Here is a 143,053-nt window from a genome sequence, read left to right on the forward strand (position 1 = left end):
ATAAAAAAATTAGCTGAATTACTATTTTCATTAGAGTTTCCCACAAAATGATTTGGTCTAAACGGGTTTTTGCCACAGTACTGACAAAAAGCAAAGAAATATCGGAATCATATACATGTATTGCAGCAAGGTATCACAAGATTGACAGGATACTTGGAAAATTTTAATTTAAATTTTTTAACAAATGGAGGGTTACTTTTGGGAAAAATAGTAAATACATGTACCAAGAATCACAACTCATAAGATCATGTTATTAAATTAATAATAAAAAAATACAACTTTTTGCCAAAATGACGGCCACTGAGCATTTTCTTTAAAAAACGGTGAGCACGGAATGTGTTCAGTAATTTTTTTGGTGAAAATGGACACATGATAGAATGAAAGCCTTTTTGGGGGATGAATCTCCCACTTATCTTTGATAAGGAAAAATCGGTTAAAATAAATAAACATATTTTCTATCAATAATAGTGAGACCGCCTGTCCAATATTTTCTCTTTTTTACAATTACAGAAGGCTTTTATAAAATGTTACCATAAACACTTTAATTAAGAAATTGAAATTACAGCAGACTCCCGATAATACGGCTGCAGTATATCCGTGCATGAATTTCACTCTCACTCAGTGTTCTCGGCAATCTTTATGAAAATTTAAATCGGATGCAAAATCATCAGAATTACAGCATTTGAATGGTAGGATACTCCACGCTTATTACTTCCACGAGAATCCCCTTCGTAAAATGGAAGTGATCACGCGCCAGCTGCATTCACGAGAGCTCAGTGGTCTTGTTTTTCGAATCCTCGCAGTGTGCAATTGCGCTACGTGTTCACTGATACACGCCCCACAGCAGTTGTAAACCGAGCAACATATGAAAGACGCGACTAAGAGGCGTGGTGCCTTAAAATTTTGATTTCTGATGTCACGCAGTGGTTTTGAAGTATTCGTGCAAACCACTTTTCTGTACATGTGATCTAGCGGATATGTGGAATTCAAAACCAGTTCTTAAATGGAGCAGTAATAGTACGAGTAAAACCTTGTTATTGCCTAAAGATTGTGTACTCTCGAAGAGAGCTCCCAATGAGACCGGAGAGAACTCTTAAATAACAGCATAAATAATAATATATTGTTTTTTTACATAAGTTATGAACATTTCAAGCCATTTTTCTTGCTTAGTTATACGTTTTTAACTGCTGAGGTATTCATAAATTTATATTCGATTTTATGCATCAACTATATGGGTCAATTATACAGCAAAAACAGTTCTTTGAAACAGAATAAAAAACTGATGTCTAAAACACTTTATAATATGTCTTAATATTTAACACTTTGCCATGTTTAAAAATATAGACATAAATATTAAATTGAAATGGGTAATTAATTGGAAAAAATTGAACATATTTCAATCATTCCACTCATTGATGCATTTCGCAGGAGTGGCGTATGGTCTCTCACACCATTAATCAAATTTAGTCGGATATTAACGGAAATAAAAAATAAAAGCATTAGTTTTCGAGACTTTGATATCTGTAGCATAAAAAATATGAAGATAACAGGAATTATTGGCATAAACAATAGTAATTTTGAAAGCATTCATAATTTTAAAAACGCAGTGGTCTCTCAGACAGCATGACAAATGGTATGTTTCAAAACTCCATCTAAAACAAAAGCAAACAATAACCAGCCCATAAGAACTGACAAATGCTGGCCTCTGACACTGTCTCAAGTGACCAAAAGCTATTTTGTACACACAAACGTTGCGATATGACTATTTCTTGATGAATACTAAAATGGAGATTACATTTTAATTAGTTTCGGAAAAGCTTTCAGAGTGTATGTAAACTTGGGAATAAGAACGAACTATACCATGGCAAAAATTTTTTATGGATGTAACAGAAGAAGTATTTGCTATCCATTCTTACCATAAATTACGTTCAAACTCAGTTTGTTTAATTTATTACATAAAATCTTGTTATTGGCAGGCATGCATCTTTCAAGCAAGGAAGTCACACAATAATGAATAATTCATGGAAAAGCATAGATTAAATGTATTTGCAACTACCAACTTACCTCCAAGGTTACGCAATCTGGTTGGAATAGATAATCGCTCCTTCCTTGACTTTCCTATTCCCAATACGGAAGTGGCAATCCTGAAATGTAAAATAAATTACTTCGAAACTTCGCAACCAATGGGTCACAGAAAATTGAGCTTGAAATAATTTACATGCGCGAGGACTTCTGGAAAGTCCCTAATGTCGTTGCCCTACTAGGATTCATCATTGACAATAACATTCAAAACACATTCACTGAAACAACTAAACCACTGATCACCCTGGATAAATTACCACCAGCCACTACTGATCATTGGTACAATTGTTAAACTACCTGCTGGTGATGTTCTCAAACATTAAATTTTACCACTCACAGAAACTGATTTCTATAGTTTGAAATAGTATATCACTATATGTAATCACTTTTTTCTTATAAGTATCACATTTGAGCCTATAAAAAGTTGCTATTCATTGAGACATTTGAGACGCTGGGAGAGAATTATACCATGAACAATTAATTATTTCAAAAAAATAATATCACCAATAATATCATACAGGTCTTTATAGTAGTCCAGTGCCGTGAATTAGGCTTACTTTTGATTTCATTGAAAATTTTCTAATGAGATATTTAAGCAGTGTTATTGATTGGGATTATCTTCTTTTGTATGTATCATGATCTGCTCTTATAGTTAAATATTATCCCTTTGGTGCTACAAGATTTGCAAATCAGTGGGTAAATTCTTCAGGACAAGCATCGGTCTGTTGTAGAGTCCCATTATGGTGTCCAATGCAGATCTAACATTAACCTATTGCAGCCCAGACATCCCTATGGATACGTCATACTTAAAATATTCCTAAATACTCTCAAGTTTGTTGATTATGCAATTTCTTTGCATTTTATGACAGAAGAAAGCCTTGAAATGGTAAACAAGTTTAATGATAACAAGGTATACAATTTACATAATTTTAGCCTTTATTTGCAATTGTTATGCTCACTTACAGATGTCTGGTTACAACCTACTCAGCAATCACCACCGTAAGGTCCTGTGAAATTTAAATTTTCTTATTCAGTATTGATTTTCTGAATCCAGTTTTTCCCTTTTTTATTTTAAAAGAATGAGGAATATTATCTTTTAAAAGACATTCATTTCTCTTTCAATCTCATAACAAAACTAATCAGTAAAACTTTGATGTATCTAAAGATACGTCTGTGCAAAAGTGGCACTAAAAATTCAATTTTTAACTCAAAGCTATTTCATTGTACTTAATGATTTAATAAATAGATAGGTAATAGGGTAGTTTCCTTCATCAAAGAAAACGAAATGCATTGATTGCGATTCCTTACCCACCATTAGTGCATTTATAATATACAAATTATTTGGTTTTAGATATCCCAGTTAAGACGAATGGCCACGGTCAATTTTAACCTCATTTAAAAAAGGCCAGATTGGGGCCCATGCGATGCCACTCCACGTGATGTCAAAGGTACCTAGTTTCTATACCAGTAGATAGGAGTTTTACATGGTCTGAGATTACCAATGCACTCATGAGGCACAGAGGAAAGGGAAAAATCTCATAATAATCATGTCATTAAAAATACCTAATTTCGGAAAGTTTCCTTCGTTTGATAGGGTATTAATAATCCTTATTTAAGCCCAGTGCCACCTGCTAGCAGGGTACTCAGCTACCTGCTAGCAGCCTGCGTCATATCAGCACTCAAGCCTCTCCCCAAGGTCACCTAACATGCCGACAGCTTGAACCAGAAATACGTCACGCAGACTTTTCCCATCATTCCCGCTTTGCCGGCATGTTTTTGGGCACTTGAAATTTTTCACTTTTTATTTGATCACAGAAAATAGATATCGTTATTTGAGAATCTAAGAGCGTGAAATACCCACTCCAGGAGTAATAATCTTTCCATTTAGACCATAAGAAAATAGTAGGAAGCCACCTTATTATTTTGCAAACCTAATTTTGTGATAATTCAAATACAATTTTATGTTTTTGCCATTTCATGAAGTACAATACTGAAAAATTACGAAAATACAGCAGAACAGGTATTGTCTCAAAATTGATTACTTTGTTTCTCTTTTAACTTACAGCTGGAAATGATATCCAGATTACAAGCCAGAAATCAGTGTAGGAAATAAAAATTTGGTGAGCATTGATAAAAAAAAACTACTACCCTACATTGCCCAAAACTTTGCATTGTGTATTCAAGCTCGAGTTTAGGAGGAATTAGTGATCTAAAAACTTCTCAACTGTCTCTTTTGAAAGTAATGTTTTGGTTACTTTGGTGGCACACCCCTTGCTATAAATGTCAAGAAAATAGCAAAGGAGCTACCATTTACACTGAGAAGAAAAGACGTACCTAAGTGATGGAGCAGAGGTGAAACATATCTGAAATAGCTCTACCATCAATGCTGTCTGCACAAATATTTAACCTTTTCCCTACTAAAGACAAATATGTGTGTGGACATTTCTTGACCAGGGAAATGAAAGCGGTATATTTCCATCTGAGATTTTCCTGAACAAGAGAACGAAAGCCATATACATATGTTTTCTACCTCTCCCCCTTTTATGATGGCTGCAAGTGCACGACGTCTTTGTTTTGGGTCCCAACACGGCGGGGTTTAGGCTTTACCCTTGGAATCCAGGAGCATGTACCCCTCGACATTTACTACCCCTCTTAGTGGTCATGCCATTGCTTATCTAGCCAGTTTGAAATATTTGTTCTTTTCTCAAGAAATATAAACTAAAAATTGAATTCTTTGTCTTTTGAGCTGCATAAACAATTTTTAATCAAAATTCTATGATAATTATAAACTTATATCTCAAGTTCTGTGCAAACATCAAAATAGAAATTTTTGATGCATCAAATGCATTAATATTGATGTTGTCTCGGTGTCTTCCGTACGCGGCAAAATCACGGAAAGCACCACTTCGACCTGAAGATGCCTGGTGGAATCCTGGCGAAACTGTCGTCACCTCTGACCACTAAACGCGGCGACAACCCGAGAAATGGAGAAATCCGCAAATTAATATTGACTTTAGGTTTTAGTTTAAAATTTGAAAATACTCAGAAAAAATGAGGAATTCTATTCAAAGTCTGCAATGTATGTGCATGCATCAATTACCCATGTGCTAATTACATATACGCAATACATAAGTTGACCGCAAACCAATGCTGCAGGTATGGTCTTAAGCCCCGAAAGGAGGGAGCACAACTACTCTCGGAGTCTGAGATAATGCAGACTCCCAGCGGGAAGGGGTCGAAAAATGGTTCCGCAAGACCCTTCTTAACGAACGTCTCCCAAAAATACTCCATACCATGAGAAAAAACAGTCTCTTGAGGTTCAGTACAGCAGTCATGCTAAGACGAAAACCCTGCCGTCTCGAAAGGATTAAGAAAAGATTTCAGAACAATTGTTAAAAATTTGATATGCTCTTTTAACGTGCAAATAGAAGATATTTATAGTGTTTGGAATATTACTACTCTCAACAAATCACCCTCTACCTAGTCAATGGCTTTATTTGAACTCATCTCCAGATTACGCCATCGGAATAGGGTCTCAGTCAATGCGAAGGAATAGGATTGAAGAAATTTTAAGGTAAACATTATATAAAGTGAAATATCTGGCAGATTATCGGAAGAATGATGGCAAGGTTAGGCTTTATATAGTGCAACCTTTTACGAGATTTTGAACACGACTTTCGACATGTTTATTGCTGAAGAATACTGTTTGGTAGATTAATCAATCAACCCCTACTATGGTAGACATGGCTGCAAGCAATGTATTAGAGGAAAACCAGTAACAATTGGGTTTAAATTATGGTGCATTGCCGAATCAAGTGGCTACTTTTATCATGCTGAGCTGTATGTTGGAGCTAACACCAACCTTGAGAGAACAGATCTTGGTCTAGGAGGAGATGTAGTTTTAGGACTAGTGGATGAGATTAAATAACCACCAGATACAAAAATATCCGTCGACAACTTATTCACATCAGAAAAGCTGCCAAAAAAGTTGATAGGAAGAAGCTTGCATGGCAATGGAACCCCTTGTGAAAATAGAATCAAGAGTATAACCTTCCAGAAAAAAACTGCATTTCAAAAATCAAAACGGAGGTCTGCTCAGGTTAAATGAAACAGTTTCCAAAAAATTATGAGGTAGAATGGTAATAACGCAGTTACCATGATTACTAATTGTACGCATAATAAAATGAAAACTGATGCTCATTATTCTGTCACCAAAAAGAAAAAAATGACGATCCAATGCCAGTGGCGATCGCAAAATTCTCAAATGGGTGGAGTAGACCTATGCTATCAATTATTGGCAAATTAACAGACATCAATAAGGAATACAAAATGGTAGTTCACCTATTTTAGATGGGACTTGAATGTATAAATTGTGCAGGGATGGCTTGGGTATAGAAAACTGAGATACAGGGACATACTGCTAAAAATTTCAAAATCCTAATGTCTATTGTTCATGTAAAAATACTTTTCACCATAATACTATAATACCGAATACTTAAAATTATGTTATATTATGCATTAAAATTCAAGTATACAAAACCACTTGAAGACTTAAGCAATGAATTATTTAGCGGTAACGTGAATCAACCCAATTACATGATATTGTACATTGTTGTTCCCTCAAGTGCCAATATGTATCTTAAGATACATATACGATTAAACAATGCAAATGTTAGAGATAAATAAAAACAAAACATTTTTTTCCTTCATCAGATATGATGTCGAATCATAATTTAAGCAAGGAGAGTAAAATATTTTTTAAAAAATCTTCTGGGCATTCATGGACAACTAAGGTTTCTTGAGGTGTACCACATGGATAAATATTGGGACATATTCTTTCTGTCATATATATTACTGACCAGTAAAGTACAGGGGGCTATACTATTCCTTTATGCAGACTGTACTAGCAAAACGAATGACTAATAAAATGCCACAATCGTTGAAACCGTGATCCAGTAGGTAGTGACAGGAATGAAAGTGGACCACGAATCTGTAGTGTCCTAAGCGGGAGCACTCGGGAGCATTAGGAGCATGTACTGGACTACAATCTTACATAAGTTTATTACCACTCACGAGATGGTGATTTTCTAATGAAAATAATAAAATATTTAGTGCTTAAAATGTTAATAATCTTAATCTTTAGAATTTCTAAGCCATTTAGTCAGTGAATATGAACTTATCAATAGTATGATTCACCTCAAGCGTTATAAACACAATTTATATTCACACGGTTACAACCCTGTATATAAATTTTACTTTAAAACTTTAAGATCAAATGGTGCTATTTAAGGCTATAAAAAATGCCTAAACCGAGGAAACACATACAAAACAATAATTCACTCACAACAATAAAAGTCGCAATTGAGACTTGCCCTTTAGACAACTTGATAATAATTACCTACATGCTATACACGACATACTACCACCTTAACCAGTTTCAAAACAAATACTACGCATAGCTGGCACGATCGACCGGAAAAAAAGCTTCAAGGCAAAATATTTCATCATCACCGTTTTTGTTAACTTGTCCATCAAAATGATGACACAAACTTTCAAGACAAGTACAACTGAGACACCAATTGGGTGACACGACTTATTTAAAAACAAACAATGGCATAACACCGAATGGAATTATGCAGTTTCATACACTGTTATTGCAGAAGACAGAATTATAAGAAATTGCTCAATATACTCACTTTGAGACTCAGGAGGTTCTGGAATGAAAGTTTTCCGACCGGAATCCTGGAAAGGAAATTGGACAGATGAAGATTAACAAATTGGCAGCTGAATACTTTTTCGTCATTCCATGAACAAATGCTACAGCTACAGATACGTAATTTTAAGGCGTAAAAAGCCATTGAAAGGGTTGAAATAAGGCCGTTACAACTTCAATACAACCAGGGCGAAATAATATTCATTCAATACATTAAAAGGTAGAATTAGCAAGTAACGAAATAGAATTAATGACATAGCTATGGTCTATAATGGGCATCTTTTCATATCGAGGGCCAGAGGACATTGCAAAAAAAATAATGTATGCAGAAACTTACTGACTACAGTCCTATCTCAGTGAATAAAACAGAAACATTCCCGATTATCAGATAAATAGATGAAAAGACCAAAAGAAAAAAAATAGCCCAATCATAACACATCCTACTATCTACCCACTCCACCTGGAATTTCATTGGTGACAACACATTTATCCCGGTACCAAAACAATATTTAACATTTACACAATAATACTGACACAACACCGGCATATATCGATAGAAATGGTAGAAATTCGTAGACACAATGAGTACACGACAATACAGCAGCAATGGCAAAAGTTTAAATATGCCCAAGGCGTTCACAGTATACTTTTATCGAATACTAATTTGCGTCATATTCTTCACCATGTTATGGATTCAAAACTTATGTCGCATTCATAACAATATTACGGGCGGGAGAAAGCGCAGCGACTGCAATCGAATTAACACAATACACGCTACTTATTTTCATGTGGTAATGGCTCATAATTTAAAGTAAACTGCTACCCATATTATTACCAATAATATAAACCCAAATTTATCCGTTTTAATCTCCAGCACATCCTAAAAATCAGAAGATTATAAATGATGGACAAAGGACAATCGACCGTGTGGTATAAAATCCAATTAGTAGAACACAACAAAGTTACATTGAGACAACGAATATCAACTCGCCAACACGTAGTATACGTGACCTAAATCCAGAATGTATTCGCGGGCCGCATTGCAATCATAATATAACCTGTAGTGAGGAAAGCTTTAACAACGTAGTCACATATAAATGAAACACAAACTGCAAACAATAGCAAATAAGTAGGTAATGTAAGAGTAAACACGTTAGAAATGAGTAGTACCGAGTCTGACAACACAAGTCACTACGCCTTGTTACATGGCACTGATAATTAAAACTCACGAATGTGGGATCCAGATTACAAACACCTAGGATTAAGGGACGATAAATGAACTCAAAAGCGACATAGAATGCAGAGAATCCTAAAAACAACGTACCAGACCACTTTTACTTTCTCGTTGCTGTTCTCTTTGGTTCTCTCAGCAAGAAACGAGCTATCATTGCACTCGTGGCAAAATACCCATAATACCACGCAAGTCAAAACTCAAAGCATAGAGACGGCATTACCATGATGATTGGAAACAAACGCAGTTAGCGCGGCAGTTTGTTTCTGAGCTGGCATGTATGCGGCTATTGCGACGACAACATATGATATATCACGTTTTTAAAATAAATTTTAAATTAAGTTGGCTGTTAAATTAAAAATAAATATATTTTATATTTCGAGAAATTCATAGCCAACCTTAAAGTAAGCCTATAAGTTCCACTGAATACAGTAACATTAATGAAATTAATTTAATAAAATAAAACATTACAGTATGGTGATGTACACTGAAATATTTTTTCGAAGGCAATAGACTCTTGAGTTTCGGGAAAAGTATTAAAATAATTTTTAAAGGCTACAATTTGTTAATAAAAAGGATGTCGTTTGATAGGAGACCAAAATATACCTTACGTCATGGTACTAATAGATATATTAGTACCATGCCTTACGTCACCTTAATTTTCCCTTGCGCCAGGAAATAAGAACAGGATGTAAAAAATAATACTGGATTACAAGAGCCATATTTCATTCTATAATGACGTCAATAAATGTACTTTAAGGAACTCATATTATAACAAGCCTTCAAATAATGTTACCTTCTGTTTGAAAACAATAGTAATTTTGTTCACCTGTAGCCAAAACCAAGAGGCAAGATGCTAAAGTCATAGTATCTTAGAAGCCATTTCAGTAATTATGTATGAGTTTGCTGATCGGGAAATTGATTAGCTTTTTTACGGGGACTACAACTTGGGAAAACATCTGCATTCCCAAAAGTGACGTCACAAGCCGAGTGATCATGCATTATCGTCCCGGAAGTCGGCCAGATGTATGTATGGTCACTAAAGATCGGAGGAGGGTACTGCTTCGTGACAAGTTCATGGTCAAGGTCAAGCATTAGTCAATTTGTCAAATTGTTTATTTCATTCTCTACGTAGGCTTTGATTGCACAAATGTGATGACCCCGTCGAAATTTTTGATGTGAGCGAAAGGCATGAATATTTGCTTGGACAAATGATTTCGGGCTTGGTTCGAATTGAGGTACGTGGTTTCTTATGATATTGTTTAATTCTTGTGTATTAAAGGCGTTAGCGTTGTTTTTGGAACATAGCAATTCCTCGAGCCTTCGAAAGAAGGGTGTATCGGATCCAATAGAAACAATTATTTGTCTGGAATTTGAATGAGATGTTTTACCTTTTTCGTAAACTTGGTGAGAAGAATGGTCACTCTTTAATGCAACGTAGGTTGCCTGAATTTGAGAATAATGATTTCGTAAACTTCATTGATTTATCATTGTGGAATCGATGTTTGTGACGTATCCACATGAGGGCGGAGGATTGAGTGTTAATTGCTACTTCCCTTGAGTTTTGAAGGAACTCATTTTCATGACAACTCAAACTATTTAACCATCCAAACAGTTTTTCAACTATTTCGATTTCCTTCTTCGTGAACATAGCAAATCATACATGATCCGTTAATTGTTTTGCACATTCATGCAACTTATGGCAATGTGATTACGACCTGAAGTATAATTGTTTTCGTGTGTTCACTATGTTAGTATCCCTTTCTATCAGTGAACTAGTATCCTATAAATCGTAGACTTTACTGGAACTTAAAATGCCAGACTTAGCAATCCAATACCAATTTGGTGATATTATTTGTTAGATATGGTTAATTAATTCGTCATCTTATAATTCTCTGCCAGCCTCTGGAAAGCCTCAATGAATTCCAACTAATTTGTGGGCTCAAATGTGATAATTATAAGAAAAAAAGTGATTACATTCATGTAGTGATATACTTTTCCAAACTAAATAAATCAGTTCCTGTGGGAGTAGTAGAATATGATGTTTGAAAACGTAACCGGTAGGAACCTCAAAAGTGTTCCATTAGTTATCAAATTGAAATTCGATAGAGAATATCAGCATCTTGGATATAATAACATGAAATTGATTTTTTCCGGCGTTGAGTTTTTCTGTAGAATTATTCAATACTCTCGAACCAGCTACGTTAATGTTTCCTCTGTCCATTTTTTGTTGTGTGTTCCTATTAAGCAGGGGAAAGTGGGTCAAAACCGATGGGTAAACATTTTTTCATTTAAAACTTGACCCGCTGTGGCTAGTATTCTTTTAAATGTGGTTAACAGTAATATTTATGCATATTAATGGAAATGCATTTTATGAAAGTGATTCCATTTATTTATGATTCTTTTCAAACATTGACAAAATGGAGATTTTGCCTCAAAGATGGGGCAAAATAGACAGCCATTGAAATTGCATTTACAAAACCTTTATTGTACAATTTTGAAAGATTAATTTTAGAAACACACTTTAAAAACGTGTGATATTTCTAAACATGAAATAGTAAATTAACAATATGTGAGGCTGGATATTAACTTGTGTACAGCAATCACAGAGACATTGTCATCTTCTTCACAATTAGAACACGACTCTGAGCCCACTCTTTGCAGTTCAAACATTGTATCCAATCCACTTTATTCTTGGAACTCGAATACCACTCATTGCAAAATTTGCAAGCCTACTCGTCTCCTTGGTCACAATCATCCCTATCTGTAAAGGCTGTTGGAGCACATACTTATGAAAGTTTACATGACCAGAAAAATGTCTTAAGTATCTATAAAGTGAATGGTATCTCTCTATTCTTCATTCCAGATTGCTTCAACAGGGGAAAACAAAATTAAAGGAAGCAGAGTACTCTGCTCAAATGCAGTGGCAGAGTCAGGGAGAAAGGGGAGATGAGTTAAGGGCACAAAGATATATCCCTCACAGTGAGGACACTGATGATGAAGAGAGGGTTATGCCATCTAAGATTTCATCTCGTAGATTTTCAATCTCCATTCTAGCAATAATTTGGTTTTTATCGTTCAGTTCTCCTTCTAAATTGGTCTGGGTATCAGTTAGAGAAGAAAATTCCACCTCCATCCATTCCATCCTGAAGAGTTTCTTCTAGTTCCTTTATTTTAGCCTCCAAACTTTCCTCCTTAGCTTCCAGAGATGAGTTCTTCTTCATTTTTCAACAAAGTTAGCCATTGAAACCAATGCATTAACCTTTTTGTAAGAGAATTATGCCAGCCGAAACTGACAGTAAGAAGATCCAGAGGAGGAGGACTTTGCCCCCAATACCTGCATCTTCTTCCGATGAGCTCCATGCACGAGAAAGTGAGGGAACATTCCTTGACAGTAAGATACCCACAGAGGCTAATACGTTCTATCAATATTTTAATTGGCCATCTTGATTAGATGTGTGGGATTAGAATTGTGGCATCAGAGAAATGATGGGTGGTGCTGCCATGAAGGCCAGTATGGCTATGAGGCTGTGGACTGTCAACTAAGTTTAGCGTAGAGAGTTCTCTTACTACACTTTTCGCAGAGAATGATCTGACTTTTTCTTTGCCAATTTCACTTGCTTAGAATTTCTCGGAGTTTAGCATTTCATATTTTTTGTTCGAAAAATCATACGGGGCCAGCGCTAAGGAAATGTAGTCCTAAATTATCAAGGCTTTTATGTAATGAGTTGGGTTGACCACAAACGAGAACCCTCGTGACGTCATCGACTCATGGAAGGTGGGCGGCAGCTTTCGGGTTTTCTTGATTTTCGCTTGCAAGAAAATGGCTGCAGAGGGAAGACTTTTATTCGTTGGAACTTATCTCTGCCCATACAGCTAATGGTGTTGTAGCTATAGTTGCTGTTTAATGCTTCCACATGAAAAAGGTATTTTTCCCATCATTCCTAGAGAGCGGCCTTTGAACTAAAGAGATAATGGGAATTATTTCATCTTAACACGTTCCCTACCGCTGATTTTTAAACGAATTCACCCATTGCGCCGACGTTCTTTTTCCCTTCTTCCTTTCCTTTCAATAATTGGATACTTTCCATTTGAGTTTCGCGTGCATTCGCCTGTGTGCGCTGTGTCGGTCAAATCATATATGTACTGGAGCAGCCATGACCAACGGCGTGCTACGAGAGTCAAAAAGAAAGTGACTCACTATTCTATCGTAATGACCGAAACGGTGCGAAGAAGATGAAGTACGTGTTTCGGTCATTATGACCGAATCGGCAGCGAACTTGTTAAGAGACAAAAGACAGGTGAAGGCAGAGTGAATTTGGTGGGGAGATAAGATATCAGGAGTGGAGAGATATCCGCATTCACGACCTCAACGCTTCTTTATTTATCTTTGGACGCTGATTTTAGCCACGAGAGTTGAAATAGTTGCAGTGCGATTAGAATTTGGCGGATAGGCTAGAATATAACTTCCTCAATGACTTCATACCAACCAAAAACTACATTGATAAGAACATCTCATCAGCGTTTCAAATAAAATATAGATAAGGATTACGGTTCGGTCTTTTTTATGCTCTTTCTACGGCGTAGTATAAGAAGTCTTCCATCATTAACGGTTGCCATAAAATCATTGATGATCGTCTAAAGAAGGAAATACTTACGACCCTACGCACTCGATATTTTTCGGTGGATTTGAAAATCGACCGAATCGTACGGCAATTTTCCCTTTCTTAAAACAGCTTTCATGCTAATTTTTTCGATGCTTGAACAAACTGCCATAGTAATTTTTCCTATGAACGTTGGTCCGTCGTTGATCCCGCGCAAAGTAATCTTTGCGAATAATTAATGGCCCTTTCCTCAAGGACTAAGAACTCAGACTCATGTGCAATTGACAGAAATTTTAATTAAAACTATAAATACTCTTACTTAATATTCGAGCTACTTATATGTATGTTCCGTTCGACGTGTATACCACAGATTTTTGCACGTTGGCGTAGTAAATTTTTTTAAATATTCCTCTCTAATATTCGAAGGTGACTAGGCAGGGTCAAATATTATGCGATTACGCAGAAGGTCATTGAGTTTATAATTTTCTAGTATAACTAAATGAAATCATAAATTCGCATTTGCTAATTTTCTAAATTGATTTTGTTGAGACAACTCTTCCTGTGTACGTTTTAATTCTCAGTACAATACTGTAAAATGTAATTAAATATATAACATAAGAATTAAGTATTTGCGCAGTTGTAGTGAGCTCTTAGCAATCATGTTTCACTCCATCCAATCAGGGTCGCAGCTAGGAATTAAGTCTAGGGGGGGTTTAGGTGCAAATAATACTAAGAGGTGTGTGGTTGTATGGAATACCCACCAGGATAAGCGATAATCTTTACAATATTCTTAAAATATCCTTACATATTATAATATAATATGAATTAAACCTGAAAATTTCTCTAAGCTCAGGGGGTGGTTTTATACCCCAAACCCCTCCCCCCTCGCTGCGCAACTGCATCCAATGACAAGAAAGACATTTATGTTTGAAATTTATTGAATGTAAATGCTTAAATGTTCCATCTTTAAAAAATGTTAATGCGTGCCAGGAATGTATAAAGCTCGCGTAAATGAATCATAAATACACATAAATCTCGGACATAACAATATTAGAATAAAAGGCATTAAAAAGACGAAAGTTGATCGATAGACTTAGAAGGAGAATAAGAAATGTGTTCCATGAGTCGTGTAAGTTATCACTGGGGTTGAGTTTTTCGATAACAAGTACGACGATTATCTCAGACGATATAGGAATAATCTCAAAGAAATAATGTCATCTCAAACATGTGCCAAGTGTAATTTCTTTCCCATATTGTTCTCTATAGTGAACCCATTGCACTTTCAGCCCGAAGGAAAAGAATTTTAACTTCGCCGTGATTAAGGCTGTTACATTTTAACAAAACTAATCTAAATAAGTCGTTATGCACAAAACTGTTCACATTGTTTATGATTTTTTTGCCGTCGTGTATAGATGACGCTCGGATCTAGCGGAGGGAAAAGGTTTCGGCGCTAGGAGTACTCTTGCGTAAATATCCTGCGGAAACTTATTGAAGTCTTATTTTCAAACCATTTGACATTTTTTACGTCTATGATTGATTTATAAGGCTACAGGTTAAGAATTAAGTATGCTTTTAGTTTTTCGTCGGTAATTTTTAATTTATTATAATAAGCTATTATTCCTTTTTATTATAATATTTTGTGTATACGATTATTCATTTTACCGTTCTCTGATGAGAAAGAGCAGCTTTAACTACTCGTTACTTCCTACTTATGAATATGCAGTTTGTATTAGTTGTGTTTATAGAGAAATGATTTATTTTCGTTCCACTGCACAATGGGCTGAAAACAAAAACAGCTGGACAAAATTCCAAAATGACGTTTTTTGAGAGGTAGACCTTAAAGTTATCGTAAATACTATGATTACCAACTATATATGCATAAGCCATTTACATCAATTCGACCCGTTACTGAGAAACAGTGGTCCAAACATGACCCAAATTTTTAAAAGACGATCGAAAAATCGCTCTCATTTCCTTCGTCGCTGACTTTTTTTCCAAGATTTTTACTTAATATTCTTCAGAAATTTCTATTTTACACCGTGATGTGAATTTCACGTGTTACACGTTTCGTAAACGAAAGATAATGTCTTTTTCACATGGACGTGGCCGGTCTGCGCTCCGCAGTGGGCGCGCGAATGCGATTCCATTGTCGTCAGTGGAAGCTCACGCAGAGAGTGCGTAACCACACGGAGGAGACATCCGCTTTGCCCCTCCGCCGCCCCTTTGCCCCGCCTATCATCCGCGCGAGTTAAGGCCACGGAGACAGGTTTTTGTGCTTACATATGAACGCAGCATACATGCTCCAAGAAAGCTTTTTTTTAACGCGGTTTGCGGCATTTGAAAGCTTTTTTAAAGGAACAGCTTTCCAATTGTTTTCAAGGAAGAGAAAAGGAGAAATGACGTAGATTTGAAAATTTCTAACGGACGTTTTCATAAAATATTTTTTAAGGACCATCAATGAAAAATGTTTTCAGGGGGCGATTGTTAACACCTTTGGGATAGTGTATCGGAATTTTTTCTAAGGTGGTGGATCATCGCGGAAAAATAAGAATATAGGATGCTATTTTGTCCTGTTTACTCTATGTTCTGGCCCTCCATAACATTTTACAGACCATTTTATAAACATTTACTTCTCTCGCAAACGGAAGCCTTCATACCGATTGTAATACGCACCAAAAGGGAGTGATTTTTGTGAAAACTGGTCCCAAAAATTGCTCCAAAACTGCCGGATTTCGTGAAAATGTAGATTATGAAAATGAGCTCAATTTGAGTTCTCCTCGCGAAGTGGGGATGCGCCTTTCCACCATGTATAGTGAAAGTGGACATGCGAATAAAATGTTAAATTAAGAACGTATTTACTTTATTTTAAAAACAGAAAAAATATTATAAGGAATTTGCTAGTGCAAATGTGTGTGTGTGTGTTGATTAAGCTACTTAGAATGTTATAAACTGAATAAACTTCGACGTTATCGCATAATATTAAACCCTGCCGAGTCGCATCTGAAATTTTTGAATGAATATTTAAGAAAAAGTACGTTCCACCTATGAACTAAAATGTGTAGTAAATTTCTCGAACGGAATGGAACTAGCTGATGGAATGTCAACGAAGAATATTAATAGTTTTTTAACTCAAAATGATGTCTACGGCACATGTCTCTGTTCCTGAATTAGCAGAAAAATACGCTTCTTTGAGAATGTCGTCATATATCGCAAAATCAATGATCAAAATATGACTTTGAAAAAACTATCTTTGGATAAAAAAAACGTTAATCTGTGCAGCCAAGAGTGGGGACTCCAAATTAGTCTTACCAAATGCACGGCGGTACATTTCCTGCGGAAGTCGTGCAACTATCCGTATGCTTATGCTGTGGACAGTAGAGTAGATTCCGTTCAATGGGTACACCGGTTACTTGGGGCAGCCGCTTGATTGGGGCAGATCTTGAAGAACAGAACCCAATAGATAGGAATATCCCAGAGTATTCTCCGCTTAATCGGGACAGCATGCCGCTTTATTGGGCCATGAGTCGGCGACATAGACTCTATTTGCTTAGCGGCTGGTGTCCTAACACCCTCTGCCAAATACCTTTTTAAGCGACTTCTGTAGATCTAGATGAAAATGTGTGCTGTGCAGACAGTCATAGGCGCCGACTCCATGGGGCTTGAGGGTGCCTGATCCCCCTCAAAAATCCGTTATGGGTGTGAGGAAAAAATGTGTTAGGCTTGTCGATTTTCCCCGGAGTGCCCAGATATCGAGATTCGATTTATCAGGGTTCTAATGTTGGTCATATGACTTCTAAAATGCTTAAAAAACTTAATACTCACTACTTATAAAATTTCCCGGGGCAAGATCCCCGGTTTGGGCCCCCCCAATAATTTTTGTAAGTCGGCGTCCCTGCCGACAGTGGATATCATTTAGACGTGAATTATTACAGGAATATTGATTTTAAATCGTGAGTTTACTCCATGAAATATTTATTATCTATATATATAAAAGAAAGTCAAAAATCGTGTTAGTTAGAACACTTATAACTCGAGAACGGCTGCACCGATTTCAATGAGATTTGGTTCTTTGGATTCGTCTCAGGCGGGGTTAACACATAGGCTATTAAAAAAAGGATAATTTCACAAAAAAAATTCATCTCTTTCCTATGGGCATGCTTTTAGGAGTTATAGTAACACAACAATTGATAAGTCGGTCAAAACTACAAGTTAAATAATTTGTTTTGTTTTTACCACTTTAATAACTGAATTTAGTAACAATATAACATTTTAATTACTACATATATTCAAAATATTAATTAAATTGAAATTACATTTTTAAAATTTAACTCGAGCTGATTGTAAGCCCAGCCGTGGCCCAGCTCGAGTTGGAACTTCACTACCATGTTTGTAAACAAATCTCCAAGCAATTGTTGACAAACGGTAATGTCCGTGTTCCTGTCGAGGAATCGAGTAGTTTTAACTCATTTCCTTGGAATGATTGCAAATTAGTTTCAGTGAGCTCATCAACAAAGAGTTCCAGAATATGATTGATCACCAAAAGAATCAAAGATGGTTGATTTAGCGAGCAAGAACGAAGATGTGGATGTCTAAAACGAGGTAAATTCAAATAGTTCGTACTCTGCATGGATTCGAATCTTTTAAATATGTAACAAACGAAGACGAAATCACCAACTATCTATCTGAATATTTTAAGTCGTTGGACGTACCTGGCTTACCAAGGCACGATTTACAGAAAAATGTAGTTTCTGTGCTCATGATCTTTCGAAGCCTAAACCAACCATAACTATCCAACGGAACGTGTTTGATCATTAAAAAAATTGGTGATGAATGTGATTCACGCAACTTTACTCAAAGGAAAATTCAAAGGTGAGGAAGTCCTCATTCCGTAGATTCCATGATCTCAACTCATATGCCCTTTTGAGCTTAAACGTATTCAATTTACAATTCGTGTTGCATTCGTGATAACGATTAAAAAATCGCATGGTCATTCTTTCAGTTTTTGTGTTGTTTGTTCTCATGTGCTAATGAAAACCCATCATTTTCTCATGGTCAATTTAGCGTGCTATGTTCACGAGTCGATAAACCATCCTCTGTATTTCTTCCTTCGCTTCAGGTGCGTAGCTAGGATAGGGGGTTTTGGGCGCAGCTAATACCACGGGTCTGTAGGGTATAGAAAACTCGCTAAGGTAAGCGAGAAGTGTGGGGGCACTTCCCCCAGACATTTTTTAAGATAAATGGTTCAAAAAAGTGGGTTTTGTGGCTGTGTGAATAGTTAAATATTTTTTGTTTGTTAGTCATCCGTCCCCCTAATATTAATAACAAAATCTTTCATAAAAAATTCTCTAAGCTCTTGGGGTAGGTTTATCCCCCAAAACCTCCCCTCGCTGCGTCACTGCTTTGCTTCGCTATATTTATTTAGCTTCATCCGCTTCATCTTGAGTCTGATAACATAACAAAAACTGTTGTTTCTCAGAAGGTGCTTGACGCAAGACATTAAACCCGAATGTGTAGGGCTCACCGTGGTGCGTTTACGCAGTGCATTTTTTCCAAACAGAGATACTAAAACTGGCGCGCCTTAAGTCATTTAATGCGAATGCTGCTTCAAAGGGGCTTTTCTTGCACGATTTTGAGCATCAGTCAAGCGTCGGTCTGGGGTCGTGTCAACCTGCCCCCTGAATGGGCCAAGTGTATGCAACAGACTTGGACCTAAAAACATTTTTTTACAGCTAATAACGCAAATAGCCAACAACTGAATGCGTACAATTTTTATTTCATGAACTGCTTTATTAAGCCACAATGCCCAAAATTTCTTAAGATAAAACGTAAGAAAATTTGTTGAAAAAAATCCGCGTAAACATGTCCCGATTCACCCTATGTAGATTCAATAAAGAAAATGTCTTTCTGACAAGCAATTTTGGTACTCATTTACGTAGTTTTATTGAATTTGTATCCTTATTTTATTATAATAAATTAAACATGATTAAAAACGATATAGCCGCTCTTGATTTATAAATGGTGTAAGTAAACTGTAAGTTCATTGATTGTTAGGCGGTACGAAGTTCGCCGGGTCAGCTAGTTTTTATATATTTATAAAAAGTGTTTATTTCTGACGCATGCGTTCACTGAACTCCAAATCTTAACCCTTTCGCGCCGGACCTTTGTTGAGGAAAATTCTTCCTCATTAGGAGTCTCTAGAAAGTTTTCTTTACTCCCCTGTATGAAGCTTTTTCGCGTCGACTGAAGGCAGTGATTTCCCTCCTAACCATTTTTGGACCCAACTCAGTGGGGTGCCGATCCCTTTCCTCGGCCTCCATCCCGGACACTAGAGGATTAAAAGCCCCCTCCTAGGACGAGTCCGCAGTCAACTGGCTAAAATATTAGTGCAAAATATATGCAAATATTTGGTGTTCACATCGATTTTTACATTCAAAATGAATTTTGTGATTCTTTTCTGAGCGTGTAGAAATTTTAAACGAAGCTCTAACGTTGATATAGATGGATTTAGAATATTTACTATTTGGTCTATAACTCCATTGATATTAACGTTAGAATTTTGTTTGAAATTTCCATGTGGTCAGAAAAAAAAGAGGAATTCATTTATAGCAATAGATATGAAAAGTAAACAACAAATATACTTTTGGAAAACACCCTGCAAATAACAGTAGTTGACCGCATGGAGAGGATAAGAAAGGGTCGACCTGAACGGCCGAAGATGGGACTGGGCTCGCACTAAGGCGGATCACGAGGGGCGACCGCATCCGTGGGTCTATTGTGTCTGCCACGGTCACTTTTTTCGACCTGTATCGTGCAGACGTGGCATTCGTTGCGTAGATTAGGAAAATTAACGCCACACAGGTGTGGCATTCGTTGTTTATGGAAAAAAATCCTCGCCGCACAGGTGTGGCATTCGGCGCGAAAGGGTTAATCGTCTCGACCTCTTGGCAACGCGATAAATGTTAATATCATTCGAATTTGAGCCACGGCGTTCCTAACGTAAAAAACCTATAAAGCATAAGAAGCCATATTTATAAACTGTACTATAGGATGCTACTCACTAAAAAAACTTCTTTTAACCTCAAAAGTGTTATATTTCTCCCTTATTTTCAGTGGCTTCTGCATAGGGGGTCTTTGCTGCACCGGCTGGCAGCTAAAATCGTTAACTCCTGCATCTAAGGGATAAGCCTTTATAATCATATGACTCAAATTACCAATGATGTTATGCATAGGATGGATTTCGGTATGATTGCACTTGCGGTTGGACACAGGCGAAGGTGGTCACGTACTAAAGATTCAACCAGGAGGAGGCGACAGAATCGACATATCCAAGAAAGATTATGAAGGGATGAGAGGGAGGAGGAGGATGCAAAGAAGATAAGTGATTAACACACGATGGAGATAAGCAGAACATCGACACAGCCACGAATGATGGAATCTTCTCAAATGGGAGTCTCCAACGTCGTTATCATATTCAAAGGTGACGTTTTCGAGTCGGCAGTCTGACTGTATTGCATTTGGAGAAGTCGAATGAGAGAGTATAGTGAATTTGCATTTCTTAGAGGAAAGAGGGAAGGGAGTGTGGAAGGAAACCCGACTTCGTCATTCATACGAAAGGCACGGATGGTATCAAGGCTTAAAGTTCCATTCGAGGGACGGGATATTATAATTTAATTGCTCCCTGGAAAGTAACCAACTAGAGAAGTAGGAATTTCCCGTTATACTTCCGCCAGCGTTTGCTTTTGATACAGAATCTGCTGGCACGACTTCTTCATGTTTTCTACCGAAGTAACTTTTCAATTATTTCCGTATTTTCACCACCTATTTTTTCATCATATTATTTATAAACATAGATTTTCATATACAACTTAACGAGTTTCATATTTGTCAGGCGTGGATAGGATGACAAACCAATGGTAGATTTTAGTTTTCAATGTAGACGTATTAGTTTTTCAATCCTTCAGTTATTGGTGCGATACTAATTGGTACGTGGTACCTAGTACACTTCAACTGATGGAATATTTATGTCTTCTTTTATTAATAAAAATATACATCACTACGATGTAGGCTGCCTATAGGGTAATGACGGCCTGAAAAAAATATTTGGAAGTAGAAAGTGCGGACAAATTAAGCTTCATTTACATTAAAAAGACATGGAACCCTTAATTTTCAGCTTGATAGCATGAAAATTTATAATGCCGAATCATGCTTTAAAATTTGGACGGTAAATTTACGACGATAGGGTATTTCCTATTATTTTTTTATTGCCTAAATCGAAAGATTTTTACTCCTGTAGTCCATATTTCACGCTTTTAGATTTTTAAATGACGATATCTATTTTTTGCGATTAAATGAAAAGTGAAAAATTTCAAGCGCGCGAAAACGCGACGGCTAAGTATGAATGCCGGGAAAACTCCGATTGACGTCGTTCTGATGCACGTTGCTGCAAGTGAAGTGACCTTGGGGCGAGGCTTTGAGCGCTGATATGACGCAGGCTGCTAGCAGGTAGCCGAGTGCCCTGCTACCTGGTAGCACCTGGCTTAAATAAGGATTATTAATACCTTACTAAACGAAGAAAGCTTTCCGACCTTAGCCAGCTTTAATAAGTGATTATTAAGAATGTTTCCCTGAGCTCTGTGCCTCATGCATGAATTGGTAATCTCAGACGATGTAAAACTCCTGTCTACTCGCATAGACACTAGGTCCTGTGACGTCAAGTGGAGTGGAATCGCATGGGCGCCAATCTGACCTTTTTCAAATGAGGATAAAAATTGACCATTGCTATTCGTCTAAACCGGTATTTCTAAAACCAAATAATTTGTGTATTATGAATACACAAATGGAAGGTAACGAATCGCAATCAATGCCTTTCGTTTTCTTTAATGACGGAAACTACCCTATTATCCCTACTACCATATTTCCTTTGGATATAGGTTACATTAACTAGTCGTGGTGATGAGTTATAAAGTTAGAGTGAGATTCTAAAATTTCAATTTGCTAAAAATGGTTTGCAGTGACACTCTCTTAAGCTAACCCATAATATTTGCGCAGTTAAAATAAATTTCAAATTCCGATACTGCAAATTAAAATATTAAACCATTGAGGTTATATATCTTGGTTGTTTGCTTTCTAACGAAGAAATGCCGATTGAAACTAAAAGCTAAGATGCAATTGGATACTTTATTTAATTATTATTTGGACTAATCTAATCCCTGTCGCAGACTAATGAATAATCACCCCAAGCCAAACACCCTAGCGGTTGCTTTCTGTAACCTATGTATGCATAGAAAAAATAGGTCATAAATCAATCGGAGGGAACACTTAGCTTGTTGAAAATTAGAATGGAAACTTGTTGAACTAATGGAAAAATTATTCGTGGTTTTTGTAGACTATGGAATACAGGGAAAATTCTCAAATGCATTAGGGTCGTGATAATTCGTTCTATCATCTGCTGTACATTAGGCCGGCCCTTATTTTTCAGAATTGCGAAAAGTTATGTTTTCCAAGTCTCAAAATGAGGTTTACATTCACGTGTTAAAATTTGGTTACTTTAAAATGACGGCAACTCGTCCCCAAGGGCCCTAAGTACTGAGGACCCTTAATTGAGTTTTTTGGAGCAAAAAAGTGCTATTTCTCTGTAAAACGTGAAAGTAAAGACCTTTGGCGCCGATTTTCTGTTTGGTTTGACCTATCTCTAAGCGTTTAGGAGATATCGTCCGTCGTAGTGCAATCCACCCCCCACGGCGCCACCCCGCACCGCAGCACCGCTGAAGTACGGCCCGCACCACTTACTAAACTCAATTAAGGGTCCTCAGTACTTAGGGCCCTTGGGGCACAGGTTGCCGTTATTTTAAAGTAACCAAATTTTAACATGTGAATATATACCTCATTTCGATCATTTTGAGATTAGGAAAACATAACTTTTCGCAATTCTGAAAAATAAGGGCCGGCTTACTGTACATCATTGCTGCGTTTTCATTCAAACCGTGCATCACCAAAGAAATCTCCGAATCCTCGAACACTGCTCCATTATCTACTCCTATGCCTGTCCCTCCAACCTTAAAATTCTTGTACATAAATTCCGTCTCTCTCTCCCTCGCTCTACCAGAGATCACTCTCTTACAGACCCCCTACCTTTTCCAACACACTTTCGACCACTCACCCTTCCCTGGATATTTCAGTTCCCATCAGATGATTCAAGAGGGAGCTTCGGAAGGCCATCTTCTGAATCTCTGTTTCATCCTACTTGTAATTTATATTTGTGAAAGCTGAAGATTTTAAGTTTTCTATTCAACGTAAAAGCTCTGTTGGCTGTTTTTGAATAATATAATAATAAATTTAAGAAATTCATTTTGAGGATCGACTTTTAATACAGTAAAAAGGATAGACATTGTCTTACATGTAAGCTGAACTTATTTTCTCTCATGCAAACTGAAAGTTCGACCACAAGTCTATATTAAAATTCTGGGCGATATGAATTGTTTGCAGTGGTGTGCTTGTTATAAAATGACATGATAATTAAGTTACACTTTTATCAATTTCGGTGCCTCAAAATGTCTAAAATTCATGTCTACCAAGAAATATTCGTGACCAAAAAAAGGTTTATTTAAAAATATGCAGACGTCACTTGCAACAAAATGTACAGAGTGATATTTCACTTGTCAATTAAGCCAGGTGTCAAGGAAAAAGTGTTCCCGCACTGCTAAATTTCCCATGACGTCACTGAGTTTTGGTGCCATTCAATAGAAGTTTGGTGAGTCCAGCGATCCGTTCCTCATTGCTCTCAAATACTTAAACATTTGCGACAAGCATCAGCGTTCAAAGAGGAAATGGAGAAGCATTGAGTCCATAAAAATGGACAGTCTGCGATATCTTATCTCCTCCTCACATTGACTCTGCCTTCACCTGCCTTTTATCACTTACGAGGAAATAATTCACAACATAACTGCATAGGCCACTATAAAGAATTGACGAAAAAATATCATCACTGTCGGAATACATATGGAAAATTGGCACAGCTAATGGATATAAGATGACATGTTTTCTTGGGATTACATCATTACTATCAGCGATCATTTAAGAAACAAACCCAGTGGTCACTAACATACTCATAGTACTACGGGGAGTGAAGGACCCAAAAATAATACTATGGTCGTTCAATAGTTCCTTATAATCTCCGATAAACTGCTCTTTTAGTATCAAAATCTGTGTTAAACAGAAATATGCACTCATGAATAGTCAGCTGTAAAATTTTCAGATTCCTCCATCCCATAAGAATTGCAGGCATAAACTAAATGATCTTAGATCATGTTGCTTTTTTATTCACTTACTTTTACATTTGTTAAACATTAAGATGAAATCCTTCTCTTGTCCCAGCAAAAATTTCTCACACAAAGACTCCAAATACATTACAAACTGTGATAACATGAGTTTTAGCTCTAGCCCTTCATTTCTCTTCTTTATGCGGTGGAATGTCACTCTGTTTCTTTATATTCTTCAATCTATGTATTGTATTCGGCATCATTGGAGCCATTAAGTGTTTCCGAGCCTTGGAATACTTCTGGGTCCATTTTGGCAACATCATTTCCAGGGACTGAGAGCTGGCCTAGAACTTCAATGCGCAAAAAGAAAGCATGTATTGGTATTAAAAATGCGTATGAATAACCCGATGAGTGTTTTTGTTATGGATGAAATTAGCCATAAAATGTAGGAAAACGATATTTAGGTATAGTGACAGCAGTAAGCATACTTACGTCAATCTTCCAAGCCTAAAGTTATTGTATTGGTATTATGCTCTCCGTTGAGCGAGAATGGCTCTTTTCAACGAGTGGTCATCCATATTTAGAAAGACAGTTCTCATGCCCACTGCCTGCTCACCTTCCATAGTGAACAGAGCCACCCAACACAAATTCTCCAGGACATTCTTTTCTTGCGAGGAAACCATTTTTCAAAATGGATCTCTTTCGACCCCAAAGAGAAGACCTTGTATGATCATTAGGAGTCAACTTATCCATCTGCATCTCATGAGTCTGCATACATCTCTAGCCTCTTCTCATATGCACATGTTTCCTTCAATTTACTGACCAAGGATGTCATACTGAACTGTTTCCGTGAGAGCGCATGATCCTTAGCTTTTCAAGCGGAAACATCACGTCACCATGCCACAGTAACCCGTTGTCAGTGGTAAAGCAGATATGCCACAGAAAGTTTTCATGAACATATTCATGTTATTTTTGGAGGCGACATTGCTGTCCCTGGAAAGAAGTAGTATTTCTTTTGTAAGCCATTTTTATACATTTCCACAGGTGAAATAAGCTCTTTGAATGTATTATCTAAAGCATTACATTTATTCCCTTCACTTGGGACTTATATTGACTGTGACTGGCCTATTATTTGTTCATATCCCCTTATCTTCTTACCTCGACCTCCTGCCTCAGCCCTTTCGATGCCGAGATTGGAATCCCTCCTTACCTCAAATCCCCGAAACACCGTGTAGACAAAAATATCCCATAGGGGACCATTTCATTAGTGCTACGTGAAAAATGTCTCCTGAACTACCCTCATAGTAAACATACCATAAGACTTAAGGAGAGCAATAACAGCAGCTTTTTTCTCACGTAAATTATGTTTGTACGCGGCCTACTTGTATTCATGCAGGAAGGGCTTTGGAATACAATGGGAAGCGGTGGCATTATTATTCTGCCTAGGCTTGCAGCAGTTAAAATTCATTAGTTACAAGCACCAAATGAACAAAATGAAGACACAGAAATACACCATAGTGATAGTCCTGGAAGACTATTCTCTAACTTGAAACGTGGTAGCTTTCTGGCAATGAGCTGCTTAATTACGCTACTAGCTTCCACTTTTATTTCCTAATGCAGAAGCACCGGCGAAAGAGCTAGCAGAAGCTACCGGTAGCTTATGTGGCTCCAACCCGTATTCTCTATGGGATGTGGAGCTACTACTTCCGTGGCTTCAAACTAGATACTATGGTAGAAGAAATTCCACGAAGGGTAGCTTCACAAAGCACACCCTTGGGATTCCGCGCTTCAGCTAGCTTCCATCAAATTACAGGGAAATTCCTAGGAAACCACCGTGAGCCAAGTGGTGCATGTTGCTAATCTTATGTTCTATCCCATCAGTATTTTTTCTTGGAACAACTCGCGATGGATTGGTAAACAAGAAAGTTGTTGATTATTTTTGCTGTTGTCCGTAAATATTTTCTTTGATAAGGTCACGAATGCTGCATAAATTATTTTTTAGCCTTTAATTATTGTATTCTTAACAAAGTAGAGGGAATGAGTGATAAATTCCTTGACTAAACATGTATGTTTCGGAGTGAACTATCAATCACGTTAACTAGTTGATTACATCACTTGGAGAAGAAAAATGTTGCTTCTAATCATTTTATTTCAGTGATTATTATATACGTTGCCATAAACACTTTTGTACTGGCGGTAAAAATTGATGCATTGAAGTGATTACCAATGCCAATATATCCAATGCTGAGAGATGGATGTCTTATTTTTGCAAGTGTCTATGCATTTATGGTAAACTTTCCCGTACATTTTCAGCAATGATATTTGTTTTGAAGTGATTTTGTGAAGAGAGTTTAGAGCTGCATAGATGCAGACCATCGAAGAGAAGGCAATTATTATTTTGTATTGAAATGTAAGGTGTTTTATGATAGATATTATTAAATTTCTTGCTCCTCCAATGAATGAATGCATTCATGATCTCATTCTGATTTCCTTTGAGTGCCTAAGGCCTAATGTACCCATTTAATTTCAGTGCCGGTTGTTAGGTTGGTGTATTTGTTTTGAATTTTGAAAAAGTGTAACCATGGGCATTCAATGAGTCCACGCACGAAGTCATTACAAGAATAATGATAGTACATGACAATAATATTGAGAGAAGGAACAACGTAGGTTGGTTTATCATTGTGATGGTCAAGTTATAATGAAATGTCCTCACTTGCAATAGTGCAGGGTTGGCTGTTGGCATGTAATACTGATCCATAAAACCTTTTAAATATTAATTTAGCCATTGTGAGAATGGCACGACAGAGTTTTGTGTCAATATTGTTTGAAGTATATTGTGAGTCTAAAATGAAATAAATAAAATCATTCAATAAATGATAAGTGATAAAAATTAAATAAAATGAAATTGAAAAAATAATACTACTTATCATATACACCTGTAATTGGGATATTCCTTCGCAGTGCAAGAAGGAACAATCTCTGCTCAGAAACAGATGGTAATCAACATTTTTGTAGCAAAGTGTGACACATTAGTGAAAAGTTCTCAGGCATTAAAACGACAATTTCCTTGCTTTGGTTTTATGTCTTTGTAGTAACTTGTATTTTCACTTCACGATAATTATATGACCTAGTGGTTATGATTAACATTATTGACATAAACTGCTCCATTGATCGAAACTATTGAATTGATACGTATGCCATATAGCCTAATACAATTATTTTTATGTATTTCTATAACAATGAAGATAAAGGCACTCGGCTTTTCATAATTTTTTAGTTTGTTAATTTGAAATGGCCAGCCAGGAGTGACATTATGATTTTCCTGCATGTAACACAATGAAACGAGCCAGTTCATTGGTTCTAAAAGTAAAAACTGAGTTCACGTGAAATATTTCTCATATTCCATGTACCGTTTGAGAAAGCTACCAGCAATTTTTGGTCTGAGGTAGCCACCCCCACTTAGGGAATACGGTAGGTAGCCAATTGTGGTAGCTAGTTTGAAGCTACCAGAATGGGTGCTTCGAGTTAGTGAATAGACCCCCTGAACCATGCAGGGCCATTCTGCTAAATGAGGCCATTCTATGCACTGGGGCCATACATGAGGCTGGCCATAAGTTTCGCAAGGACTGACCCAAAATTTCCGATTCCACTCTCAAGAGACCATATCGTATGACCCGGCAAAAGTTCTTCACGCCCTTTCTGCAGGCGAGTATGAAAATTATAATTAGTACAATGAGTTCTATTAACTTTTTTTGAACACTAGTCATTTTCTGAGAAGGAAGTTTGTTTCAACCTGGAGAAAAAAATTAATGGGTTGTATGCTGAGTGCGGGAAAAAAAATTTTCAACGTCTGACCATTGTTCAACTACCAACACCAGTTGCTCAAAATTTTTATTGCTATCTGGGTAGAGCCAAAGTGACTTTTCCTCAATGCAGGGATTGCTAAAGCAGCTTAGCTATCCCCAGCCTTCCCTCACGGCCTCCCACAATTTTCTTTCCTACTGCTCATTTCGTTTTCTTTCCTTTCCGCTCCACGCTATGAACGCATTTGGGCACTACGACAAGAGCCCAAATGTCGGCCCATCCTTTGGTAAGAAATACAGAAGGGTTTGCCTGGATTTTATGGGTTCATTCCTTACAAAACACTCGGCCATGCTTAAGGTAAGAGTATTTCTTGGTTCTATTCTGCACAGGGTGGTAGCTAAAATCAAGTAATCCTGCAGATAATTGGTAGAACACTAGTCATTTTCTGAGATGAAAGTTTGTTCCAACCTGGAGAGACAATTAATTCTATGGCCCTTGACCAAAATGGACTCTTATTAAAGGGTAAATTTGGCCTTTCTTTAAACACTGTTCTGGTGGCAGATGCTGGAGAACTTCAAAAAAGTTAGGAGCGAAAGTCACTTACCAGAAGAAATTTGCACCGTACAACAATTACAATATTCGTGAGTTGTACATGTAATGAATCGACTTAGAATGTGAGATCCCCTTGTAGTTCTAACCCCCTTCCTCTCCTTCCAGTGGTGTAACTATTGCCTCATGGGTGCAATGCAGCCAATGCACTAAATCTCAAGATGAAATTGAAACTAAAAGTTTGATTTATCAATTTTATTATTGAAGGCTTAAGTTTAGGTAACTATAAAATTATAATATCAATATGAAATTATCATTTCTTTCATTGATTCGTGGACGGCTTTTGTCCTTAACGTATCAACTCATGGCAGCTATTTTAGAATAATATAAGGCAAGTAAAAGTATATGTAAAAAAATCTAACAACTGATGACTATGGGTAATGGCCACGCTCATGTCAACAAATCAACAAGATTGATTTCATTTCCTCGGAATTTTTGCAATTTCGTGTCACGAGGATCTCATCAACAAAGTGTTTCTAAATGCGATGAATAACCACATAAAATCATAAATATAGAGTGAGCGAACAATAATGGCTAAGACGTGGATGATGCAAGCTTCCTAATTCATAATCAAACCGCTGGTGCTCTGTATTCACTCAAATCCATTGACTGTCAACAAGTTAGCAAGCAAATGCCCTTTGAATGTAAACCAATTCCATTTCCAATTTGTGTTTCATTTGGATTGATGATTAACAAATCACAAGGTAAGTGTTTGCGGCCTTATTCAAGAAAACCCACGTTTTTATCTAGGCCAGTTTATCAAAATTTTTCTGAGAAAGGAAAGCATGGTACAACAAAAATAAAATAGAATAAATTAAAGATCCTTACCATATTTTTTGAAATTGGCTCATTTTAACCTCTTTTGAAATTGAAAAAAGCCTTTCAAAGAGGTCTAATAAAATTTTTCCATTGCGCCATCCTGCAAAGTTTTATTTTGCCCCAGTCCCACTTTCTTCAGCAAATCATGTATCAATGATTCTAAAGTATATATTTTTTTATTTTAAAGGTCTCCTGGTTTCGCTAGTGTTCTCATTACTGAAGTGAGTCCTAGTACCTAAAACATTGGTTAAATAAATAGATTAGTGGCTCTCACAAATAAAAATACTAAATATTCATTTTAAATATGTGCTCTTGACCAGGGAACCATGCTAATCACTGAATGAACCACTAAATACTTTTTCAAAGAAAGGGAATAAAATAATTTTAAATTGCTCAACATAATGACCTATGAGACAAAATTTAATTTCATTGTACACAAAACCCCTGAAACAGACATTAACTTGAATTATATGTACTTAGTTGACAGTCCACAGTCTCATAGCCATACTGCAATTCATGGCAGCACCACCCATCATTTCTCTGATGCCCCAATTCTAATCCCACACATCTAATCAAGATGGCCAATTAAAATATTGATAGAACGTATTAGCCTCTGTGGGTATCTTACTGTCAAGGAATGTTCCCTCACTTTCTCGTGCATGGAGCTTATTGGCAGAAGATGCAGGTATTGGGGGCAAAGTCCTCCTCCTCTGCATCTTTTTAATGTCAGTTTCGGCTGGCATAATTCTCTTACAAAAAGGTTAATGCATTGGTTTTGATGGCTAACTTTGTTGAAATGAAGAAAATTCATTGCTTAAGAATGAGAACTCATCTCTGGAAGCTAAGGAGGAAAGTTTGGAGGCTAAAATAAAGGAACTAGAAGAAACTCTTCAGGATGGAATGGATGGATGTGGAATTTTCTTCTCTAACTGATACCCAGACCAATTTAGAAGGAGAACAGAATGATAAAAACATTATTATTGCTAGAATGGAGATTGAAAATCTACAAGATGAAGTCTTAGATGGCATAACCCTCTCTTCATCAACAGAGTCCTCACTGTAAGGGATATATCTTTGTGCCCTTAACTCATCTCCCCTTTCTCCCTGACTCAGCCACTGCATTTGAACAGAGTCCTCTGCTTCCTTTAATTTTGTTTTCCCCTTTAAAAGCAATCTCGAATGACGAATAGGGAGATACCCTTAACTTTATAGATACTTTAGAAATTTTTCTAGTCATGAAAACTTTCATAAGTATGTGCTCCAACAGCCATTACAGATAGGGATGTATGTGACCAAGGAGACGAGTAGGCTTGCAAATTTTGCAGCGAATGGTGTTCGAGTTCCAAGAATAAAGTGGGTTGGATACAATGATTGAATTGCAAAGAGTGGGCTCAGAGTCGTGTTCTAATTGTGAAGAAGATGACAATTTCTATGTGATTGCTGTACACAAGTTAATATCCAGCCTCACATATTGTTAATTTACTATTTCATGTTTAGAAATATCACACGTTTTTAAAGTGTGTTTATAAAATTTATCTTTCAAAATTGTACAATAATGGTTTTGTAAATGCAATTTCAATGGGTGCCTATTTTGCCCCATCTTTGAGGCAAAATCTACATTTTGTCAATGTTTGAAAAAAATCATAAATATATGGAATCACTTTCATAAAATGCATTTCCATTAATATGCTACACCCAATATGCATAAATATTACTGTTAACCACATTTAAATGAATAGTAGCCACAGCGGGTCAAGTTTTAAATGAAAAAATGTTTACCTGTCGGTTTTGACCCACTTTCCCCTGCTTAATAGGAACACACAACAAAAAATGGACAGAGGAAACAGTAATGTAGCTGGTTCGAGAGTATTAAATAATTCTACAGAAAAATTCTATGCCGGAAAAAATAAATTTCATGTTATTATATCCAAGATGAATCAACTGATATTCTCTATCGAATTTCAATTTGATAACTAATGGAACACTTTTGAAGTTCCTACCGGTTATGTTTTCAAACATCATATTCTACTACTCACAGGAACTGATTTATTTAGTTAGGAAAAGTATACCACTACATGAATGTAATCACTTTTTTCCATAATTATCACATTTGAGCCCACAAATTAGTTGGAATTCATTGAGGCTTTCCAGAGGCTGGCAGAGAATTATAAGATGACGAATTAATTAACCATATCTAACAAATAATATCACCAAATTGGTATTTGATTGTTAAGTCTGGCATTTTATGTTCAAGGAAAGTCTACGATTCGTAGGATACTATTTCACTGATAAAAAGGGATACTAACATAGTGAACACACGAAAACAATTATACTTCAAGCCGTAATTACTATGCCACAAGATGCATGAATGTGCAATACAGTTTACGGATCATGTATGATTTGCTATGCTCACGATGAAGAAAATCGAAATAGTTGAAAAACTGTTTGGATGGTTCAGTTCGAGTAGCTGTGATGAAAATGAGTTCCTTCAAAACTCAACGGAAGTAGCAATTAGCACTCAATCCTTCGTCATCATGTGGATACGTCACAAACATCGATTCCACAATGATAAATCAATGAAGTTTATGAAATTAGTATTCTCAAATTCAGGTAAACTACGATGCATTAAAGAGTGACCATTCTTCTCACCAAGTTTATGAAAAATGTTAAGTCTCAACTATATTTACATCTCTTTCAAATTCCAGACAAAAATTGTTTCTATTGGATCCGATTTACCCTTCTTTCGAAGACTCGAGGAATTTCTTTGTTCCAATAACAACGCTGACACCTTTAATACACCAGAATTAAACAATAACATAAGAAACCACGTACCTCAATTCAAACCAAGCCCGAAATCATTTGTCCAAGCAAATATTTATGCCTTTCTCTCACATAAAAAATTTCGACGGGGTCATCACATTTGTGCAATCAAAGCCTGCGTAGTCAATGAAGTAAACTATTTGAGAAATTGACTAATGCTTGACCTTGACCATAAACTTGTCACGAAGTAGAGATGGGCAAAAATAATCGATTATACGTAAAAATCGATTATTTGCTTTCGATTATTGCGATTATTGAATCGATTATGGACATCCGATTATTTTGCATAATCGATTATTTGAATATAATCGGCGGGAATAAGAAGCGATCATATGGAATACAGGGCCTAATTGGTCAAGGGCGAACAATTTTTTTTCACCACCAATAAGTAATAAAGCTAATTGGGCAACTCTTACCTAATAATCAATCGTAAATAAATGTATAACACCTCGTAAGTGGAAGAGCCCAGACACCTCATCCGAAGCCGATTCACCCATAAGTCACTAAAATCCTTTGTTCGGTGTAAGCTCAGAAATGAAAGTGATATGGCACCAGTAAAGAGTCACTTGTGGAAGTACTTCCACAAAAATTTGAGTGAGAGTAAAGAAAAACAATCTCCTAGTCATGTACTATAATGGCATGAAAAACCTATTGACGATATCACCGTCAAGAACAAGACAAAAACTTAGCTACTTTATTACTACCTTCTTAAGCTTAAGAAGTTATTAAGCTTAATGCCTTCGTAAGCTTAAGAAGGCATTGCTACCACTCATCATCCGGATCTAAGAATGTCAGGGGTAAAATAACTTAATATTATAAGTTAAAAAACGAACTAAATTATTTGACACGCATCATGACACCCACCTTCAAAATACCACCATTACAGCATCCGCACAATCTCAAAATACGACAATAAAACCGATTCTTTGCATTTTATTTTTCACTCAATACAAATGAGACGGTGCGCGCCGATATCTTTAGGTCTTTAGCGTTCCTACGAGACGATTATTCTACCACGCCACAAAAAGAATCGCTTCACACTCAAATAATCGGTAGCGCACAGAATAACAATCTTCCTAGCTTACGCAAAGAATCGGTGAACAATCGAATACTTAGCCAGCACACGATTCTTGGGACGATTATGCACCGATTATCATCATACGATTATGGGGCGATTCTCTGGGCAAAATAATCGTGTGCTGAAGGTTAGGCGCTTCCGATTATTTTGTCCATTATTGCGATTCTGTGGGTGGGTGAGTTCTCCTCACCCACAGAATCGCAGCGTCATTGTTGACGATAATGGACAAAAGAATCGGGAGCGCCTAACCTTCAGCACACGATTATTTTGCCCAAAGAATCGCCCCATAATCGTATGATGATAATCGGTGCATAATCGTCTCAAGAATCGTGCGCTGGATTCGATTATTCACCGATTCTCTGCGTAATCGATTATTTCGGCCCGATTTTTTCCCTGAATCGATTATGCTTGAATTTTATCATGTGATACGATTAAACGATTACGGAAAGTTTTTCCCCATCACTATCACGAAGCAGTTCCCTCATCCGATCTTTAGTGACCATACATAGATCTGGCCGACTTCCGTGACGATAATACATGATCACTCGGCTTGTGACGTCACTTTTGGGAATCCAGGTGTTTTCCCAAGTTTTAATCCCTGTAAATAAACTAATCAATTTCCCGATCTGCAAACTCATACATAATTACTGAAATGGCTTCTAAGATACTATGACTTTAGCATCTTGCCTCTTGGTTTTAGCTAAAGGTGAATAAAATTACAATTGTTTTCAAACCGAAGGTAACACTATTTGAAGGCTTGTTATAATATGAGTTCCTTAAAGTACATTTATTGACGTCATTATAAAATGAAATATGGCTCTTGAAATCCAGTATTATTTCTTATTTCTTACATCCTGTTCTTATTTCCTGGCGCAAGGGAAAATAAAGGTGACGTAAAATATATTTTGGTCTCCTATTAAACGACATCCTTTTTAATAGCAAATTGTAGCTTTTAAAAATTATTTTAATACTATTCCCGAAACTGAAGAGTATATTGCCTTCGAAAAAATATTTCAGTGTATTACACCATGTTAGCTAAATACTGCAGTGTTTTATTTTACGAAATTAATTTCATTGGTGTTATTGTATTCAGTGGAACTTATAGGCTTACTTTAAGGTTGGCTATAAATTTCTCGAAATATAAAATATATTTCTTTTTAATTTAACAGCAAACTTAATTTAAAATGTATTTTAAAAACGTGATATATCATATGTTGTCGTCGCAATAGCCACATAAATGCCAGCTTAGAAACAAACTGCCGCGCTAACTGCGATTGTTTCCAATCATCATGGTAATGCCGTCTCTGTGCTTTGAGTCTTAACTTGCGTGGTATTATGGGTATTTTGCCACGAGTGCAATAATAGCTCGTTTCCTGCTGGGAGAACGGTAACGAGAAAGTAAAAGTGGTCTGGTACGTTGTTTTTAGGATTCTCTGCATTCTACATCGCTTTTTAGTTTATTTATCGTCCCTTAATCCTATGTGTTTGTAATCTGGATCCCACATTCGTGAGTTTTAATTATCAATGCCATGTAACGAGGCGTAGTGACTTGTGTTGTCAGACTTGGTACTACTCATTTCTAACGTGTTTACTGTTACATAACCTACTTATTTGCTATTGTTTGCAGTTAGTGTTTCATTTATATGTGACTACGTTGTTAAAGCTTGCCTCACTACAGGTTATATTATGATTGCAATGCGGCCCTCGAATACATTCTGGATTTAGGTCACGTATACTACGTGTTGGCGAGTTGATATTCGTTGTCTCAATGTAACTTTGTTGTGTTCTACTAATTGGATTTTATACCACTCGGTTGATTGTCCTTTGTCCATCATTTATAACCTTATGATTTTTAGGATGTGCTTGAGAGTAAAACGGAGAAATTTGGGTTTATATTATTGGTAATAATATGGGTAGCAGTTTACTTTAAATTATGAGCCATTCCCACATGAAAATAAGTAGCGTGTATTGTGTTTATTCGATTGCAGTCACTGCGCTTTCTCCCGCCCGTAATATTGTTAAGAATGCGACATAAGTTTTGAATCCATATCATGGTGAAGATCTTTTAAAATTAGTATTCGATAAAAGTATACTGTGAACGCCTTAGGCATATTAAAACTTATGCCATTGCTGCTGTATTGTCGTGAAATCATTGTGTCTACGAATTTCTACCATTTCTATCGATATTTGCCGGTGTTGTGTCATCATTATTGTGTAAATTTAATATGTTAAATATTGATTTGGTACCGGGATAAATGTGTTGTCACCAATGAAATTCCAGGTAGAGTAGGTAGAATTCCAGGTAGATGGTAGGATGTGCTATGATTGGGCTATTTTTTTTCTTTTGGTCTTTTCATCTATTCTCTGATAATCGGGAAATATTTCTATTTTATTCATTGAGATAGGGCTGTAGACAGCAAGTTTCTGCATATATTATTTTTTTGCTATTTCATCTGGCCCTCGATATGAAAAGATGTCCATTAAAGACCATAGCTATGTCATTATTTCTATTTCGTTACTTGCTAGTTATATCTTTTAATGTATTGAATTAAAAAAATGTTTCGCCCTGGTTGTATTGAAGTTGTAAGGACCTTATTTCAACCCTTTCAATGGCTTTGTACGCCTTAAAATTACGTATCTGTAGCTGTAGCATTTGTTCATGGAATGACGAAAAAGTATTCAGATGCCAATTTGTTAATCTTCATCTGTCCAATTTCCTTTCCAGGATTCCGGTCGGAAAACTTTCATTCCAGAACCTCCTGAGTCTCAAAGTGAGTATTTTGATCAATTTCTTATAATTCTGTCTTCTGCAATAACAGTGTATGAAACTGCACAATTCCATTCGATGTTATGCCATTGTTTGTTTTTAAATAAGTCGTGTCACCCAATTGCTGTCTCAGTTGTGCTTGTCTTGAAAGTTTGTGTCGTCATTTTGATGGACAAGTTAACAAAAACGGTGATGATGAAATATTTTGCCTTGAAGCTTTTTTTCCGGTCGATCGTGCCAGCTATGCGTAGTATTTGTTTTGAAACTGGTTAAGGTGGTAGTATGTCGTGTATAGCATGTAGGTAATCATTATCAAGTTGTCTAAAGGGCAAGTCTCAATTGCTCAAGACTTTTATTGTTGTGAGTGAATTATTGTTTTGTATGTGTTTCCTCGGTTTAGGCATTTTTTATAGCCTTAAATAGCACGATTTGATCTTAAAGTTTTAAAGTAAAATTTATATACAGGGTTGTAACCGTGTGAATATAAAATGTGTTTCTAACGCTTGAGGTGAATCATACTATTGAAAAGTTCATATTCATTGACTAAATGGCTTAGAAAATCTAAAGATTAAGATAATTCCCATTTTAAGCACTAAATATTTTATTATTTTCATTACAAAATCACCATCTCGTGAGTGGTAATAAACTTGTGTAAGAGTTTAGTCCAGTACATGCTCCCGAGTGCTCCCGCTTCAGACGCTACAGATTCGTGGTCCACTTTTATTCCTGTCACTACCTACTGGATCACGGTTTGAGCGATTGTGGCATTTTATTAGTCATTCGTATTGCTAGTACAGTCTACATAAAGGAATGGTAAAGCCCCCTGTACTTTACTGGTCAGTAATATGTATGACAAAAAGAATATGGCCCAATATTTATCCATGGGGTACACCTCAAGAAACCTTAGTTATCCATGAATGCCCAGAAGATTTTTTTAAATATTTTACTTTCCTTGCTTAAATTATGATTCAACATCATATCTGATGAAGGAAAAAATGTTTTTTTTTTAATCTCTAACATTTGCATTGCTTAATCCTTTATGTATCTTAAGATACATATTGGCACTTGAGGGATCAACAATGTACAATATCATGTAATTTGATTCATGCACGTTTCCGCTAAATAATTCATTGCTTAAGCCCAGTGAGAAATGGATCATCGAATCTACGTCGATTCGACGTCGAAGTACTCATCGATAAAACGTCGATGGCAACACATCGATCGATGTCTATATGGTCCGAAAATCGACGTGTTTTCGACGTCGAAGCCATCGACGTGTTTTCGACGTCGACGCCATCGACGTGTTTTCGACGTCGACACCATCGACGAGTTTTCTATGTCGACGAGATATCGTCTTTTTACCTGCGATTCCTACTAATAATTGCGGAAATATACATCTTTTCGGCTAATAAAGAGCATCTATTGCTGCGCCAACGACGTATTTCAATCGAGCACGTAAAGTCTAAAGAAATGAAGGCTGAAATAAATTTATAATGGTGATTTGTAATCTTAAGTCCTTCGTATTCATCTTCAATAATAATCAGAAATCCTTGAGAAAAAATATGAGGTGTTGACATCTATGACGCGAGTATAAAGGTATCGAAATGAGGTAAACGTAGTCACAAAGCCAAGCTTGTGCATATCACATACCACGCAGGAAAGAAGTAAGAACTTGGACGCAAATAGAAGGTCCGGCGTAAGTGGCAAATGTGTGAAAATGGAAATCTTGAACACATTAAATAGGGAAAGCTAATCCTACCTGTCATACAGCGGTCCAAAAGCAGACCGATTCCGAAGTATGGAAGACGTAGTGAATCTTGTCTTTACTAAGCGACGGAATGGCATGCCTTTTTTGATGATTAATACGAATCCAAAAGCTCATTAAGTTTCAGAAGGATTTTAAATACCAATAACAGGATTTAGAGCTAGCAAAGTTTGTCGCGCAAAATAAATGCGACAATAAATTTTCTATACGGCGCCGAATGTCTCTGTTCCGAGTTTACTGCGAAGAACTAACAGCATGACGACTAACAGCTCAACTGATATACGCAATCGAACTTCAACGGTCAAGTTACAGAATTAAAAGGAATCAAAGATTGTTCTCGGAGATTAAAACTAATGTTTATGGATAAATAAAATAATTATTTAATTTTATATTTCTTATTTAAGACACATATGTTGTAATAACGTCTCACCGTTATTTTTAAGACATTAATAAGTCCTCCCCTCAGCCAATCAACACGCTGACCCCGCTGGCCAATGAGAATAACACGTCGAAAAAACGTCGATTGAACAAATAAAATCGACGTCGACCACATATCGATCTATAGTCGTCGAATCGACGAAGATTCGACGTAGATTCGATGATCCATTTCTCACTGGGTAAGTCTTCAAGTGGTTTTTTATACTTGAATTTTTATGTATGATATAATATAATTTTGAGCATTAGGTATTATAGTATTATGGTATAAAGTATTTTTACATAAACAATGGACATTAGGATTTTGAAATTTTACAGCAGTATGTATCTCAGTTTTGTATACCCAAGCCATCCCTGTACAATCGATACATTCAAATCCCATCTAAAATAGGTAAACTATCATTTTGTATTCCTCATCTTTGTCCGGTAATTTGCCAGTAATTGATGGCATAGGTCTACTCCACCATTGTGAGAATTCTGTGATCGCCACTGGCATTGCATCGTCATTTTTTTCTTTTCGGTGACAGAATAATGAGCATCATTTTTCATTTTATTATGCATGCAATTAGTAATCTTGGTAACTGCGTTATTACCATTCTACCTCATAATTTTTGAAAACTGTTTCACTTAACCTGAGCAGACCTCCGTTTTGATTTTTGAAATGCAGTTTTTTTCTGGAAGGTTATACTCTTGATTCTATTTTCACATAGGGTTCCATTTCCATGCAAGCTTCTTCCTGTCAACTCTTTTAGCAGCTTTTCTGATGTGAATAAGTTGTCAACTAATATTTTTGTGTTTGGTGGTAATTTAATCTCATCCGTTAGTCCTAAAACTACATCTCTTCCTTGACCTAGATCTGTTCTCTCAAGGTTGGTGTTAGCTCCAGCATACAGCTCCACATAATAAAAGTAGGCACTAGATTCGGCAAAAGGGTTGTGCAAAAAAACTCATGTTTCAAATTTCGTGTCGCTATAGTGCGGAAAAGTTGCGATATGTTATTACAAGAAAAACAAGAGAATTATTAAAATCGGACGTCATCTTCCGATCCCTCAATGCACCTGAAAAAATGGCAAAAATGTAGAAAAAGTTTTTTTTATCGTGGTAAAAAAATAAAATTTATTTAATATCTTTTAATACTATAGCAAAAAACGATTACAAATAATATAGGTTATATTAATATATACATATTTTTGGTTTTATACGGTCTTTTATGATCACACAAGATCATTAATAATGTATTAATCTTGCAATTTAGCCGTTTTTTCAGAGTTGTGTGATAAGTAATTACCTGAAAAGGTAATATTTCATGTTTGATTATGCAGCTCTTCCTTTGTTTATACATGATTTAATCATAATTAAGCAACCCAGAACTCACTGCGGAAAGGTGACTGCACTTTGAGTTCTACCCACACCCTCCATCCATCCAACCATTGAGGGTTACTGCTATTTACAATAATTGCAGTTTTTGTCCTCCTTTTAAATTTTAGCCTTTGAAAACTACTTTGTAGTGCGATTTAGTGGTGAAGTCTGACATAGTGGACCTTGATTTGAGTAGAGTCCAAACAAATCCATCTCTGGATCAATAGTCACAAAGCTTAAGGGATGCCTCCGTTACCAATTTCACACACGACCCCATTGGTTGCGTGCAATATGGGAAGTTGAAATATCCTGATCTTGTTTATCGCCTGGTTCAATAAGGGAAGCTATTTCTTCATTAGTAATTAATTTCCTAAGAAGAGGTGGAGTGGATAGTTTGACTACATTCCAGTCAATCAATCCTATGTAGTCAGTTACTTTGAAGTTCTTAGTAGGAGTGATGAAGTTTACGAAGTTTGCCTTTTATTTAAGTCTGTCATCCTTAAATAGGTACTCTTTTTAGCCCTAGCTCTCCAATGTGCCTTCTGTAATAAAAAACCGTCGCCATCAATACGTTCTCGGTGTGATCAAAGTTAGAATTCCGTTCAATAATAAATATAAGTACTTTCTTTTAATATTCAGGAATGTATCAAGAGGTTTCCATTGCTCTGTTCACACGAGTCATAGAGCATGTGAAATTGGGTCCGGATCACGGTTTGTTAAGTAATTTGGAAAGACAGCATTTGCGATTGCTTGACTAATGTCAATAAGGTATTTTTGGTCCTTGCTCAAAATTTATCTATCAACTTGTAGAATTTCATATTCAATTGTTTGGAAATGCAGTATTGGAAGCTTTCCATAACCGTTCAGATTAGTCTGATTGGCCCACTAAATGATTTTTGGGTACTTGTTTCACCATCTAAATACTGAAAAATATGACAGAAAAGTAATTAAATGAAATGAAGTAAACATCCCACTGCAGCAGGGGTCCAATGTTTTCTGCGAGCTTTCTAATAGTGCAACCTTTCCATCCAATGTTGATGTTTGTACCATCACAGCAAACTAACTCTAAGTACTCTAATGATGCTCCTTGATCAGAGAGATTAGATAATATGGAGACCACTGTATCTTTAGCAGACACGGAGCTTGGAGAAACATAACTCAAATACACAAAATCTGGTTCTTTTCTTAGAGAATGGTGTTCCGCTTTAACTGTCCGACAGTACTCCTTCAATTCAATCATTTCAAGTACACTTGACGTTATAGCAGCAGCTGTATGGTGAGATACTCCGTATTCATCGCAATGAAAATACCCTCATTTGCCATGGTGATTTAAAATTTTTTTTTAAATTACTAGGCATGTGATCTTTCTAGTCAACAAATTTCTCCTTGATTGTTGAACTTTGCGTTTTGTCATTTAAAACCTCAGCATCTTCACTTTCGGTTTCAATAGTGTTAACTTGCTGCCTTTTTAAAGTGCGATTTTGCCTTTCAATTCTAGTGGCCAGTTTTTTAGTCATTCTTGATCTAAATAGCTAATAAAAACTTCGCAAAAAATATATTAAGAAATTAATACAAAACTCTGAAAAATCGGCTAAATTGTAGAATTAATACTCATTAAATTTTATTTTTTTACAGCAGAAAAAAACATTTTTTTGTCATTTTTTCAGGTGCTTTGCGTGATCAAAAGATTACGTCCGATTTTAATAATTCTTTTTTTGTTTTTCTTATACTATTGTCTCACAAATTTTCTGCACTATAGCGACACTAAATTTGTAACTTGTGTTTTTTCGCACCACCCTATTCGTCAATGCTCCACAATTAAAACCCAAATGTTACTGGTTTCCTTCTAATACATTGCTTGCAGCTTGTAGCGTTGAGATACTATACTTTCCCGAATCCAGGCGATCGGTCAATTTGGGGAATAATATTACGCATTCTGATTGGCAATGCTCAAGATGCAACTCTCAGACTATATAATAATGTTTATTGATTCTGTATCTAATAGCATAAGAATATGGGGAAGAGTTCATGAATATCACAGTGAAATGCATGAAACTTAACCAAAAATTTAATGCAAATTTCTCCATCAAGAATTCACCGCACCAATTGAAATCTCTGATGCACTAACGCAAAATTTTCAACTTACGTAAATTTCGACTTATGCAGAGTCTGCTGGAATGCATCTCTTACGTAACTCGGGGATGCCTGTAGCTATGAGTTAAAAATTGAATTTTTAGTGCCACTTGTACCCAGAGGTATCTTTAGATTTGTCAAAACTTTTCTGATTAGTTTTGTCATGAGATTGAAAGAAAAATTAATATCTTTTAATAGATAATGCTCCTCATTATTTTAAAATGAAACAGAATAACTGGATTCAGAGAAATCTGATTAATAAGAAAGTTTAATTTTCACGTGATCATACGGTGGCAATTTCTATGTAGTTCGAGACCATACATCTGTAAGTGAAAATAACAATTGCAAATGTTGGTTGAAATTATCTCATTACCATATGAACCAGTTGAAGGCTTTCTTGTTTCATATGATGGAAAGAAATTGCATAAACAACAAACAAGAGAGTATTTAGGAATTTTTAAAGTATGACATAAATATAAATATAGATACGTCTTGGCTTTAATGGGTTAATATTATATCTCCGTTGGACACCATGATGGTATTCTACAAAAGACCGATGCTTGTCCTGAAGAATTTACCCACTGGTTGGCAAATGTTGTAGCACCGAATGGATAATCTTTAATTATCAGAGCGGATCATGATACATATAAAAGAAGATAATCCCAATCAATAACACTGCTCAAATATCTTATTAGAAAATTTTCATTGAAATGAAAAGTAAGCCTAATTCATGCCACTGGACTACTCTAAAGACCTGTTTGATTTATTAGGTGATATTATGTTTTTGGCAATAATAAATTGTTCATGGTATAATTCTCTGCCAGCCTCTCAAATGCCTCAATGAATAGCAACTTTTTGTAGGCTCAAATGTGATATTTAAAAAAAAGTGATTACGTATAGTGATGTACGATTTCAAACTAAAGAAATCAGTTTCTCTGGGTAGTAAAATTTAATGTTTGAAAACAACACCAGCAGGAAGTTTAAAAATTGTTCCATTAGTCAGTGGTGGCTGGTGGTAATTTATCGTGGGTGTGCATTATAGGAGATACAGGATGATTTATTTATATTATGCTAATTATTATCTATGAGCATCATATTTTGTCGTAATATAATACATAGCACATGTATGACAAACCACTGGTACATTCTACCCTTAAAACTGCATTAACAGAAGTAATATAAGCATGCAAATGAAAACAATTATTCTAACCACACCTTTACAAGTGACGGTAGGTGAAATACATTCTCCTTTCCTTCGTCTGAGCAAACTCCTTAATCACCTTGTCATTGAAACCTTCATTACCATCCTGGAATTTTTTTAAATTGACAACATCGCCAAAGCAGTGAGCCTGTCCTCATCTATCTGGCTAAATAACATGTTTAACATGTTTAGAGGATTTTTACAACCCTTAAACATGTTTAACATGTTTAAGGGTTGTAAAATCCTCTATGCTTCACTAGTAGTCATCGGAATTGTCGCAAGAATTTTCAGTGGTATAGTTGTTTCACTGAATGTGTTTTGAATGTTTTTGTCAACCAAGAATCCTAGTAGGCAACGACACCCGAGACCTTCCGGAAGTCCTCATGCATGTAAATTTTGAAGCTCAGTTTTCAAGCTTCATTTTCAATTGACTCATTGGTTTTGAAGTTATCAGAGTTTAAAACATCCGCCAATATTTGTCATATGAACAATTTGTTTTCTTAAAGGTGTTAATAATAGATCTGGCTTTCATATATCGTAATTTCAAGATATTGGAACGAAAACTATGAGAATACCAAGCACTCAAATTGGGGCAACTTGATTTTACAAGCAAAAATGGGAATTGTTTTAGAAAAAATGAAATACAAGAAATACCATGGCGCAAAAAATTTGTTGATGTAAATTAAGGAGAAAGTAGAAATAAATTCTCCCTCATTTGCTTTTTGTTGTATTGAAATTGATTGCCTCGTTTGGGCGATAGAACTCATCAAACTCGGGTGTGTGGCCTTTTTTTGTAGACAGTAGGATCCTGGGCACAGCTACACTACCTGTGAGTCACTCAATAAACATGTGCGTGCCCATTTGCGTTGTTTCATGAGTCTGCTCCCAGCGTCCATTTGGACAGCACATTCCCCCTGCTTACCTCGTCCCGACCGAGCCCCCTCAAGTGATTGCATCGACCGAATTTGCACCTGGCGCGATGCCAAGGGATAACATACTTGCGTAGTGGTGAATTTGCCAAGGAGTTAGCTGTAGCGTTCAGAGCTTCATATCACATCTATAAGTGGACTGGATTTTATCCTTCTCGTAGTAAAGGAAAAGTTACATTTCTTATTTCATTCATCTTTCGGTGTGCACTTGCTAGCATGTGTATATTCACATGCCACTACCGCCATTAGTTATCAACTTGAAATTCGCTAAAGAATATCAGGTGATTGATCGTGGAGATCATAACATGATGATTTTTTCCAGCGTAGCATTGTTCAGAAGAATTATTCACTTTTCTCAAACCAGCTACATTACTGTTTCCTCTCTCCATTTTCTGTTGTGCGTTCTATTACATCGTTCTTCTTACGTCTATTCATACTAAGGTTTGCTTATACTTTGGCATTTTGTGATCGAATGAGGTATGACGGTGAGACAAGTGTTAAAAATCTACTGTAGCATTGACGAAGGATACCTTTGATTGCCTATTGCTTCAATCATTGATTTTGTCTTGAAACAATTTTCCTAGTGAAATATTTTCAAACCGAGTCACACATACCTATACATGCTATTATTTCAATTGCGGAAGTTGCCTTGTATTTTTAAAAATCTTTTTGCACAACTTAATTAGTGTCTTCATTGGTTGCGGTGACTATTGAGGTATCATGTAGGTGAAGCCTGTCATGATTCATTCCAATCCACGTAATTTAAATTATAATTTTATCTTGGGGCCATTCGTCTAAAATTCATGGAGGCCCCTGTGAAAACCAGCATCAACACCTGGGATTTTGTTTAAGAAATTGTGTGTGCAGTATAACTTTTAATTTTTTTTCCTAAATTGGTTAATTTTAATATTCAAAGTTTTTTTTATCAAGTTATAGATGTCCAAGAAATATTTAAAATGGCCATTATGCAACCACTTTGACACTGAGTGTCATGATAGCTTCGCTTGGCAAAATTTTCAGATCGGAGCAAAGTTAAAATTTTTACCTTCGGGCTGAAAGTGTTTAGGGGAAACATCAATTTAACGATGTCTATAATGTGGTGATATTAAATATGAGACTGGATTGATAAAAATGTTTTTTTTTCTGCATTGGTTTCTATTTTTTTTCTCTAAATTGCATGTCATATATATATATATATATATATATATATATATATATATATATATATATATATACATATATATATATATACACAATGTTTTGGAAAATATGATATGCACGTGGCACGTAATATAAATAGTTCAAGTTAATAACGATAAACACAGAGACACAAAAAAGAAACACTCACATTGAAAAAATAAACTCGAAATATATATATAAAGTTGATAATGAAGCGTATTTTAAATTTTGTAATTGTTTGAAAATCCCTAAAATGTATCAATTTTTACAAGTCATTTCTTTTCAACCGTGATAAGTGCTGAAAGCACTATGGATGATAGTTGTTATTTACTCTATTTGTAAATTTACTTTAATTAACTTTCGTCTGAAGATTTTCACACCTTCTTTCACCTATGTTGGTGGTGGTTCTCGGGTATTGCTGCGTAGAAAACATTTTCACTCAACGTTTCACTCCTCCTACTGGGAGCGTTATCAAGAGAATCAAATTCCTCTTGATGACACTCCCAGTAGGAGGAGTGAAAATGTTTTTTACAAAGCAATACCCGAGAACCACCACCAACATACTTTAATTAACACCAATATTGTTGACTTTAATAAAAAAATTACTATTTAATGTGAAAATGTTGCACATTCGAGGGAGGAAGCATCTCAAGAAAGCCATTGTTTAACAAATCATAAATTGTCAACCATCTAAAGAATATTTTTCTATTTAATATTTTCTATGCATCAAATACTATCATTTTTAAAAAGAAACAAATTTACATAGAAAATGTAAACATTTATAAAAATTTACAATAATAGTTGGAATACAATGTAATTTGTTATCAAGGAGTCCTAAGTGCTGTTGGGTGATATTGTGGGTGCCAGTGTGGGTAAAATCTACGCTACTCTCGGAAGGGGAGGGGTGCTAGGTTGAGGGTAGGAATAAGTTAACTTAAGTTAATTGATCCTCCAGAGTAGGTGGCGACAGACAACTTACTACTCACTGGCTCGTAAACCTGTCTGAGTTTCGGAGGAGGATGGGCAAAAGGACAGGATGTGTGAATTACATAAAGAATTTGGAGGTAGAACTAACTTAGAATACTCAGGCTCTCGCCAACCTTGAAGATGGCAAACCCAAACAACGAAGTCTGGCTCCCAAAAATCCCGACACCAAGTGACCACCTGTTGTCTGCAGATGGTCTACCTACTGCAGGGGCTTTAGGGGCTGTCTTCCTCCCCTCCTGCAAAGGCCTCCACTGCAGTCTACTGAGGTAACTAAAAAAAACATTTGGGGCACTAACAAAAGTAATTTATTTTACGTTCCAGGATTGCCTCTTCTGTATTGGGAATTGGAAAGTCAAGGAAGGAGCGATTACCCATTCTAACCACATTGTGTAACCCATTTGGTAAGTAGGTAGTTGCCAATACATTTAATATATGCTTTTCCATGAATTATTCATTATTGTGTGACTTCCTTGCTTGAAAGATGCGTGCCTGCCAAGAACCAGACTGAGTTTGAACGTAATTTAGGGTAAGAATGGATAGCATATATTTCTTGTTTTATCCATAAAAATTTTTTGCCATGGTATAGTTCGTTCTTATTCCCAAGTGTACACACTTTCTGAAAGCTTTTCTGAAACTAATTAAAACGAAATCTCCATTTTTCTATTCATCAAGAAATAGGCATATCGCAACGTTTGTGTGTACGAAATAGCTTTTGGTCACTTGAGACTGTGTCAGAGGCCAACATTTGTCAGTTCTAATGAGCTGATTATTTTTTGCTTTTGTTGTGAATGGAGTTTTGAAACACACCATTTGCCATGCGGTCTGAGAGACCACTGCGTTTTTTTTAATTATGAATGCTTTCAAAATGACTATTGTTTATGCCAATAATTCCTGTTATCTTCATATTTTTTATGCTACAGATATCAAAGTCTCGAAAACTAATACTTTTATTTTTTATTTCCGTTAATATCCGACTAAATTCGATTAATGGTGTGAGAGACCATACGCCAATCCTGCGAAATGCATCAAGGAGAGGAATGATTGAAATAGGTTCAATTTTTTCCAATTAAGTACCCATTTCAATTTAATATTTATGTCTATATTTTTAAACATGGCAAAATGTTGAATATTATAGGGTGTTTTAGACATCAGTTTTGTATTCTGTTTCAAAGAACTGTTTTTGCTGTACAATTGACCCATATAGTTGATGCATAAAATCGAATATAAATGTATGAATACCTCAGCAGTTAAAAACATAAAACTAAGCAAGAAAAATGGCTTGAAATGAGTCATAGTTTATGTAAAAAAAACAATATATCATTATTTATGCTGTCATTTAAGAGTTCTCTCCGGTCTCAGAGCTCTCTTCGAGAGTACACAATCTATAGGCAATAACAAGGTTTTACTCGTACTATTACTGCTCCATTTAAGAACTGGTTTTGATTTCCACGTATTGGCGAGATCACATGTACAGAAAAGTGGTTTGCACGAATACTTTAAAACCACTGCGCGACATCAGAAATCAAAATTTTCAACTGCTGTGGGATGTGTATCTGTGAACACGTAGCGCGATTGCACACTGCGAGGATTCGAAAACAAGACCACTGAGCTCTTGTAAATGCAGCTAGCGCGTGATCATTTCCGTTTTACGAAGGGTAATCTTGTGGTGATAATAAGCCTGGTGTGTCCCACTATTGAAATGAAGTAATTCTGGTGGTTTTGCATCCGATTTAAATTTTCATAAAAATTGCCGCGAAAAATGAGCGAGAGTGAAATTCGTGCACGGATAATCCACAACACGGATATACCGCAGCCGGATAATCGGGAGTCTGCTGTAATTCCAATTTCTTAATTAAAGTGTTTATGGTAACATTCTATGAAAGCCTTCTGTTATTTTGACGAGAGAAAATATTGGAGAGGCAGTCTTACTTATATTGAAAGAAAATATTTTTACTAATTTTTCCTTATCAAAGTTAAGTTGGAGATTCATCCCCCAAAAAGGCTTTTTCTCCATCATGTGTGTCCATTTTTACCAAAAAATTACTTAACACATTCTGTGCTCACCAATTTTTAAAGAAAATGCTCAGTGGCTGACATTTTGGCAAAAAGTTGTATTTTTTATTATTAATGTAGCGACGTGATCTTATGAGTTGTGATTCTTGGTACATGTATTTACTATTTTTCCCAAAAGTAACCCACCATTTTTTATAATTTAAATTAAATTTTCCAAGTATCCTGTCAATCTTGTGATACCTTGTCGCTCTATATGTTTATGATTCTGATATTTCTTTGCTTTTTGTCAGTACTGCAGCAAAAACCCATTTACACCTAATCATTTTCTTGAAAACTTATGAAGATAGTAATCCAGCTAATGTTAATTTTTCAATCTGGAAATTTTACATATGAAAACAATTTTAAATTTTTAATTGCGCTGAACAAAATATAATAAATATTACCAATATTTCTGGCAAAAGTGGTGTTCCTAATCATGGATAATGCATGGATAATTAATAAAAAGGAAAATTTAAATGAAAGAAGAATTATATTGATGAAACATCGTCAAACAAATCAGAAATTGTCAACCATAGGAAGAAGGTTTTTCTATTTACTATTTGTATTGCATCAAATAATATCAATATAAAAAGAAACAAATTTACATATAAAATATAGATGATATAAATTTTATAAAACAATTTTGTCCAGCTGTGTAAATAATTTTCAGCATTACAAATTCTTGTGATACTCCAGAAAACACTCAAGACATAATCATGGCTCAGCCAGGCTGGTGGGGCAATAATGTGAAGTGTCCTAGCAGACATTCTTCTTGAAGTGCTACCTACACCTCTTTTGTTTTAGTCTTTTCTGTCTTTCGTCTTTGTCATTTAGTCGGGGAAATGTCTTGATAAGCCCTTGGTTTTTAATGAGGTGTGCTGGGAAGATGGTTGTCTCGTCAAGGGAGCTGGAGTTATTGATATTGTTAAAAGTGATTCTAAAATTAGAATTCAAAAGTCGATAGAAGGAATTTTCAAAAAATATTATGAGAAAAAAAAGTAACGGTTCAGTAACAGTAAGATTAGTAGGTGGATTCCCGAATTTTTGTGCCACTTGATGGTTTCTTTTTCATGGGATAGGAAGGCTTAATTTGATCCCAATGATGGATGCCACTCATATAATTGTTGTATTCAATCACTTCCTGTGGCTTTCTTGGTGTGCAACTTCGTCTTTTTGAGGCTTTAATCATTTTTTGCACTGATATCAGCGCTGATTGTCCGCACTTCCCTCTTATCCTCCCACCTTGGGATAAAGACTTCACCCTCAGATAAGGCCTCCACCACCTCACCTTTCTTTAATTCCTGGGAGAGCACAACAGGAGGAATACCTTTCTTGGTTCGCAGCATTTTCCCCATATCGTAAGTTTTCCCATTTAGATGGGATCTAGAAGTGACAATACTTTTGTTAAAGTCGTCCATACAAAAGGATTGGCTGCAACCAAAATGATTCTCTGTCAATTTTTTCTACCATCTTCTCTGAATGCCCTTTTCCAGACAATTGGTATTTGAAGACCTGCAGTGCCAAACCCTTTGCTTACGTCAACATATACAACTTTGTTGCGTACCTTTGATGCTTTCTCATATATTCACTAAATTCCAGTGTAGCTCTCTATGGAACCATAGACTCTTCCAAAAAATCGAGTCACATGAAGGTGTCACTACTTTGTCCATTTCTTCATTGAATGCATTAATAAGGGGCCTAGTTTTGAGTAATCAGCCCATCCGAAGGGTGTTTGTCCATCAGTAAGGTACTCCCTGACTCAGGGTTCTCGCTGATATAAACGGCTTGGAGAAATAACATGAATCGACCATGCGAATTTTGTCTCCTGAAGCAAGACAATTCATATAGAAAATGCATTTTCGAACAATCTTGAATACGGTCTATTTTTACAATTCCTGTATGAAAAATAATCCCAAAAAGTGGTGAAATTCTTCTATAGTTAAATATTTCCATCTGATAATTGCTGCTTCAGGAAGCGCAATGATCTGCATGTATCCTCCATTGTATATATATCCTTTGGCCCGGTCAGTTTCTCTGAGCTCAATGGCATGCGACTAGGTGAGGGGAGGGTTCTCTCTGAGGCATTTTTTCACTACGGTGAATGCCAAATAAAATACTTGAAAGGGTTTCGAACATTTTGGAAAAAATCTAGTAATGAGTCTCCAATACAAATGCAAGTGACCGTAATGATGGGGAAATCTATTTATTGTGCATAAAATTTAAATAGGAAAAAATAAATTGTAACGTGGAACAAAGACTTCACTAAAGTTATTGTCAAATTTATGCAAATGTGGTTATTATCTCGAGTTTAGCAGATAATGTACATAGTGATGAATGCTAAATAAATTTTGCCATGATGAAATCATAGCGAATGAAATTCACTCGGAACTTATTATTTATCATAAAAATTGAATCACACATACCTGGAGTATGTCCAAGATTAGACAACCAGCCAAGCAATTAACCACATGAGAGCCACAGCAAGGAAAAATTTCTCTTTCTTCAGGTAAAACCAATTGAATAAATAGAAGTTTATAATTGTGTGAAAAATAAAATAAATAAAGGTAAAATATTTTGCATTCACTTCTCGTCAATTGCAAAAGTCTTTTTTTTTATTTTAGTTTGAATATTTGTAAAAGTTTTTTTTGCAAAAAACGGATGAGGATAATTGAGTGAAGATATTATTGCTTTAGGCATCTTAAAATAAAATTAATTATGAAATAATAAGTTACTTCCCTCCACCCATAAATGTCTCCCTTATCTCTATACATAGTAAACATTGCATTAAATATATAATTTCTGCAATCCGAGAAAGGAAACATATGACATGGATAATGATCCACCATTTTGGAATCCACTCACTGCAAAATCAGCCATCTGGGGAATTTTTTGTAAATTAATTACTTTTCAGTATTTCATTTTCTTTGTGAGGCGAGTAATTGTGTTCTCATTTTTGGGGAGGGGGGTCCGGACCTCCCCTCTTCTCCCCTCTCGCCAGGCCACTGCCTTGGAGACCCACTTTCAAAGGATTCAATCCCTCAGGAATGTGTCGCTGCTCTGCTGATATCCATCATGTTTATCTCTCATCTTATTTGTATTCTCCTCCTGTCCACCTCTTATATCCCACTCCAACCTCTTTCGATCTTCCTTGGAAATTCGCGATCGCCTTCTCTAGACAGAATTCTGTGTGCGTGCCCACTTACCTCTGCATCCCAAAGCACATGAAAAGAAATTGAAATGGATTGGAGAGATGACATTGATGCCAAATTGAGTCATTTGGTGAAAACGACAGAAAACGATATTTTATTTCTTTGAGATCTTGTCTCTAGCCACGTACACATTCAAGAAATATTGAGTTTTGAATTATTCAGATAAAGTAGTTTTTCTTGGAACAAGAGTTATTCTCTCTTAAGTTATTTTCACCTATCACAGATTGTGTGGCAATATTATTTTTAGAATGAATTTTAAGTATTTACTGTTCGACTTATCTGATTATACAGTTTCGATATAATATTTTGCTTTAAAAGAAACAATTCTAGCTGTAACTGGCAATGAATTTTGAAGAAAAAATATTCTCTAAAACGAAAAAAAAGTTGCATTTAGTAAGGAAAGAGAAAAAATATTGCTCAATAATAAATGTAAAAAATGTTTGAATATTGAACAAGGTAACAATTTAAAAATTCACTTAAGTTTTTGCTCACACTTACAATAAAAGGCAAAACTGTTTGCTTTACATTAGCTTACATCACTTGTCCCCATTTTGCTGCTCTCTGTTGTGCAATCACTTCGGCTGTAGTGATGGAATAGTTTCATTTTGTACTCCGTCCAGTATATAACAGGGGCGAATTTTAAAGATCGTCATCAATATTTCTTGATTTTGTTAACTATATACACGATGGCTATAGTATGAGGATGTCACAGCACATCAAATGCATTGAAAACACAAATCAAAGGGCCACAAAAGACGAGAGAAGGCAACGGTTGTAGGGAAAGAGCGATCGACTCGCACGGCTTCCCGAAAACAATGGAGGGCTGAGAGGCGAGCGAACGGTCACAGGAGACACCGAGTGTTTATGAAAACCACAGAAGAGCGGAGAAGGCATCTATGAATGGCATTCGGTTCTTCTTCGACACTTGCCTGTTACGGCAAAAATTTTACTGTATATATTCCTGGTATCAAATATCATTTCCCATTTTCAGAAATAAATATTTAAGCTAAGTTATTTGGATACAGCCTTGAGTTATTCAATTTTTTGAATCGAGTGCATATGGATATTCGTCGGAATTTAGTCATTTTCGCAGTTAAAACTTCAGATGTTAAGGCCAAATTATATACTATCATAAAATTCCTAGGTGGTGCCAGTAGCAAGATGGACTCCGCATGCTCATATAATTCATGGAAATCATTCAAGCAAATTTGAACATGCTCTAAATTTCATTCAAATAATCATTTGAATGCAGAAAATTTCAGTTTTAGACGGTGAATTACGGTCATTCGCAAGATCATTCGCTAAATCATTCACATGGTCATTCGATTTAATACCCACCGAGTAAAACAGCTATAACACTTTCCTGTCGGCGCCTACGAAAATTTTTTCTGTCTTACGAGTAGGATAGAATTTGAGAAAAAACTCAACATGTGCCCGGCCCTGGTCATTGGGCTATGCATTGTGTTTTAATTTTGTTATGCCTTATTTGAGGTCACTAAAATATACAGTAGAACCTCGCTTATGAAACTTTCAGCGGAAAACCAAAAAAAGTTACATAAGTGAGGAAGTTTCATATGTGAGGTTTTTCGGCATTTCGCATGAAATCCTTTCCTATAGGGGCCGGTTAATTTCCAGGATGCAATTACTCATTTGGAGGCAAGAAATTGAAGCTTAATGATCTTATTTTCTCAAAAGTAACACCCCAGATGATGTGTTACTTTAAGAGAAACATAATTTTACATTCCTGAAAAACATTACCCACGGTTGAACGTCTAGCATTTCTTGTACTAAGCTGCAAGGCTATCATACTGGAGAGATTTCGGAATGATGTCGCTAAAGGTTCACAGAGAAGCCATTTTTTTTTTTAAAGTTGACTTATTAAAAGCAGTTTTCAGGAAATTCATTTTACCACCTATAGGCAAACCCCAGATTGGAGATTAAAGAAATGAAATACCTGAGGAAAGTCATCCAAATTAACTCCGTAATTAGGGAGCAAAATTTCACTAATGCATCACGAAGGCTTCACACCCTATGGACCCAGGTTAATGGCAGAGGCAGAAAGTTTTCAGAGATGGCTCTATCCCTGCTTGAGAGTAGTGTGGACGGAACTTCCAGTGCAACACACTGTCCGGCAGATTGGACATTAAGCCCTGGTTAAGCCTATTGTTACAACCTGGCTAATTCCAACACAGGGTTTCCATACTCCCTCTCTTACCTCATGGCGCAAATGACCTCGGCTGTTGGTTTTCTCCCTCTAAATATCATGCCATAGATAATATGAAGCACCTGGCAGTGGCGTAATTATGGTTGGGGGATGAGGGGATAGATCCCTTCCAAAGCCTCAGAGAAATTTTAAAAAATTTAAAACACAAGTGTAGCTTTGATAAACAGCAACTGCATCTACTTAAAGTGAAATTTTATGTGCCAAAATGATGTAGAACATATTTACAGGCATGCCATTTTTTTAAATTTTACGGGAATCCCCATTGCCTCGGAGGGGGGTGGGGGGATGAAGCCGCCCCCCAGGTACTACCTTCACCCCCAAAGCATATTCCTAGTTATGCCACTGGTACCCGGGATATTCCGTGACTAAGTTCACTTTTCCGGTGCTTAGAAAACTTTTAAGTGAGCATTTGAAATAACCGCGCAACTGCTGTCAGTGATGAATGGACAAAAATAGATTAAGAGCCCGGAAAAATCTCCCCTCTCAATAATGTTTACGCACTAAAAAAGAATTTTCCCATGACATTTTAGCAATAATAGATTGAATCTACCGGGTATACCTTCTCTACCGGCATTCTTCCGCGAATTCAGCGCCGGGAACTTCGATTCACAAGCCGTGTGACTCATCTTCACGTAATATATTGCTTCCCCATATCTGGAAACAACACCAAGACTGTTTTTGTACTTCGATATAATGGTTATAAGTCATTCCTGAGTCGAAAGGAACTGCCGTATCTCTCGCGTTTTGAATTTGACTTTAATGATTACGTTACTACTAACGACGTGAGTTATTCTCCGAGGGCATTCGTACTAACTCTCGTTCAGTTAAAAAATAAACACTTGCCACCAGGCAGTCGAGGTCAAACTATATTTCATTTACACCCACAGGTACAAGTTGGGTCAGTTTTGATCTGCGCGCCGCGTAAGCAACTTTCTCCAGGCTCAATTCGTCCCGCGGATGAGGGATTAGCACGCGGAATGAGACCACGCATGCTGTTTTTACCATCGTGTTGAATCACCATCGACTTACGTCCATACTGCAAATACGATAACCTTTTTTCGATGACCTTGGAAGCAAAAATTTTGGTACGGGAGGATTTTGAACGGCTCATTTAGGTGTTATTTCGCTGGATCGACGGGAAGTATAACCTTGGAAAATACTAGACAATCTTCCGTTAGAGATAGATATTCCGGATTAACGATCATCTACTGCAGTTAAAATTAATGTCTAATAAACAGCATCGCTCATTATTAAAACTTATTATTCTTCATTGACATGTCTACGTAGTAAGCGCATACTACCCCCGCTCCTGTGACTAAAATCGGGGTGCGTACCGCAATCTTCTTGTAGAGCAGTTCTCTGACAAGTTGTTTAGGTGAGGTATTTTATCTCATTGGACTGGAAAAATACGTTTCGTAACCGAGGTCGTCGTATAAGTGAAGAGTTTCATAACTGAGGTTGGAAATACATGAGTTCATATGGGGTTATTCACCGGACCAAAAAAAATCGGCGTGTGAGGTCATCGTATAACTTTGGGTCGTATAACCGAGGTTCTACTGTATTTCGAACTTACACCATTTAGCAGCTGCATGTGTTGAATTTATTCTAATGTTCTAAATTCTTTTTTTCTGATATACTCTATTTCAGCAGCCTATTTTCCAATTTTATCATGTCAGATCATACGTTTTCGTATATATGCTCTCGATTTTCATTCTAACCTCACTTCCCTCCCTCCTAGGTTCTCTAATAAATGTTTATACTCCTGCTTGGTTGCATGTTGAAGACAGTCCCCAGCATCTTGTAGCGTAGCTATCTATTTTTGACAACATCGGAATTGATATTTCCTCATAAAAACGATGGTTGTGAGTGATTGAATTTCAGAAATGCCATTCCAGAGCATATTCCTTTTTATTCTGGGTTGCATAGTGAGCGACATATTTTTTTCTCGAGTCACTCATATGCTAGTTATTATGTTCCTACTCTGCTATTGACAAATTTTAAGATAGTAATTTGATGTTTCTTCTTTTATATTGCAGCCAATATTTAATCTTTTCAAACTAACGCTGAGATAGTGCATTACTCCTTGGTGACCATTGTCAACACGTCTGGTTCCCACTGCCAACTTATGCTGAATCCAACACCCGCTGAAATACATTATTTTTTTCCCAAAAATGGCAAGCAACATTTCTGCTAGCAATGCAGAGCAATTTGTTGAGGAGAGGCTCATTGCTGGATTGCTGACTGGCTCATTGCGCCAGCATAAAGAGCTCCTAGACATGTTGGAAGATGTAGATGTTCGTTATCCACGGCAAAGAACACTCTTGCATGTTGGTGTGGGACTTGGAAAAACTGACTGGGTGGAGGAGTTACTGGCAAGAGGGGCCAACACAGACATTACAGATGACAGTCAACAGAATGCATTGTCTTCGGCTGAGGAGATGGTGTGCCAGTTCCCTGATGATGTGGAACGCTCAAAAGTGCTGCAGTTGGTGACGTTGGTTCACAGGAGAGACCAAATTATTTTGCGTCGTCTGGAAGCATCTTTGAGTAGGAGCACTGATCATGTGACACCTGTGGCTAGCCCAGAATGTGATATTGCATCTCTCAAATCCTCCGTGGACTCATTGAGGCGAGAGATGAAATCTATTGTGCGACAGCTGAGCTCATCGTTGGAGGAACTGAAAGCGCAAGTGTGTGGACGCGATGCACTGTTGCGTTGTCTGGAAGAATCCGTGACGTCAACAGCGGAGGATGTGACGTGTATCAAGTGTGGTCTTATTGGGGAGGCATCTTTAAGTCAACCTACATCCGATCCGGCCAGATCAAGGCAGGAGTGCGTGGACGCCATGGTGCGAAAGACGCGGATAGTGAATGGAAGTGGAGTCGATGGAATGCGTAAGATATATGAGAGACTGTATGATGGAGATGATATCACTGCATGTATTATTAAGTTTTTAAGTGGGGATGATCGGGTGAAGGTGATGGTGGACAGTAATTCTGATTACATTGGAAGGATGAAGGAGAAGGTTGTGCGATTGGATGGGACTCAGGAGAATGGGAGTGAATGGTATTCATTTTGTGATTTTGAGAGTGAGATTGTATATTTGGGTGGATATTATTATCCTGGTGATGAGGAGGAATTAGTATGTTCTTATTTAGCTTGGGCCCTCTCACAATTATCCCTGAAATTAGTTTTTGATAATGAGTGGAGGCCTTATAGCAGGGGAGATGTGGAACGAGAGCGAGAGTGGATGAAGGCTATAGAGGAGTTGGAGGAGAGGAGGAGGAGGGGAGAGGATATAGAATGGTTCATCAATTATGCATTGGATGGGAAGACACTGAAGGCAAAGGCATGTTGGCTTGCGGCAGCTGTCCCTGGTATTATCGCTTATCATAGATCCACAGAAGGAAGAGCTTTTCTGCAGAAGAATTACCCTCTCCCCCTTTCTCTCTATTCTAAAAATGTGATGGGAACACTTCTAGCCAGTGCAAAGGTGGGTCTTATGTCTATTTATTACGATTTTTCTTTACATTATTGTCTTCATAAAAACATTGAAATCATTAATTGAAGCTGTTTTAGCCAATTAATCGGTAATTAATAAATGTAAATGTAAACAAACTTTTGAATAATTGAAAGATTTGTTCGTAATTTAATTTTCCATGATTTCCCAAAAGTGGGCCACTCATAGGTTTGGCATATAGAGGTGAAATGAAACATCTGGTACATTGGATTCTCAATCCATAGATGTTCCTCCTAGGTGTTCTATGAGTAGTTTGATTTAATGGGAGTGGGGTTTTGTAATTTTAACATATTTAAATGCGATTTATTTTAGTCAAACATATTATTTCTCAATATTCAGAGATGCAGATTTCTTTTCAAAAGATAATGTGTTATAGCTTTAATATGTTCTTATACGTCTTAAGTTTAAAAAGGTGACTATTCAAAACTATCAATCTATGACCTAATGCATAAATATCAAAGTTAAAAATAAAATGGTGTAAGGAAATTGAAGAGTGGCTATATTCAAATCCATGATATAACAAACTGGTGATTCATGTGTAAATTCCAAACAATAAAGAAAGTCTTCCAATATTTTTCCTTATACAATAAATGATTCTTGTAGAACATGGGTTTGTCCGAAGATATTTAATAATTGTTGCTTATAATTACTGCCATTACAATTTTGTAAATGGAGGTAATATTTTATCTCACCATAAGTATTGACCTAATGTAGACATTGATTTTTGTTAGTGATTGCATTATTTTCCATTCCATTAATTTATATTTTTTGTTTCAGAGATGAATTTGGCCTGATACACTTTGGAGATTGTGATGGAGCCAGTCCTGAAGAGGAAAATTCTGTTAACATTATTATTTTTTTATATAACCTCTCAGTTTTTGTTGGTTTTACTCAATCACTCTTGTATTTTGTGCCATCATTACACATATCTTATGATTGCACTCGGTCACTTTTATTGATTTCATGTTTCCTACATGGCACTTTTTTCATTGGATTGGTAATCACATTTTTAGATTCATGTTGTTATAATTTTGTGGACAAATAATTTAATCAGTCTTTTCGTAGTTATTCTGCTGGGATGTTTGTGTTTTTGGTAAAAATTTAATTTACATCCCATGTATGCTATAAGTATATGGATGGAATGTACTATTTTGGCTTAGAAATGCAATCCCACATTTTATTTAGCTGAGAGCCATCGTGCCCAGAAATCTATTTGTAACATATGCGGCTCCTTCCCATTTGTTAGAAATATATTTTGCCGGATGTGCTCATGTTTCTATAGTCCTTTGGTGAACAGTTTTGTTCATTGCTTTGGCCTTGTTTTACCCATGCCTTTGAGAGAAATTTCCCTGTAGTTTGCAACTGTGATGATGTAGGCATAATATTATGTAGTGCAGTATATTTGTGTAAGATTATTAATGTCAAAGATAAGGTGGATAATTTGAATGCAATGTAGAATTTAATTTAGCATTTTTCAGTCATGCTTTAAAAAAAGGTTTAGATGAGATTTCTTTTTTTACATATTAGAAGAAATTTGAGAAATTTTGTGCGTAGGTAATTTAATAAAGTTCTTAAATTCATTTTCTTATATATTTGTGACCTTATTCGATTTTTATTATATTGGGTCATTGTCACATTTTCAATGGTGTTAGAGAAGATCATTGCCTTCATTCATGCACGTTTTCAACATTCACATATCCTTTGTATAATATTCAGTTGACTCGAAATAGTGGGCATTTGCTTATTTAGTAGCAACAGTAAATGTCTCTTTATTCTCACGATTGCAGACTTGGTTTTCAAGGATTAAAGCGAATATAATAGATAAGCATTTTACCTGTTCACATCATATGAAATATAGCTATTTTTGTTTCATGCCTTTGTTTGACCATCTTTCTTTGGGATTCCTTGTAATTGTAGGGCCTATTGTTTATGATGGCTTTTTATTAATAAAGTCTTTCATTGGACTGAACCTTAATCAAAGGAGGATTTGGGATTTTTGTATTATTTTTTGTTTCACAATTTTACAGCTTTTTTTAATTTTCGGCATTATTAATTGTTAGTAATTCATATCTGTAATTTTATTGTAAGATGAACAATATCTATTGTATTTCTGCTACCTAGGGGTAACAGACATTTGGTTCTACTGACATACATTTTTTTCCAAAGGAATATATTTTTATGTTGGTAATATCGTACAAAGAAATATTTCCTTGGTGCTCTTAGTAATGGATTTTTTAGCGTATTTCTTAAGGGATAATAATTATACCTTTGCTACACCATGTCAGTTGGTACAGCCAGATTAGCCATCCAGATGTTGTAACTTTGTTCCTATATGAATGAATCGAGTATAATTATTTCATTAACTTATCTGAAATAGTCGTATTATATCTGGATAAAAAAAGATTTTATAATCATGTCTGGAGGTACAAATATATGCAATTAAATCTGATATGGGTAGACGACTGGCCTTGTGCATTATTTTTAAATGTTGTAACATACTATGGTGAAATATGAACCATAAGTAAAGGACCATCATATTACCAATTTTTCCAACATTCGGCAGATGGGGGAGAGTCGTATTTTTCCCATTTATGGTGGCATTGATCTTCAAAATGGAATTAAAGGTCAGAAACTGAAGATGAATGAAGAACCCACTATGTTCCATTGATGTCTGAATTGAACGGAATGCAAAGTATGGAAACTAGAGCATTGAACGAGTACCAACAATAAAATGGTGGGATCTCCTCCTTATTAACATAGTGTCAGTCTATGATAATGGCACATAACAGCCAAATCTTAATGATTTTTTCCTTAAAAATGCAGAGAACGAAATGAAATATGGAAAAGGCTAGATACCTAAGAACATTTATTATCACTTATTGACTGTAGCTGAGACTTGATGAAGTAATGAATGCATATTCCCATTTTTAATTTCTGGCAATAGTTTAAATGGGTACTTGGCCAATTCAGTATTACTTTTTAAAGTTAAATCAACCACTGCAACTTGTAAACATAAGTTCAGTATGTTTAGGGAGAATATAGCGAGATACGTGTCCACAGCAATTCCTGCTAATTAAAGATATAAAAATATTAGGAAAATTACAAAACCGTATTTTAAAATTTCTGACTTGGATGTTAATAATTTTTAACATCATTTCCAAAAGTCTCAATACTTATTCCATGGGAAAGATGCATTCCTGATCTTTAAAGACCTTACATTTCAGTTCCTTGGTATATTGGTCAGACGTAAAATATGTTATATCCAAAACTCCCTTGAATACAAAGTGCTTCCTATGTATAAGAATATGTGCTATATGTAACGATAGAATGGTTCAGCTTATTTACTTTATGTAAAAGAGGGGAATTACGCTGGGCAAGGAAAAATCTGGCAACAAAGATGGTATATGACCTAGAAAACAATTCACATGAATAAGAAGAGTTGATCCAACTAAACATTCCGAAAATTCATCTGCAAAGTGTGTCAGTCGACGAGATGAACCAAATTTAAGGCAGGAAAATAGTGATTATGTTTTGAAAAGCATGGAAAAAAATTCTAAACGCAATAAATCTCCACTTGGATCTGAGATTTCCCCGCCATTTGTCCACATAAGTAAAATGTTACAGGTGCTCCTCCAGCTAGTATCTGAAGGCAACGAAAGTTTTTCCAGCCATCCTGCTATCGTCTTTATGTCAAGTATTTGTCTCGACTTTCTTATGACCTGAAGACCCCAGCAGGATGGCTGGAGAAACTGCTGTCGCCTTTAGACAATGCTACGCAACGTTGTGGCTATGAGGTGGAATGCCCGAAAGCCATTACTAATTGGCAAATGTTCTCTTATTTACTCAATCATGAATTTTTTCATGAAGTTCCTATCTTACGACTTTAATGCCTGCAATTTTGAGATTTTCTTAATAAGTTGACAACACATAAAAATCTTTATTAATAATTTTTCTGATTCTTATTTTGTCTGATGTAGAATTTAACCCTTTCAGTCAGATCGTCCATTAAAATGAACTTGACCTTTACCGGGTTGTTACCTCCTGAGCTGTACATCTGTTCATATATATGGACATGGACAAAATTGACAACGTGAAATATTACCAAAGCCTTTGGCAAAATTGTTGAAAAGGTGAAATGAGGCTCAATAGCATACAAAAAAAATTCTACAAACATGAAGAAAAAAATGTGTTACTGAAAGGGTTAAGAGACATTTAAAGCTGAGGTCAGATGAATCTATTATCATTAGTATGTAATATCATTTTACCATTTCAATTCAATGAGAGGTTAGTTTTGAGATCATGCGTTTTCAGATATTTATGACACCTTCTTTCAACTGTACAGGAAGTGTTTACAATTTTACCGATGATGATTAATGTCTTGGATAGTGGGTCACAAAAAATACAGAAAGAATTCAGCTGTTCACAGATGTAAAAGAAAAGACAAGAATTTTGGCATATTATATGTGTAAAATTGAATTCTTTTTACATTTATTCTTTTATTGCAAAAAAAAACATTGTAATAACTTTTCGTTACTTTAAGCATAGGCTAATTTAGGAGGAGAGGGCGCGTGCTCCCCCCCAGATGCTTGAAAAATAGACAAGATTTTTAATATGGTTTTCATTATGCTAGTTTTTTTTTATTTAATTGGGAGTCTCAATCATTTACGTAATTTTATATTAATAAGTATCTTGTTAAAATAAAGAAAATATATGGTAAAGTAATTTTTCTATGTATATTGTTACCCTTTAAATCTCAAATATGAGCAGACTGTTTGCCTGTCACACAAATGTTGCCCTCCCAGAAAAATATCCTGGATTCGTCCTTGCCTTCATGTATCGATTTAATGTAACCACTATCATTCATTGCCCAGAATAGGGTATAAGGAATATATCGAAATGTTGGTAAACAATTTGGCATACATATTATCCTCAGACCTACACTCCGAGACGTTAATCATCATTGGTATTATTTTATACGCTTCCTGTACAGTTAAATAAATGCTTCACGAACATCTGAAAACACCTCATGAACAGCTGAGAAATACCTCATGAACAACTTATTTGAATGATTTGTGACATTTAAATGGGCCAAAATACAGTCCGTGAATGGTATAATAATTGTTCATGAACACTTCGGCGACAGGTTCTGAACGCTTCGTTTAATGCTTCTTGAACGGATCGTGAACAGTTCATTTTCGCAAGGGAAACAACCATTCCCATGCTTCACTGGCTAATAAGAACAAGCCAGAACGTAAATTTCCAAATTGAAAGCCGGATCCTGATCACATACCGTATACTGAATATGCATAAACATTAGTCTATTTTTTCTTTCTGTTGAACTTCAGCATTCAGCCCCACATTGCGTTGACTCTTCACATTATCACTCTGTATAGAATATATTCCAATGTTGTTGTTTTCCCTTGTACTTTCATATCATTGAACTCAAATTCTTAATTAAACCGAAATAAATATGAATTTATACCAATACATTTTACCTACCTTTTGACTATAGTCAATTTACCTTATCAACTGCTTCTCATCTCTCCTTACAACATCCCTCTGACTGTTGTACAAGTCCCTCCTTTCAATCCATTTTCTTTTTTTCACGTCGCATGATGCGTCAGTTTTCTTGTTCTCAATTACTTTGCGGTTGCTTTCAATAAGCTCACAAAGAATCTGCTTTTCTTTAAAATTAAATGATTCAGTTTCTTTTCCGGCAATCTTTTTTCAATGATATGCTGTGATTCGCGAATACTGCTGTAGTAGATGAAGTCCTCTTGCATGTTTGATTATTATGTAAACAAACAACCGTAACTAGGTTAACAATTGACAAACAGAAAACATCTCCGGATGTGGTTACCACCACTAATACCCACAAGCCACCCAGTCGGATATCTTCCAAAAGTGATTTAGAAATACCGATATCAAGAAGTCGTCTGGAAGCATTTCAAATGGAAGACTTGTTGAAGTATTTCATGGAAACGACTATAAATACGACCCTAAGTTAAGTCACAAAATCCTTATTCCAATGTATTATGACAGAAAGGTCTTTTCGGTCATTCCGCTTGTGTTCCGTTAATACTGCACCTCCGGTGATATATGAGGTATCATTTTAAACCTTGTATCACTGGCTTCAGAGGAAAAACAATCCCTATCTCAAATTTCACTACCCATTTATTACCCTTTAACACTAGAACCGCGGACTTTTTCGTATACCTAGAACCGCGGAGGGGGTCATTTTGACCCCTCGTCTTTTCTTGCCATATTTTCAGTATTTTGGGTTTCTTTTGGATACTGCACTATGTGAAATGAATTATCTGAGATTTACAATGAAATTTGAATGATATGTGGGCGGTATAAGCGCTAGATAGGCTACCCGCCTTGCACAAATAATGCGTTTTTCACATTTTTACTATATGTTCGGCTGAGGATGGGGGAAAAATGTAAATTTATTTAAGAAAAAAGAAACACTTTTATTGGTGCAGAGAAGCATACAGTAATGAAGAATGTCTAGTCAAGCTCCAAGTTCCTTGCTCCGTACGTGCATACAAAACTGCAATGAATGCTTCCGGTTCATCCATAGATACCGACCAGTCCTTCTCCCCACTTTCTTCACGAGCCCGATTTTCCGTGCACATCTTCATGTGCTTCAGCATAGTTGGAGTTATCACCAAATCCCATGCTGAGCGAACATCACCCTCAGTGAAGAAGAAGATTGAAGACTAGCACGCCCCCGGCGAGAACCACCTCGTCCTCGTACCTGGCCACGAGGAGCGGCAGCAGCAGACTCAAGCGGCTCGTCGTCTTCAGCAGGTGCGACTACAGCATCGCCACCCCCACGTCCTCGATGGCCCCGAGCACCACGGCAGAGGCCCTGGGCAGTTCCAGGGCGACCCCGTCCCTCGAGCAGGAACTGTGGACGCGACTTGGTCCACGGGAGGCTGTATTTGGGGACCACGTCCACGTCGTAGAGTGCGGGTGGTTGGCGGCTGATAGGGAACGTACTCCTAACCTTCATTACCTGTACCAAACAAAATAAATGCTTTATGAAATAGATTTGTAACAATTATCAAAGAATGCGAGTAAAATAAAAATAGGAAACTTACCAGTGTCTTCGCTTGAATCTTCAGTCAAGGACTCTTCACTGTCTTCCTCGGCGTCAACGCCGCCGTCATACACTACAACAGGATCATCCTCCGCCTCAGAGCAATCCTCAGGCACATCCTGAAGTTGCTCGAGAATACGAAAGACCTGGTCTGCGGTGTATCCCTTTGACCGACGCATCGCTGGGCGTTGAATGGAGTATCACCCTTGAAACGGTATTGCCCTTCGTTCAGCGCTGAGCGATGCAGCGCAACAATCGAACGGGCGAGACGAACTACCGCGCAAACTGATGAATTCGGGTGAATTGCGAAGTATTACATTGTAATTCATGTAATTGAGCTGGCGACTACAATGACGCCACACTGGTAGGGGAGGCACGGTAGGAGAAGGAAGGAGCCTTGAGTGGAGGTAGCCGAGGAAACGGGGGTGCCCGGAAATTTTCGCGTAGATCCATTTCTACGCGGCTCGACTCTCACATTCTTTCAGGCGTCCGCTGAGCAGGTTGCCTTTATCTGCGGCCTAATAAGAAACGACAGAGGTAATCCATGCCATTCCTATACATTCGACCTTCGAAAATAACGCTTGCGGTGAATTTCTGCTGCGAAAATATAAAGTTCGGGAACGACAACAGAGCAGGGGTCAAAATGACCCCTACCGCGGTTCTAGGTATATTGTTGTCTAGTGTTCACAAAAATAGTCCTAGAGCGTCGGAATTTCGCACGAATACGCCTTTCTACAATTCATTAAAAGTCAGAAAATGTCAGGTTGGTGAAAAAAAAATTAAGTGTGAAATATACATGTTGAAAATCGTAAGGGGTCAATTTGACCCCCTCCGCGGTTCTAGTGTTAATTTCACGTAAAAGTATCGATTTTTTCATATCAATTACTAGCTCAAGTTATATCAACTCCACACATTTTTCAATGCTAGAATTAAAAAAAAAGTTAACTAACCCGTGAAATTCATAAGTAAACTAAAGAAATGTAACATTAGCATGCAAAAATATCAAAAAAAAACTAAGAAGTATGCATGAAAAATGTTAAACAATGTTACAACTATTATTATCTTTAAAGAAGTTTTGTAAATTGCGTGTTGTTATTCAGGAACAGACGTCATGATTTTTCCTTCTGGTACCAAACTCTATTTCCTGTAATATATTCATTCATTTTGTGTATTTTTGCAAGAGAACAAGTATAGAGGAAGTCCTTTATGATACACCTTTTCCGCTATTTAAAACCTAATTACACCGTTTCCTTAACATACTGATTCCCTGATAGTTTCAAGTGGAAAATTTTCGCACGGATTAGCGAGTATTATTTATTTTCCTTCAATGCAATTTGGCCGGCCCTATATCGAATGTGGAATTGAGGTGCATTTCCTGTGTGGCAGACTGCACCGCGATACAAATGAGTATTTGCGTGTTGCATATACGGCGGGGTGTAGCTATATAATATAAGCCGGTGTCCCACGGTCAAATTTGTATGCAACTGAAAGGGGGTCTCTCACGATCCATCTCGTTTGGATCAAAAGATGGAAAACAATAAATAAGGAAAATGTTATGGACGTTTTATTAATAAATGATGGACGTTGTAGTTGAGATTATATTATGAATTATGCTGGAAACGCAAATTGAAATCACATTTTGCTCTCCTCGTCGAGCAGTTACTAAAATAAGGTCCTTATCATTTAATCATAGTGATCGAAACGGGCAGCCGTAGTGTTTCACAGGTAGTCATTTATCCAGCTGCTCGCTCGCTCGGAATCGCATGCCCTCTACAAAATTAACCTGTAGAATTTTCCCTCGATACCTTAAGTAAATCTTTTATTTTTTCAAAAATATGCCTCCTAGTATTGCGAGTCAAAAAGACTGCTTCCTTCTTATTATACGTGAACTCATGATTACGGATATTCTGGTTGAGAGGTTCCATCACCTATATAGACCAATTTTTGCTCATTTTTACTTTTAGGACAAAAACAGGCGATAAAATAGACGATCACGAACGTAAATATATATTTGAAATAATGTTTTGTGAATTCACCTCGAGGTATGGTGACATTATACATTCATAACTAAACCTTATAGTATTCCATTCAGTACTTATGAAAAACCTCAACCGATTTCGATTTTTTCAGGTCTTTATCTAGAGGTTTTCGATCATGATAATGACCTGAAAAGGTGGAAACCGGTTGGGTTTTGAATGCATACTGTGTGGAATACAACAAAGTTAATTTTTGTGCTCATAAAACAGTAGATTCCAATTAATTGGGACCTATCGGGACTTGTGCACTTTGCCCCAATTAGGCGAACTCTCGTATATGAGCATGAAAAACTTTGAAATGGTAGAAAGAAGACAAAGGAACGTTTATAATGCAACCTAAGTTTATTAAACCATTACTTTGATTAATAAATCAGTAAAATAAGTTAAATTATTATCATTTTTAAGGATTATAATTATTTAGTTAAAACTATTTTTCACAGCCTCGGGCGACGTTGAATGAATGTCTTTTACTTAATCCTATTAAAGAAATTCCTATCCTTTTGCAGAGTGTAACAACAAGAGCTTTCAAAATAGGGAAACAATAGGAACATATGTGAAAAATAAGAGTAATTCAAAGGGGAAAATAAAAAATAGTTTTCTGAAAACCAGCAACTTTAATTTCGTCGCTAGTATAGAGTCTATGTCGCCGACTCATGGAGCAATAAAGCGGCTTCCTGTCCCAACTAAGCTGAGAATACTCTAAGATATTCCTGTCTATTGGGTTCTGTTCTTCAAGATCTGCCCCAACTAAGCGGCTGCCCCAAGTAACCGGTGGACCCATTAAGCGGACTCTACTGTATATATATTTATTAATTAAAATGCTCATGCAGATGATTAATAAGTTTAATATATGTGGCCTGTGTGTCAGCAGCTTGGCAATGGTTTTTTGTCAAAGGCTCTGAGATTGGTTGGTTTCATCCAAATTGGATGAACATTTAGAACCCGTCCTATCCATTAGGATAAAACGATTTTGGTCCAAATGGTCGGACCAAAAGTCAGTTGGATGAAATTTTGACCGTGAGAGACGGTGCGCGTCAGTTGTATCAAAATTTAATGCAAATGTTTCCATGGAAATTTGACCATGTATTATTGGCTTTAACCCTCGAGTGAGAGCGTTGGCATATAAAGTACGCCAGTCTTCAAAAACCAAGAATTTCAACATTGTACTTACATTCTGGTCTAAATTGGCCCCGTGTATTCTTACATTGTACTTTAACTGTCTGTAGCACGAGTTTTCAAAGATCGACGTTTTGTAGCAGATTTTTTTAATCGACAAGAAGAACTCGACACCCGTGGCGTATAAATTACGCAGCGTAACCGGCCGTATGCCAACTCTGTCTCACCTATAAGCTTGAACTAATTTCTACAAATTATAATCTTACAATACATATGAAGTACAATGTTGAAATCCTTGGTTTTCGAAGACTGGCAAACTTTATTCCCCAACTAGCTAGCTCGAATGTTAATATTATCAGAGAGGATTTATATATTTGTATTATTAAGACTAGAACTACCGATGGAGTCATTTTGACTCCTCGCCATTTTTATTTCTCTGCCCTGTCTAAAATTTTCCGAATTCCGGCCTGAAATTCCGTGACTTTTATTCATTTTTGACACAAAATAAGGCTTTGCGGTTAAAATAATTTTATAAAATAAAATTGTCCACGTTTTTCAAAATTTACCTTTGACTACCAAAGGGAGTCATTTTGACTCCCTAATGTATTGTGACGAAAAGCCTCGTCACGGCGCATTCTGCGTCCATCTCATCTCCCCGATTCATATTGGCGCGCGGCAACAGCGAGTGATGAGCGACCTTCTTTTCTTTTTCCTATGTTGTCTGCTAGAATTTAGCATGTCTCTTGTTTTGTAAAGGGTATATAAGGCCCGGTATTGTGGGATGTGGGGTTGGATTCCTGAGAAAGCGGCAGTTGTTCCGCTAGAGAAGACGGAGGTCAGCTGTGACAGTGCCAAGGTGGGGCGACAAGACGGGGTTGCGGCAGACGAGGGCTACGGCAATTTCGGAGGTCGGGCAACGCGACCAGGGGAAGGGCGTGCGGAGAGAGAAGCGTGGAGTACAGCGAGACACGAGAAAAGTGTCCTTGCTTTTTCGTCAGGACATCACGACATCGTCCAAGGATTTGCGGGAGGTGGTTCCCCGCGATCGACGCATCGTGACCCGGCGGCCAGGATTCGGACCCGCCGCCTTTGACACTTAAGTACTCTAAACCCTCTCCCGGGACAGGGAAATAATCCCGATCCCTCCCCCGCTCCAGCCAGCCCACGCGCCCTGTACGAAGAAAGTCCCCCAGTGTGCACGTGTGTCATCCTAATACTCATGTGGCTTCTGACACAAACTCACGTCTCTCTTTCTCGGTCTGAAGACCATTTTTAATTGTATCACGATTCTCCCGTTCTCGTCATCCCTTCTGGTTGATGTCAGACTCATTTTTGATTGAACAGAACGTGGAGCATGTAACATTTGAAAGTAGAACGACGAACATTACTCATAATCGCCTTTGAAGTGCAGCAAGATTTCGAGTGCCCGTGTCATAGCAATCTCTGAGAGTATACAGTGTTATTTTTGTCCATTTTTGTTCATTTACCCCAACAATCATCTCATCCCTCATTTATTAGATATAAGATTTCTCTTTCTTTTTGTGTATGGCATATTTCCTTCATTTTTATTTCTGCAAGTGTATCATTGATGTCTCGCCCAATTCAGCATCACTATTCCATCCCTCATTAGCGTTTAAGGACAGAAGTGTTCGTTTATTTTTCTCTAATAAATTTTTGTATGACAGTCATTCGCTGTGTACGAGGTCATTCATCCCCTTGCTGTGCCATTGTGTTTAATGCCGCGAGTTCCCATCTTGACCGCGAGCCCCAGAACCTACGAAAAATTAAGAACTCGGATAATAATCTCAGTTCGACGGTGCATGGCTCACGGGAGCGTACCGCCACATCTGGCGTCCGACAACGCGGGGCCCGACCACGAGGGGACTCGCATTTAATTTTAATGTTCGTTTTTGATGCCACGAGGTTGGCACGTTTTGATCAAACGGCGTGTCGGGCGCGTTCCGTCACATCTGGCGCCCGACAACGCGGGGCTCGATCAGGGGAGAACTTGCCATTTAATTTTAATGTTCGTTTTTGATGCCACGAGGTTGGCACGTTTTGATCAAACGGCGTGTTGGGCGCGTACCGTCACATCTGGCGGCCAAGAACGCGCAGCTCGATCACGAGAAAACTTTCCATTTAATTTTAATGTTTGTTTTCGATGCCACTGTATTGGCACATTTTGATCATTCGGCGCTCGCGTCAGCTATTAGTGCATTTCACCCATATGAATGCGCGTGACCACGAGCCAACTCGTGATTATTATGTAATTGGGTTCAGGTTAGTCGACCATTTGTTAGTTATAGTGTCACGCCATTGGCAATCCATTCTCAAGTTTGAATCCGATTGTGTGTTTTTCTTGTACCATCGCGTTGTCGGTTTTCTTTTCTATTTTTTTTGGTGTTTGTGGCCGATGAATGGTGGTCTACGGGTCGTTGGGGTATCCCTTTGTTTTATTCCTGTTGTTTAAGGGGATCCAATTATGAATACGTCCGACGATAAGGCACCCGCGTTTACCGTGTATCGGGAGGTCGCGAACGAAGTAGACGACTCCGACGACAAGAGCGCGAATTCGGGAACCGATGATTTAACTGACACATTCCGGGGAATGCTGTTAGACACGCCGGGTTCCGGCATGAATGGGCAAAGTAAAACACAGCGTGAAGGTGACGAGGGGGGCGAAGCCAGCCGAACCGAATCGAGTCACGATTCTAATGATGATTATGTGTCTAATAAAACAATCTTATTGATGATACAGAGCATGCGCTCTGAGATTAGCGCTCAGATTAACGCTAGTAACGAGAGCCTGAGCGCTCAGCTTAACGCTAATAATGAAGCCATACAGAGCATGCGCTCTGAGATGAGTACAAATAATGAAGCCATACAGAGCATGCGCTCTGAGATGAGTACAAATATTGAAGCATTGCGTCAGGAAATTAATCATAATCTACGACAGGAAGTTAGGAGTTGTCATGGTATTTTAATGCAGGAAGTTAATAGTTGTCGTGATATTCTACGGCAGGAAAAGTCCGTAATTAAAGATAAACTAAACAATGGTGAAACTCATTGCCTAGAAAAGGTGAATGAGATCGCGAAAAATGATCGCGATGAATGTCTAAGGGTGGTTGATTCACAAGTTGAAAACCTAGAGGTGCGCACAGACGCTCTAGAACGCTCTTATAATGACATTGCAAATCTTAAAAAGCACGAGGAAAATGCCGTCGAAATAGACGAACGCAGGGTAAAATCGCTCGAAGCGGAATTTGAGGCATTGAAGGATAGCGGCACGCCAGTAGCAACGGCGACGTTATCAAGTGAGTCATTGACGAAGCCCGTGTTCTCCGCTCGAGACGCCGATCACCCGATAGCGTTTTTAAAAGAAGTGGAAAATTGTCTCTCGATGATTACCGTTCCGGAAACGATGAAATCAAAAATGATTTTTACTGAAGATTCGGAAATCGGGAGGGAAATTTTAATTTTGTTTGCCACCCGCCAGTTAAAAAAGGCTGGGCTCAAAAGAAAGCGTAGTCAAGACAAGACCCATTCTAATTTTCATGTCAGGGATTTAGTCTTGTTAAGGACACCTAAGGTGTCTGATACCCAGCTTGGGTTGTTTCATAAGTTTTTTCATTTGCTCTCGGGTCTATTTAGAATCTCAAGTTTAGTTTTCGTTTGTTGCTCGTTCATCTGGCTTATTCTTTCCGCGATATGCATGGATTCATCTCTTTCGTTTGGACACATCTTTTTCATTCACCCCTTAGGAAAGAGATGCATCCATGCAGGGGGGCGATGTGACGAAAAGCCTCGTCACGGCGCATTCTGCGTCCATCTCATCTCCCCGATTCATATTGGCGCGCGGCAACAGCGAGTGATGAGCGACCTTCTTTTCTTTTTCCTATGTTGTCTGCTAGAATTTAGCATGTCTCTTGTTTTGTAAAGGGTATATAAGGCCCGGTATTGTGGGATGTGGGGTTGGATTCCTGAGAAAGCGGCAGTTGTTCCGCTAGAGAAGACGGAGGTCAGCTGTGACAGTGCCAAGGTGGGGCGACAAGACGGGGTTGCGGCAGACGAGGGCTACGGCAATTTCGGAGGTCGGGCAACGCGACCAGGGGAAGGGCGTGCGGAGAGAGAAGCGTGGAGTACAGCGAGACACGAGAAAAGTGTCCTTGCTTTTTCGTCAGGACATCACGACATCGTCCAAGGATTTGCGGGAGGTGGTTCCCCGCGATCGACGCATCGTGACCCGGCGGCCAGGATTCGGACCCGCCGTCTTTGACACTTAAGTACTCTAAACCCTCTCCCGGGACGGGGAAATAATCCCGATCCCTCCCCCGCTCCAGCCAGCCCACGCGCCCTGTACGAAGAAAGTCCCCCAGTGTGCACGTGTGTCATCCTAATACTCATGTGGCTTCCGACACAAACTCACGTCTCTCTTTCTCGGTCTGAAGACCATTTTTAATTGTATCACGATTCTCCCGTTCTCGTCATCCCTTCTGGTTGATGTCAGACTCATTTTTGATTGAACAGAACGTGGAGCATGTAACATTTGAAAGTAGAACGACGAACATTACTCATAATTGCCTTTGAAGTGCAGCAAGATTTCGAGTGCCCGTGTCATAGCAATCTCTGAGAGTATACAGTGTTATTTTTGTCCATTTTTGTTCATTTACCCCAACAATCATCTCATCCCTCATTTATTAGATATAAGATTTCTCTTTCTTTTTGTGTATGGCATATTTCCTTCATTTTTATTTCTGCAAGTGTATCATTGATGTCTCGCCCAATTCAGCATCACTATTCCATCCCTCATTAGCGTTTAAGGACAGAAGTGTTCGTTTATTTTTCTCTAATAAATTTTTGTATGACAGTCATTCGCTGTGTACGAGGTCATTCATCCCCTTGCTGTGCCATTGTGTTTAATGCCGCGAGTTCCCATCTTGACCGCGAGCCCCAGAACCTACGAAAAATTAAGAACTCGGATAATAATCTCAGTTCGACGGTGCATGGCTCACGGGAGCGTACCGTCACAGTATTTAGCTTGTATTTTCACCGAATAGTAATATTTATTCAAGTGTTTATCTTTTTTTATGTTAATAATAATTAATTGAAATCAATCAATGGCTTGAATATACAATTTTTTTCCTTTTGGCCCATATTTGCGAGACTTTGAAAGCATTTCTTATTTTACGGGTCTGTGTTTGGATCTACAAACTATGTGAATGTCCTGATATTATTTTACCTTGCGATAAAGTGGTGAATATGCAATTCATAGCATTTTCAAATTCATGTGTTTAGAATCCGTCGTTTGTGCCCCTTTTCCCTTACACTTTCCTTCTGGCCGCCCACCTTTGCCGCCGCCTGCTAATACTGTGTATTGCGCTGCAGCACTATTATTTAAGCCTTGACTGCGTGGAAGTTGATTTTCAAATATGAGAAAGTACCTTTGATATACTGATTCCCCAGAAAAATAGATACACTGATGAACCAGGAAAATAAATCAGTAGAATGAAATAAAGTTACCGTCCTAGTACGTTCCGACAGCGCTGGCTGCCGGGTGCCGCACAGGAAAACCGTGTGCTGTCCTTTGCATTAGTCAATCCAGTGAACTCTCGAGTGGACTGCAAAACTCCTATGAAGAAAGGATTTCATTCTTCCTGACTGGCAGTATGGCTAGAAGAAGTAGTCGAAGGCGTGAAAAAGTCCTATCTATGTTGCATTCTATACCGGAAGGTGAATCGGAACGCGAAACAAAAGATCATTCCGGCTGTGACGAAGTCGAGGATTTTATTCCTCAAAACGTTTCTAGCGAGTCTGAAGATTCAGACAAAACGTGTGCGAAATATAAGCAGTAATTTACATTTACTTCCCCTATCATAGGTAGTTACAAAAAAAGGTATTATCTACGATTATTTATCGATTCGTTTATACTGACTCACATAAAGCGATGTACAATTGTGGAACCACGCAGGCAAAATTACGAAGATTTCACTCTTTCCGATGTGGAGCAAGTTGCATGTATAGCCATATTTTATGCCCGTGGAATATCAGGTACAAATGATCACTCTACTGAGAGTATTTGGTCAAACGACTGGGGAATACCATTTTCTGCAACGAACGACTAGGTTTGTTAACATTTGGTAATGTCTAAGGTTTGATGAGAAATCTAACCTATTCCAGTGGCTCAAAACTGTCAAGTTTGCCCTCTTTTCAAGAGTGTACGATAGTTTCATAGAGAATTACATTGCTTGTTACACACCTGGTCCGTACATTATAGTTGATGAACAACTTTTTCCCAGTATAAATAGGTATATTTAACTCTGTACATTCCTTATAATTCGGACAAATACCCCCATGAATATTGGCTACCTATTGATAAGGATAGCAAATATCTTGCAAACGCCTTCCCTTATGTTAGAAAAGGTAATTCACTTCATGCAGATTGCCGTTTAGCAGTACTGAAGCTATTGCAACCCTTTCTGAAAAAGGGCGAAATGTTACGGTATATAATTACTTTACCTCAGTCAAACTCGCTGAACAGCAAAAAATCCAGGGTAATAGCATTGTGGGAAAGGTAAATAAAAGAGAACAGAAGAACCAAAAGAGATGAAATCACAAATATACCACAAGAACGTCTACTCAGTGACAGCCTATCCACTCGTTGGAAAATACTCCCGACTTAGCAGGTATTCATAGATAGTGTGCAATGAGACTACCTAAAACATTTCGCCCAAGACGTTTTAGAAAAAGCTCGTTACAGAGTTGGCTCCTCATGTTAGATGTAGATAAAAGCGTTGCGTGTCCAATGCCGTAGATTCTTCTGACGGGTTTCTGCAAAATAAGTATTTCCAGGCAAAACCAAAGTGCAAAAATAATCGATCAGTTGGGAATTGTATGACCTGCCAAAAGTCTTTGTGTGGGCAACGAAAATGAACGACCATGCTTGAACTCTAAAGCACCTTAGACAAATGCGTGGTGTTATCAACAGCAATTTTTTTTGCTTTATTTAATTATCTTCCCAACTTCCATGTAGCCTAAGTAATATTTTTGATCATTCAAACAATATCATAAAATGTGTTGAAAAGTCTACGTTTGCTGTTTTATCCAATTCCTTTATTAACATTCTGTTAAAACCACATAACATGTAAGAAAAAAGAATTTCAAAGCAACACTGTCAAATTTCGCATTTTTTTAATTATATTTTTTTGTTAAAGCGACGTCTAAAATATTGCAATAATCAACAAAAATGATAAACTAATACAATGTATCAATAAAAACAGAGATAAACTGCAAAAATAAGCAATTACAAGGTAGGAGTCAAAATGACTCCATTCGGTAGTTCTAGGGGGGGGTGTCAAGTCCGGTATTCCTAGTGTTAAATTATGTAAAAAAACTTAGGCTGGACTGAATCACATAACACACTCAAAAAAGATAAAAAACACTAACAGTTAGTACTGAATTTTCGGTGGCATATTACCACCTTCCTCAGAGTTAGGTAGGAGACTGATTTTTACGTTATTTACCTCATCGCAGAACATTTCAAAATGTCAATTATTATATTATTATGTATTTGCATCCTGCCGTATATGCAACACACTAATTCACTGTTGTATCGCGGCGCAGTCTGGCGTACAGGAAAATAAAAAGTCAAAGCGGCGACCCACAGTGGTCCCAAATCGAAAAAAGCTGGCCAAAAGTCATTTTTTCGACTTTTTACGAGGAAGTTTTGAATTATATATTCGGATTCTACAGCATATGGTCTATAATATTTCGTACCTGATAGGTCTGTTTGATTATTATGTTGACCTGTGTAACCCGTCAAACATGGGCATGTTCAGCCTAAAACGCCCGAGGCGTAGAAATAGTCGATTTTAGGGTAAATCAACTTAATAAATTTCTATTTTAATTTCAAGCGATTCATTTGTCAATTTTAATACGGTAATTTTTCATATTTTTTTACAATATTATAGTATTTTTTTATTCGTTTCAGAATTTTTTATAACAATATTTAATTATTTATATAGTTAGCTATTTTGGAGCCTATTTTTAGTCAAATGTGTCGATATAGTTTTGTGCCCCTCCGTGCCCCTCGAAGATTTCTATGCTGAATCCGTAGGAAGAGTATATACAACAAGATGGAGAAAAAAAATCTTACCTATACTTGCCTATCCGACATCTAGAGGGTTTTAAGTTGAGCGGTGCACCGCTCCGCTGAGGGCGGCTGGCCGGCGGGAGACAGTGGCATTATCGCTCAAATATTCCTGTATCGGTGGTCAAACATGCATGGTGTATACTTAGCATAATTCTACATCCTGTACGATTACACACATCAAGTTCTTCACGCCTATCGTATGCACATTTCTTGTTTGTGCACTCACCTTCAAATATTCATGAAACCATTGAAGGCCGGTTTTCATGCTCTTAATGAGAAACATTATGAGTGATCAAAAGCGACCACTTGAGTCACTATGCGAGAACCTTACAGTAACCACAAGGTGCTTATCTTTGCAAAACTTTCCTCATATTTTTATAGAGAAGAGATCCCTTACATGCCGTACAGCGTTGTCAGCACGTTATTCCGAAATAAGGAATTGGCGATAAGAGAAATAAATGCTCCCTAATGCCAAGAATTGTTCACAGGATCATTTAAACAGCCCATAGACGTAGATAGGATTGAATTCGGAGGGAAGAATTCGGCTAAATCCACCAATCTTGCATCTTGCAAGTGCGTTTTTTTTTAATAATAATGGAATGAGGATGACGGCCCCCCTCACCAGAGCCATTGCATGGATGTGGTGAATATTTCCCACTCAGTTTTACTTAATATTTTCTTAGTGAAAAAGAGCTGTGATCCGAACTATGTTAACCCGGCTAACTCGAGAAACTTCTCCTGTCCAGGTTATTAAAGTACTTGGTTTGCCAATGTTTGGCATTCAAATTTCAGGATGCGCCGGAAACTCAGAGGCAAGTCTATATAAGCTTTTATATCATTTATTCATTGTCAACTCATAATTTCCGGTTTATTATTGGTTAATAATAGACAACTTTTAGAAATCACTTTCATCCTTTCAGCCGTAAATACACCTGTTAAATTTGAATTATGGGTGCCGCAAATTATTTCGTACCTTGCGGTGTAGAATAAAAATACAGAGAGAAAAGAATATTCATAAGCGAAGAAGAAGGAATATGTTGCGGAGTACTTGAAAACAAGATTTCGACTAAATGAAATCAAGCACGCAAAAAATATTCTAACGCGTTTTGCGCGAAGAATGTTTTCTCGAAATACCTAAGAAAGTGGAATCAAAGCTCGAGGACAGATGAGCATTTCAAAGAGACGTTCAAAAGCTGGTTGCAGAAGGAAATGAAATTCCCTCCAGAAGTATATCAATATCTCCCTATCGCATCTAGTGAGTGCAAATGAATACCGTGTATGCGCAGTCGGCGAATATATGCAGTATATAGAAATAATGAGTCATTAATCTCAATCATCGTATTTTTAAAGGTGGAGTTTTAATCCAGGATTTCATTTCAGACAAGATGAAATTACGTGTAAATATAAAATTATAATCAATAAGTAAGAAATATTGGACCCGTTTCCATAGTCTTGAAAAATCTACGAACAAATGCTTTATGTGTATGAAATGTAATTACTAATGTGATTTGCAATTTTCACGACAGGTATCTTTGAAAGACTTGTCTTTAGACTTAGTGATATAAAAATCTCTATCCTGCGGCTATGAGATACATAATGAAGCCTTCAGCCAGTATTGCATTGAAATAGCTGAGCTTTACATCGATTATGGTTGGTATTATATGCTGCTCATGGTACATAAAGTGCTGATACATGGAACAGCAATTTCCAAAAAATCCTTTCTTACAATTGAAGTTTTAACGGAGGAAGCATTGGAGGCCAGGAACATAGACATGAGGAAATTCCGAGGGCAACGTACAAGAAAATCCTCAATAATGTTAAATTATGAAGATATCTTTCGAAGGCTCCTTTAAATAACTGAATCATACACTTTAATTACATCAGGAGTTACAAAAAACGAAGTCAGTCTATCAGGTGAGGTGAAAATTTGCTAATTTTAAGTGACATGCAGAGCGACAATGAGTCCGATGGAGTGACATCAGACGACTATTCTTTTAAAATTCATTTTTTGTGATACATGAAAGCGATTATATTGCAATTAGAACATTATTTTCCTCAATGTCCTTAATATCAGTCATTTTATTTCATCTAGTGTGACTTATCAAATACATGGAATCCAAAAATGAGTGAGTGTATTTTTTTCCGATTTTGGTATCTCACCAACTATGCTGATGGTCGCGGGTTCGAATCTCACCAATTTCATGTCGTAAATTCTATATTGGGTTTTAACAACAATTTGTACATCTTGTCTTAAAATTATACTATTTTAAGCTCTCCATGAACACCAAGTTATCGCCAATCGCAATGACATCTATATCGAGATTTTATAAAAATTGTTTAAATAATAACAGCTCAAAAAAATGCTAAAATGAAGAGATATCGTAAAAATAATGCCAAAATCAGATTCAGACGATCAAAATCAGTAAGGGACATCCACTTCTGTTGCTATTTGAGGTAAAATTACGACGTTATTAATTTTGGCCAGCTTTTTTCGATTTGGGACCATTGTGCGACCCCTTTTGTTTGGTGCAGGCCGGCCAAATCGCATTAAAGGAAAAAAAATAATACTGGCAATGGATAAAGCAAAAATTCCGCACTTTCAAGGTATGTATCACGGGATCAGTAAGTTAAGGAAACGGAATAGTTTGGTTTCAAAGAGAGAAGAAATTGTAACATAAAGTACTTTCTCTGTACTCTTTCTCTTGCAAAAATACACAAAATATAAGAATACATTACAGACATGAGAGTTTGGTACCGCTAGAATTATTAATGGCGTCTGTTACTGGATAATGGCATGCAATTCACAAAACTTCTTTAAAGATAATACTACAAGTAACAATGTTGTTTAATATTGACGTCGTGTATTGTACGTCTTTAGTGTCCGTTCCTCTTGCCAATCTAAAATTAAATTAGCTTCATTACCTAGATCTTTGAAAACTGGTACTATCGACAGTCAAAAGTACATTGTAAGAGTACAGGAGGCCATTCTAGACCAGAATGTACGTACAATGTTGAAATCCTTAGTTTTCGAAGATTGGCATACTTTATACGCCACCGTGCCCGCTCGAGGGACAAATAAACTAATAACAAAGGACGTTTATTCTTCTTTAGGTGTTTATGGAATTAGGAATGGATCCTAAACAATCAACCTCTGGTGTGAGTCGAAAGATGAGTGCAATAATTAAGGAGGATGAAATGGAAGAAGCTTTGATAGAGGAAAGTGAAAGTGACTCACAGTCGGAAAATTCTGAGGAGTATATTCTCGAGGAGGAGGAGGTCATCAGAAATATCTATCCGACGAAGAATTGGATGATGAAGAGCTATCAAATACCCTAAGTGAGGAGGATGAGGGTATTGTTTGGTTCGTGGATCAGCAAAAAACAAGCGGTGATATTACTTTTATTGGCAATGCTGGAGTAAAGGTTCCCAACCCTGGAAACAATCCCTTTGCCTATTTTACTCTTATTGCGGAGGATTTGATGCTCCATTTTATTGTAAGAGAAACGAATACTGATGCAAAGGAAAAATTGAGGACGAAGTGGGTTCATGTGAGCATGGAAGAATTCCACACATTTTTAGGGGTAACAGAAGGGAATTGCGAAACTTCCGAAAATCGCTCAGTATTGGAGCAAAAAAGATCATTACGATTTCCGTTTTTCCTAAAGCTATGTCTGGGGATAGATTTTTGGTTATACTGCGGGCTCTCCATTTTGGTAGAAGTCCTCTTCTTAGTGAGCAAAAACCAGAAGATCCTCTTTATATGGTGAGGAATATTGTTGAGACTTTTTGCAATAACATGAAAAACTTTATTGTCCAAAAAAAGAACAGCCTGGACGAGTCAATGTTTATGTGGAGGGGAAGGCTTTATTTTCGCCAATATATTCAAGGAAGAAGCCACAAATATGGGATCAAAATTTATATGCTGTCGGAGCCATGTGGTCTTGGCTTGGGGTTGGAGCACTGGAAAAGTGCCAAGCGTGTGCTACGATATTTAAAGGGTTCATTGAATCATGCCCTAGTGTTCAAGAAAACAGGTGAAAGTTTTGTTGGTTTTGTGGATGCGGACTGGGCTGGTGATAAGTGTGACCGAAAATCCTGCACAGGGTTTGCCTTTAAATTGGCAGGTGCTGCTGTTTCATGGGAGAGCCGAAAAAAAGGACTGTTGCCCTGTCAAGCACAGAGGCAGAATGCATGGCTCTCTCCGAAGAAGCAAAAGTGTATGTTCCTTCACAGCCTGTATAAAAGTATTATGTGGGAAGAGAGAACAGTTGTGCTGTTCAATGACAACCAGTCGGCCCAAAACTTGTGTATGAATCAGATGTTTCATAGTAGAACGAAACACATTGACTTTCGTCATCATTTTGTGAGAGAAGCTGCCAAATCAAATGTTGTTAGATTGAATTACTTAAATACCCAGGATATATTGCAGCAGACATCTTAACAAAGCCATTGACCAAACAGAAACATGAAAAAAGTAGGTCAGAAAATGGGGCTTATGGAAATATAACTTAAGGGGTGGTGTTAAATTGTATAGTTAATCTACATTTCTGTTGTTTTCTGCTGGTAAATTTCATGTGTATTTTGTTTTTTTGTCTTATGCATGTGGCGAACTCTTTCATGTATTCGTGCACACTAACTGTACTGTGTATGTCTTCCATGATGCGATGGTGGGATTAAAGGTGCGTGTGCAAGTATCTGCAAATATCTTATTTCTACAATGAAAACCTTGCCCGAACAATCCATATTGCAACAGCCCTCCTGCACTTTGTTAGAAAAAAATTGTCATAATTTAATCTGATGTACCATATGGGACACTGACTTCAAACCAAAAGAAAAAACAAACTTTAAGCCAAACGAATTTTATTTGATCTGAATGGAGCATGATATGCAATATTGGATAAAGCTTCACAACAGTTTGCTGCACAAATAAAAAAAATCTTGTTTAATCATGCCATATTCAAGAAAATGCTATTCCACCAAATATGCCTTGAATTGCTTTGTAACAGAATATAGTATGATACCACTTAAGAAAAAAAGTGAAATATACAAAAATTAGGCATTCATTTACAACTGCATGACAATTGAATTGCTTATTGCAAAAAATAAACATATTGTTTCCTTACAGTGTCACTCACCGGCATTAAAAAAGAGGAATGCAAAGAAAAATAATGCAAAAGAATGGAAAACCGGAAATACCTTCAGTGAGGATATCTTGCCATTCATCTACAGAGATAACCCAACAAATACGAAAGGGAATAATATAGAGATGCATAGTTTTCCTCAAAGGCATGCATTCATTATCCTAGATTATCATTCACGAATAATAATCATAAAGTAATTAACATGTAAAATATGTACCTCAAGATATGATTACAAAATCTTTTTTTAACTATCCAGATATAATTAGACTATTTCAGATGAGATAATGAATTAATTATGTTCTACTCATACATAAAACATAATAAAAGTTACAAAATCTGAATGGTTTATCTCACTGTACCAACTGACATGGTGTACCAAAGGTATAATTTTTATCAATCCAGAAATATCTTGCAAAAATTTATTATTATGAGCACGAAGTAAATAATTATATTCTACTCATACATAAAACATAATAAAAGTTACAAAATCTGAATGGCTTATCTCGCTGTACCAACTGACATGGTGTACCAAAGGTATAATTAATTTTAAATACAGAAATATCTTGCAAAAATCAATTATTATGAGCACGAAGTAAACATCTTGTAAGCACCATACTCCCAACAAAATATATTTTCTTTAGGAAAAAACTTTACATCATTGGAACCAAATTTCTGTTACCCCCAGGCTGCAGAGTGAAGATTGATATCATTCAGCACACAAAATTACGGAAACAAATGGTTAAGAAATACTAATGCCGAAAATAAAAAATGTAAATCCTAAAAATAAAAAAAACCAAATCCATTGTTCTAGTGAGAGATTTGACCAATAAACAGTCATTTTTAACAATAGGCCCTACAATTACAATAAATCCCAAAGAATGACGCCATCATAAAGGCATGAAATAGAAATAGCTTAATTTCATATCCAGAGAACAGGTAAAATATTAAACCATTATATTCTATTTACTCCTTGAAAACCAAGTCAGCATTCGGGCGGATTAGGAGATATTTACTGTTGCTAATAAAGTCGCAAATGCCTTCCAGTCAACTGCATACTAAAAAGGATATGTGAATGTTGAAATATATACGTGCATAAATTGAGGCAATTATCTCCCCTTTCACCATTGAAAATTTCAGAACGACCAAATAGAATAGAAATGTACTAAGGCCACAGACATATAGGAAAATGAATTTAAGAACTATTTTAAATTACTTAATTACGACATTTCTTAAATATCTTCCAACATATAAAAAGTGAAACAAAAATCTCATCTAAACCGTTAAGTATGACTGAAGATTGCAAAATTAAATTCTACATCTCATTTGAATTATACACCATATCTTTGAAATAAGTAATCTTTGACGAACATACTGCACTGCAAAATATTATGACCACATCATTATAGTTGCAAAATCTAGGGGAAAAGTCTTTCAAGAGCACGGGTCAAATAAGGCCAGAGCAATGAACCAAAACAAACCAATGTTCACGAAAGGGCAACACAGACATGAGTGCGTCCGGCAAAATATAATTCTAGCAATAAGAAGAGAGCAGCAAATATTGCAAATAGATTTATGTGTACGATGTCTTTCAGCTAAATAAAGTGTGGGATTACATTGCTAAGCCAAAATGGTACGTTGCTTCCAAAGATTTCTAGCGTACATGAGATCTAAAGTGAAATATTATCAAAAATACAAATAACCCTACAGATGAACTAAGAAAAGACTGATTAAATTATGTGTCCACAAAATTATAACAACATGCACCTCAAAATTCGATTGCCAACCTAATTAAAAAGTGCCATGTACCTAACAAGAAATCAATGAAAATTACTGCGTGTAAACACTGCAATGATTGCACGAAACAATAGTGTTTAAGTTAACCAAACAAAAACATATGAGACTATAAAAATAATTGAATATAAACATAATTTTCTTCTCTATGACCGACTCCATCACAATCTCCGACGTATGTGAGGCCAAATTCATCTCTGAAACAAAAAATATAAATTAATGGAGGCCTCCATGAAAAAATTATGCAATCACAACCAAAATTCAAAGTTATCATTACATAGTGAGATAAAAGTATTAACCCCATTAAAAAAATGCAATGGCAATAATTATAACCATATTTTATTTTATAAGTGAAAAATATTGGAAGACTTTCACGGTTTGTATTTCACTTGTACATCACTAGATTGATAAATCATGGATTTGAATATAGACAATCTTCAACTTCCTTGCATTATATTAACTTAAAACTTCAAAAGATTAGATTAGAGTTTGATGGTTTTGAATAGTCACCATCTTTAACTTATGAAATGTATGAGCATATTACAGCTAAAAAATATGTCAGCTTCAAATAATGATTTCAATGTTTTCATGAAGACCATTAAGTAAAAGAAAAAAGTGTGAGAAATAGATATAAGACCCACCTTTGCCTTGGATAGCAGAGTTCCAATCACATTGTTAGAATACAGAGAGAAGAGGAGGGAGTAATCTTGCTGCAGTCTAGCTCTTCCGTTTGTGGATCCATCAGAAGCAATAATCCAAGGTACAGCTGCGGCCAGCCAACATACCTTTGCCTTCAGTGTCTTACCATTCAATGCGTAATTGATACTCCCATGTAATCCCTCTCCCCTCCTCCTCCTCTCCTCCAACTCCTCTACAGCCCTCATCCACTCCCGCTCTCCTTCCGGATCTCCCTTTCGATAAGGCCTCCCCTCATAATCAAAAACTAATTGCAGAGATAATTGTGAGAGGGCACAACCTAACTCAGCACATACGAATTCCTCTCTATTACCAGAACAAACCTTTGCACCCAAATATACAGTCTCACTCTCAAAATCACAAAATGCATACAAATCACTTCCATTCCACTGAGTCCCATCAAAATCCACAACCTTCTCCTTCATCCTTTCAATGTCATCAGATTCAAAATCCACCATCACCTTCATCAGATCATCTCCACTTAAAAACTTAATAATACAAGCAGTACATTCATCTTCGTCATACAATTTCTCATACAATCTACGCATTTCATCAACTCCATCTCCATACACTATCCTAGTCTTTCGCATCATGGCGTCTATGCACTCCTGCCTTGATCTAGCCGGATCAGATGTAGGTTGACTTAAAGATGCCTCCTCAATAAAACCACACTTGATTGATGTCACGTCCTCCGCTGTAGACGTCACCGCCTCTTCTAAACAACGCAACAGTGCATCGCGTCCACACACTTGCGCTTTCAGTTCCTCCAACGATGAGCTCAGCTGTCGCACAAGAGATTTCATCTCTCGCCTCAATGAGTCCATAGAGGACTTGAGAGATGCAATATTACATTCTGGGCTAGCCACGGGTGTCACATGATCAGTGCTCCAACTCGAAGATGCTTGCAGACGACGCAAAATAACTTGGTCTCTCCTGTGAACCAACGTCACCAAATTCCAAACTTTTGAGCGTTCTACATCATCAGGGAACTGCCGCACCATCTCCTCAGCCGAAGACAATGCACTCTGTTCACTGTCATCTGTAATGTCTGTATTGGCCCCTCTTGCCAATAACTCCTGCACCCAATCAGCCTTTCCAAGTCCCACACCAACATGCAAGAGTGTTTTCCCCTTTATCATTCTTCTATCCACATCTTCCAACATGTCCAGTAGCTCTTTATGCTGGAGCAATGAGCCAGTCAGCAATCCAGCAATGAGCCTCTCCTCAACAAATTGCTCTGCACCGCTAGCAGAAATGTTTCTCGCCATTATTGAGAAAAAAAGGAATAATTTATTTGAGCGGGTGTTGGATTCAGCAGAAGTTGGCTGTATGAAGCAGGCATGGTGACAATGGTCAGCAAGGAGTAACACACGATCTCAGCATTGGTTCAAAAAGAATAAATAATGGCTGCAATGAGAAAGAAGAAACATCAAATTACTTTCTTATAATTTGTCAACAGCAGTGTGGGGACATGACTACTAGCATGAGCTTGACTCAAGAAAAAAATATATCACTTACTATGCCACCCAGAATAAAAAGGAAACTCCTCAGGAACATTTTTGAAATTCAATCACTCACAACCATCGTTTTTATGAGAAAATAATTCCGCTGGAGACCAATACAGATGTAACTATGCTAAAAATGTTGGAACAGTTTTCTACCAAGCAGGAGTACCCATCGTTTACTACGGAACCAATAATAATGAGGGAAGTGAGGTTAGAATGAAAATAGAGATTATATGCTCGAAAATCTACGGTGTGACATGATAAGATTGAAAAATAGGCTGCTGAAAAAGAGGAAAACAGAAAAAAAAAGAAATTGGAATAATAGAAGAAATTCAACAGATGCAGGTGCTACATGGTGGAAGTTTGAAATATTTTAATTGAAGATGGTAACACTTTTCCACAATATTTCATGTACAATTCTTGTACCAGATGATGACTCTGTGAGGCGAAACGCCTCATATGCATTGAAATGTTGTGGAAAAGTGCTACCCACTTGTATTCATATAGAATAAATATTGCTGAGTAATGACTAAACAGCGGATGGCGGCATGGGTGGAAATGCATCATAAAATTATCATTATTTGCTACGTTACTTTCTGGAGGGCAATTCAAGTGTAGTATTTTGTCCATTAAATGAAACGCAGTCTTATTCCCCTTGGTGCCATTCATTGAAAGCATGCTTATGCCAGGTTTTCCTCTTCACTTCCTTATCTCCTTTAAGAAATGCAAGTCTTTGCTCTCAATTGTCTTCCCCATACACACCGTCACTTATATTATGTTACTTTACTTAACCATGGGACTACCGAATCGACTGCGTAACCTTGAAATATGTTGAAAATGGACAAAAGCTCCTTTTAAAAGATGCCATCTGACATGCACAATTGGTGATTCTCTTATTTCAATCTATCCATCATTCCATTTTTACGCTAAAGTGAAAACGTGGCTAGGATGGAAGCATTTTCAAACAGGTGATGAGCTTTAGGAAAAAGCCAAAATTAATGTAAGTAATTGGTGGCAACATCCTAAAAAGAAGGTATAGTAAATCCTGTCTAGAGGCACGACCAATTCCTCAATTGCCGAGGCGATTACGTCGAAAGGACACCACAAGTGTGCTCAACGTTTAGAATGGAATAATTATTAATCAATCACTTCCCTTCTCTTCATGACCCATCAGAGGTTGAAGAAAAACAATCCTCGTACATCAATAAATTTCATAATCTGTGTAATTCCCACTTTTCGCAGTACTTTTTCATACGAAATTGCTATTTTTCATGAAATTTTATCTAGTTTTAAGAAGCAGAATGGTGTCAAAAAACATTTCTGAGCATGGGATTCCTTAAATATTCAAATGGAGGGCCCCCCGAGAAGATAGGCCCCACTTGAGCCCCAGCCGAGGGCCCCAATCACCCCGCACCGCCCCTGCTTATCTTCCTTGTATACTCCTCCCGTCCACATCTTATCTCCCCCTGATATCCCAATAATCTGTATTGGAAATTCCTCATCACCAGTGTCTTGGTGTACATGAATTGAACCAAAAATGGATCATACGGATAACATTGTTGGAAATTTCAGTTACCTGGTTTTCATGGCATAAATTATGATTCAAATTCTTCACGCTCGTGGCCCTGCTAACATACACCATCTCGTCCAGTTTCTTCAGTAAAAAAGAAGTCTACACAGATGTTAGAGGCGGCCTAATATTGTATTTATTATATTGGAGCAAAACTTTACTATCTTTCACTCATTACACGTTGAATATTTTTACTAGAAAATTAGATAGAAAAGAACGATTCTGTCTCCTATTAAAGACCAAAATTTCTTTAGTTTCACAATGCTCAGACAACGTGAGTACAGTCCTGATTTTGGGGATGGGTACAGGTGCACATTCCCACCTGATTCTTTAAAAATAGACTAGAATTTTAATATGGTTATAATTGCGTTTGTTTTGGTTTGTGTATCAATCACAAAATATGATATTTAAAACATTGCTATTGAAATTAATATAATACTTATTACTTTAATTCTGTATGTTGCTCATTATCCCAAATATACGAAAGCACTGGCGTTCACAGGTAGGTTATTAATTTAACTGTGATTTAAATGAATATATAGCAAGCACTATCTCCCCATAGACATTCTCTTATCTCCTACAAAATAAACTCAAATGTCTCTGGAAGCATCCTTTACGCACAGAAGGCCACAAAAAATTGTTAAAAAGGACATATAGTACTACATGGAAAAGTTTTATGTGCATATTACGACCATCAAATCATGCCAAAAATTATAATCTGAAGAAAAGAAGGATATAAAAAAATTGGAATGGATGAATGTTTTATAACAGTCCTCAGCCATAATTAGTAAATATATTACAAGCGTATAAACCGTAGAGTACCCACTTTTTACTTTACTAAGATAATGAGTTTATTTAAGATGAGGTATGCAGGGGTAGGTGTGAGAGATGTAGTCCCAAGTTCCTTGTTTTACTTTGTGGAACCACAACATTCGAAATGAAGTTTATTCAAATTATATTCGACCATAACCATTAATATTCTAAGAACCATCTCCTCAATCTCATAATACAGCTATCACGCCCTTATCCATTCTGCCATTTTGACTTTGCTCTTGACCGCTCCGAAAAGAAATTCTCGTAGCCAACGTATCACCTGTGGACCAGTGCTCTGGAGTACTTCCGTGGAGAGTGCAGTGTAGCATTCTTTGAACCATTCCCAATGGTATCGGAGATGTCTAAATAGTCTTATCCACTTTCAGAATTATACTCTATCACCTCACCATGAAGAGTAGCTCACTGAAGGTCGTATCTTTAACTTTCAAACTGAGCGTAATTTTCTCAGAGTATTTAGGATTGTGATAATTGCATAAAATGAAAGAACTTCAGGTGTCAAACTTGCAAGACTTTTCCGTGTTCAGCCAGACTTTGAAATTGAAGTTAATCCATTTTTGAGATTTAATTATTTCAGTTGGTGCTGTTTGGTTTTGGTTGCAAGGAAAATTTTGTTCTGCTTCTCTGAAGAAATGAAATAGTAAAATTGGGAATTATGCCTTTTCAGGACGTACCTACTTTATCTTTATTTTATTTTTCTAACCTATTTTCTCAGGAAATATTTGCAGAATAATTAAATACATTTTATGCACAAATTATCAGTGAGACAGCACCTTCAACATTTTCTCCATTTTTACAGTAACATATTACCTTTCTATAACATTTAAAGTAACACCCATTGTTTTAAAAATGATATGGTGGATATTCTTGATAGCAAGATGAGAGTATATTATAGATTTTAACAGCATATTATACAAAAGCCAAGAATAATCAGATCATAAGAACTGACTAATGCTAACCTCTGATTGAGGCAGTTAAAAAGTTATTTCGTACATATCATTTTGCGATAGCACTACGTCTCGTGGAATAGAAATTGGTGGATTACATTTGAAATAAATTTTTGGAACAATGTTCTGCAACTGTGGAATAAGTAATAGGTACACTGTTGTGGAAAACTTTTTTCGGATATAACAAAAGAAATACTTGCTGTCCACCCTTAACGTGCATGATGTTTAAACTCTGTTGGTCGATTGTATAAGATGAAATGTTTCAATTGATGGCATGCTCAATTAAAGTAAGGCAATCATGCAGTAATGGATAATTCAAAGAAAAGCATGGAGTAAATGTATTGGAAATAGAAATTGTTTCATCGTGGAACATCTTATGAAGAGGAATTGTAAAGGGCACCCAAAAATCTTATCAAAGAACAGAAACGCAGTTATGGCTTCAGTCTTTGCATCTCCATCAGGATCCATCCACCATCGCACACTTTTATTGGACATTTCCAGTCCTGTGTTACAACACACTTTAAAAATTCTAAACTTGAAGCCTTATAAAGTGAGAGTGGTGCAGGAGCTTTGTGAAGGAGATCATGGCTATCGAAAGCATTTCAGCAACTGGATGAGTGACAAGCTTAATGAAAACCCTATGTTCGCATTTCAGGTTAATATCTCATTCATTCTGTTGTTTTATGTTATTTTCCTTTGCTCTTTATGTCTTTTGATAATATTATATCAACTTGTTTGATGTATCTAAATTAAAAATGAAAATCATCCACCGCTTTTATGTTTCAGCTTATGCTTTCGGACGAAGCAATATTTTTTAAATGGTGCTGTGTCTTAAACCCACGCGCGATATTGGGCGACATGTAATCCCAAGGAACGGCATGAGCAGTCGTTAAACAGAAATGGTGTAATGGTGTTCATGGCCATTTAAGCTGGCCATGTTTTTGGGACATACTTTTTCGAAAAGAACGTGAGGACAAACACTATGCTGGAGGAAAGCCTATCCCGGGATATGGAGCGTGAAAACTTTGGAAATACAGAGTAAGTGTGGTTGCAGCAGGATGGAGCTCCTGCACACAGGTCTAAGGCAGCCTCAACGTGCTGAAAGAGAAGTTTGGAAATCGGCTGGTGTCCATGGGGACAGAAGTTGAGTGGCCACCAAGAAACCTCAACCTCACTTCGTGCGATTTCTTTTTATGGGGATTTTTAAAGCAGTTAGTGTATAAAAAAACATTTATTAATGTTGAAGAATTAAAAAAAGAGAGAATAAGATGTGCACAGTTTATTACCCCAATTATGCTTGAGGACATTTTTACTGGATCAATTGTCAAGTGGATTAAATTATGCCAGGCAGGGGAGGGAGGGCACATTGAATAATGGGTGCTTTATATTTATTATTATTTATAAATATGACTTTGACTTTCTCATCAATTTAAACCAAAATTTTACTTTCATTTTAATGCACAGTTAAGTTTGAAATTGGCTCAACTCAACCCAACATCCCCTTCTTAATCACTAATTTAGTAATATTGAAATGGGAATGGCACCACCCTTTACAACACATTTTAAACCTTTAATTTAGCATGGTGTTCACCGCTCCATTGTCTTGGGGCATCCATGAAAACCTTCCAGCTAGGATTTTTCCTGGATATTTTTGTGCAAACCTCAGTGAATGTTGGCCACCTTATGACCTCAGGAGGGTAACGACTTAACAAAATGGGCACTATTCACTCACTTGGTCACCATTTGGTAGGGGACATTGGTTTCGTTGGTATATCAAAGCATGCCTTCATGATCTTTGACTCCCATTATAACCTATGGAGGTCAAAAAATCAACAATACTGATAAATGAACTGCAAAACTGTCGTAAGCACCCTTAAAAACCCATGGTTCGACACGCTGGTTGTCACGATGGCCCGACGTTTACCTCTAAGACCCTTGACCCCCATTGTAAACTCCTAAGGTCAAACTATCAACAATACTGATAAACGAACTGCAAAAATGACTAAAGCATCCTTATGTCCTTGACTGTGACCTTACCGGGTCAACAGTTGACTTTTCGTGAACGAAATTGTTATTTTCGGTTTCCTCGTATCCGAAAACCTAAGAATTGACCTTCTGATCAATGAAATTCTCACTTTTTTCTATCTCGATTTTTTTAACATTGAAACCCCAAAAGGTTAATTCAAAATTTTGGTTTGGGCCAACATTGTGAGGTCAAATGATCAAAATTCTAAAAATTTGCTTGCATTCAACAAAACATAGAACCTTTCCCCACAAGTATGCCAATTTTCACGAATATTTGCTGGAGTGGGAGTTACTAAAATTAAAGGTCAAAGATGACGCACCACCATTGGGACAGTCTGTACAATAACGCAAATCCAGGAAGCAAGAGGTATAGATCAAAATTCCTGCGAAAATTTTTGAGGGAGTTGGTAGTCATTTATAAGGAGAAGATCAGAAATAAAATGATCTCAAATGAGCTGAAAAGAAAGACAGCTTATTTGCTGATTTATCAACACGTGAAAGTGCTACGGAGAAAAGAAAAGAAACAAGTGGTAGATGTATCATTTGTCTGCAGAATAAAGACATTAAAACAAAATTGTTGAGTTGCTCATGCAATAATTGGATGTGCATGAGTAATATGATTTGTATTTCCAAGGACTGTAAGAAAAATTCTAAGGATCAGTGACGAGGAAAATAAAGTGTAAAATATCAATATGTGTTTATCTTCATTAGGAACCTAGACTACGAAACTTTGATAAGTTACGGAAATATGAGTCAGCACGCAGTAGAAAAGGACTACCGTGCTAATGCCACGATAACATTATTCACTGTGCATATTTAAGATTCCGAGGAAGTAATTTTCGTAGGAGACAGATGAGGATTAGGCTACAAATTTTGGTGGGAACACCACCCCCAAGTATAGTCTCAGGATAATCCAAGTATTATCAGGTACGTATTAGAAGTGTGAACAAAATTTCTCAGATGGAAAACCGAGTCACAGTGGTCATTGTTTCAGACATGTCAACACTACAACCGAGCATCGCTTTTCTGGGCAATTGTGAGTCACCTCTGCCGTGAGGATGACATTCTCCCTTCACATTAAAACAGCAAGTAAAAATTGATTCAAATCATAATTTTTACTTTCAGATTATTAAATGCTAAACTCAAACTTAAATTTTTCCCTTCTTTTAGATTCCTTCCCTTCTATTAGATTCACTATAAAATCTAATTCCATTTGTACATCTTTATTGTATTGCATTTGGGCACTGCTAATAACCATAATTAAATTGTTTACTCTTTTATGCCATGACTTATTGTAGATTCAATAATGCTATACTTAAAAATACATTAATCTTAGCAATTTTTTCAAATAAAATGTTGTCAAACACATTTTTTTAAATGTTCTACGTGGTGTCAGGAGCACCCCACTTGAGTAATCTCGATCGGGAATCTCGCGTGAGTAACGCCAGGTTATTAACGTTATAATGAGCTAAAACTAAAACCAGACGGAACTGCCTGTGATAACTCAAAGAATATAGAATTCAAGATATTTGTTTCATTCAATTCAAACATCAAATTTGCGGGTTATATTTGCAAATATTAATCAATTCATGTATTTTGTTGAATGCTGAACATTTTTCACTGCTCTATCGAGAATTGTAAAGGTCCTTTCATGACATTTAATATTATTCATTAAAAACTTTAATGTTCCATTAAGTTTTGATCTCTAATTGAATTGCTTTTTCGTAAATTTTGCACGTAATACTTTGATGCTGTCACTAAGCATTATACTTTGCCCTTTGTGGCAAGTGATCCATCAAATACAAGATTAAGTTACTTTTTCTATTGCAAGAATCTGTTGAGCCCACAGATACAAGCATTTTGCTAAATTTTTCATTCTCGATGATATGCACTTGAAACTATTAAGGCCGGGCTACATAGTACATCAACACGAACAAGTTAATATCTGCTTGCCTGAATGATTTCACAGGGCTTACAATGAAAAAAGAATCAATCAAACTGAAGAAATTTCCACACAAAATTTTTCAGACAACATTCTGCGTCCAAAATATGACAAATATATCTGAAATCATTGAATTTGATGAGCTTTTTCAAGCACAGTGGGCATAAGTGGCAGGTTGGCCACTTCCAAAGGCAACCTACGAAAGGAATGAAATCATATGCAAGAGATTTCAGACTTGTCATGGAAAGCATGCCCATAGAATGGAATAAAACAATAACTAAGGAAATCAATAAAATGTAACCCCTCACTTACTCCGAAGTAGACAAAATCATACAAGGCATACTCTACAGTTATCTGGCCTGTCACATTTGAAGTGAATATGTTGTAATAATAATCACTTTCTTCACACTAAATCTGCACAGGGGTACCCTCAGAATGGGGAATTCTACTGAAAATGAATGATTATGCGATAAAAAATATCCTTCGTGCTGTACATTAAAGTGAAAGCAGTTCTTACTTAATCTACGTATTTTTTGTAGAATTTCACTTTGAAAATTATACATTAATCTTGCACTCAAAATGTCCCATTGCCATGTTGGCTGAGCGCGTCATCAGAGGCCAGTAAACAATAGGTTTAAGTGGTGCCAGTAGACTATTTATCCATGTTTTAGAAAAACCTATGTATCTCTCTTTACAATTAATTTTTTATATGTCAATTCCATCATCAGTAATGTGAAATATTTATCCTGAATAATTGATAGGTTTAAAGAATGTAAGCAAACTGGAAGATGCAGCACCATCTTGACAAATAGCGCTTATTACTTTCTCATCCTCCTCATCCACAGCAATTTCCACAGTATAGGCTTATTGTTGTCACTTAATGTTCTGGTGTCACCTTAGCCTCAACAGTGCAAACGTTCAAATTTATTAACACTTGAACCTAACAACCTGCTGAAACACGGTATGTCTCTCTTCCAGACCTTAGGAATGCTCAGTAAATCAGCATAAAATATTATCCGTTGTATTTCTCCGAAACGTTAACAACACATATTCCAATATTGCACCAAGTACACATTAAAAGCAATGAGTAAATGACAGTAGTTAAATGAGACACAAACCAATCTTTAGATTATTAGCAAATGAGATTATTGATTTAATTTATGTTACATTTCAATTTTGCGGCTTCACAACTCTGCACAAAGAAATCTTCATTACTGGAGAAGAAATAAGTTGCCATGAATTAATCTACCTTCAGAATGTTCCCAGGATGCGTCTTTACAAAGTCGGAGTCAACCATTGCACAATACAAGCACCGTAAAATCTTTTGAACAATTCACATGTTTTCACACACCCTTCACGTTCTGAATCAGTATCGTCGTAGATGTTTGTTATCGTCATTACTGTTTTGTTATAGCCACAGAGCGAGTCTGCTTACTCGGATTCTGATATCAAAGGGCATTTTTGTAATAATAGATAATTGTTTAGTTTAGATACCAGACTTCATTTGCGCATTGCACCACTAGAGGTTTACCTATGCAACAGGCTCACAATCGAAAAATGAGGTATTTCCAACGATGAGTGATACATTATTGAGGTGCATTGCATTATTTTAAACATGGATATTTAACATGAACTTTTTTCATTCCACATTAATGAAATTTTTGACTCTTTTTCACATTTAAAGACCATTGATGAAATGTGACCAAGTGGAAGCCATGAAGTATCTCTGGGACTCAGTGATTGCTACATGAACTATCACAAATTGCTTCTTCAACAATGTCATTCACCACCAATACTCAGAACTGCCCACGAAGACAGTCATTAAAATAAAACTGCAAAATATCGCAAAATATATTAGAAAAGAAGACTTTCCCATTCAAGTAGTTCATTGCCATCTGTACACCAGCAATTATTTTTTCATGTACTCCAAATTAAATAAACAAAATTGATATGTAAAAAAACCACATCTCATCAGTAAATAAACTTCAAAAATGGGCGCAAATATGATTCTAGAAATAACCTAAACTTTGAGTGTAACCAATTTAAAAACAAACAATTTTCCATGTACTCAAAATTAATTAAACAAAACTGATCAATAAAATAAAGTACAGCCCATTCTTTAATCCATGAGTCTGATCACAAAAAAACTTATATGTACAAATAATAAGCGTTTCCATAAAGAAGACAAAAAATATATCATGAGAATCAAAATCATCACCTCATATTTTTAACACCTGTTTACACCACACACAAACATATACAAGTTATTGATTGAATGCATGAACGACTTTAGCAGACCAGAATGGAATGTGTACATATGCGTTGACCATAATCAGAACAGGTTCTATTTTCTATTCATGCATTAATCACACAAGTTATGTGGTTACACGGTTATTTTGGCGTTCGTACATTTAGACATTAACCCGCACGTGTTAATGTACCGTATAAACAAATACTATGCCCGTCATGGCAAGTGAGTCATCAAATACACGATTAATTACATTTTCAAGTTATTGCTATAATCTGTTGAAACCACAAATACAAACATTTGGCAAAACTTTTATCCTAGCCCACATGAACTTGGAACTATTAAGGCCGGGCTACACGGTAAGGTAACACGAACAAGTTAATATCTGGTTACGTGAATGATTTCACATTATTTGAAAGTTATACGAGGCTTCCAATGAAATAAAATAAGATGCACTCACCCTGAGGTAATTTCTACACGAAATTTTTCAAAGTTCTCCGTCCGATTTATGACAAATATTTATGATATCATTGAATTCGATGAGCTTTTTCAAGCACAGATGACCTGCATCTCCAACAGCAACCTACGAAATGAATGAAAACATATGCGCAAGAGATTTCAGACTTGCTGTGGAAAACATGCTGATACAACGGAATAAAACAATAACTGAGGAGATCAATAAAATGTAAACCCTCACTTACTTGTAAGTCAACAAAATCGCCTAAGGCATCCTTTACAGTTATCTGGCTTCCTGCAATTGAAAAGAATATGTTGTAACAATAATAATTTTTCTTCATGCAACGTCTGCACGGAGTACCCTCAGAATTCCTTTCTGAAGACTCAGATAAATTCCCAGTGGTAATACTCATGTTTTCACAGCAATAACTCATTTTATCTGTAAAACCAGTTCACTCCTCAAACAAACCATCCACACAGCACTCAGTGATTTACAAATTTCTAATACATTACGTTCATTTCTATGACTTACGATAACGCAAAAACTTGAGAATAATCCAGAAGAAGGGCTTATAAAGCTCACATTGATAAGGACCTCAAAAATAAATCGCATTTCAACAGAAAAGACATCAAATATTTTCCACGAACTCCATGCTCATTGACGCCTTGCTATTAACTGACCATGATAGCAGGGATTAGCTTACATACCGGACTTCATTTGCATATTGCACCGCTAGAGGACTGCGTATGCAGAAGAAGAATCGAAAAATGAAATATTTCCAACAATAAGTGATATATATGCTAGTTTATTACATTATTTGAAAAGTAAAAATATTGTAAACCTTTTTTAATTCTACATTTCAGAATTTTTAACTCTTTCTCATATTTAAAGACTGTAGATGTAATCTGACCTAGCGGACGCCGAAGTTGGGCTTAAATTTTCTTTCCGGACAGGTTGTTGAATAACCTTTAACCAAACATTTTTACACTACAATTAATTGAAAATGTGATGAATTTAAAACGAAATTGTCCTTTATTTTTTGAAATGGAAAAAAAATACTCTTCAAACACGGAGATTTGGCCTGCTCTATAGGTGTGCTACTGGCGGATAAAATGGCAACTAGAAAACATCGGTTCTATACAGAGGTTGATTGTATAGTCATATAATAACAAGTGAACATTGTGGATTAATGTAGGCGTGGATGCTTGTCCAAAGAATTTACAATTGTGTCATAAATTGTTGAAAAATTTCTCAATCCAAGCTATTGAGTCGTGATATATCTTTCCGTCGATTCATCAATTGTTGGATTTTGTGTTCCTTTCGTTTAGCATTCTAAAGTATTATATTTTCACTCATCATCTTAGTCAATGTAGTTTCCTTGTTGGAATTTGTGATCTATGTCAATGCTGAGTAGATGATTTCTTTGACGATAAACCTGATTTAAAAAGTAAATAAGATTTTGAATCGAAAACATGAGTCGCACCATCGGGATTTTCACGGAATCTTCAGATAGGAATCCAGAAATAGACCTTTGCAGACTTTGTAGGGAGAAGCATGATTGTTATTACAGCATATTCACTTCGAATGTAGCGTACGATATAACTGTGAAGGATGCCCTACATGATTTAGTTGGTTTACAAGTAAGTGGCACATTAAATGTTATCGATTTTATTTTAAATGGTGCTTACTTCATTTCATGTTTTGATTCCCAACTCTATTGATGTGTAACGTGTTTATTAAAATCTCAGATTACTGTGGGAGATGGCCTGCCCACTACCATGTGTCCACTGTGTTTGAAGAAACTTACGGAATTCAGTGTTTTCAAAAAGATTTGTTTAGAATCAGACGCAGTTCTTAGAAAAAGTTGCTTCAGGGTGAGTACTTATCGTAATTTCTTATTTGAAGACTGGTGTAGTATAAGTATTGCAGAGTTAAAGGTGAAACTCTTTGGTTTATGTAGACAAAAGTAGGAATCAAGAATGATATATTTTGCGAAACGTTTTACGGAAAAGTTTAACAAGTCCAAAATCCCGTAAATTGGGTTTTTCCCCATCCGTCAATCGTTGGCAAGGTCCCATTAATCATGGTACTAATATATCATAGATATATTAGTATCATGCCATTAATGTTGCTGTTGGTGTTACAATGGAGACGATTGAAGACATTTTGTCTTCTAGTGAAATTAAGTGTGTGCTAAACTACGATATCCATGAAAGAATGGCATTCAAACTCACTAATTATCAACTCAAAAAGGCAATCCACCCTCTGTGCCCTACCACGCTACCTTTTTAAGTATTTGATGAGGTAAAAGGAGCATGTTAAAGTGAACAAAGAAATCCCTGACGATTTGCTGCTAAAGATTGAAGTGTCAGAGACCCAGAAATTGGTTTGTCTATGCGTTGTCAAATACAGTCTCATGTGCACGCGAACGTATTATCTTTGTTTAGCTCGGAGCCTCTTCCTTACCTTTAATTATGATCTCATTAGGCTATGGTTATGTGTAAGTAAAAATATCTTTGCGAAGTTTCTGATATTGATTGTTTATTTTCAAGTCATCTTGTATGAATAGATGGTGGTTACAATGAAGGCAAGATTGGCAAAGTATTAGAAATTAATTTAAGTGCAGAGAAATTAACCCAGGAAATATTTTCATCAAAAATGTAAAATTAGAAAGCAAATTAGGAATTTTGATGTGGTATATCTTTTCTGTATTTGTTAAGTTTATTTTTATTTAGTTTACTATTTTCCAATATTGGAATATAATTTTTATATTTGCATCAACTTTGATTATTTAAATCACAGCATATTTGGCTAGAACCATTTCTGTTAGTGCCCTTTAAAAATTATTTACATTTTTACATATAAAAAGAGTATTTTATGTAATCTTTTAGATAAACTATTTTATTTCTAAAGCACATTATAAAATTTGAAAGTTTTCTACAAATTTTGTGGTTAGCAAGTTTAAATATGACCTTAGCATAAGTTCAAAGGTTACCTGTGTTAGGGGATGCATTTTTTTAGGTACTGAGATATTTATCCTTCATAACAGTCTTCAAAATCTTTGCAAAGGATATGGCATGCAAAAGCTTAGTCAGGAGTTACACCAGACCAAATTCTCCTACTCCATCATGGCCGACATTTCTATTTTGACGAGTTGTCCAGGTGCCCTGTTGACGATGGACAACTCGTACATCGAAACTTCAGCTGATTGTAAGATAGAGTTGGAGAACCTAACCCAGTGGAATTCCCATGTAAATTCTAATGATTCTATACGCAGGGAAAACCTGTGACAATTCTTTTTATGGTATGCATGCCTGGCAAGGTTATTGTGTTCTTAATTTTTTTGGGGGTTATTGGCATAAATAAGGGCTCTAAATTAATGCTCAGAGTAGCTTAATTCTAACTATCTATTTTGAGGTCTACTCTTTTGAAACTTTTTTTATTTGTTTTGATAACATTTTGTATGCTAATTGCGTGATATTTGGAATGCGATTCTGTTTTAATTTGTGAGTCAATTTTGTACAATGAGTTTGGAGTGTGTTGACAGAAATATTGTCTTATTGTTAGTGCATAAGGAATAATAAATGTTTTTTGCTGATTTTTTTAAGAATACATTTGAGTTCATGCAGGTAACTGTGGTGATAAACTGTTTCACCTAACTATAGAAGTAAAGATTTAGTTCGTGATGTGTTTTTATTTTGTATTTTAATGATTGATATGATTAATAATTTAAAATTGTGGTTAATTAATAAGGCTCTGCCCACCCTATTATGGAAATGTAGCTATTAGAATATCTTATGGGTGCGGTGTAAAAGGAAGGATGTTGTCCATTTCTAGCTGCAGTTTTTCCCCATCATTGTGGCAGAGCTTGAATACTGGTATGTGGTGAGGTTTTGCATGAATGAAGCCATTTTTCAATGCATTCTTATGAGTGCAACTGCTGATCTGTCAGACCATGTAATATTGAATGCAACAAATAATAATCAGATGATTCAATGTCTGAGGAATTAGTTGGGTGCGTTCAGCCTTTGTATTTGAGTGTTTTTAGTTAGGTTTTAATGTTTAATGCTCTAGGCTTTGTAATGTTAGGTTGAGCATTTCATGCTGTGGAATTACTGTTGAATCATTGGGAACTCAATTTCCTTGCTTGACACTAAATTCCCAATGCATGCAATCCCTTGGAAATAGCTTGGTGGGCAACTTCAAATACAAAGCAGTCTCTTCTCGAGTATGGCATTGATATTCATTGAGCAATGCCTCCAATTGATTTTCTCTGGAGGTTTTTCGCCTTTCTTCACATAGACCATTATCATCATTGAAATGATTGTCTTTGAAGCAATGATACCAATCCTGTAACAGTGTTTCTGTTATAGCAGTCCCTCGGTTAATTTTTAAAAACATTATGGTGCTCTTCTCTCATATCTAATGCCGTGAGGTATTCATCATGGTTGTTGAGCAGTTTGTTTAACTAATGTCTGAGCTTGAGTCATGATGATTCTGGTAGTTCAAAGTTGAGCAGCAATCAGTGCTATAGCTATCTATTGACAGGCAGTAAGAACTTTTTTTTTCGAGCATAATACATAATTGCTGTGTGATTGGTTTACCATGTTTTAAGGATAATAATAACAGGGTAATTTAATAAACCGTTTCATGAAATAGTTTTGGAAGAGAAGATGATTTTGAGGTCTGTTTTCTTTCTGCATAGATATTGTACCCTGTATTCTCTTCCAGAGTTTATATTTGAGTATTAACAAGAGGTAAGAGAACATATACATTGAAAAGAGAACACATAACAAATACATTGAAAACATGCTCCACTTGTTTTTTCCATGATTCTACTGTTGAGAAAAGAATAAATAGTGATTTTGGCCTTTTAACAGATACTACTACAAAAATGATAATTGCTGAAGCAAATTGAGTGAAAGAATAAGAAACTTGATTAATTTATTTTCTTAACTGCAAAAAATTGAATCTTCAGTCTCTCTTTTGATTTCTTGTTATTTGAAAAAAATAATGGAAAAATGATACATCTGAATAATCTCCATTCTCTGTCGTCTATTTTGCTGTGAAGGGGCAGCTCCTATGGTCCCCATGATATTTAGAAAAGACACTGTGTACTTGGAATATCAGGGATCTTCCTGTTAATTTTTTTTCAGTTTGCACTGTACCTTTTCAGTATTTGATTAACAGGCATGCAGAGACCAGGCTATTTTTATATGATAGCAGAGGCAATATGTGTAACATTTTTCTTCGTAATGTCTATAGTATTCCATATATGTGTGTTTTAAAGAGATAAAGGTTTATCCCTATTACTTTTTCTGCAGAGTTTTGAAGGAGGAGGGGCAGATGATGAGGAGTCGGAGCCTTGTGTGGAGACTAAGGACTGCATTCAAGATGTCATTGAAAAGACTTCAGAGTTCGCATGCTCAGCCCAAATGACTGAAGTGTACATTCCTGTGCCTGACTGCTTATTGCCCAGGGACGATGATTTGGTAAGTTATAATCTCATTCACAGTAAAAACTGAGTCTAATCACCTTCACTTTTACAAATTTATTGGTTGTATGAGGAATGGGGGCGTGTCTGTTATAAATTTAAGTATTTTTGTGGGAAGTCATTATCATAATACAACCTTCAGATGCTATTCTGTATAGTAGTGACACATGAGGCAGGAAGTGGATCCTCACAAATGTTTTTCATGCAAGTCAATAGCAGTTGTACAGCATTGATAATCTGTTGACAGAAATGTCTCTTATCCCGTGGAGTATAATTTTGGATACCCTTGTCAGATCTCTGTTCAAGCCATTAGTGGTGGCTATTACAAGGCTGTGTCTCATGATTGCCCTCAATTTGTCCAAGCCATCATCCTCCATTGTTTCAACTGAGGAACCAGCATAAACTATTGTGGATCCTTTTTTTAAGCCTAGGTGAAGAAATGATGAAGACAATTCAATGTACAGTGGAACCTCGATGAATCGTTCCCACTGTTGTGCCCTTACTGTAAGTGGCCAATACTCACATTCTAACCATGTGATGTTGGTGGCGTAGCTCTCCCCTCCCTAGTTGAGCGTTTATATGCCGGAGTTTGATCTGTGATTTGCAAGATTCTCATGAGTATTTTGACCAACTGGAGTGGTCTCAATTAAAATAGGAATTTTCATTATCAAATGAGGTTATTAATATTTTGCTTCTATTGAGTGACGCCCATTGTTCACTTCTAGTTTCATGTAAAAGATGAGAGTGAAGACCCTCTGAGTGAAGGGAACTCTCCTGTTCTTGACACGTCAGATCCAGCTGGAATTTCAAGTGATGCCTCCGACCCATTGGCCACTGATGACCTGGTGAGTGTACTTTTGCCTTGTATAGTTTTATTTTTTACGGCACAATATCATTCCTTTATGCATTATTTATTTACACCTCTCAGCAGAAACGTACTGCATTTTGCCTCGCCTGTTCAATCTTGAACAACTACAGAAGAGCTTTCATGTTTGAATCATTAAAATTAAATGTATTGAACAGATTTGGTGTATTTTGCCAAACTGACCGCTCAACTTTGCTCACTGATCAAGTAAGCTCTCTGTCATCTCGGCACTAAGCAGTCATTTGTTATGTGATCACACAAACACAGTTTCACTTCCGTTTACCATGGAGTGTGTAGGGTTCTTTTAATTATAAAACACCAACTCCGGGTTCAACAATTTATTGTCACTCCGTTACATCGAGGCTTCACGTCGAGTTGTATACTGCCCCCGTCATGCCGGGCCACGGCCTTTTATGCGAACGGCAGGTGATGACGCACCGGCTCTGCGTTAGTCAGCCGCCTCCGTTAGTCAGCCGCCTCAGTTGACTCTCTCGGCCGGCACCTGGATCCCAACACCCTCCCTTCTCTGCAAGAAAGAAAAGTGTTAGCCTCTTATCTCTCACACATGCATATTGGTTTTCTCACCACCCGCCCGCTTCTTGTCATTATTTCACCCCGATGGAATTCCCCCGCTCCGGACCCGCTGCTCTGCGCCACCGATTTGGCCGCTACGAGGAATGCTCGATTTCTCCGAACAACGCCGCCGTCAACTTCCACGTCGTATGACCTCGGCTCGTTGCGTCTATTGACGATTTTCCCGTATTGTTTCCTATCAGTCACCCAAACTCGGTCTCGTGGTTTCAGCTCGGGCAGCGGTTGAGATCGATGTCTTCTATTGTACTTCTCGGCAGCCTTTGCTTTCTTTATTCCCATCTTTTCCCGGTGCTCCCTCAGGTTCGGCCACGATGGCTGCAATGACTATGAAGAAATGGGAAGGTTTGTGCGTAATTTTCTTCCCATTAACAGCTCTGCTGGGCTATATCCGGTTTCCAGGGGTGTTGACCTGTAGACAAGTAATCCTAAATTTGGGTCTTTCTCCTTCAGTAAAATGTTTTTAACTATTTTTACTGCTGACTCTGCTTGGCCATTGCTTCTCGCTAATAATGGACTGCTCGTTATTAGCCGGAATCCGTATTATTTGGCGAATTCCAACATTTCTCCTCTAAACTGTGGCCCATTATCGGATCTAACAACTTTCGGGATCCCAAACCTAGCGAAAATCGCTTTGATTTTTCCGATGACTGCTGCTGCGGTAGTGCTTGTTAACCTCGCCACCTCCGGATATCTGGAAAAATAATTTACAACAACTAAAAAGCTCTGATTGCGGACGGTTAAGATATCCATTCCTACCATCATCCAGGGTCTTTCCGGAACTGCAGTTGGCATCAGGGGTTCAACGGGCTGTGGACGCCTCTCCAGAAATTCTTCGCATTTTTCAACTGCATTTTGTATGTCTGCCGATATTCCTGGCCACCAAATTGCATCTCGTGCTCTTTCCCTACATTTCCCTATTCCTAGATGACCTTTATGTAACCTATCGAGCATCTCCTTCCTTAACTCCTTCGGAATAACAACTCTGTGTCCATGCATAAGCAATCCTTCTCCCTCATTGAGATATCCTCTTTCTTCATAATATCTCCGCAGCGGCAGCTCAAGGTCTTCTTTGTGCGCAGGCCAGCCATTACGAACGTATTGCTTTATCTCTTTTAAGACGTCGTCTCTTTCTTGCTCTTCTCTGACTTCTTCCAGCCTGGTGTCTGACATTGGTAGAGCCTTTATTACTTCTTTCACCATCGCTTCATCCTTTTCTGCCATAATTATGTCCTCATCCCGTGGTCTCCTGGCCAGTGGTGCTCTGGAAAGCATATCTGGGGTATAAAACAATTTACCAGGAACGTGCTCAATAGTGTACTGGTAGCCCAGAAGTCTCATGCGAAATCTTTGCAATCTCGCGGATAAATCACTTAATGGTTTGGTACTCAATAAGGGCACTAATGGTTTATGATCCGTCCTTAAAATGAAATGGGATCCTTGGATGTATGAGGTGAATTTCTCACACGCCCAAGTCAAAGCCAACGCTTCTTTTTCTATCTGCGCGTACCTTTGTTCCGTGTCCGTTAGGGATCGGGACGCAAAACTTACGGCTTTCCACATCCCGTTTTGGTTCTGCTCTAGAACGGCCCCCAAACCATACGATGACGAATCTGCCGACACTCTGCATTTTCTGTTTGGATCATAAATCCTCAATGCGGGCGCTTCAGTGAGCCTCTTCTTGATCGCTGCAAATGCCTTATCGTGAACTTCAGTCCAAGGAAGTTTCCCCTTGCAAGATAATAATTCTCGTAATGGTTGTGTCATGTCTGCCAGGTGATCCAAAAATTTTAAGTGGTAATGAACCATACCCAGAAAACGCCGCACCGCTTCTGTTGTCTTGGGTCTTTCCATCTCGCGGATAGCTTCTATCTTCTCCGGGTCAGGAAGAAATCCTTCTTCTGCCGAGATTACATGTCCTAAAAATCGACATTTGTTTACTCTCCATTTGCATTTATTATAATTCCGGGTGATTCCTGCTTCCTGAAGCCTTCTCAACACGGCTTCCAGGCGCTCGTCGTGCTGCTCCCTCGTTTCACCAAACACTAGGACATCATCGAGCAAATTGGCAACACCTTCTAAACCTGCTAATGTTTCCGACATTCGTTTCTGAAAATGTTCTCCCGATGACGCCAACCCCATTGGGACGCGGTTGAAGAAATATCTTCCGAATGGCGTGATGAATGTCGTCATTTTCTTGCTCTTTTCTTCTAACGGTATTTGAAAATACCCTCTGCAGGCGTAGAGTTTACTCATTACTTTAGTTTGACCTAGACGGGCTAAAATTTCATCCACTGCTGGTAGCATGTGTCGTTCTCGGCGTACTCCTTCATTTAACTTCGTGTAATCGACACATATCCTTACTTTTCCATCTGACTTGGGAACGACGACCATCGGTGCACACCACTCTGTTGGTTCGTCAACCGAGGATATGACGCCTTCTTCTTCCATTTGTTTCAGGTCTTCCTTTACCTTTTCCCATAGCTGAATTGGCACTCTTCTCGGAGTAGTCACTGCAAATGGTGTTGCATTATCTTCCAATCGAATTTCATACCGCTTCTCCATTTTTCCTAGTCCATTAAATAACGCAGGGAATGTTTTCTCCGGTGCCCCGTTACGTAAGGAAGTCACCCCGACCCATTTTAATATTCCTAACTTCTGAATAGCTGGCCTCCCTAGCAATACCTCTCTGCCCCCGGGAGTTACGTAAATTGTTTCATCACACAATTTTTCCTTCCACTGCAGCTTAGCCTCGAAACTTCCCTTCGCACAAAAGTTCGTCCCTCCTATGCCTGCCAGTCGTTTAGACGTAGGGGTTAATTTAATTCCTTGCAATTTATCTTCAACCACGAGGGACCCTATCACTGTTACGTCTGCCCCCGTGTCTATTTTGAATTTAATATCGACACCATTCAGCGTGACTGTGACCCACCATGGCTCTACATTAGTATCTACAATTCCCAAGTAATCAATATCTTCTTCGTCGTCTTCTTCCCGGACTACGACGGTCCCCACGGATTTCCGCAATCTACACATTTTTCTCCAATGACCCTTCTTACTGCACGCGTGGCACGTTGACTGTCTCGCGGGGCAAGTTGCGAACGCGTGTTGAGGACTACGCCCGCATCTGCCGCATCTCTGGTGCTGGCTCTGTCCGCTGCATCCCCCTGGTGATGCTCGCTTGCCGCTAATTGGTTTAGTCCTCTTCTTTACTTCACTAACCTCATAGTCTGATGCCACTCCGCGATGCGTTGACCCTTGGGTGCCTCTCAGCAGCCCCTGTTGGCGCTGCACCTCTTCCGCCTGACGTGCCTTCCGTAGAGCCACTTCCAGTGTTAGGCCCGGATCCATCTGCAACGCTTACGACAGCTTCGCGTCGTAGACTCCGACCACAATTCGATCTCGGAGAAGATCGTCCTGGAGTGACCCATATTCGCAATATTGTATGAGGCGATACAGGTCTGAGATGAATTCATCCACTGCTTCTCCCTCCTTCTGGCAGCGTTGGTTAAATTTCGCCCTCATGTATACGGCGTTTACCCGTCCCATGTAGTGATTCTTGAATTCTTCGTATACCTTCTTGTATTTCTTCTTATCCGCTGCTGACAGCTGTATGCTAAGCAGTACGTCTTCCGCCTTTTCGCCCATCACGTACACCAGCATGTTGAGTTGCTCCTCGTCGCTCTGCTTCTTCAGCAGACGCAACCCAGTATCTCTCCCAACGTTGCGCCCATCGCGGCCAATCCTCCGCCACGAAAGAAAATTGGGAGGGCGCCGTCACGCCTGCTGTTAGCACGAACGTGCTGTTGCCTTCCGCCATGTGGATCTCGCCGCTGCGTTCCTGGCACCGCTGCCACCATGTAGGGTTCTTTTAATTATAAAACACCAACTCCGGGTTCAACAATTTATTGTCACTCCGTTACATCGAGGCTTGACGTCGAGTTGTATACTGCCCCCGTCATGCCGGGCCACGGCCTTTTATGCGAACGGCAGGTGATGACGCACAGGCTCTGCGTTAGTCAGCCGCCTCCGTTAGTCAGCCGCCTCAGTTGACTCTCTCGGCCGGCACCTGGATCCTAACAGAGTGGAAGGGAGAATGTAAGGAATTGAGAGTTAAACTGAGTACTATTGAATTAGGTACAGTGAAACAGATTGACCGTGACATCATGATGTAGCTGCTAGCTAGATTCAACTACATAACTCGCATTCCTTATGAGAAATTGATGTTCATAGGAAGCAAAATGTTGCAGATTTGGATTTTGTGATGAAAGTGAAGAGGAATTTACTGTGGGGATGATGGATATGTTAGACCTTCTTTACCATTTTTTTAATTGAGTGTTGGGCCTAGGGAATGCTAGTCAATTGCCAAAAGGTATCAATTATTAGTGATGTTAACACTTTCAATGCTGACCATGTAAAACTCAAAATCACCCTGTGCAGCTTCCATTTTTTTTCCTTCCCGTCAACTGCACAGTAGGATAGACACGTGATACAGATTGCACAAGGTCAGCTTTTTCCCCACGCCATACTCGTGCAATGTGTCCAAAAAATACGAGGGAAATGAATTTTTTATGTTCTACTGGTATTGCCATTGGTATTTTTCCACTGCCATAGGAAATTTTTGATTAAGATGGTCATACACTCATGCCTTGTATAGCGCAATTTCGATATAGCACAGATTTGTTACTCGGGGAAACATCATAATGCAGTGTAGCTTAATCGAAAAACTTTATCACTCTAATGATAAAATGTGAACTTGTGCTTAGTACACACGAAAGTGAAAATTTTCAATTGTGTTAATACTTTTGCTTTCCTCAAATCTTCTTTGTTTACATATTGATCGAAGTCCATTGCTGTGCAATGGACGAAAGCATTGCTTGGCATTGGGTCTAGATAGTCGGCCTACCAAAGTAATTTATCTCCTCTCCTTAACAGAATGTCAGTAGCTAATTTAGATCAATAGTTATGCATGGAGCTAGTGGAAATGAGTTTTTTTTTAAGCAATACGGTATGAGACATAATTTTTGCCATCATAGGTTATCAGGCGATTGACTTCCAGGTAGAGGGTCTATGCTAAAGCCTTTGAGGTCATCGGTATTCACGCGGGAGAAATGGAGTTGTAGCCGAGTTGCGTATGAATATTATCATCACATAAAGGGCCTGCTTTAGTCTCAAACACAATGGCATCATTCCCTCCCAGCAGTCGTAGGCCCTCTGTGTCACAGGAATACAGTGATGCAGTAGGTGATTTTGATGGAGCCATACAGAGGGAAAACCAAGAGAACAATGGCCAAAGATAGGAATGCAGGTAGAAAAATCAAGAAGTTATCAAGAAAAACCATTAACCTAGAAGAGAAATTGAAACAGGTCAATTGCTTTGAAAATGGAGACCATCAAAGCAATATTGCATGGAAGTTTAAACTCACGATTATCTCTTTACTGTTCTGCAGCTGTAAATTTTAAAGCCACCATTTATAAATATGTTCCATGCTTAGAATCTGATGCATTGTTTCCTTACCTCTGTATTTTTATTTTTAGCTTTGAGTAGGACATTCTGTTTTGTAGAATTCTCCCTGTGCCTTTACTATTCCAATGTCTATTTCTTTCCTGCTTCATCCAATACTGGTAGCTGGACTTCCAGTGGCTTATCAATGAACTGGTCACTCTGCTTTGTGTAGCTTAGCATAAAAGTCTGTCTGTAAGGTTATGAAACATGAAAATCGCATATTATTGAAGCCATGGTAAGTAGTTGATTTATACCTTAAAGTGGTGGCGTTATCATTAGTTTTTTCTATTTTATCATGGGTATATTCCTCTTCCACCTGAAACAACTTCACTTGTTTGACAGCACTGTCTTATACCTTTTGAGCAAATAAGTTGTAAATGGTTCAGTTATTTCCGGGAAAGCTAATGATGTTCTACTTGAATTGCATTACAAATTTTTATTTAGTCCCTGGATATAAAAGTACCTCAAGAAAAAACCACTTATGAGTAGGGATAGGAATTTTTCGGTGGTTTCAGAGGGAGAAAAGCAGTACTTTGAAATTGGAAATTTGGTTCTTACAAATAGACATTTCGGTGTTTTCTCAAAAACTACAAGTTTAAATATTATCTTACATTAGTTTTTATTTCAAAACCTAGAAAAGTGTCAGTGCCATAGTTTAACCAAATATGTCTCGGTTATGTGACATTTCCCTTGTAGCTGTGTTATGACTGCAGACAGTCACCTCAGTGGTGGAACTGGGAAAGTCAATCTAAGTTGAAAAGTAAGCTGTAATACCTGTCAGTGGTGAAATGGGGAATGCGATATGTAAAAAAATTGCATGCTGTTTAGTGTGGTTAGTAAGGCTTTATTCTTTCTATATGTAAATTTCAATCTAAATTACTTCTTTTACAAATCCCACTGGATCCAGAATAACATAGGTAACACTGTAGAGTCAAATCAAGGCTCCAGGATAGCTGATAGTCAATGCCACTTAACATTTTGCATACTTACACAACATAATCTACTAGATTTTGTTTGTTTCAACCTTCAAAGTTGTAACGTTTTCTTTAATTTTCCACTTCTCTTACTTAACAAATGATTTTTATAACACTTTATAAAGAAATTTTACAATTTAAAACTCGTGAGCATAAACAACATCAACAAGCTACCATGACTATCACAATCCCATTTATATTATCGGTACTACCACTCACTGAACCACTGCCATGAACTGCACCAGTGGGGATCATGAGTTCTGCCGTATCCCTTTTCCTCCGGTCTCTTTCTCTCTCGTAGGCACCTGCCTTTTCTCTGCATCCTCTTCTTCTTTCTGCCGGTCTTGAATTCTGTCGTATTTCTTCCTCCGGTCTCTCAATACACCACTACTCAAATTTATCTCCCAATCTTTTACAACACGTCTATCTCTTCCTTCTCTCCATACACGACTCCCTGTTTTCTTTTTGCATCCCTCATTACCATTATTACCTCCCATTATTGCTTCCTCACTACTATTGTTAATTTTAATTCATTTAAATAAACAACATGGCAGCTTGTTTACAAAGTATACTTCAATAAAAAGTTCTAGATTCTCTTGAGCTAAATGATGACGCTTATCACCCAACACTCTTGTGTTTGTCGAAAAGAACCGTTCACAGTCGGCATTTATGCAAGAAATCCAAATTGATTTCAACACAGCATCACTAAATGCTGGAAATGTTAGTGACATCCCTAGCAATAGTGCTGTAACGTCTACCTTTCGCTTTCCAGTTACAGGATTCTTCACAAAATATTTCAGTTCTTTGTAGCATCGCATTACACCAATATCATCCAGTTTGGAACACAAACTTATTCTCTTAATTTTCTGCTCAAGTTCTTCAGTGATAATCATTTGTATTACCGTATTTCCCGGCCTATAAGACGCACCGGCGCATAAGACGCACCTGCAGGGCTATTCTACTAAACGGGGCCATACGTATGGCCGGCCGTAAGTTTCTTATGGTCTGACCCGAAATTACGGCCTAAACCGATTCTACTCTCGAGGGGCCATATCGTATGGCCCGGCCAAAAGTCTTAACGCCCTTTCTGCTGGCGAGTATGAGAATTATAATTGGTACTATAAGTTTGGTTCACTTTTTTATATACTAGTCATTTTTTTGAGAAGGAAGTTTGTTCCAACGTGAATAAAAAATTAATTATGTGTTCCTTAACCGAAATGGACTCTTATTAAAGGATAAATTTGGATTTTCTTTAAACACTAATCTAGCGGCAGACGCTGAAGATCTTTAAAACAAGTGAAGAATGCAAATCACGGGCGAGAAGAAGCAGAAGAAATTTGTACCGTGCAGTATTATAATATTCCTGAATTGTGCATGTAATGGATAGAGTTAGAACATGACATCCTATTGTAGTTCTAACCCCCTTCCTCTCCTTCCAATGGTGTAACTATTGTCTCATGGCTGCAATCATTTGCCCCCAAAAGCCTTATAAATCCAGCCAATGCACGAAATCTAAAGATGAAATTGAAACTTTAAGTTTCATTAATTTTATTATCAGAGGCTTATGTTTCGGTAGCTGCATAAAGTTAAAACATCAATATGAGACTATCATTCTTTCCTTGATTTGTGGACGACATTTGTCCTTTACGCATCGACTTACTGAAGATTGCCTTACTGCCAAAAAAATTTCTTGCCCTATGTTTCTTAGATATCCTCCCTCATGAACCGTTATGCTACGAGAGTCTTAAAATATAAAACATTTAATAGCGGATATTTCAAACTACCTACAGCTTTTCGAAACAAGTACGGAATCTGCTAGCAAATGTAGCTCAGAAAGCAAATAAAAGCCGGCTCCGGGAAGAGGAACGGGCCCGTTCCTCCGTTCACTTTAGCAGAGCATCCGTTAAAAGTATTCCTAACTTTTTAACTACAAGCGAACTTATAGCTCATCCGCTATATCTACTTAAAAATTAAGTAACAACTTTTGACGCACGGAAATAGTTAATGAAAATATCGTCATCGTATGCGAACGGATTACCTACACGTATCCCGTATCCTCCTTATGAAATCGACGTCTTTTTTAAATATATCTAGCCAATGCCCGTTGAATCCGTATGTGCTCACCCACAATATTCATATATTTCTTGAAACAATCGCTATGTAATCGATGACACTTCCTAAGTTTCTTTTATAACACCTTAGGCGAGCAATGTTATTTCGTATGGCCCGTGTTATGACCGCCTCCTAGGCAGGCCATAATATTACGGCCTTTAGGCCATAGCTACCGCCCGAATTATGGACTTTCGCTCAGAGTCGATTCGCTCGAAGCCATACATATGTCTCGAGGCTGTAGTTATGGTCGATTTCGACTTATGGTCCGGCCATACGATTAGTGGAATAACCCTGCTGGATTTTTCAGGTAAGAATTTACGAAAAAACAAAAATACTTGGATAATACAAAAAAGAATTTTAATGATAACATTTTACATAAAAACGGAACTTTTATGTTAAAAAAATTTTTAAATTATTAATTAGCAAATATATCAGAGTTTTTTATTCATCATAGAACCCCAGAAATTCCTCATCACTGCTTCTAAAATCATACGCGTAGATATTTTCTCGGGAGTCGTCACTTTCCTCATACAAAATGTCATCTTTACATCTATCCAGCGCATTGCTGATTCCACACCTTTTTGAAATACTTAATGATAGTCTCAGTTTTTTCTTTCTGCCAGGACTTTTTCACCCACTCACAAATGGTAGAAATTGAAGGCCGTTTCATTCTTCGGGTCGGTGTGAAATCGTGAGTTGGTGCCTCAATCCACTTTATCCATTCTTCACGCATAAATTCCTTGAATGGTTTATTGATTGAAACATCCAAAGGCTGCAGTTGAGAAGTCAATCCACCAGGAATCACAGCAAGATGTGTCGTCTGTTCTGTAGCAAGGATTTTTGCGGACTCCGTTATATGGGCCTTATACTGATCGCACACTAACAAAGACGATTTCTTCATAAGTCCACCTGGATGTCAGGACCACACCCTCTGCAACCACAGTTTCATACCCTCTCCATCCATCCATCCCTTAGGATGAACATGAATATAAATTCCATGTGGAATTGGACACGTTTAGGCAGCGTTTTTCATTTAAAGATCAACAAAGGAGGGAGTTTTGAACCATCAGCACAACACGCAAGGACAACAGCATTGCGTGTTTTTTCGTTACCGGAAGTCTTTATCGTAACTGTCTTTGCACCTTTAACGTCCACAGTTCTATTTGATGGCACATCAAATGTCAAGGGAACCTCATCCATATTTCCTATCTGTCCTATTTCAAAACACTTCATTTTTCTCAGGGTAAGTACGTATTTGTGGAATTCGATAATTTTTCTTTCGTATTCGGGTGGCAGTTTTTGTGCTGTTGTGGTTTTGGTACGCATGCACAGACCATTTCTCATCATAAATCTTTCACACCACGACGTTGTCCCAGAAAAATCGGCAATAGACATATCTATCGCCAACTTTCTCGCTTCCATTAAGATCATTTTTGTTGAAACAGTGAGATGTTCTTCCTGTGATTTATTGTCCAGGTCTTAACGTGCTCCTCAAGCTTTGGCCATTTCGGAGAACATGAACGTAAAGTTTTCTTACTCTTATTTGCATTCATTAAATCTACCTTCTGCTTCCGCCATTCTCGTATCATCTTCTCGGTTGGAGGTGGGCCGAGACGCCTTTCAGCTGCCCGGTTGCCGTATTCCGAAGCATATTTCACGACTTGCAAGTTTAAATGCAATACTGTACGACAATCTTCTCTCTTTAGATCCCATTAGGTTATTCCAATTTTGACTTTTTATACAGAAATTACCAAGTTTCTGCGCTTAGAAGCACATGTGCAGACTAAATAGAAAGATACGTATTACGCACTGAACTGACTGAACACTGAGCTCATACTTTGTTACCTAAGGTTGAGTGCCGGTGGTGCCGGTAGACTCGTGAGTTTATCGTGAGAGATATAATGTATTAGCATATAGATGACATCTCCTTTAGCTCAATGTATGTAAGTTTTGCAGCAGCACCCATTGCAAGATTAAACTAAACATGCTACATTGCATTTTCTGATTTATCCGGGAATTTTTTAAGGGAGTTAGACATCGACGTATTACAACTTTATTTATAACAACCTGCTCAAAAGAATGCTATTATCAAAATTTTTAATGAATTGAACTATTTTCAATGCCTGATACACTAAAAAATACTTAATGGTATTTATTTATCGTGTCAAAACGGTTGCTTATTATAGGACGAAGTTATACCCGTGATATCCGTATACCATCGGCGCATAAGACGCAGGATAATTTCACATCACATTTTGGAGAAAAAAGTGCGTCTTATCAGCTGGGAAATACGGTATTTCAGCCGGGTCAAATACACTGATATACTTACAAAACTGTGAAGTGGGATCATTAGCCTCTAACTCCAGTAGCTTGGTTACAGCATGGGAAGCTGCACTGGACAGAACTGCACTCATTTTGCTCCAACCAACTTTCCTTCCACAATCCTCTAGCAGTTTAATAACACTGCTCCCGTTACTCCCTCATGCAACGATTTCAAGTGCTTGCTGAATTCCCCTTAGCTGCCCATCTAGAATATGTACAGGTGGCTGTGAGTGTTCTTCCAGAAATGTGATCATTTCAACAATGTGTTTGCCACATTCTGTGATGAACATATCCTGTATTTCGATTGCTTCCTAGTCTTCTTCTGAAATACTATAGTGAATATCAACCCAGCATTGTCACCTTTCATGCTTCCTAGTCTTCTTCTGAAATACTATAGTGAATGTCAACCCTGCATTGTCACCTGTCATGTCCTCACTTTGCATAAACCCTACAATTTCCTTTTGCATGTGTTGCAAGATATGCCACTGATTCATACCAGGAGCTCCACCCGGTTAAAAATGGCTGAGGAAATAGTGGCACTTGTTGATTAGGGGTAGGTTGTATCCAAGTATGTTTTCTATGAAGGTGCTTCCTTTTTCCTGTGTTTAGTAATGCCATCTTCAAATTGGATACTGCTTGATGCAAAATATGCAGGTGTTTCCCAAGAGTATACAGTACTAAATTAAGTTTATGGGCCCAGCACTGAATTATCAGAACATTGTCTGACAACAAATCCTCCATTGCATGAAAACATTTTGTCATGTAGCGAGCAGAGTCGGACACTAATGCTGTTACATTATCTAGTTGTATTTCATACTTCTTCAGTGCGACTAAAATTGCTCTTGAACATGTTTTTGAATTAGTAGTTTCCAAAGTACACACGTCACCAACTACAATGTCCAATGCACTATCAAAAAGTTCAACAATTTTTAGGTGGATCACAAAAACATTTTCTTCTCTCTTTTCCATTGTTTTATCACAAAAAACTATCACCTACTTGTCCTTCAGTTGAGTCTTCGTGTTGTATTTTAGATCAGGAATATATTTGGCCCTTAGTTAGCAAATGTAGGTAATTTCTCCAGCACCAGTAGCGAGGTAAAATTATTCACAGTGGTAAATAAAATGTTAGTTTTCCTATGACTATGGCAAGGATTAGAATGCTTTGACTTAATTTACAAAAAGCTGCTGTTCTCGTGTACTTACCCTCAACGAATTCATTCAAAAATAATTATCAGTAGCGGGTGTAACTTTGTGGAAATCCATAATCGCAGGAATAAAAGGATCAACAACTTTGCTATTTCCACATGGTAATTATTAGAGATCGACCATGATTTCGTTACAGCGACCTTGATAATTTTACGCTGCAACGAAACCAATATCGGTCTCAATAAATCACCATGTGGAAATAGGAAAGTTGTTGATCCTTCTATTTCTGTCGTTCAGAAATGACTTCATGTGCTTATTTTCCAATTTGTAGAGAAGAATGTCAGCTTTGAGAAAGTTTCATACTACCCACTTTCCAAAATGATGAGCAATTTGGGTTTTTCATGTCAGCAGTTGATGCAGATAGATATTGATGCTTGTAACTTTAAAGAATTTCCATACTTACCAAATTTTGCAGCAGTTAGATGCTTCGAAGATTTCCAATGTTTTTCAATCGAGTCTTTCCTTTCCCAAGATACCTAACAATTGCAGAATTGGAACATAACCATACTTTTATCGATACAATAAAATCCATCCTTTTGATACTGAAGAGCCCTGTCCCTTTTCTTAATTTTTCATTCGGCACTACAATAACTCGTCAAAATAACTAGAATGTCTGAGACACCAGCAGCAATACTTAACAATGGCAACTGGATAAACAGTTATTTGACAGACATAGCTAAAAGGTAGAGATCCAAACAGCAGGTATTCAGGCATGTGCAATCCATGGGTGCATTCATCAGGCTAGCACCGGGCTAGCGGGCTACTCTGGATTTACCACTGAAATCTGATTTTAATGCTCACGGAGTGACAAAGGTTCAAGCAGCATGCTCCAGATTCCTCAACTAATTTAATATTCCATTCGTGATGTTGATAAGAAAAAATTGCATACATTGCTCTTCTATTGTTCAACTCAGAGAGCAAATACATGGTTATTCCCTCAGAGTAAGGATGGGAGATTTCCATATATTGCCTAGTATTGCAGCAAATCGAAAACATGCGATGCCATCCTCCCGGGATTGTATCATAACATTAGTTATGCTACGAGGAACTGCACTCGTCCACATACCTAAGGAATACTCCCACTTGTGTTAATTTTAATCGAATTGAAACCATTCCGTGTAATGTAATGCTTTTTTCTGTGCTTGAAATTATAGTTTCAAAATTTTCCCCAAAAAAATAAAAATTCGTATTTTGGGACACAATTTGCAACATTTCGTGTGTTCAAAAGTCATTTTTCCAGTCACTTTGAGGTATTTTGTAACGACTTACTTCTACCAGGACACTTTGTGTCTAAATCCGCAAAATTCATGATGGCGAAATTTTCCCATCCCTACTCATTAGTTGTCCATGCAAAGTAAATGAACCTTCATATTTTCCCATTGAAGCTATGCAAGCTTTGTTCTATGAGGATTAAGTTATCTACAGATTTCTCTTTTTTGTTAACTTGGAATAGCCTTCTGTTATATCTTGTCTGAGTAAGTTTAATTTATTAGTCAAATTGTTTGATGTCTCTAAACTGAATTGTAAACCAAAATATACACTAAATTTATCCTCCATTATAGACCCTATTTATTTTCCATGAATATATGTTATTACCTATGAGCTATGGATTCTCATGCAAAGTTCTTTCATGAAGTAAGTTACTGTTACGAATAAGATTTTATCTGGAGTTCTGCATCACATGAAACAATTGCCTTGAGGATCATCAGGCGGCTTTTGCAGGGATTTTGCGATGAAAATAAGAAGTAATAGGAATGTAGTGAAGTGGTAGTTTTAACAAAATACTTATAAATGTTATAAATTCCTGGCATTAATTACCTTAAGGCAGCTTGCAGGTAATATGAAGAATACATCCATTTGAGACTAACTTTAATTTTATTCGTATGAGAAATTCTTAAAAGTTTTATTTTAATATTTCTGTATCTCAATCATTAATGATGATTATTGGGGTTTATGTTGCAGCCCAATACCTTAACTGCTTCCCAAGGCGAAAAGGTGGAAGCTCAGGGCAGGGGAGCCATGGTGGCAGACCTGGACTGGACGCTGGTCGGGGCAAAGGAGGAACCATCTCCAGAGGAGAATGCCCAGGTATGTGTGGAATTATTATTATGGAATTCAATTAATTGTTGTAGCATATAGTGGGTAAAAATTTTTATCATGGAAACTGCGAGGACATTTTGATTTTTACGCAGGTTTAAAGGTAACCTATTTGACTCAAAGTTACTAATTACTCGAATAAGTTTTCTCATCATAAAAAAGCTGTTTTTTCCTTTATATGTTGTTCATTTGTGTAGTAGAATTCTTGCCTTATACATTAGTATATATAATCTTTGGACCGATAAAGTTAACCTTATTAGCCCTCTTGTGGGGAGGTGGGGCACCTCGGTGGTCCAAAGTGTTTCATGTGTTTGCTGTTATTCACATGATGACATAAAATACCTGTGATTTTCAGAAGCTACCCATTATTTTGTTGTCAAATGCCTTTCATAGATGCTTGTTAGTAACTGGTTAGCGTTCAATAGCACACAAAAGAAAGTGGGAATGTAGTGGCCATGAGCAAACAGTGTTTGGCACGTTTATGCTACTTTTATTGGTACCACAGCAAGTGGCCTACTTGTTTGCCTTCATTGCAAGGGAGGGGGGTGAGGTGCAAATGACCTAAAGCTCTAGCTTTACAAGTGACCAAGCTCAACTTTTTTCCCTGTGGTGAATAACAGAGAGCCGTATTCCTGCATAGCAGGAGCCTGGACTGGTTCCCAGTGGTACTGTATATTGGAAGTATAGTGACCCTTCTTCAAATTCCTTTCATCTTACAAGGGGAGACCACGAACCTTGCTCCGCCTTATTCAATGCCGTATTTTTTATGGCCTTCCGAATGGTGAACACATACCTGCACTAGGGGTGGTTTTGTTGAATGGGCTTTAGATTGGCTGAACTTGTTTAATTTTCTAGGAGTACATTTCACAAGCTGCGTATAGTTCCATAATACCGCACTACTCAGCATACGGGTCAGTTGGGGTAGTGGTAGCGATTAAGAATACCACTCAGGGGACCAGGGTTTGGGGCTTCGTGAAGGCTGTGTATTTTGTTGTCTTCATTATGATCATACGGCATCAAATTTTTCATCAATTTTAATTTCGACAAACATAGACATGAGACTTTTATCATCATAATGGCGTTTAGGTATTTAAGCAGTGTCATTTCCAATGCAGAGAAGTGAAGGCTCCACTTGCTACTCTCCTCAAAAACGTACCGAAAGATTAATGGGGGCTATAACAGTGGCTTTTTCTTTTGAAGAAATGACATTTGTGGGTGGGCCTCCTGTTATTATATTGGAAAGGCTATGGAAGATTTTGGGAAGCGGCAAGCACTAGACTCATTTGGTGTAATTGTTGCCTTTAACCCTCTAGTGGGTGCGATGTTATTTCTACAGAGCCGGGTGAATGGGGTACTTTGCCCATGTAATGTGCATATATGATAACACTCGATTTTTGTGAAAATTAATCTTCATTTGTAGAAATTAGTTAAATCTTGTACATTTATAGGTGATACAGATACAAAGGTATGCAGGTGGTACACAGCCGATTGAGTGGCGTAATTTATGCATCACGTGTGACAGGTTCCTCTTGCTGATCTAAAAAAATTAGCTTCAGCACCTCAAACTTTGAAAACTCGCAATTCCTTAGCTTTTGAGGATTGGCATATTTTATATGCCAGCACGCCCGGTGCAGGGTCATCAAATCTCAGGAATTAAGGTAATTAGATATAAAATCTATGAATCTACGTAATGTATTCATAGGTTTAGAACAAAAAAATTAATGAAGAAAGCAGAAAAACACAAAATATCAATGTTTATGAATTGAAATTTTGCAAATTTCAAGAAAATAGTGCAAATTAATTATAAATAAATAACAATCTATTTTTTATGGACTTGTGCAAATTAATTAATTTATTAGTTTCCTCCGCTAATGGTATGCGTTCCTTTAATTAGTGTGTGTCAAGAGCATTAATACATTCATTCATTTAAACTTTTAATGAGTATTCCTAATGAAATGTAATAATGCGAATCGAAATCGCCATATTTATGTTAGATGATTTCATTGCACACGTAAAAAAGTCATCGTGGTAGTTCACGTACTTTTTAGGCCCACTCACCCTTTTAAAAATGGCTGCCAAAAAGGTATGGCTTGATAATTTTTTCAAAAGGTGTTTCGTGATTGTCTACTTCTAGGGATCCAATGATAAAAAAGTCAGGATAAATAAAAATGTTGTATTACATTGCCTCGGTGATTTGAAATGGACACTTCACTAAGCTAAGACTAGAAGCTAGGACACTTCACATCGATTTCAATGCAATTAGCTGACATTTCCTGCGAGCAACAAAATTCTCAAACTGTCTTAATGCACCGACAGTCACATACTTATTAGTAGTGAAAGGTGATTATGCATTGCATCAAAAAAATGATAGGTTATTGCAAGTTTAATTATGTTTTGTTGGGATAGGAAGGCAAACCATCATAGGACAACATGTTATGACAGGAAAATTTAATTATTTACCTGTTCATGCTATTATGATATATAAATAAAAAAATTTACTGCTTTTGTAAATGAAAAAACATACATTCAGCTGTCCTAATGAAACTAGACGTGATGGATATGATCTAAGCCGAGATTCCAACTCAGCATAAAAATACATCTAAGATCATCGAACGGCGTCTCCAGGACAAAATCTTTGTTCAACAGTGTGGGAAGTTATGTAATTAGAAACACCAATGCTTTGCTTCAAATGGGAGTACGAACTACAAATATCTCCAAGAATTAAGGGGAAGTAAATTGGTACATAAAATTTTTCACTCTAAATAATCAGACGAAGGGGTGCCCTGGGGTGATTGTGTGACCTCAGCTGGGGCCCATTTTGCAGTCCTTCACTGCAATATTGTGAGAAATTGCATGCCTAGAAATGGATTTAGAGGCTATTCTGGTTCTTTATTTTTAGATTAAAGTTAATAAAAAGTAGCAATTTCATAAATAAAAATACAAGGAAAAATGAGAAATACATAGCCTAAAAATTTAGATAAGTATGATGGTTCTATTATCCATTTAGTATATTTGTACCTTAAAACCGCACTGAACTATATCTATTATGGTTAAGTAATCAATTGACCTTTCACAAAATAAAAAATACCATTTCCTCAGATTCAAATCCCCCCATAACTTAAGTGCGTCAAATGTGCGTGAAGTAATCCTACTCAGCTACGGAGCCACATGCACATTCTGTGCTCACGGTGAGTAAAAATATGAATCTGATGAGAGGAAATCCTCACCCGGTCGCCCCTGCATCCGTCCTCATCGGCTAATGCTGGCGAACTGGTGAGAGATGCAGGCTACCTCATGTGCTAACCTTCCAAGTTTTTACCGACCCTACCACATCAGCTAAGTGGGGCTGGTGGGTGTCTACATACTTTTGAAAACAATAGTACATCGAGACTAAATAGGAAGGACAAACCAAAAGAGATATTTGGTCACAAATTACCGAAAGGAGAGGTTTTTTCACAGTGGAGGGAGGAGGGAATATGTGTTTTCTGCTAAAAAGACAAGCAGGACATATAAATGATCTCTTCGGAATTTGGAAGTGACCTTATGGCAACCACCAGACACGACAAGGAGAAACCAGAGGCCGTGGTTGCTTATAATAAATTCATGGGTGGAGTTAATCATTGCAACCAGCTCCTTTTTGAAAAGTAAGGTGACATGCGAAAGGCAAATATTTTTTTTTCAAAATTTAAAACGTATTGATGCTTTAACTCCCGAAGTACGATATAAATAAATAAAATTGCCGTGTGAAAGGGAAGAGGGCAAAATATGATGCATGTGTTTGAAGGTAAGTGCATTGACCTCGGAAAACATAGAATTGGAAAGATTTTGGAATTTCCTATGGTGAGCGCTGAGACAAGGAACTACGGGGGTTGGGCAGGATTGGGAGCAGTTAGGAATGGCAATGGGTGAACGAGAAAGGATCAGAGGAAAGTGCTTCTGTAGAGAGAGGACAAGGGTACGATGCACTTACCTACCAATATAAATATTATGACCGGAGGGGGTGGATCCTTGGGAAAACTGCAAGCTTATGAATGTCGGGAGGAAAGTCCACGCGCCAAATGGCCCTTTGGGACAAAAGGCTGAAAATATAAGTAAAACCACATCCTAGTGTGAAGGAATTGAAATACCGGTCATCAAATGCAAAATATGTTTCCAACAGCCTGTTTATAACAGTAAAAAAATGTAAAGATTTGGTCAGCAATACTATACATCCCGTTAAAAAAAGTTTTAAAAACGACCAATGAGCCAGAGCAGAAAATCTAACCCTATTATCATTTTGAAATAGAACTAGATGACATTGTTACAAAAAAGAGGAGTCAAAGATATGTAATGGATATAAAATAAGTATATTTATAAATATGACACCTATAACTATTAATCTCTTGCTTATTCAATATACAACACAGTAAAAGCAAATAAATTTCAATTACCAAAATTCAGACACCAAAAAATATTTTCACAGCAGATTACAGAGAATTTTATCAGCAAAAGAGAAAGAAATACGGGTTGCATGATGACATATTTTCAGCAGAGGGGATGTCATTCATGAAAGTCATTTTTTTATTACAAAAAATGAGGTAAAACCTACTAACTGATATTTTAAAATGGTGTATAGTAACTCAAAACACAATTACAGATATGAAAACGCCAAAATTTGAGCTCTGACATTGGGGAAGAAATTTGCATTTAGACCTGCATTGAATGGGTTAATACAGTTACTACTTGCTGTGCACCCCTAAAAAAAGCACCAAAAATCACAATGTCATAGGAATGGCATGTTTATGATCGTTTTAGGCTTACTTCTTGTACGTGAAGAGGGTTAACATATCCACTGTACTTTAGGTTAGATAGGCAGTGGAATGAGTAAAACCTGCAGTTCTTGTTTGCATGCTATGAATTGCTCCTCGCCTTGCCCACTACTGAATACCAAACTATGATATACCCCCTCGGTTCAGCATGGTTATCTTCGAACATGATAAAATGGTAGGGTAAATATTTAAAAAATGCAGGTTTAACGATTATTGCCTGCAGAACGCTGGAAGTATCGACAATGCTACAATGGGAATTCAAGGTTGGTAATAAGTCTTATATCTATATTTTCAAAGGCATATAAGAATTCTGATAAATAAAACATCTAACGGATGTAATCCGCAAAATACTAACACTTTTTGCCTGCGTAGAAGATAAGTCAAAGTAAAGAATAATAATGGCAACAATCTTGAAACAATTCCAATTACACCTAAGTCTCAGTCACACATTCAAACATTAGACAAATATTCATTCACACATCAGTATTTATTTGTTACATGATAGTAATCATACATTTTGTTTATAAGATGAGTGTTTTTTCTTATTTGAACTCTATGATAGATTTTTGTACAATTTATTGTATATAAATGTCACACACAAGCTTTGAATGTTACACTAGTGAATATTGGTGTGTAGATATCTATCTATGTTATAAATAGGAATCATTATTTTTTTGTTAACTCACTAAGCTATTTCTATGTCTCTGTATCTCTGTGTTTAATGATACTGATTGCAGACTCATATGCAGGCACTGGCCTCAACATCTTCCCAATGGGAAGAGGTGGATGCTGAAGACACAGGAGCCATTGGGATAGACCTGGACTCTATGCCGGTTTTGGCCAAGAAAGAAACACCCAAGGAGACTGATGCCACTGAGGTATGTATGAAATTCACATTCAACGAAATCAATGGATGAAAGTGATGTTTGGGAGAAATCGTGAATTTTAAATACTGTAAACATCGGCTTCTTGATCCCAGAATTTGAAACCTTAATCATTATTTTCAAAAATGGGCACAACATATTGTAACTGATGCCGCTTTGCACAGCTCATGTTTAGCTTAAAATTGGTGTGCACGAGGGAAGGAGAGCTGATGGAATATCATGTGTGAGTGTGTGTGTATGTGCAGGGAAGCTTGAATGGAGTGTTAAGTGTTGTCCAATCCCCCCACGATACCCCGCCTTCCCCATTTCAGGATTTTTCTGTGCTGTGTGCGTGACCAGTGAATGTTCCACGTTTTACCCCATCCCCACCCTCCAAACAACACCTGTGAGCAGCGAATGGAGAATGACAGAATCTGCTCCCCTTCCCTCTACAAAATGAGAACATGTCCATCGTGAGGATTCTAAGAAAACCCACTTCTTCCTGGGTTTCCCCCACTTGCTCCAAACCCAGAATACTAACCCTCTCTAGGTTGTAAAAACCGGACAAATATCAGCTCCAGAAGACACATTTACTCCGGATATGTATTGCGGTCTAAGTCTATGCTCGACAGCTGAAGGCATCATGTCTGTCACGTGGAGGTGAAGTAGAGGGAGAATAGAATTGTGAATGATAGACCTAGAAGGGAAAAGTGGTGAAGAAGAGGAAACAGGAGAAAAGAAGGGTAGATTTCCTGCACCAGGAGGAATAAAGTCAACATGCGATGCCCAGGATTAAAGATTCTCACAGCCCATGGTGAATGAAGATTCAGGAATCCTGACAGGAGCCAGCCAAAGAGGTCATACTTATCCATGACCTACAGTCGGTAAGTATAACTGTTATCCCATATCATGCAACCCCAAGTTGTGAAGATTCAGAAAGGAATACCCTATATCCCCTAATCAAGAATAGGAGAACCAACTGTGAAGAAGTCCCATTGCCCTGCAATATTTTTCCCTTGCATTTTTTTTTTCTTTTGACCGTACCATTTTCCCTGTGAATGAGTGTATATTTTAGTATTTAGGACTGTGCAATATTGGATATTTTTTAGGATTAATGTTAGTGTTGTCACTTCATTTGTTTTTGTATTCACACCAGAGATTCACAAGAAGTGAAGATTAATGTTTCATTTTTTATTATTTTATAGATGTCATTTGTTTTAAGTAAATACGATTGATTTTGGTTTCATTTCACCTGCCAGTAATATGCTTAAAGTACAGATAATTGGGCAATAGTTTCATGTATTTCTGTGTATATTTTTCCTTATTGATTTTTTAATGCATTAAATTTTTTGTTGAATTTATAATCTGTGTATGTAGTAAGCACTCGTTCTTTCGTGCACACCAGCAAGTCATCAGCAAAGAGCCGTCCCACAACGGGACCATCCCCTTTCTTCCCCTCCCCCTCTTCCCCAACCCACGGTACATGACCACATCCCTCCAAACGAATCCTCCCACTCCTCTTTCTTCCCCCACGTCACGTCGTCATGCGATTCATGGTGTTACGGTATTGCTGCCTTTGAAATGCTTATTTTAAATATTTTAATTATGGTTCAAAATTAATCTATACTTAAACATATAATTTTTTTTGCAGAGTAAATACTTTAAAGTTTTATTCTCTTTGGGCTTGAGTTAATCTTAATATTGGATTACTCGACCCCAAACTTTAATACCCATAAAAACTACCATTTGAGCGCAATTTGGGTTTATGTAGAGTGACTGTTATTGCAATGAATAATTTCTGATCGTCCTGCAGGCTTCAAAACATAAATTTCACGGATAAATTATTATAAAAAGCATTATTTTAAAAATTTCAATTTCAAACATGCACTTGAAACATTACTTCCAGCAAAACTGTGAAGATATTGTACAAGCCAAAGTAGATTTGTGCGTGGCAATGTTTAGAGTCCAGTGAAAAAAAACTTCATATTATTGGTTTTAGGGGCTTCATTACTAATTCTTGAAATTTATACAGCAAGACATCATTGATTTTGGTCCACCTTCAAGCTTAGATCGTGGGCTCCATGCAGTCAACTTAAACACCTTGTCGCTTATACTCTATCTAGGTGACATAGGAGTATTTTGTTCGGCGTAGTAGGTAGTGTCACAAACTCTCCTCTCTTATCTTGCAGTCCTTGAAGAAATGCATTCCTAATCATAGACAAGTCTCCATTAGGTTTGGATTTTTCTTGATTTGGCAAATGGCTTGTAATCTGATTGTCTTTTATAAGCACTACTCCAACTTTTTTTCAGCCTGCCTATAGGTTACTTTCCAATGTCGTCTAAAAAAACTCGCAACAGCATTGAGGACTGATTCTTTGGGAGAACCGATCATTTTACCAGAAACAATTGTTTCCAACAGTGAATAACGCACTTCCACTACGTTTGAGTGCCAAAAATCCACCGCATCCAGTGCTTGAGTGAGGTTGGATGAATTAGGGGAAAGGAAAACGAAGTGAACATCACGGAATTGAATAACATTGATTATGAGGTGTGAAGTAAAATTGTCTCCAAGTACACGTTCTTCCCATCTTGTTTCTTCGAACTAGAAGTAGGTAATTGGTGGCCCAGTCCTTAAACATTTAAAATATGACAAAATTTCTGTGGAGAACTTTAGTGCAAACTCTTCATTCACTGAAGAACAATAAAAGAGGTAGTAAATTACTTAAGCCCACGGCATAGAGTAGATATATCCCTACCCTGTGCTCACGGGCTCAAGTGACCTAAGTTTTGGATAATGTGTGCAAGTTGTACTTAACAGCATACACTACAGTAAATGAGTTCGTAAGGTAACAAAAAGGCCTTAATTTCCTTCAGCAACAGCCTTCATATGATAGATACACAATCATATCCAGTTATGGGCTATTCCTGATGTCCTTACAGATGAAAGTTTGCTAAGTGATATAAAAAACAAACTCGTCTGTGCGTTAATTAACCAGTACTGCTCTCAGTGGTGTCTTTCTAAGCCTCCTAGATTCGATCTCTTGCCTACCTTCTGCCTATGCCTACCAGCAAAGCACTGAACTACATCGCTTTGCTGAAGTTGAGAGCTCGCAGAGAACCAATCATCATTTTCAGTTTTTGGGCTCAAGTGAGCCCACAGGGCTCAAGTAGCCCGTGTGCAAATGACTGAACTTGTTATATACTCTTGTGCTTTGCACATAAAAGGATATTCGGAGGAGAATAATGCTGCTGAAATATGGATGAAATTTACATAATTCAGTTTAATTTATTGATGGTAGTGATGCTTGGGAGAGATCCTGAATTTCAAGTATCGTTAATGATCGAACTTGATACATACATACTTTCTACACAGGTTTTTAAGTAGCTTTATCGATTCAAACATGCCAACATTGCCCTATGTATACTATTAAACTTCTTATGCTCTGTATCTACTTTCATACATCTTATTCTTCTGCTTATACTCAAAGAATACTTCTTGTGACAGATCATCTCCATTGCCCAAGTGCATGGGAAACTAACTCGACATGGTGAGGATGTATTCATGTTCTGCAATTACACAACACTGTACCACAAGAGACATTCATATGGCAACAAAAGTAAAGAACCTTATACCTCATAGCATCATTTATACTCCTCCGAGACATGAGTTTAAATATAAAATGACCCTCCTTTGTGTGGTTTAAGTTACTTCAGCCGAAGTGAGTTCTTGGAGGTGCATTCATATCACAAGGCAAGGTGATTTTTTGTCTTTGTTGTTGCATGCATGCATTGCATTTGACTTATGTTTAACTAAGTAAAATCTTTTTGCCTATGAATCATATCTGATAATGGTATTGAATTAGTTTAAGTGTAATATTAATAAAATAGATAGTGCTTGCTAAAACTTGGTGGTAATCATTTATTGTGGGAGTTGAAGAAATAAAACTTGGCTATTTCTTTAAAGTGATTTATTGTGATGATGAACTTGCAAACCTGCGAGTGCATTTAGTGGAAATCACCCTCATGAAGTCAGATACACCATATCGAGTGATAAGTGGACTTTGTGAAATCCTGAAATTGTGCACTAATCAAAACTGTTTTTTCTTCATTGGCGGGAATTACAAACAATTAGATAGTGTAGCTATGGGGTCACCTTTGTCCCCCATCATAGCCGACATTTGTATGGATAATTTTCCAAAAACTTCGGGTGTCTATTATACGTCCTTATTAAAAAAGCATAAAATGGCATCGATATGTAGACAATGTGTTTTGCGAGTGACAAGGTATGTCATGACAGCTAATGCGATTTCTGAGAGTGCTTAATTCACAGGATAAATAAATAAATACAATGTTTGGCATTGAAGTCGAGACGGAAGGCATACAATGGAATGTAATGGGTGTGGACCACAGGCTCAATTGGATTACGTTTCCACTGCTGTTTATGATTTTTATCGTTTTTAAGGATGGCAAATCAGATTCCTTTACATTTGCTGTCATTCATTGATAATATATATTTTATCATAATTATTATTTATTTACTTCTTGTTTACATTGAAAATATAAGATAATATGTGAGTTTATATAGTTTAAGAATTGGTGGTATTTAATCCCCTGCTGGGATAGTTCCAATTCCTTATCCATTCATATTTTCATGCTTACTTTCAGCCTACTTCTGAGAATAAGGAGCTGATTCAGAATCGGGCAATGGCCATGGATTCTATGACGGAGGGAGTGGGTAAGTGCTTGAAAATGACTCTTCACAGAAAATGCTTGTATTTAATAATTCTGACTAGGCAAATGTCCCAAAACTAGATATCAGAGTTCAATGAAATTTTGCAATCCTCACATGAAATTTTTTCGTACTTTCATTCTACTTCCTATTCCACAGAAGCCTGTTATTCATCAATACTTCCATACATTCTACTGAAAATTTTATTTTTATGCGTGGATCGACACCAGGTCCTCTGGGTGACAACTAGAAACCTTAAGCACTTGACTAATGCTCACCCTTTGCAGAGTGGCTCTTATACATGAATACATGTGACCTGCAAATGTTTAACTGGATTTGTAGTTTATAATATTGGTTATACATGTAACCCCATATGAAGGCTGATTCGAGGACAACTCGCTTTGGAATGTAGCAACAAAATTCGGTTGAATTCTTGGACAAGGTTTTTGGACACTCCACTTGTGAAGGATGTAGCATCTGAGTTTGTTACCCTTATATACTTTCTTTAGCTTATGTTAACAGTTCCGATTGATAATTTAATTTGGTTAGCAAATATCTATCAAAATTTTCTTCATGTTAAAGCAATATTTGGAGTCATGTGCATTCCTATGGGAACTCACCCGTACAATTTTGCCTTTTAAGATTGGTTAATGGAAAATAATCACCAAAAAAACTTGTGAAGAATACAAAGCATGAGATTCCAACCTTCACGTCAATTATGTGGTATCAATAGACAAAGTTAACGTGAAACTTGTTGAAATGAGGACAAATGGTTTGGTTCAGTTTTTAAGTAATGGGAAAATTTGGCGATGAATTACACCCCATGCAATTCACTTTGTTTTGCTCATGGAAACTGTGCTTTATTAGTTCAATTACATATTAATGGAAGAAGTGAAATATGGGGAAAATTTACTAGGCTGAAAATAGGCAAAACTCAATTACTTTGCCTTGTGTGTAGAAGTTGTGGTTCTGGAGAGTAATGACAGTAAGCGACCAGCCCATGCTTACTTATTCTTGTTAGCTAAGTTTTCAAGGCTATTGTTTCATCCAAATTTTTGTTTATGGTACAATGAAATACAGGGCATCACCCTTGTTGAGGGTGGATATGAGAAGTTTGTATAATTTTTATGCAATTTTACGTATAACTGCTGGGTATATTTTTTCATTAGGATGGTCTAGTGCCATTTTGCATGTACTTGTGTACTGGGGTGTTTTTCTGAAGTGGATATTTGACGTTAGTATGTCATACCTTACTGAATTTCTCTGACCAGCAGTTCCACTCAATTTGTGAACAAATGTTTGGAAACAACCGTAAAAATTAATTGGAACAGTTGTTATGTGCATGGCATTGAACCAAAAGATCGGTTAAAGTTGCAACTTTGATATCTGTCTAATGGTTATTACAAATTATGTCATCGAACTATAGATTACAAGTCTGACTTCACTTATCTTAAATGTGAAATTCTTTTCTAGGTATCCCAGCTTCTGCAAGAGCCTCAGCTTTGTTTGCTCTCATTGAACCAAAAATTAGAGCATCAAATTCAAGGAATGGAAGAAGTAAGATAAAGCAAGGGATTTTTAACTTTGGAGGAAAAAGAGAGATGAAGAGTGTGAGGGAAGTGAGGAGAAACTTCATTGTAGATGGGAAATCATGCATAGATAGTCTACACACAGCAAAGAAACATTATTCCTGTGGGGAATGTGAAAAGTCTTTTTCTAAAAAGACTAGCCTTGTTCATCACATTCGGACTCATACAAAGGAAAAACCGTATTCCTGCGGTGAATGTGAAAAGTCTTTCACTCAAAAGAGACACCTTATCGATCACATTCGGACTCATACGAAGGAGAGACCTTATTCCTGCGGTGAATGTGAAAAGTCTTTTTCTTATAGGTGCAGCCTTGTCCGTCACATACGGACTCATACAAAGGAGAAACCTTATTCCTGCGTTGAATGTGATAAGTCTTTCTCTGAAAAGAGTGACCTTGTCCGTCACATTTTGACTCATACAAAGGAGAAACCTTACTCCTGCGGTGAATGTGAAAAGTCTTTCACTCAAAAGAGTCACCTAAACTATCACATTCGGACTCATACGAATGAGAGACCTTATTCCTGCGATGAATGTGAAAAGTCTTTCACTCAAAAGAGTCACCTAAAGTATCACATTCGGACTCATACGAATGAGAAACCTTATTCCTGCGATGAATGTGAAAAGTCTTTCACTCAAAAGAGTCACCTTGTCTATCACATTCGGACTCATACAAAGGAGAAACCTTATTCCTGCGGTGAATGTGAAAAGTCTTTCTTTCAAAAGAGTCACCTTGTCTATCACATTCGAACTCATACAAAGAAGAAACCTTATTCCTGCGGTGAATGTGAAAAGTCTTTCCCTTTTAAGAGCAACCTTGTCCGTCACTTGCAGGCCCATACGGAGGAGAAATCTTATGCATGCAAGGAATGTGAAAAGTCTTATGCTGCCAAACGAAGCCTTGTGTTACACATGCGTGTACATAACAAAGAAGCTTTTTTGTTGCATTGATTGTGAAAAGACTATCTCAATAGATTCTCGTTTTCTCTCATTTACAATCACTGTGCTAGTTTAGTATTTGATAAGTAGTCTAGTATTTGATTTTCATTAGTCATCAGGGTAAATAATTCTTAATACTATGATAACTGCATGTTTGAAATGAAAGAATTGCCTCATAATGTTAAAATACTACAATAATATTCAATTAGGTCTGTGACCTAATTTCTAAATGTTCAAGTAAATTTACTCTCGTATATTTTCAAGGGTCATTTAATTATTCATTTATCTTTAACAGATAATTTTTAATGATAGAAAGGTTGTGCATTTCAACACTTTTGATGAAAGTTTGAGCCACTTAGTCCCAAGAATAATTTTCTATGTGATGTCAACTGTAATTGTATGATAAGTTAATTTTAGTTTGTCTGATCGATGCCAGTTCATGTAATGCTTCTATGTAAGTTTTATGAAAAGTCAGGTTAATGATAATGTACGACTGATTAAGAGTTATAAAATACAGAGGAAGTATATTCTAGAGGGCTTACGGCATAGGAGGAAATAGTATTGACTCTTTTAATTCTCTAAGAGCCGATAGATGGCCCCGGAGTTGCGAGCAAGAGGCGAGAGTTCCATCGTTCAAGGTCGTTCTAGTTCTCTCTCTTCTCCCCCTCCCTCTTTTCCTTACTAACCGTCGGTCTCCATTGCATCCTTCTGAGGGAGACGATCTTCGCCTTGGACCGAGAGAATAGTCTCTCTCCTACCTGCATGCGGAATCGGGGCCTTGCGGCAGGGTCCTGTAGGAGGGGTTCTTTCACGCTTGGCGAGCTGCATCTTCCACGAATCCTTCGATCTTTTCTTCTGCTTGGCTTTCCCCACTACGACTAAAACTGTTTTACAACATGCAGCTGCGAATAAGTGTTGAAACGGTCTCATGTACTTCAAAGATTTAAGTCTGAAAGCCTGGCAGAGGAGGGAGGGAATTTATAGGGCGGCCTTGGGCCCTATAAATATATGTTTATAAACTAAACGATTAGGCTATCTAGCTTATACCGTCACGAAATTATTCACTCGACCAACAAGGATTATTACGAAATTGTGAGAGGATATATTCTCGAATATAGAATGGGTGTTGGAAGGGTTTTATATTCAGAACGGTAATACTATGCGAGACAGAAGTATTCTTTTGAAGAATAACTGCAGCCTTTCGCAGAGCGGTACTGGAACATAGGCAAAACAGAGATTTAATATCGCCAATGGTATTTTTTCGGAAGACTTGATACTGAGCCACATTGTGAAACTTAATGTGCACCATTAAATAAGGCTATGAAATATTATCCGTGTAAATGTCTCTGGACAAAATATTAATATTCCTGGATAGGGGAGGGCGGAAAGCTCATGAAAGAGGGCGAGGTTAAGAAAGGGCTGGCAAAAGTCATACGAAAATGGAAAAGAAAAAATGGGAGGGAGCATGAATATGTTAAAGAATTATGATGTGCCATTGAGGGATTAGCGAGTGTCGGTGTAAAGGAAGGGTCGGCCATGTCGGGAAGCGCGATAGGCGGGGCTCATCAGGGAGTAGAAGGGAGAGGAATGCAAAACAACGGGAAATCCAAATGCTGCGAGAGAGCGCCGCACAGTAGTGCACATCCGGAATGCTACAATCCACAATGTTAACACTAGAATGACCGGGGCCAGCCGCATACATAGACTGACCGCCAGCGGTCAATTGACCGTTCGACCTTTTCTTGCACTCTCTCATTCGTTTTCCCGTTACAGCTCAACGTAACGAGGATTGAAGTGTTCTGATTACTTTTTCTTGTTCTGATTGGTTTTATGGTTAGATTTATTGTTTACTTTAATAAAAATATCAATTTCATCAAAAATATTTCTGTAAAAAAATGTGTATCACTTGCATAGTCAAAAAATAATGCGTCATGTGTTTTAAAACTCAAGTAGCATTTCATAACACGTTATTTGCTGAATTTTTCTGGGTTAAAAACATGTCAGAAAAAATAAAAAAGACAGCATTAAAAGGAAGCACTACAAATTTGGTCTCAAAGTATGTATTTCCTTACGCTCTTTGCACGTTTGCAAATGTCTTTGTTACGTTCACGGTGTTCAAACTTGTATTTGGGAAACACTCATAAGTGTTAAAATGAAATAATTTTACTGAGATGTTGAAAAACATTAATTTTAGCCCATGTAAATAAAAAAACGTTTGATTTTTTTGCCAGAAAAGGTGGTACAAAGGAGGTACGCAAAATGCCGATGTCGGCACTTCTAAAGACGCCCAGTGGGATCCAGGAGAAACTGTCGTCACCCTATGACAAACAACTCGGTGAAAACTCGAATCTTGAACGAATCAAGAACGCCAAGGTAGACTTCGAGACAGTAAAGGAGACAGCGCTTATATAATGTGACCGAAGTTGTAGAATGAGATGCGTATTTGAATCTCGAGGAGTTAGAAAAGAATCCTTCGGAATGTGGCGTTATACAGTTTATTTTATCGATCCTCCGAGTTTGTGACTAAACTGAAACCTCTTAATAAGAAATCTTCTAGAGACCAAGCGCGAAGGAACAGTTAGAGAACCGATTGACCCAGAAATATATTCAAACACGTTCAATGATCGCGTTGTAGAAAATATCCATGGGAAGTGCAGAACGGAGGAATATTGAAGGAAACCATCAGAAGAAGCAGCGATCAAGGGAAAGCAAGGCGGAGTGAAAGTGAACAAGTTGACGGGGAGGTGGTTGGAAATATCCGTGATCGTTTATATGGCGGGCGGCACGAACGCAACAATGAATTTCGGCTAAAGGAATGTTTATCACTGTCCATAGAATGCCTATTAGGCTTGGTTAGTGGTGACTATTTACGAGGACGCATACTATAGTATTGCTTGTCTCTCTCCTTCACATAAACTGTAAAATCATACGCAAGGAAATGAGATTCAAACTTGAGTATCATTCGTGTGTGTTATAGTGAACGCTGTGATATTTGATGAAACTGACACCAATGATCTGCAAAGAGCCAAAATAAAGTATAGTATATAAAAACGGTCAATTGACTGCTCAAGGTCATCCTAGGTACATGCTGACATTTCTCTGGACATGAATTTTTTCCACACGAAAAATTTCATTTTCAGATTACTTGTTCTGAAATATCAAAAGTCAAAACATCTCAGCGTTATTGGTCGGAAAATAACAAAAAAGCGCGAAATAAAAATGCAATCGGTCAAATGACCACCTCCGGTCATTTTAGTGTTAACAGGTATGGCTTTTACCCTGCACCTACTTCCACTTGGATAGGTTTTATTGCAGGTCTGCCGCTAGAATTCATATTCGCACAAAATTCAAATATATCACATTTCTTATCATTTGATCCAACCGTATCTCTCCAAGTAATCCTGGGAAAGACCCAGGTCCCATGCATTTATCCTCTTTTTAACTATTACAAATTTCGGTCGAAACTGTTTGGAACTCTCCAGTTACTCGATTTCTGTCGATGCCCACCGCCAATTGAGAAGTACTCTATTTATAATATTTTTTCTTTTTTTAAGCGATTTCAAGAGTTTGGATCACTATAAATCTTGTGATTCAATAATTCCTAACAACCGCAAAAACAACGATTATTCAACAAGAGTTTTAGGTTTTGATTTTCTCGCGTAGAGAACTGCCGGAGATAAAAAGGAAAAACGTGGACCCGAGAAAAAGGAATTCGAACGAATTTCAAGAGATTTGTTTCAATTAATCGGCGATGAGGAGGCCAAACTTGAGCTTGTTAATTTGTGAATATGAAATTAGCTTATTTCCATGAGAGAAGATGGCGAGCTTGTTCGCGATAAAACTTTTTTTAGAGAAGAATTAAACTTGGATGAATAAAATAATTGATGTCCATGATGCTGCCTTTCGCAAACTTCCAAACACCGCAGATTTGTTTTACTCTGGTACTATAACGGTATTATAGGGTTCCCTGGGTGATTGTTATAAATTTTTTAAACCTCTGACTCCGTTAAAAATAAGGATAATCTAAGCAAAGAATTAACCGATGTCCCTACCCGCTCAAGAAATACGACAAACTACATTGCTAAGGAAAAGAAATTAGCTTGAAAGACATTTCCCTGCAAAGATGTCTTTTGCCATGGAAATGAGGCTAAGTGGGGGCAAGGAATGGTGCAGAAGCGTATCTTGTTAAAGACGCTACAATGACTCCCACAATGCATTGTATTGATGCATTGTGCAGATGTGATCGAGTCGGCTATTTTTCCTTTTGAGTAACTGTCGGAGGAGGCAGAGGAATCGTGAATTAAATGTGTAATAAAATTGCGCGACCATCCCGCCAGGAAAATATTTCGACTTTACGCGAATGAAGATATTTTCCGGAGACTGATCCTGACTTGGGGTCCTCATATTTTCAATCCATGTATTTAATAATCTCCGGAAGAGCACCCGGACTCAGAGAGCGAATGCGGAGATAAGAGGGAGGGGAGGGATTCAGGAGGATCTGACATGGAAATTTATTATTTTCAAGAATATAAGACATTAAAATTGTCTAATGAAAACGGAGGAGTAAACTTTCCCTCCAACACTTTTCAAAATCTTATTTAAATTCTTATATATTACGTTCATATAACTATTCAGTCTTATACATTACGTTTTGGTCCAAATAGCAGTGTGCAAGAAGCCAGAAGATCACATCTCATTAACGTAAGTCAGTTTACACCCAACAACCTTAATTTTAGCCGTTTTTGGTTATGTAGCAATTTAAATTGTCATTAAATCATATAATTTAACCCTAGAACGACGGACTGGGTCCAATGGACCCAGTTGGTAGTTTTGAAAGTTTATAATTATGTCAAAAATGCACGAAACTGATTTTGACGCCGTGACTTTTCCTAAATGTATGTCCTCTAAAATATAGCAATAAATAACGAAAATTGGCTCATTACATTTCATAGTATACTACAAAGTTACATAGTGGACGGACTGGGTCCATTGGACCCAGTTGACTATTTTCAATGCTATGGGTGATTCATTTCAACTTATCAGCAATTTTCTTGTTTACTTTGTAGTTTTGGGAGGTTCAATGCTTATGTAGTTATAAACAAAGTCGTAGGCGATACTAATAACCAATTATTGTGCAATTTTTATGGATTTGCGTGAAGCGTTTCATATGCTCTTACAATGTTACATTTAGAGTGATACGGTCAGAAACATGTATCCACATCGTTTCGTAATGGGTAGTTTTTGCAACTTACTCTGGTTTGACGCATAGACAGTGTGAATTATCTACATTCAGTCCCATAATCTGTCAGTTTTATATGTGAGACCGCCCATCTAGCGTCTGAGGTGCTTTCGTGGTGGTCAGTCAGAAGTTACGCTCGCAAGCTGGAGTGGTCTTGCTTCCTGCCGACATTTGCTTTTATTCCAACTTATCTGACTGAAGACATTGAAGAATTTGTATTCCATAATTACATTTTGATACCGTACACGGTAAGTAAAAACCTTAATGGATTATATAAAAGAATATACTCGTTCATTCTAATGTACTTCTTTAGTATTTACCACATTTACCAAATCGTTTACTCTTCAGATGGATTAGTTAGATGAAGTGGTGCATTGATTTTCATCTGTTATGATATACAGCAATTTTATTATTCCTATCTTTACAGGATGCTTAGTGGTACCAAATTTTGTGTTGTGTGGCATTGATGTGACTGAATTCATAGAGTGGCTATTGATACACTGTGTAGCTAAAAAATTGGCGTCGCCCTTTGGATATTACAGTCAAAATAACTATCAAGATATTTTTGAGGCAATAATAAAAAAAGCATTGCTTATAATTATTCTAAAAATAAGCTGTTCTAGTAAAATAATTGAGCTCTTAGAATTGCTTTATGATATCAGAAACATAATATGAGACAGTGCTTTGCTAATTTTTACCTCAATTCACAACAAAGGACTAGCACGAGCAATGTTCCATTATTCCATTTATACCTAAGTAAAGTTTGGAATGAAAAATTGTTAAAATTCATCATCACTTTATCCACAGGCTTGGTAATAGTGACACAAATTTGGAGTGCGTTCATCTAAAAATTGCAGAAGGACGTGTTCAATATCTAATCATACAGCGCTGACAGGAGGAGGGTAGTAGTGACTCCGGTGGAGATGAAGCCTAAAATGTTGAATGAGGATAGAGAAGAACTGACCCTTGGGCGATTTTTCTCCATCTTGCTGAGAAGATGATAGAAATACGAAAATGGGGAATTCCTATCTGGAGAAAATTTTTATTTCACGCATTCTGAAAGAGGTGTGATAAACAAAACCTCATGCCACTAAAATGGGTAGAATGCGAAGGCGTAATATTTTGCGTCATATCCTGTGTGCCGTGCGGAATTTTTATTCTGTCTCCTGCTTTTGCTAATTTTGCGTCCAAACATCTTTGATGTTGTTAGAAAATGGACAACCCTAGACATATAGTTTTTCAAGCTTTATAGAATGAAGAAAATGACTCTGAAATAAATAAGATTGTGGGACTGCTAGTATTTATCATTTTTACAAGTCAAGAATGAAAATGTTTCACAACTTTGGAGTAAACTAAACAGGCGACCAATATTCAACAGTATTATAGAGTCAAATCAATACTGCGGGTTATTCGATTTGATAATGCGACAGAAATGAGAAAAAGCAGAGGCGAAGATAAGTTGCAGACTATTAGAGAGATATTTGATGGGCGAAATGAATACTTCAAATATGCACACGTGCCAAGGTTCTGCATGACAGTTGACGAACAGTTATTGATGTTCCGTGGGCGCTGTACCTTTAGAGAGTTTGTTTCATTAAAACCAGGAAAGTATGGAATTAAAATTTTAAATAAAATTAAAATTTTGGCTGCTAGTGGTAGTAGTGATTCATAGTGATTCATACAAGTGGAATATCCAAGTATACACAGGTAGAGACTCTAATATAAGTCAAGAGGTCAATCAAGGGAAAAGATTAGTTACAGGCATGGTTGAGGGACTAATCAGCCAAAAACATAATATGTGAAAGTAGATCGCCTACTATTCAAAGGTTTAGCGATTGTAGATATCATGAGGTAAAATAAACGAGGGATTCCACCCGAGCTCACGTCTGTAAATGCCATACAGCCTACAGGGTTTCCATACAAAGTAGTATCTCATGGAATCCAAGAGAAAACCAAATAGGAAGAATATACATCGTGAAAAAGAAAATGTGACACCGTCCTTGATAACCTCATCAACCTAGGAAAATAAGTGTTGTAAGTGATACAAAATAGATAGAAATACATGAGTATCATCTTCACGATGTGCACAAAAAATATGCCAAGAGCATTCAGAGATTTTATGCAATCAGTGCTTGTAGTTACATAACAGTTTTTAACAACATTTGTAAATGTATCATGCTTTTGTTTCATTCAATTTGTTCTATGACTTATTTGTCATTGACAAATAATCCGTTTTGTAATTTGTGTTAATGTAATTGTTCTAATGAAGATACATAAAAATGGTTAAAGTGGAGTGACATTTCTGGTAGAGGGAATAATATTATGCTTCGCTGCAGTAATGTCTTCCAACAAAATAACTAAATAATAATAAAGAGGTGAATAAATATGTTGAGGAAGTAAATAAGATGGAAACCATCACTTTACTCAGCCTAAATTCATCATAAACTTGTAATATTGTCGAAAAAATGTTTGAGGGTCCATTGGACCCAGTCAGGCTACTACGCGATAATTTTTTTTCAGTCTTCCTAGGGTTAAAGAAATCCATTTCATTATAATGTTCAATAATAAATAAAGGTCGTTTATGCTGTCAGCGTTAATATTAGATAGCTTTTGAATTGTTATTTCTAAAAATTTTCTATACTAATAGTGTAATCGTAAAAATAGGTGTAGAAATGAAGTAAGTATGCCAAAAAACATACGCGGTGCAATTTTCAAAACAATCCGACAAAAATGTGATTTAAGTCCTACTTTTTCGCAATCCGGACCACTGTGCGCCGTATTTATTGCGAGGTTGGGATAGGCAGGGGTTAGTTTCCAGAAAAAATAAACAGGTGTTGAGGAGGTGGAGTCCATGTTTGTGTAGCTACACAAAGGGAAGATCTATATTTCATTGAGAAAGAATGTGGAAAACGGAGGAGAATGGTTAGAATGCAACCGGTCGCGTTGAATTCTTTTCAAAAGAATAATTTCTCGCTGTCCAAAAATTCCGAAATAGTTCTAAGAAATAAAGTCTCAGGTTTTAAAACTCACTTTCACAGGTAAGTAGATTTACATTATAAACCGTTCAAAGAGTTTCATGGTCCGAGATAACCCATAAAAGTACTGAATCAATCGCAAAATATTTTTAATACGAAATTGATGATAAAATTGAAAAAAAAATGTATTTCGAAAGAACATAATATTGCTTGATGTTTGAAGTCATCAAATCCGGGGAAGGGGTTTGAATTTTCACACATAAAATAACTTATCTGTTTGCGTATCACTTTCTTTTACATTGGAAGCAGCAATAATTGTTTCATAAACTTCTAATCCTTGTTTTAAGGAAGGGCCAAAGATTCAGTATTGTGTTGTAGTTTGAATGCGTGCACCACAATCACAATGTAATTATTTGTGCTAATGACAATAAAATGCGTCTTTTTAAAAACAAGGTATTGCCAGCCATGGTTACTCAGGGAAACATTTTTGCCTTCCAACTTTGGAACTTCCTGCTTTGGAACCCTTTGGAACACCAGAATCTCTCATGGAAATGCTGTAGAACTCAACTTCCACTCATTTATACCAAAAAATTACAATATGAAGACTTTTTAACTCATTTGTAATCACCTTTTTAACTCCTTTTTGCAAAGCTTATTCGTAAAGCACCGCTAACTACACGTTTGAAACTCCTTTTTAACGATTTGACAGGATTTCCAGACGTCATTATTCGTATTGTAACTGCTGTGTTCTGAGAAGATTCATGTGTAACTGCTTTTCATACGTTTGTAACTCTTGTTTAATGACTTCATGTAAATTATAGACGTGTTTATTTGTTTTTCATCTGCCTTCTACGCGCCAACACAACATGGGCAGGTTCAGTCTGATTCGTTTCTTCTAGAAAGCGAAAATTCTTTAATATATGCAACAGAAATGCATAAGCGGTTTAAGAAATAGTAAGAGGGTAAATAGAAACAGAGCTCTTAAATATTCACTCGAATGAGGTTACATAATAATTATTCTATTTTCCTAGTAGCTTTAATCGTATTTTTGGGGAAGTTTTGCAATGCGACAAGGTTATCTTCAAGTGCCGAGAATCTTGGTTGCTTAAATTAAGGTATTCAATAGTGACTTCATGGCAAATGTCGTTAATAATGGTGGTTTTTGGCGTTTACAAGTTGACTTTATTATTGTAAAAACATTAATAATTTTGAAGAATATTTCTTACCCAAATGTTGAATTTTACGGTATTGTTGCAAATTTTTGTCAATGGTCATCAATATTTCCGAAAAAGTAGTATTTGACCGTCGGTAGTAGACCGGTCGACGTATTGTATTCCCCACCCCAGAACAATGGTTTATGCCCATCTTTTGTTCCATATTTCAGAACTTTATGTACGCAAAAAATGAATCCCTCCTTAGAAAATCTGTTTCAATGTCGCGGTATTGAGACAAGTTAGGATACCCGAAAAAGTGTTTTTCCGCTTGTTGTATTGGATGTTCGGGTTTTTAACATGACGGTTTTCAAGAAAAATATTCCAAAAATGGAGGTATTTCACTCACAAATTAACACGCCAACCAAGTAAGACCGGAGTTAAGCTCTCGATGTGGACTTTCTTGACTACGAAATAAACTTTCCCCCTACTTCCGTATGAGTACGTATTCTGCATTGTACAACTAAAATAGGTAAACCATTGTGCATGCAGACGGTCGCGTGACGTCAACCGGATTTCATTTCCAACATGCATCTTGGGAAATGTAGTGGATCTTGTTGCGAACAACTTTTGTTAATAGGAAATTGCACCCAAGGAACTGCGATGTCTTTTTGCTCGGTTTCTGCCTGCAGCAATAGCTATCGCAAATGCAAAGGAATAGTGAAGTTTTTTCGTTTTCCCAAAGATTTTAAGAGAAGGAGAATTTGCATCGACGCTTGCCGGAGAAAGGACTTAGTGAACGCAGGAACAGGTAAATTATCAATGCAGATGGTTAAAAAGCTATTAAAATAAACTTTTGTTTTCATGATGAAAATAGTTTAACTTTTACCAATGCTTCGTTTTCAAGCTTAGTGATTGTAAAATTAGCATCAAAGGAGCAAAGTATGGTGTTCAGTCATAACGTGAGCTGGGTGAGGCATGTGCCAAAGAGAAAAATGTGCATCTCCCGTTGTATTGTAACTATTTCAGTATTTAACGTGACCATTTAGAGCATTCATGAAAAATGGGAAAAATGCATTTTTCGTGCAGCTAACGCATGAGGTAGGATTCCAGAAAAGATATTTTTTAAACTTCATTTCCGGCAATTACTTTACATTCAGCTAAACGCGCGAGTAATTAATTTGTTTTTATTCCGAAGATTTCAGAAATAATATATTTCCCTATGATATTTTTTTTCAGTATAACTGAAAAGCCCTTCAAAACTAATTGATGCCCTTAAACCGCTTTCGTGCTTCTGGAGTCGCTTAGTCCATTTGGACAACACGTGCGCACACTTGGGGGGCAGGGTAACTGCTGGCACCACACACTTTCACCATGAGTTCCACTCGCTGTCTGCCTCACTGACTCAACTGACTTCGAGAAATAAGACGACTCGTCGTAAGCACACACACACACAACTGAATATCGTAATACAACCACGCCCTCCGGTGGCAGTTACAAGAACTAAATATGCCTCTGTTTACGAAACAAGTAGCGAGAGCCATTGGTTGGAATTTGCCAGTATTCTAAAATTCAGTGGTGTAAGGGTGTCGCTTGCCGTCTCGTGTCAGCTCGGTTTCGCTCTTGGGATAATGGAAGAATCGCAGAGTCTCGTTCGAGTGATGGGTCCAGTATCTAAAACTCCTAACACGTTGCAACCTCTCGCGTGGGATCCATCCTCGTGCATGACTCTGACACCCTACTCCGATTAACAACGTGCAACTTTCTCTCGCCTGGGAATTGGTCTCCGCGTATTTCTCCCACACTTAATGCCGTAACACGTTGCAGTATCTTGGCTTGGTAAGGCGTATGAAATGCATTATCTTGCGGCCTTTCCCGGCCAATAGGAAGACGCCGAGAGGGTCCGGGACGGACGCGACACGGGAGGAAGCCCCTTGGAGGGAAAAGACACGAGGAGTCTTACGCTGTAGCTCGGAGGGGGAGTGTGTACCTGTGCTCTGACAATTAAACGAGTGGAACCAGACTTGTCATCTCATTCTGCCTTCTACGAACCTACCCCTTCCTATAAGCTTAGTGCTTACAAAAGGCAAATATTTTATTTCATGAAATCTTCTGTATTCAAACAAATTAATCACTTGCGCATTTAGCTAAATGTAATGTAATTGCCGGAAATGAACTTTAAGTTATTATCTTTTGTGGAATCCTACCTCAAGCGTTAGCTGCGCAAAAAATGCATTCTTCCTATTTTGCATGAATGCTCTGAATGGTCACATTAAATGCTGCAAAAGTTATAATAATACGGGAGATGCAAATTTATCTCTTCGAAATTGCGGAAATCCGAAATATATTGCGAATTATGGAGATGCAATTTATCTTTACCTAAAAAGAACAAGATCACAACGTGGAGGTTTTCGGGGTTACTACCGCGTAGTTTCATCTTTGCAGACGACTGTTTTTCTGGCATTGTAACAGGCTTCTCTCAGTTTTTGACTTCGCTCCTGACTGGTCCGAAAAGTTATTCTTGCAGCGAACGTAGCGCCTAGGGACCGGAACACTTCCATCTGTAGCATCTGGTAGGGAAAGCAGCGTGTTTTGGACCGCACCCTAAGCAGCTAAGCGATGTTGCCAAATCACCCTGGAAGTTAACAACAAATTTACATGACTGGGGATCTACCATCACCCTGCGGTTGAGGGTTTAACCCTCTCACTGCTGTTCCATCTCCGAAAACCTTCTCCTCACATGCGGCCTAAAGGTTAAAATGCGGTTCGTGGAGCCATACATCCAGGATGGACATGGCACACCCTCCCAAGGGTCGCTAATCCTGGACCCTTTCCTCCACGAGCTCACCCTCGCTGGCTCGTCTCATCGACACTACCAGCGGGGAGCCTCCCTCCTCTGAAAAGTGACCGCTCTGACTGCATTTTGAATACCTACCCAACAATCCAATCATCAAAAAATGAATATCTACATCGCACTCCTGCCAACCAAGCAATCGGGTGCGTCTTTGAATCGTGTTTCTGCGATGAAAAGTAACAATTTTGTTAACTTTGATAAAAACGGATCACCGGAAAATGGCCATAGGGGGGGGGGGGGCTGCACAGGGTTTCAATGGGCCACTGAGGAGGAAACGAGCATCAATGGATTCATGGTCTGACTCGAAAATATTTCGCCCGGGGTCGACTGCGTCGGGCACCGTGGTTGGGAGTAAGTAATCCAGTGTTGCCGTATTGCGAGTGCTCTGAACACAATGTTGGGAGACAGCATTGGTGAAATGTTCAATGAAATATCTATCATGGGTATTGAGTGTATGGCCTTTAGAGGAGATTCCCAGCAAATGGAGAAGTCACCGACTTGAATCACAGGGCACAGGTTTATCCGAAACACTGATTCAAGACACTTTCCTAAAACACTTGCGTCACTTGCGAGAGGATGGCAAAAACACCCAATGAGCATTTTGATGGCCTTTGCATAAGGTAGCATTATTTCGCTCCACAAAATGTCATCTTCAGTCTCTAAGTCTTTTCTACGTTTGGATGTGTGGACGGAATTGATGGCGAGTCGAACTCCGCTTCCTCACGAGGTGTCGATTCTTTCCCGGCTAATTATGCTGGTAATGTCTCACCGGGTGTCCCACCAGGTGAGTTCATTGTAGGCCGATGTTTGAATGGCTGCTTCTGCTATCGAAACGTCGGCATACAATCATTTCACCAGATGGAAAACCCATAAAAACCTCCTCAGCAATTCTACTATCAGTGAATATGTTGCACTCTCCTTTTTCATCTCTTGTTCTAACTAATTTGTAGTTTCTTAAAACTGCCTTACGTTACCGTTATTTTACGTGTGATATTACGGTAATTTTCATAAATATTGTGCGATGCATTGACCCATGGTCCTCGTATGCAGGAACTGTACGTTAAACCTCGAGTAGGCAAGCCTGATTTTTTACATGGCCGGGCATTTGGCGTACTTTGACCACGATGTATGCATTTTATATGATAACACTTGATTTTTGTTAAAATTTATCGTTCTTTGTAGAAATTACTTCAAGTTGGTACATTCATAGTTGAGGCAGATATAAAGGTACAGATTTGATACATGGCCGGTTACGCGGCGTAATTTATAAGCCATGGGTGTTGAGTTTCTATTGTCGATAGTAAAAAAATCTGCTAAAATATTTCGAGCTTTGAAAAATTACACTGTAGACAGTTAAAGTAAAATATAGGAATACACGAGGCCAATTTAGACCAGAATGTAAGT

The 143,053-nt window shown here is 37.3% G+C and overlaps 2 protein-coding genes and 2 long non-coding RNA genes across 8 annotated transcripts; 2 read left to right on the forward strand and 2 right to left on the reverse strand.

Annotated features, from left to right (window-relative positions):
• The first annotated feature begins 9,982 nt into the window (after positions 1-9,982).
• LOC124170459 lies at positions 9,983-12,333 on the forward strand. The gene is made up of 2 exons (XR_006867469.1): positions 9,983-10,264; positions 11,893-12,333. It is a non-coding gene; the product is annotated as an uncharacterized LOC124170459 (long non-coding RNA).
• A 12,594-nt stretch (positions 12,334-24,927) lies between these two features.
• On the reverse strand, positions 24,928-31,073 carry LOC124170460. 3 transcript variants are annotated; one of them, XR_006867472.1, is made up of 4 exons: positions 30,749-31,073; positions 30,130-30,355; positions 25,381-25,881; positions 24,928-25,238 (listed from the first exon to the last, which is right to left on the reverse strand). It is a non-coding gene; the product is annotated as an uncharacterized LOC124170460 (long non-coding RNA). The 3 variants fall into 3 exon arrangements; XR_006867471.1 differs by having other exon boundaries at positions 24,928-25,232; positions 30,130-31,073; XR_006867470.1 differs by having other exon boundaries at positions 30,130-31,073.
• Positions 31,074-35,378: 4,305 nt separating this feature from the next.
• LOC124170456 lies at positions 35,379-59,349 on the forward strand. 2 transcript variants are annotated; one of them, XM_046549180.1, is made up of 5 exons: positions 35,379-35,430; positions 36,744-36,789; positions 47,095-47,174; positions 56,295-57,752; positions 58,557-59,349. In XM_046549180.1, the coding sequence occupies exons 4-5, from the start codon at positions 56,430-56,432 to the stop codon at positions 58,560-58,562; spliced, it is 1,329 nt and encodes a 442-aa protein (XP_046405136.1). In that variant the 5' UTR covers positions 35,379-35,430; positions 36,744-36,789; positions 47,095-47,174; positions 56,295-56,429; the 3' UTR covers positions 58,563-59,349. The 2 variants fall into 2 exon arrangements, with proteins under 2 accessions (XP_046405136.1, XP_046405137.1); XM_046549181.1 differs by lacking the exon at positions 35,379-35,430 and adding an exon at positions 35,485-35,525.
• Positions 59,350-81,028: 21,679 nt separating this feature from the next.
• Positions 81,029-95,994, reverse strand: LOC124170457. Of its 2 annotated transcripts, XM_046549183.1 has the most exons (5): positions 95,870-95,994; positions 95,583-95,632; positions 95,342-95,464; positions 83,759-85,220; positions 81,029-83,314 (listed from the first exon to the last, which is right to left on the reverse strand). In XM_046549183.1, exons 4-5 carry the CDS (start codon positions 85,079-85,081, stop codon positions 83,309-83,311), a joined length of 1,329 nt encoding a protein of 442 aa, XP_046405139.1. In that variant the 5' UTR covers positions 85,082-85,220; positions 95,342-95,464; positions 95,583-95,632; positions 95,870-95,994; the 3' UTR covers positions 81,029-83,308. The 2 variants fall into 2 exon arrangements, with proteins under 2 accessions (XP_046405139.1, XP_046405138.1); XM_046549182.1 differs by lacking the exon at positions 95,870-95,994 and having other exon boundaries at positions 95,583-95,706.
• Positions 95,995-143,053: the final 47,059 nt, after the last annotated feature.

Source organism: Ischnura elegans, chromosome 13 (genome assembly GCF_921293095.1).
Source record: "Ischnura elegans chromosome 13, ioIscEleg1.1, whole genome shotgun sequence".
In the NCBI taxonomy this organism is placed as follows: Eukaryota; Metazoa; Arthropoda; class Insecta; order Odonata; family Coenagrionidae; genus Ischnura; species Ischnura elegans.

Coding starts and splice junctions, on each gene's coding strand:
- LOC124170457 (XM_046549183.1), bottom strand. CDS start 85,081: ATGGCGAGAAACATTTCTGCTAGCGGTGCAGAGCAATTTGTTGAGGAG.
- LOC124170456 (XM_046549180.1), top strand. CDS start 56,430: ATGGCAAGCAACATTTCTGCTAGCAATGCAGAGCAATTTGTTGAGGAG.